The 105749-nt window shown below is 46.0% G+C and overlaps 6 protein-coding genes and 1 pseudogene across 14 annotated transcripts; 3 read left to right on the plus strand and 4 right to left on the minus strand.

Moving 5' to 3' along the window:
- Positions 1-19115: 19115 nt before the first annotated feature.
- Positions 19116-22004, minus strand: LOC100285693 (methyltransferase). Its single transcript, NM_001158584.1, is given in 7 exon segments — positions 19116-19599; positions 19722-19799; positions 19921-20292; positions 20379-20667; positions 20772-20982; positions 21073-21782; positions 21887-22004. Coding segments are annotated over 6 exon segments (1887 nt in total). The 5' UTR covers positions 21730-21782; positions 21887-22004; the 3' UTR covers positions 19116-19319.
- Positions 22005-23172: 1168 nt separating this feature from the next.
- Positions 23173-24210, plus strand: LOC103648151 (uncharacterized). Its single transcript, XM_008672639.4, has 2 exons — positions 23173-23695; positions 24000-24210. Exons 1-2 carry the CDS (start codon positions 23294-23296, stop codon positions 24051-24053), a joined length of 456 nt encoding a protein of 151 aa, XP_008670861.1. The 5' UTR covers positions 23173-23293; the 3' UTR covers positions 24054-24210.
- A 136-nt stretch (positions 24211-24346) lies between these two features.
- LOC100193083 (Peptidyl-prolyl cis-trans isomerase CYP23) lies at positions 24347-27823 on the minus strand. The gene is made up of 9 exons (NM_001367010.1): positions 27642-27823; positions 26612-26725; positions 26353-26501; positions 25944-26016; positions 25774-25863; positions 25383-25422; positions 25155-25237; positions 25015-25047; positions 24347-24590 (listed from the first exon to the last, which is right to left on the minus strand). The coding sequence occupies exons 1-8, from the start codon at positions 27759-27761 to the stop codon at positions 25027-25029; spliced, it is 690 nt and encodes a 229-aa protein (NP_001353939.1). The 5' UTR covers positions 27762-27823; the 3' UTR covers positions 24347-24590; positions 25015-25026.
- Positions 27824-29324: 1501 nt separating this feature from the next.
- On the minus strand, positions 29325-30632 carry LOC103649433 (HVA22-like protein i; annotated as a pseudogene).
- Positions 30633-31024: 392 nt separating this feature from the next.
- On the minus strand, positions 31025-37843 carry LOC103648152 (uncharacterized). 6 transcript variants are annotated; one of them, XM_008672642.4, is made up of 10 exons: positions 36958-37843; positions 35548-35587; positions 35029-35281; positions 34502-34774; positions 34102-34199; positions 33731-33794; positions 33587-33642; positions 32351-32433; positions 31511-31626; positions 31025-31424 (listed from the first exon to the last, which is right to left on the minus strand). In XM_008672642.4, the coding sequence occupies exons 1-7, from the start codon at positions 37319-37321 to the stop codon at positions 33625-33627; spliced, it is 1110 nt and encodes a 369-aa protein (XP_008670864.1). In that variant the 5' UTR covers positions 37322-37843; the 3' UTR covers positions 31025-31424; positions 31511-31626; positions 32351-32433; positions 33587-33624. The 6 variants fall into 6 exon arrangements, with proteins under 6 accessions (XP_008670864.1, XP_008670867.1, XP_008670866.1 ...); XM_008672645.4 differs by lacking the exon at positions 33731-33794 and having other exon boundaries at positions 34108-34199; XM_008672644.4 differs by lacking the exon at positions 33731-33794.
- A 9004-nt stretch (positions 37844-46847) lies between these two features.
- On the plus strand, positions 46848-75527 carry LOC118476268 (serine/threonine-protein phosphatase 7 long form homolog). Its single transcript, XM_035965103.1, has 5 exons — positions 46848-46924; positions 47017-47225; positions 47308-47439; positions 75178-75232; positions 75399-75527. The coding sequence occupies exons 1-5, from the start codon at positions 46922-46924 to the stop codon at positions 75525-75527; spliced, it is 528 nt and encodes a 175-aa protein (XP_035820996.1). The 5' UTR covers positions 46848-46921.
- LOC100383230 (uncharacterized) lies at positions 75051-83237 on the plus strand. 4 transcript variants are annotated; one of them, XM_035964920.1, is made up of 5 exons: positions 75051-75232; positions 75399-81148; positions 81248-81386; positions 81687-82164; positions 82944-83237. In XM_035964920.1, exon 2 carries the CDS (start codon positions 75549-75551, stop codon positions 76872-76874), a length of 1326 nt encoding a protein of 441 aa, XP_035820813.1. In that variant the 5' UTR covers positions 75051-75232; positions 75399-75548; the 3' UTR covers positions 76875-81148; positions 81248-81386; positions 81687-82164; positions 82944-83237. The 4 variants fall into 4 exon arrangements, with proteins under 4 accessions (XP_035820813.1, XP_035820814.1, XP_023157312.1 ...); XM_035964921.1 differs by having other exon boundaries at positions 81248-81331; XM_023301544.1 differs by having other exon boundaries at positions 81248-82164.
- The last annotated feature ends 22512 nt before the right edge of the window (positions 83238-105749 follow it).

A 105749-nucleotide genomic window follows, 5' to 3' on the forward strand; every position in this document is an offset into this window, starting at 1 on the left:
ATGCCCCCAAGGAAATCACCACCAGATTGGCCGAAAAGACCTCATCAGCAAGAATGACGGAACTCCCCTGACAAACTGAACAGCTACTAATGGAGCCATTAGCAGAACTAACCAAAATTGGGTGACCCAACCTCTGCACCGAAAGACCAGCCCGCGACAAAAAATCCTCCGAAACAAATGAATAGCTAGCGCAAGAGTCAAAAAGAGCATGGGCCGCAAACGAATCAACTGAAATCGTACCTGTCACCACGTCTCCTTGCTCTCTGCCATCCGCAGCGGGTAGCACATAAGCTCCAGAAATACCCGCAGAAGAGGAAGCTCCTGGAGTGAAATTAACAGAAGAACCCCACTGAGCCGTCGGGTGAGGCAGACACAGAGCTCCAAACTGAGACGGCATATGAGTAGACGGTGCAGAAGTAGGCGCGGCCAGATACTGAGGAAAACCCTGCATCGGCACGAACTGAGAAGTCCCAGGCACATAAAGCTGCTGCGGAGGAAGAGGAACTGAAAACTACTGCTCAGCACTTGACATCATGTTGATAGTGCCCTGAGAAGAGGAGGAAGTCACCGGCTCCCATCTGAGCTTCCCATTAGGATTCCTCCTACACACCTCATCCTTGTGGTCCTGACTGCAGATAGAACACCAGCCACTCCACTGGCAGTCTGCACGGCGATGCGCATCACCACAGCGGAAACACACCAGCCCCAGCCCGGGCTTAGGAACAGCCCGAAACCTCTGAGTACTTCCTCCCGAAGTACCCGAGTCAGAAGATTTGCCACGATAAGGATGGTGGCGCTGATGCTGAGACTTGCCCCTCTTGTGGGCGGGACCTCCCGTGTTGCCCCTCCTCGCGTCCTGGCCACGAGGCTGATCAACACCCGAAGACTTCTGCGACTCCATGGTATACTGGTGTTGCATCTCCACACCCAGTGCCTGCTCCACCGTAGTACGGAAGTCCACCAACGGAAAGGCTCCCAGTGCATGCCTGATAGAAGGCTTCAGACCCTGACGGAACTGGCTCGCCTTCTCCATCTCATTATAAGCCACATGAGGGACAAAGCGGACCATCTTGTTGAAGCCCACCTCATACTCTGTGACAGACTTCTTCTCCTACTTGTAGGACTGCAAGTCAATCTTCATTTTCTCTAGGAAGGTGACCGGGTAGAATCTCCTTTCAAACTGTCTGATGAAGACATCCCAAGACAGGACTCCTGGTGATGAGGAGTGCGCTGCCTGCACGCCTCTCCACCAAATTTGAGCCTCTCCCTTCAGCAGCTGTGTGCCAAAGCAAACCCGATCTCCATACACAATCTCGAAGACATTCATCTTATCCTCCACATAAGTCAGCCAATCTGCCGCCTCCACCGGAGTACCACTGCCATCAAAAGAATCCAACTTCATGCCCATCCACTGCATCAGAGAAAGACCACTGACTGGAAGAGGCACCTCGGCCCCGCCACCTGGAGCAGCACCCATAGGGATAGCGCCCCCGGGCACTCCTCCACCACCAGCACCCTGAGCAGCACCCGCAGGGGCAATAGGAATAGCTTGCCTCAGAATGGCCAACTCCTGCTGCATGGCCTGCATCGCGGCTAACATTGCCGCCGGACTCATCGAGTCCCCACTAGGAACTTGCGGACTACCCCGAGCCCTACGAGGCGGCATAGCTGCAGCCACAGGGGTGAGAATAATAAGTAAATAAGATTGGCATAGCATTTCTTCAGATAATGTCAAACTAGCACAGACAATAACATAACATATCAATAGTAAAGCAGAAATCCCATCCTACATGTGCAGTGTGTCAATTTATTATTACTCCACTTGCTAGGACCTACAGCCTATTCCTCTGATACCAACTATAACACCCCCACTGGACCTACACATTGGATGTTACCAAATACCCTTCCCACTAAACTTATGCAACACAAGAAATGAAATAAAGAGAGAGAAAGTATTGCAAAATCCGGCAGCACCTCCCTTGAAAGAAGCATAACAGGGGGGAAAACATGGAGTTCATACAGGATATAAAAGACAGATAATTCACGTAGTAGATTCTAATTACAAAAGTGGTGAAACACATTCATGACCAAATAAAAGGATAGGTAACTCAGCCCACCCAAAAAAACAGCTCAACCACCATGAAAAGCTAGAACATATTAATTCCCTAGACTTGACCCTCCCTGATTAACAACATTATTAAGCAGTGGTTCCTTTATTAAAGGTGTAGTGGCCGTGCTGCTACATCCCTCTTTTCCCAAAGCAGAAATCAGGTGCCTGCATTAAACAATGCAAGAGTGAGATGACACATCTCAGCAAGTAAACAGAGCAAACCACAATTGGACAATGTAAACCAACTGTGCTTAAACAACCACGTAGTTCAAAACTTCCTTCTTGAATAATAATTTGCAGCAAGTAAGCAAGTAACTAATTACTTAACGCCAAGAAGAATCACAATGTAAAAATCCACACTATTCACATCCACATAATAAATTCCACACCTCTCCCATGAATGCACATGGCTACAGATGCAGTAATGACTTCTGCCTTCATATCTCTGAGGATATGAAGCTGCATCATACCCCTTCTCGGGCAACATATGATGCTCAATGTACCGGTACGGTCGGACCATAAGATCACGACGAACTTCCATGCAATGAATAATGAATGCATTATGCATGACAACAACATGAGTTCTTCCCAAATAAAATGTGCTAGACATATACTTCCACCCATTCCACATAATAACCACTTGAGTAACATGATCAAACCACAAACTCAACATATATAATCAATAAAATACGAATATCTTCAAACGATGGTACTGAATTAAAAATATGAATACGAACACAATAGCACAACATAATCAAGTATAAGACTCTTCATTCGACAGACGGAATAACCATCACTGTTTTACTTGCCTTCACCGGAAGTTTGGGCAAATACCTAAGTACGATCCGGAAGTCCACCACCTGTTTTTGACACCCAACTTAGTGCACCAAATTCACATAATAAGCCTCAAAAACAATGCCGCACCTACGCGCAGTCTCAAACCCCGCCGCAGGTAACAATTCTCCCCACACCCACCAAACTGCAGCGGCGCTGCTTAACAATTCCATAACTTTAAAATTAAGACAGCAGTGATGACAAACAAAAACTCCAGAAACAACTACATAAAATTCCCTATAAGTTTTGTATACAATATATGATTAAATTCTAACATCTAACTACTCCAAAACGGTCCACAAGATAAACCCTGCAATCTGTTTTTCTCTTTTGGGCAGCGACATACTCGGATTCAAACAGCGATAACTTTTAAAATATAATTCCGAATCGAGCGCATAAATACTTGTTGGAAAGGTAAGAAAAAGCTCTACATGATTCTCATACTGATTAACACTAATTACTCACTGTTGAGCTCTAAAAAGAGCCGTGCGGACGGTCCGGCCTCGAGGCCGGACGGTCCGCGGTCCGGACTGTCCGCGGTGGTGGCGCGGACGGTCCGCGCGCGCGCAGAGTCAGTTAGGGTTCCTAGTTTCTCGCGGGATTTGTTACCTAAAACCGCGGGATTAACTCGGGAAACAGTTGGAAACGGATCCAGACCTCCCCCTTTATATAGATGAAGGGCTACGGCCGATTGAACCCCCAACAATCGAACCAATACAACTTCTATCTCGCATTTATTTTCAGCACAATTAGGAGTAGTTCTAGTCTAGTTCTAGTTTAGCCCTAGTTTAGTATTCCAATCCCCAAATTCTTCGCCTCTCTTCGACTCTACGCCGATTAGAGGAGTCTAGGTCGGCCGGCCCGAGCCTAGACAACCCCTAGGATCTCTCCTCCCCGACGGGGTCCCTCCCGGGAGCGAGATCCAGGCGCCGCCGGCGATCTTCCGCCGCCCCTGCGCACGCGCGGACCGTCCGGCCCCAGGGCATGGACCGTCCGGTCGTCAGGCAGAGGACCCGAGCCCTGCGCCAGGTCGCGGACCGTCCGGCCCCAGGCCGCGGACCGTCCGCGCCTGACCAGAGAGTACTGCCGCTGGTTCTTTTGAGTGATTGGCGCCTCCGAAAAGGTGTCAACATACTTTTTGGCGACTCCGCTGGGGATTAGGTGTCTAGACCTGTTAAAAATCGGCCCATAGATGGCCGGTTCTAAGGATCACACCAAGATCTCCACCACCAACATCATCAAGCCGGCCATGGAGGCGCTCCCGGCTGATGACCAAAGGCCCTTTGAAGACCTCGTAATGCGCGATGAGAAGGAGGTGATGCGGCAATGGAACGAACAACGCGACAAGGAAGAGGCGGAACTGCTGCATAAACTCTCCGAACGGCGCAAGGAGGCGGCGGACAAGTACTTGTCACACTTCACGGTAGATCGCCACCAGAAGATCGTCCGTCAAGGGGAGATCGATATGGAATCTCTCCTACCTCCACTTCAGGGTCCCGCTGTAAGTACTCCAGATCTATCTCTTACGACTTTCATGGATCAACGAGGAGATCAGTTAAAGCAATATGTATATGAATCTATTAAAATGCATTTACGTGCATACGAGAAATCAGCTGCTCCTAACTTTCCATCGCGAGAGTCTAATACAGTGCCACCCGCGTCAAACACATCGGCTATAAATGGGTCACCCTTGACCCAGCCATCATATGGTATGCCGATGCACGCTTTCGTGTCACCATCACAGCCGCAACCACTAGGCACGCAGCAGGTACTGGACGCGACCGGACCGTCCGAGCATCATCTTAGACAGTCCGGTTATACCGCGGACCGTCTGGCGTGTTTCGCCGGACCGTCCGAACCGATGCAGACCCGCACACAAAACACTCAGGTCACACCATACATGGCCGGACCATCAGGGTACAACCCCGAACAATTCGGCCCCATCACGGATTGTCCGGCGCATCACGCCGGACCGTCCGGATATGTTGCGGACCGTCCGCCATCTTACGCCGGACCATCCGGATATGGCATGAATCGGCCGACGTATTACGCTGGACCATCTGACTCTACACGAGTCCATGCGCAGACTGCCCAAGTCACGCCATATATGGCCGATCCATCCGGGTACAGCCCTGGACCATTCGGCCCGATCGCGGACCGTCCAGTTCTTTACGACAGACGGTCTGGGTACGAGACTACCCACGTAGCACCATATACGGCTGGACAATCCGGATATACCTTCAGACCATTTGGCCAGGTCGCGGACCATTCGGCCTCTTATGCCGGACCGTCCGGATATGCATACGCAGAGCCGAGAGCTGCGCAATACGCACAGTTCCCACATTCATCGCAGCAACATTATGGTGCCCCACCAGCAACACATTATAATCATGTCATACCACCTCATGGACATAGGGCTGAATACTATTCGGCCACAAGAGAGCCTGAGGGGTATAGGGCAGGAGCTGGTGACATTAATAGGACACCTAACACACACCTCAAACATACCTGGGAGGAAAGCCGACAGAGTAATGTCAGGCAACCTGAAATCTCCACCCACAAACTCAATGGATGGTCGCCAGACATGGCAAAGAGGGTCAGAGACGAGGTAGCCGGGATGTTCAGGGACAAACTCGGTGTTAGTGTGTCAGGTACAGGGCAATCGTATCGGAAGCCTTATAGCCACCGATTCGACACCGTGCCATACCCACAGGGAACTAGAATACCAGACTTCTCTAAGTTTTCTGGTGAAAGTGGGAAAAGCACACACGAACATATAAGCCAATTCATAGCACACTTGGGAGAATTGGCTGATGGGGAAGCCTACCGCGTTCGTTTATTCTCGTTGTCCCTTACTGATACTGCATTTGCATGGTACACAGCTTTGCCACCAAACTCTATTAACTCTTGGGAAGAATTAGAGCAGAAATTTCATGAACACTTCTTCTCAGGAGAACATGAGTTAGAATTGGCTGACTTAACTTCAGTCCGACAGGGGCCTGAAGAATCGGTTAATGACTATATCCGGAGATTTCGGGACACTAGAAACCGATGCTTTCAGATTCATGTCGCAGAAAAACAACTGACAGGGCTAGCTTTCAATGGGTTGCGACCCTACTTAAAAGAAAAATTAGATGGCACCCAATTCTTTTCACTAGTGCACTTACACCAGCGGGCTATGACCTGTGAAAGCCGAAGTAAGGAAACATCAAAATCGGCTAGCCATAAGATGCATCTAGTGGGATACGATAATTCGGACGATGAATCCACGGATGTATACACCGCCGAACTGGTTTGGCCAGGACAGGCTAAACCTTCAGCGTGTTCTGCTTTACAGTCGATTCGAAAGAATCGACAAGAGGAAGTTAAGTTTACTTTTAATGTTGCCAAATGCGATAAAATATTTGACCAGTTACTGAAAAACGGTAACATTAAATTAACTCATACTATTCCTCCTCCTGATGAATTAAAGAGGCGTGCTTATTGTAAGTGGCATAATTCCTTTTCTCATGCCACCAATGATTGTAATGATTTTCGTCGACAGATACAATCGGCCATAAATGAGGGTCGATTGGCTTTTCAGGAGATGCAAGTAGACACACAACCCTTTCCTGTTAATACAATAGAACTCACATGCAAAAAGGTCTTGGTTCGGCCCGAAATGGCCGATAAAGGCAAAGGCAAGGGCATCGTCATCAGCAATCCTCGCATGTCAGATATATCACAAAAGGAGATTACTCGAAAGGCTTTGGACGAGAAGGCTAAAAGGTCCGAAGACGCCGGGGGCAGGCACAGTTAATAAACCAAACACATCCGCCTAGCCCCAGCATCGTAGATGGTCCGGCACCTACGTGCGGACAATCCGATGCTCAGACAAACGGTCCGGCTAACTCAGCCGAACAGTCCACCTATGACCAAAGGCGTCAACCTCTGCTCAAAGCAAGGAAAAAGACGCAAGGTCAAAGCACATATAATCGGCTGATCAAAGCCGATCCTACTTTTGATCAGTTGCTCTCCAAAAATACTAGCAAAAAGACTGTTCCACGTGATCGGTCAACAAAGAAACCCCGGTCACCTGCTAAAACAAAACGGTCAAACAAAACGACCCGAAAGGCGACACAACGAGCATCGTCTATTCATTCTATGAGACCAGGGTACTTTCCACCTATTTACTCATCGTCGGTATATTATCCTGTTCAAACATGGAATGGCACGATGATGAATCCATGGTACATGTATAGTCCCTTCGTCTATCCAGACTGGGGGGCACCTCCATTATATTCCTTTTGATCCATTGATCAGATGGTCATGGCCGAGAAAGATACAATCCGAAACGGCCTTTATATTGGTGCTTTATTGAATAATCTCCATATCGAAAAGCCGGTGACCTACATCAGGTTTAGTTCATATGCTTTTGGTTCGTCAACCTTCACCAAAAGGCAGGGGGGCATATGTTGAGCTCTAAAAAGAGCCGTGCGGACGGTCCGGCCTCGAGGCCGGACGGTCCGCGGTCCGGACTGTCCGCGGTGGTGGCGCGGACGGTCCGCGCGCGCGCAGAGTCAGTTAGGGTTCCTAGTTTCTCGCGGGATTTGTTACCTAAAACCGCGGGATTAACTCAGGAAACAGTTGGAAACGGATCCAGACCTCCCCCTTTATATAGATGAAGGGCTACGGCCGATTGAACCCCCAACAATCGAACCAATACAACTTCTATCTCGCATTTATTTTCAGCACAATTAGGAGTAGTTCTAGTTTAGCCCTAGTTTAGTATTCCAATCCCCAAATTCTTCGCCTCTCTTCGACTCTACGCCGATTAGAGGAGTCTAGGTCGGCCGGCCCGAGCCTAGACAACCCCTAGGATCTCTCCTCCCCGACGGGGTCCCTCCCGGGAGCGAGATCCAGGCGCCGCCGGCGATCTTCCGCCGCCCCTGCGCACGCGCGGACCGTCCGGCCCCAGGGCACGGACCGTCCGGTCGTCAGGCAGAGGACCTGAGCCCTGCGCCAGGTCGCGGACCGTCCGGCCCCAGGCCATGGACCGTCCGCGCCTGACCAGAGAGTACTGCCGCTAGTTCTTTTGAGTGATTGGCGCCTCCGAAAAGGTGTCAACACTCACGAAAAATCCCCAGAAACTGCTAATACTGCTTCTGTTCGTCCACCTGAAAATCTGTTTTTTGGACAGCCACATACCCGGATTCAAACGGTGATATCTTTTAATTTATAACTCCAAATTGAGCGCATAAATACTCGTTGGAAAGGTATGCCAAAGTTCTACATGATTCCCAAACTGATTCCGATTAATTTCCCACGAAAAATGCCCAGAAACCACTAATACTGCTGCTGCTCGTCCACCCCCTAAAATTCTGGACAGCCCTTCTACCAAATCGCATACGCAACATCTAATCAATTGGATTGCAGCACAAATGAACAAGAGATAAACACAAAAATCACCTTGGATTCTCCCCCTTTCCTTCCTCCCTTCTTCCCTCCACCGAAAACAATTGGAGATTTGCACCACGCGACGTAGATCCGAGCGGCAAGGAATGGCACCTTGAGAGGAGGAGATGGGGGCGGCTAGGGTTAGGTGGTGTGGCTGCAAGGGTTTGAGGGAGGAGGAGATGGGAGGGGGGCAGCGGCCAAAGGTTAGGGGAATGGGGGGGAGGCTGCACAAAGGAAGGGGGTTAGGGGGGAGGTTGGCTAGGGTTAGGGGAGGTTAGTGGGCCGAATCAAGATTCGCGGCCCAACTCGCCCACGCGACAGCTCCCGACCCCGTTGCAAGCGCCTAACCAAAGAAATTCTACTGCCCTACTGGTGAATGTTTTCCACAAATTCAAAATCCCCAAAATGCATCAACCGAATGGGAAAAACAAAAAAAAAGAATAACCTCCAACTTCTCTTCTTTGCAAACCGGGTATCACAGATGGCTGTTGTGTGTTGTGGGCCGAGTGAATTTGGGCCCAAAATCAACTAGCCAAAAGTCCAACCCTGAACCCTAGATGATTGTTTTGCTTCTCTCGGTCTCTCCCCGTTCGTTGCTCGAGCAGCGGCGGCGGCCACATCTCCAGGCCTGGCGAGCTCAAGGCGACGGTGTCTTCACGCCGGTTAGTGAGCTCATGGTGGCATGCTCAACTCCACTGCGTGCTACGTTTCTGTGTCACGGCATGCTGCACTCAAGTCTCCACTGCGTGATGCGTCTTTGGCAGCAACCATCAGTTCTTCATTTTTTCTATTTTGCAGTTGCGGTACAGATGGAGTGTATCTTGTGGTTCCCTTTGTTGGATGATGCTTCTCTTTGCTGGACAAAATAACAGATCATAGGTCCAAGCCGATGGTTCTTCTAGATCCCATTGCAAGACAAAAAACTTGATGGTTCTTTCGGATCGAGTTGTAGCAAAAAAATCGACTATCTGCAAAATCGCTAAAACATTTACCTGCGGATATATCTGGATAAATCCTTTTATAGCTGCTGAAAATGTTAGGGGATAAATGGCTTAGCCCGCTATTTTAAACACTGGTCTTTGTTCACATTGTGTCTGGATGAAATACTCTTAGGGTGATAACTTACTTGGCTCGGCTCCTTCAAATTTTGTAGCGAGCTGAGCCAACATTCTAGCTCGGTTCTCTAATGAGCGGGTACAATTTCACACCCATACTCAGACCCGTCTAGAGTGGTGGAGTTGTGCTTGTCTGTCCAACTTAGTTTAGGTAGTGTTTTGTTCCAGAGCCTATTTGGACAAATGGCTATGTTCTAGATTCTAAGTATGGAATGGCTTCATTCTGTGTTTGTCAGTCAGAACAGAGCCGCTCTGTTTTTCTGTTTGGTTCTAGAGTGAAGCAGAACGAATCGACTCTATCCTATGTTTGGCATATTCATACAACCATATTATATATACATATAGATAGATCAAATATAACTATATTAAATATAACCATATATATTACGTTTAGCACCATGCGTCCTTATCAAATATTAAATATATTATCTCAAACACACACGTGCACGCACACGCGCACACGCACGGATATAACACGGGAGGCACAAGAAGCCCGACATATAACACAGGAGGCACAAGAAGCCGCGTCGGGCGATCGCGGAGCGCTCGGGTCCAACTGTTTTTTCCGAGCCCAGGGATCCAATATCTTGAGAGAATATTTCTATATTAGAGCGGCTCCGTTCCACTTTGATTCGAACCAAACAGTCTCAGTACTAGAACAGAGCAGTTCCATTCTACTATACTCTGGAACCAAACACTACCTTAGGGAGAATGGTTAGCGCCGAGGCGCCGAGCGGCTCTGTCTTCTAGGTGTGGGCATGCCATCTTTAGTCGGCTTTGTAATGATGGTCAAATTAACTTTCTAGAGGCCAACTGGGTCCTAGGGGCTATAGATAGCCATAGGAAGTTAGTCAGCTGACGGCGCTGACGGCGTGAAGCTACTAACTTCCGAGAACCTACTAACTTCCGAGAGGCTCCTCTGGCTGTAGGAAGTTAGCTAACTTCATAGAGGGCTCTATAAAGTTAAGCTAACTTCCGATAAAAAATTTCCGAGAGCCAAACTTCCGATAGGATGGCTTTACTTCCAGAGTTTAGCTAACTTTCTAGAGTTTATGATAACTTTCAAGAGTTTAGTCTTTAGAAAGTTCACTATTTTGGTGTAGTGGTTACATGGCTACTGAGTATGCATCGGAGGGTGTCTTCTCAGTGAAATCTGATGTTTTCAGCTTCGGAATGCTAATCCTTGAGATCGTCAGTGGCAAAAGAGCATCGAGATTACATGAGTATGGGGACTGCATCAACATTCTAGGACATGTGAGTCTTAATTTCCCGTTCAGGCTTTGTTTGAGCACTGTAGTATTGAACCCAATCTATATGTGTTGAGGTGGATTAGAGTGTAAATTAGTTTAAGTTACTTCATAATCCACCTCAATACAAGTTGATTGAGGTTAATACTTGAGTACTCAAGCTATAGACCTTAAATGCATGATGGAGCGTATTTAGATTCTCTTGTCTAGATTTTAGTTGATCAAAGAAAAAACATTAGACAGTATTTTAGACTGTGTTCAAGGTCTCAATAGTTAATAAGATTATATATAAAAAAAATTAGTGGCTCAATCTACGTACTACGTCACACTATATATATATAACTTGGACTCTGCCGGCCTGACGACAACTAACTCTTGCAGGCATGGCAGATGTGGAGATCAGAAGGATCGTGGCTTCAGCTCGTGGACACGTACGTCACTAGTTAGTGATGATGATCATGCACTAGAAATTATTAGATGCATTAATATTGCACTGTTATGTGTGCAAGAGAATGCGGCTGATCGACCCACCATGTCACACGTGGTTTCCATGCTAAGCAGTGGCATCATGCCACTACCTGAGCAAAGCACCCTGCATATTTTCACATAAGAGTCGTGACGACCCAAGAAGTGTTCATGGTTTTTTATCCGCCTACTCTTAAGGCTAGTTTGGAAACTCAAATCCTCTTGGGGATTTTTTTACGTAAAGTTACTGTAGGAAGGACCTACATTATTTTATTATTTCATTATTTATAAGTTAAAGAGTGCAGATTACAGGAAAAGAGAAAAGGATTATGGTACAATGTTCTACATCCAATTACTAATTTTCTCCTTCATAGCAGGCTTAACTCGATGGCACACCAAACTCATTTCTTTTTTAAAACATTTCCATGCACTCATTGGTTGTGGGTGGAGTCTCATTGAAAATCCAGTTGTTTCTGCTTTTCCAAATGCACCAAGACATAATGATGATGCTTTCCAATCTCTATGGAACGTGCCATCTCATTCTAATCCTTGGGAGGGTATGGAGTAGATCAGTTGTTCATGGCGGACGGATGTCTAAGAGTAGCCAACATCTCCTAGCAAAGTTGCATCTAAAAAAAGGTGGAGGGTCGTCTCTTCAAGTTGAAGAATACAGTTGTCGCAAGTGAAAGAGTCCAGTGGCATTGAACGTTGTCTGAGGAAAGAGCGGGTATTTAATCTATCTTTGAGCAGCAGCCAGAAAAAGACCTTGTGTTTGGGTTGGCATTTGGATTTCCACAACCAGGAAAAATGGGGTGAGTCACTTGGTTACCGGCCATGTGGGAATAAGCCTTATGAGAAGAAAACAAACTAGAGGAGGCATTGCAGAGCCATTTGTCTCTCTGATCATGTGACGGGAGATTTGTCAAAATGTCTTGTAAAGCATGAAGCTGATCAAACGCTTCAACGAACAAAGGAGTGTGAAACATCTCATTCGGTGTTACTAGCCTTGCTTGATGAATGGTGATGTCTTTGATGGAGGCAAAAGACCAAAGTTCCGGGAAGCTTGCAGATTTACACAAACCATCCCAATTGTCATGCCACAGAAGTGTAGTTTTTCCATCTCCAATCTCCACCCGGGCTAACTACTTATATGAGCCTTGAATTTTAAGAATATCTTTCCACCAGAAGGAGCCTACGGGTTTAACTGAAGGTAGCGAGTTGCTGTAGTGGTTGGCCCAAATAATGTTGACCCACGGAATTTCAGCTCTATTGTAGAATTTGTGAAGGCATTTCATAAGAAGGGCTTTGTTTTGTAATTCAAGATTTATGACACCTAGACCCCCTACGCTTTTGGCTTGCAAACTGTTTTCCAAGCAACTTGAGGTGGTTTTTTGCATTTATATCTAATCCTCTCCAAAGGCAGTGTCGTCTGAATTTATCAATCTGCTTAATCACCGTTTTTGGGAGCTTGAGGGTTCACATGTAGTAAGTTGGAAGAGAGGAAAATGCCGCATTAACCATTTGCAGTCTGCCAGCCTGAGATAAAAAAACAGAGGTTGACGCAAGTCTTCTTTCGACCTTCTAAATGAGAGGAAGGAACGCTCCCAGGTTGGGTTTTTTAAGTCCCAAGGGAAGCCCAAGATAGGTGAAAGGCATAGATCCAACCTTGCAGTGGAACGTATTTGCTAAAATCTCCATTTTCTGATCTGAGACATTGATGGGATATATATTAGACTTGTGATGGTTCACATAGAGGCCTGTAGATTATGCGAATGAGTTAAGCATCGCCTTAAGGAAGAATAGTTGTTTAGGGCAAGCCTCCAAGATCAAGATAGTGTCATCTGCATATTGAATAACCGGGAAGTCAGTCCCACATGCATTCAGAAGTGGAAGCCTGAGGATGCCACAATCACTAGCTTTGTTAACAATTGACTGAAGGAGATCTGCTGCCACGACAAAGAGAAGGGGGGACAGGGGGTCCCCTTGTCTGACGCCGCGCCTGCAGTGGAAACGTCTCCCAGGGACACCATCTAAAAGTACTTGTGATGTACCAGAACCTAAAATCAATGAGATCCAGTGAATCCATTTGTCCCCAAACCCCTTATGTCTCAATATGTCAATAATAGCTGCATGTTCTAATTTATCAAAAGCTTTTTCAAAGTCCAACTTTAGAATGACCATTTCTTTGCCTGACTTATGACAAAGATAGATGTATTCAAAAGTCCAGGCTAAACAATCCTGAATTGTCCTTGTCTTTAGAAAGCCGTATTGATTCTAGTGGACTAACTTGGTAATCACCAGCTGCAGTCAGTTAGCAAGAAGTTTTGTCAGCACTTTTACACTTGTGTTGAGGAGGGAGATAGGCCTATAGTCGCTCACAGAAGCAGGAGAGTTGTGCTTGGGGATGAGAGTCACATAGGAGCCATTGATGCTAGTGACTTATTTGTAGGCAAGTTTTTGATGGTCTCATCAATCTCAAGGTGTGAAAAGGGCATCTCCAGCTCTGACAAGTTGCTAATTGGCTGTATCAGTGAAGATAAGTTGAATACCATAGACGTTTGCTGAGAGGACCCCAGTCTACCCTTGAAGGCTTGGAAAAGCACAGCTTCTTTCTCCGCGTGAGAGATGGCTACAGTGCCATTAGCATCTTCGAGTGACGAAATAAGGTTATGACGATGCTTGATAGTGGCATTCGCATTGAAGAACTTTGTGTCAGCATCCCCCAAGGTGGCCCATTTGATTTGGCCTCTTTGTTTTAAGTAAATTCTCTGCTTGGACAGTAGGTCATGCAAATGATGAACAAGAACATCTTTAAGGTTCCATTCTTGAATCGTTAAATCTTTGCTCTCCTCAATGAAGTCCAGAAGCTGAATAGTCATTTTGACTTTGTCGATCAACTTAGCTAGATTAGGGAGTGATTTATGCCAACCTTGGTTCGCTTTTCTTGCCCTTTTGAACTTAGCCATGAGCCGTTTCGCTGGATCCGGCTGAAACAACGTCTGGGCCCAATAGTCTTGCAAAAATTGAATGAAAGTCTTCGAGTTGTAACCAGTAATTTTCAAACCTGAAAATGGGCGGTTTGGGTACGTTGATTTGGACGTTGATCACCCAAGGGACGTGGTCCGAAGCTACCCGAGCCAGAGAATGAGCAGCAGTAGCAGGAAAGTTGGTAGACCAAGTCTGTGAGACAAAACACCAGTCCAGCTTTTCAAGCAAAGGATGACGTTGCATATTTGACCAAGTGAAGGCTTGCCCCTTGAGAGGAATTTCTTGTAGGCCCAACTAGCTGATTGCCAAATTAAAATTGAGCATTCTAGTAGGGTCTCCTCCCGGTTTGTTGTGGTTTTCAGGGAATCTAATCATATTGAAATCACCAAGAAAGATCCAAAGCTTGTCATCATCAACCTAAAGATTAGAGAACCAGGAGAGGAAGGCCTCTCGCCCTTGAGGAGAGCATGGGGCATAAATGTTGGTGAGCCACCAGACCTGGCTTGTTAATTTAGACCGAAAAAGAATCGTGTGCCCAAACAAATCCTGCTCAATTACCTCAGCATCAAAATGAGCTCCTTTCCATATTGTAATAAAACCTCTAGATGCTCCAATAGAAGGACCAAAAGCGAACTTATATAAAGATCTGTTGCAAAAATAACGAATATACGAATCGTCGAAGGACTCCTTTTTGTCTCTTGGATACATAGAATGTCACAATTGGTTTCCATAATGTTATTCCGCAGCGAGTTCCACTTGGTGTCAGAGTTAATTCCTCTAATGTTGTGAGACAAAATTTTCAGGGACCGATTCATATTTTGAGGAGGATTAGCCATAGGGGAACAGTAATCATTTCGTTAAAGGCCACTAGTACGCGTAGCATACACCGGTAGAATTCCAGGAAGAAGTATGGTCGAAGACAGGTATATCTAGAAAACTAGATAAGATTCAAAGATTGCATGAAAGAGTTCCCCAAGGAAATCAAACGTAAAGTTTCCCAAAAGACCAAAAGGACAGGCCACATAAATCCCACACATTATAAAAATTCATGCCGACAACCCAAGAGCCATAATCTCTAACAGAGTTTGTTGTGGCAGGCAAAAAGGGGCCACAAGCGCATCACCAGAAAGTGTTGTCTTGTAGTTATACATAAGTTTGCACCAAAAATTTCCCACCATCTCGGGCAAAGTTAGAATTGCCAGGACCAAGGGAAAGGCAAAAGCCTTACTTCCCAGCCGGGGCGCGCGACCCTGCATCATCATCAGCGTCAGATTCATCCCTCTGAACTTCAGGCGTCTTGTGCACATCAGTCCTGCTGCTAGAGGAAGCACTTGGCCTCTGAATGGCATTGCTAGTAGTCCTGGAGCTATTCAGGGCAACAAGGCATAACTTCGAAGGATCAACCTTGCAGAATTTAGCTCCAAGCTTCTTGATAATCTTGTGAGAAATGGAGGGTATAGAGATACGAGCACAGCAGGAGCATTTTTTCCAATCCCAGAGCAGCTTTTAAAACCCCTGGCCTTCTCCCGAAGTCTCGCACTCCTTCTGGCCTCAGCGTCAACCATGATTGGTTGTTCCTTCCTGTTGATGGATTCAGTAGGCAAGGGGAACTGTGGCTCCACATGGGAATCCTGACTAGGAGGGGGCAGGCACTTGGAGGGAATCTTGATCGAGACAGTTTCCATGCTAGGCTCAACGAAGGCAGAGATAGCACCACACAATAAAAATTTCTTGGCCCATTCAAAGGAGTCTGGCCTCAACAGAAAGCCCATGAAGAAAGCAGCCCACACCTTTGGAACAGGAACTAAGTCTAAGTTGGTGGGGAACAAATCAGCCCAAGAAGAAAGGCGCTTTCTAGCCAGGTAGTCTTCATATGCAGGATCATGGTTGGGCTGCTCCAAGTGTTGCATGAAGCCCACATTGATGTTTTCCTCAACTTGCATGTTCTCCTCCCCCTGGTCGTTGTTTCCTTCTAAAAGCATATCCACTGGGGGAAAGGCTGGCAGAGCAAGATTTGCATCCGCAGGTTCTGGGGCTTCCACCTGAGGGAAATGGATCTCTTGTGGGATTATGAAATCATTGAAGAGACCCACAGACTCATCGGAGGGCAGATCTTCCAGGCCTGAGAGCTGATAACTGAATTGGTCCTCCGCATTATTATCATTTGGCACTGGCTCAGGAGGTTGAACTTATTGGGCTTGTTGAACTGGCCAGGCATCCCAGCCATCATTAGTGTTATTAGCATTGATTTCTTCCTCTTCAATCCCTCCCATGGGGGATATTTAGATCAAACTGGAAGTTGGCCACAGGCTGCCCCATCCTAAAGTACTCCACGGGGAGCTGATGACCATCATGTGGATAAGGAGGCACAGGGTCTTCATCTTGTGGCTGAGCACCAAGCATAAACTGTTGGACAATGTCACACTGAACTATCCAAGAGACTCCCTGAAATCCTTCAGCAACCGAAAAGACAATGAATTGGGGAACTTCTTGAAGAGACGTCACTCTGGCCCGAACAAGCAACCTAGTCACATTAGACGGGTCAGGGTCCCACATGAGCACCCTACCAAAAGACCCGACTGCGTTCTGGATATGTTCATGGGTCCAGAAATCCAAAGGGAAGCCGAGCAGGAGAAGCCAACACTCGTGGTTAAAATACAGAGCACGCTGATTCCAAGCCTCATTGTGCCTAATAACAGTGAAAGAAAAACACAGAGCTTGTTGCGGGCCCATAGCCACTAGATTATCTCTGTCAAAAGCAAATCTAAATTTCACAAGGGCCTGACCCAAATGGGAGCGCTGAATGCTCCTGACCTAAATGTGTCGGACCCCCACAAGGTACTCACAGATAATGTCATCAAATATGTGAAAATTAACCTCATGCTCTGGCAGCGGCTGCACAAGAACGATGCCCCAATCTTCATGAGTGGAGGGTTGAGGACGGGTCACAGTGTGTACCATGAATTCCCAGTGATCAACCTGTTGCACCACAAAATCGTGAGGGAGGAATGGAGCGGGATCAACTATGTGGAACGCCATTTCTTCAGAGACTTCATGGGGAGGGGGTCGCAGGTGCGATGAACACTCCCCGCGCAAGTGAGGGCTTGGAGGCGACGGGTTCTTCCACGACAGCAAAGTGGAAGAGGGTTTTGTAAATAGTGCAAGTTCCATGGAAGGCGAGGAGCCACTTCTCGTAAGAACCGCCTGTGTGAACTTGCCAAAATTATTAAAAAAGGGCGGGGGAGAAGGCCCACCAGCAGGCCAGAGCAGAGAAGCCCTGAACCACAGCCGCGGAGAGTACTCCCAGGAAACATTCTCAAACTTACTAGGGAAGGAATCAAAAGACTTCCTGCAATTCTGACCAGAAAATCCGAATAATTGATGATTATCGCCTGAAATAGAATTTCCTCAGGTAATACAAGAGTCATTCATCATAGGGCCGGGAGGGCCATTAATGCTGGAGACAAACTTATGCCCAGAAATCTTCGGGTGATGCTTCAATATCTTCTTGGGCCGCCAAATTAAATTCCGCGAAGCCTAAGGCCGAACGCGGGAGCCCCTTAATGATGGCCGAATGTTAAGCCTCTCAAAGCGACCGTTACTGGAATTTGTATAATTTTGAATTTATGAACGCCTAGCAAACTCAGCAGAAGAATTTGATCGAGAAGCCAACTAATCAACGGAGTGATGTATAGGGTAAGAAATCCAACTGAACACCGAAGATCTCTGACGCAAACTTGAGGAAGAAGGCCCGGCCCTGACCGGACAACCCAAAGGAACCAAATTTGCTCCAGACAAAGCTGGCTTTCGAACAATATCAGCAAATGAGGCCTGCAGATTACGGCGACGGGAAACCAATTTCCAAGAACTTGATTCTTCATCAGAGTAGAGCTGCCATTCTTTGATCCAATTAGGGCCACCAGAATTCCAAAGATGAAGGTACGCTTTGAACGAGGAGCAGACATAAGAGCGACGTCTATAAACTGCAAAACCAACATCCTTGCAGGAAAGCGAGAAGCGAAAGCCCTGGTTCGACAAAGGAATAACCCTAAATAAATCCGCTTTTCCACCAATGAAGGATTGAAGAAGAAAGCCCACTGATTTTGCGCACAGACGCAAGGAACACCTACCAAAATATATTAAAAAGAACTGATGTCGATCAAATTTACCCGGGAGAAGATTGATCGGGCAATTGAACTTGTGAAGAATCCAATCTTGAAAACGAAGGTCGTCGAAGAAATCTAGGGCAGATGGACCAGAACCAACCGAGGGGCCCCCCATGGCCAAGGGCTGGGGGCACTTCGCCGGACAACGAGGGCAGCCTAGCCGGAGCGCCGCACCGCCATCGCTGCCGCGAGAGATCACAAGTTGACGGACTAGCTCATGAGGTATTGCTTCGAACTTTTTTAATCCCCTTCGGGATTGGAGAGAAAATTAGTTTATTTGCACCTCAATCCCCTCCAATCCCGAAGGAGATATGAGGTTCCTAAAGTAGCCCTTAATGGCAAGATGGTAGATAATTTCCTTTCAGGATCCCAGGTTATGATGCATATAAAATACGATATTTGTGACAAGAGACATTGCATGTGTTAGATTGACATTGGCTTCGCAAACTGATTTACCTAATATTAGGTGTTACATAATATTAGATGTTGTGCATGTATGCATGCTTATATGATTTCTCACTTAAGTGATTTTCACTGCCTATCTATAGGGTAACTGCAGCTAGTATGAAAGGAATATGCAGTTCACATGTGACGCGGGACGGCCCTTTCGTAGTAAAGATATAAAATGATTGTGTGCCGTCGCAACTTATGCACATTATACTAGTAGGTGATAACAAAAAAGAACTATGTTCTATCTATATATTTAGAGACCAGTGGACAAAAAAATAAACCGAAAGAAACTTGGCCTTCTTTATGGTTAATAGATAATATTAATATAGAAGAAAAGGAAATAAACTACTGCAAAATTGCAAAAAATCCAAAGCATCTGAAATTCTAGATCTTCTACGCTCTAAACATAAATCCTCACTTCTTCTACCAAGCGTGCGACACAAACTGAAAGCAGCCAGCCGTCCACCTCCATCGCCAAACTGTCCGCCCCTCGTCTCACACCCACCATTTATTCCTCTGAATCCATGCCTGCTACTGAAGAGCTGCCCGGCGTCTTCTCCTCTGCTGCCGTGCCTTCGCCGGCGGCTGTCCAGTACCGCTTGACAGCGAAGAGCACCTTCTCAGGCACGTTGGGGCCGTCCTCATGGTTTGCCAGCAGCGTCTTCCAACGCATCCCCTTCACCGTCCTCTGCACCTTGAGCAGGACCTCGACGTCGTCGCGGAGGATCACGGTTCCCTCTGGGCGCAGGATCCGATCCATCTCCAGCAGGATGTCCTCCATTCTGCACCTGCACCGTGTTCAGGTACCATTTTGTCAGTCCCACTCCCACACACGCCACAACTTGCACCGTTCGGCATGGTATTACATCTAGGCAATACAAAGAAAGATGAGCAGCAGATTTTGAGTCACCTGTCCTTGTAGAGAGTGAAGATGCCATTGGCATGTATGAGGTCGTATGTTCTTGGATAAGTTGAGAATGCCTCACACCTGAAGAAGAGAAGCAGAGCAAGAAGCGCATGAACCAAGAAGTTAACTATTCAGGACAAGGATTTCCAGCATGATTCAGGGCACGGAGACGGCAGGAGAAGGAAATGTGCTCTGAACCTACCAGTCGTGGTATATGCCGATGAGCCCCCTCTCGTACACCACGCCGAGGGTGCAGATCTCGGCCGCCGTCGGCACGACGTTCATGACCCATGACTTGGGCGAGAAGATGGCGGCGGCGAACCCACCCACGCCGGCGTTCATGTCCATGATGTTCCGGTACCGCTCGCTGTTCAGCCTGTAGTTCACCTTCTTGTAGGCCGCCACGTGCCGCTCCCACCGCCGGTTCTCCTCCTCGTACGACTCTGCCGTGAAGCCTGGCACAGCACCGGCGGATATCCGCGGGGGTACGGCCGTTAGCCGCGCCGGGAACGGCTGCAGCTCGCCGGCCACGGCAGCAGCCGGCGGCGTTATGCAAGTCTCCATGTTCTTGTACCTGAAGAAATAGCGAATCGACAAGTCAAGTCAATCAAGTGGCCGTCTCGGACGGATGCCGTAGAGTTGTAAAGGTGGATTTTTTACCAGACGTCGTCGGAGTTGGCGTCGTCGCACGTCCGGACCGGCGGCCTGTCGGGGCACGCCGCCGAGGGGTCGAGCTGCTTCCGCCAGATGGCGATCTCGCGGATCTCGGTGACCTTCTCCCAGCAGAGCATGGCGGCGTACTTTTCGATCCGTTGCTGCTCGGCGGAGAGGTCCGCCTCCGTGCGCTCCCAGGCCTTGTGGTTCGTCTTCCAGTTGATCGGCGGGCCGGAGAGCACCCAGTAGCCACCCGGCCGTAGCACGCGGTCGATCTCCATCATGTACATCCCGCCTGCACGCAATGCACAGCGTGTCAGAGAGCAGCGGAGGCTACGGCCATGTCGTCGTGCGCACGCCTGGCCGCGCGCGCGACGAGGAGGCGACGACGTCACTCACCGTTACCGCCCCAGGGGATGAGGCACCGGGAGCAGTGCGCCATGTCGAAGGAGCGCGGCGGGAACGGGAGCTTGACGGAGCCGAGGACGCCGATGAAGGCCGGCACTCCGCGCTCCAGCGCGAACTGAACCTGCGCCTCGTGCGAGTCGCGCGGCGCGAACGACATGGCGATCACGCCGCGGGAGTCCAGGTACGCGCCCAAGCTCGCCACCTGCATGCACGCACGGAACGGACGGACGTTGAGGTGACCGATCAGGGGGGAACCAAAACCATGATTTGGGCGTCGATGAGGTGCGCATACGCCGCATCCGGTGTCGAGGACGGTGCGGACGCGGCCACCGGCGAAGGGGATGACGGAGCCGAGCTGGTCGATGTACTTGTCGGCGCCCTGCGGGAACTGCGTGCCGCCGCCGGGGAAGCGGAACACGGCGCCCTCGTACTGCACCCAGTTCTGGACGGCCTTCTCGACGGTGAGGCTCTTGTACGGCGCGTTGGCGAAGGGCACGTAGTCGCGGCTCCGGGGCCACGGGAACGGCGTCACGTACCCCGGCGGCGCGGGCACCAGGCACCGCAGCCGCTCGCCGTCGGAGGGGCAGTGCCGCTCCCGGTACACCATGTTCTTGCGGGGGAACTTCATGGCGCGGTCCTGGTGGTGGCACGGCGTGTGGTCCGCTAGCGCCGCCGCGCACGGCGCGAACGCCGGCGGCGCCGCGTCGGCCCCGAAGGGCAACGACGACGACGCGTTGATGGCCCCGGCGCCGCCGTGGTGCGTCTCGAAGCTGAGCCCCGCGGCGACGTCGCCGCAGGCCGTCTGCCGGCTCACCGCGGCGGCGATGCGATCGCCCTTGCCGTAGCCGCTGCGCTGCCACGCGCCGAGCACGTAGAAGAAGCAGCACAGCGCCATGGCCACCACCAGGTTCAGCGGGCTCCGCGCCCCCGAGACGGCCTTGTTCGCCATTGCCAACCTTGCCCCCGCCCCCGCCCTGTCGATCCGTGCGACCAGACGATCTGCTATTATGAAGACAGTAATCGGATCAGGAACTAAAACTCTGGCTTTTATCTACAAATTCTGATTAATGTGCGATAGATCAACCGGAGCTGAACGTAATGCGAACCTTTGATTGCGATGTTTGGAGCTCTGATTCGATCAAATAATCAACGAAGTGATAAATCTAAACGCTGTCCTTGCATATCTGAAATCTGATCGAAGAGATGTGGAGGCAGGCGGCACAGAAGAAGGGGAGAGGCAAAGTAACCAGAAAGAGAGATAACCGGATCTTTTCCTGAGAAACCGCAGTAGTTTGGAACAAACAAACAAAAAAATCTTAGGTTACACCTCTCAGGAAATACCGGAATAGTAATTCCACCATTCGTATAACTTGCGCACTTTTTTTTAACATCCACACAAGTTCTAGATCCATGAAGATTTATTTTTTCTAGGCTAAACACTTTTCGATCCAGCCACCCCCCATGGACTATCTCAATGAAAACTATGGATCTACCCCCTGTGTCCATAGATTTCATGCGCCACCCAAGGGTGCTTCACCAACTTAAATATGACGAAGTTAGATAAAATTAGTAAATTACCCAACAATACCACTAGCACATAAAAAAACAATTAATTTTTCCTTCTTTCTCTCGATAAAATGATTTAATCGTTTTCTTCTTTCTTGTGACTGAACTCCGACTGCGAGCTTGTTCGTTTTGCTCTCAATATATGTGGATTGAGTGGGATTGAATGAATTTAAATCTCAAACAAGTCAAAATTCATAACTTTTTCAATTTCATCCAATCCATATAGGTTAGAAATAGCCGAACAAGCAGGCCTAAATTTGTTTCCTAAATTTGTTTCAACCTCATCGCACCCGTGCGTGCCAAGGATGTATCAATATGCGCTAGTAAGAAATCTATGCATATAAACAAGCAATATTGCACTGATTAGTTCAAGGAGAGGCGGCATGGCAATCATATGATATGCATTGAACTCATGTTGGGGGAAGTCATTAATGTTCAATTCATTGCGTAGTTCAGAGCGATCGTTGATCCCTGGCTATTATTAATTTGTTCTTATATGTCTCCTCTTTCATTTTCAAACTCAGAGCCGTAGATATATATTGGAAAGAAGAAGAAAAAAGATTTTTGAACCATTTGTTTCACTACTGATGAGGCTGTTCCCTTGGTGTGTATTCTGCACTTCATTTACGCCAGCCGGATATCATCTCCAAATTTAATTATGCATGGCAGCATTATTATTCCCATGGCATTGTGGGGACACGAGAACAGAGGCATCCAGCCTCTGCTCGGTGGTCAGCGTCCAATGCCGCGACAGCTCGCCCTGCCCGACGCTCTCACGCTGTGTACTACCTCCTTGAGAACTAAGCCTCTGGACAACCCGCCGGCCGCATGTATATATATATTTGTGAACTCGCGGACACGCTCGTGATCTCCAACGAACAAAAGGCAGCCAGCTCTGCTCTGGACCTGCTGTCTGTCTCCGGCCGGTTCCGTTTCCGTCCTCGTCAATGGCGAAGCGAACGGAGGCGAGGCCGGCCGCCGCGCGGCCGCGGGCGTCGGTGTCGGTGCCGGCGTTCGGCGGGTGGGAGGCAGCAGGCGGCGCGGCGGCGGCGGACTACTCGCTGGACTTCACCAAGATCCGCGCCGCACGGATGCAGCGCAGGAAGGCGCTCTCCTGGTCCAGCTTCGTCGGCAACAGCCCCGCCGTCGTCGTCGCCACCGAGGCACCCGACAGCGGCGTCGGCGGCGGCGAGGAGGAGGAGGAGGAGGAGAAGCGGCAGTGGTCGTCGGTGGCTGCCAGCGACGACGACGACCGCGAACGCCGCCGATACAGGCACAGGCACAGTCACCGGCACCGCCGCCTGCGCAGCGACGACGACGACCGCCAGCCGATCCAGCCCGCTCCCAAGGTGAGTAGAATGCGGGGGAGAGGTCTTGTGCGCGCGTTTGCCGAAGCTGACACTCCCGAGACGCCGCCGTTTGTCTTCTTCTAACTCAAACGGACAAAGTAGCTACAGCTACTACAAGAGTCCTTTGTTTTTCCCCCATTCATTAGAAGTTTAGATGATCACCACGTACGACAACGTATCTCCCATCCGTGGTTACAAACTAGTTCGTCGCTGCCATATAGCCCCTGTTATTTCATTTCATCTCATTTTATTCGCTGGCTTTGGTTCCATTTCGCTTGCATATTGGATCGGATCGGATGGACAGGGAAGGAGCAAGTTCCGGGGCTACCTGTTTGGTTGCGTGGGTGGTGGGCTATGATGACTACAAATAATCAAGCCCAAATTCAAGGAACAAAAATACCATGCGTGTGGATGTAGAGTTTATTCTTGTACCACAAATAATCAGCCCAAATTCATCTGTCAGAGATACTCCTGTACGCGTGCTTATTTATTTATTTATTTTCATTTTTGGTTGCCGTGTAAATGTGTTGTGAACTCATATTAGCAACGCAGATATAATCCGTAGCATCATGTCATCTTCGTAGTCTTTGCCAAGGGCTTTTTTTTCCCAAGAGAACAAAGACATGATTCAAACTAAAAATGCCATCAGGTGCAGCGCAGCCTCAAACTACAATTGGGGAAGCCGAAGACAAAACTAAACGAATTGAAGGTTTATTGTAACAACTCATCTGCTCATGTGTTACAAACAAGATCCATGTGGAACCTTAGGACCCATCTAACATCTACTCAAGTATTACAGTGATAGCATAAGAACACGCGGCATACACATTTCCACACCGTCGTCCATATCCAGCCTCAGGAAACCATCCAGCATCATGAAACGGAATATGCAGTCCTGCATGATGGAGAAGATGCAGTTCACATGCGCAGAAATGACTGATGTTTCTCAAGGTTCAGTTAATAATTGTTTCAGCTTTGATTCAGAAGATACAATTTTTTTTGGGTCTCACAAAAAACAGATGGGGGCTTTCAGATTACCAGTTCACTTGTACCATGGGATTAGAACAGATGCACGTCTTTAACTTTGTGGACTCTACAAGTCAACTAAAACATATGGGGGCTTTCAGATTTGGTAATTCTATGGAAGAATGCTCGTTGTGTTATACTAGCAATAATATATAGGGTCAAATTCACTAAACGTTTTAAGCACTTTAGTATCACGTGCACAGAATTTTCAGCCTTACTTTTGTAATGCATATAGCAAGTTGCTGCCCTGAAAATTTTATACAAATATTGAAAGCAATAAGCAAGTAATTCACCTTATTCCACCATTAAGCAAAGCATTTTCTTCTCTGCAAAAAATAAAATAAAAATCAGTTGTCCACTTGGAATATTTTTTTTTCTCAGCAGGCATGCATATGGACGAATTGTCTTCAACATTCGTAAGCAAGATTCTCACCCATCGCTCAACTTCTGATGCTGATTCAGAAAGTCTCCTCCGGAGAATAGATTTTTCTGCTTCACAGCTCTCTAGATCAATATCTGCACAGATAAAAACCATTGAGAACTGTTGCTGCTTCAAAGCGTTCAAACCCTAAGGCGTATTGTGTGTTTACTGTTTAGTATATTTGCACTACAAAAGGTCTTTCAAAACACCATGAAAGAGGACCACAGGTTCAGTCTTTACCATAATAGTAAGTTGATAGGATGTTGATACGCTCGATCGGCTGACAAAAGGAAAAAGAAAACATAGTACACAACATTAGAGCTTGATTTGACCAGCACACCCTAAAATAAGATCAATAGATTGTGGATGAAGTCAAATATTTCAGTTATGCATTGTCAGTGACATCGACAAGCAATCTGTATCAAAGCAGAAAGGACAGCTCTATCCAAATGAACACTTAAATGCAATAAGAAAACAAAAGCCACCGTTTTAACAGGCTTTCCCCAGATATTTGCAGACATCTAAACAACCATACCAATAACCAAAGAACACAGAAGAAAATTCACTAAAAGAACTAAACGAATATACAGGTTTTGTGCATAAAATAGTTGTCTTGCAGGTGGATACGTACCATTACAAAAATGCCTTCTCTCCGGGTTGGAAGCCTCTCTAGTTTAGTCAATGTATCGTCACCTTTAGTGACCCTCCCAAATACAGCATACTGCAAATTGTTATGTGCCAATCTCAATCAGTGATGCAGATGATATTGATCATGAAAAGCTTTGACGTAGTGTTAAACACCTGGCCATCAAGATGCGGTGAATTGCCCAGAAGAATAGAAAAGGAAGAGCCAGCACTGTCTGGATCAGAGTGCCTTGTGGAAGGAATGAAAACATTTACATGTTATGAGAAACAGAAACTGTTAGCTTACATGCAAAGGAAACTAATAAAAATGTTTTCCAGAGCTTTGTTATTTCAACATACATTGCATTCCTCTGGATATGTACATAACTACAAATAAAAGTATGGAAAACCACAAGTAGTGACCTTAAACTTTTTCCAAATAAATAAACAACTTAATAATCATTGTTGAAGTTTTCAAGTACGTAGAAAAAATACTAAATGCTCGTTTATTTTAGGACAGAACCAGAAGGCTTTAAGATGATATGTTAGAAGACAGTGGCCTGCTCTAGTTATCAACAGAAAGCACCTTCCCATGGAGAGGATTCCCCTGACATGCTTGACACTACTAAATTCACCAACAATTGTTTTCTCCGCTTCTTTTTTCTGCTCCTCATTCATAGGGGCGGTTCGACCTGACATAACATCAGCAACTTGTGCAACGAAACCCTTGTCAACCTATAAAGGCAGCAATACATTGTATTGTAAATTGATTAAGTAGCTCATAGAGAACAAGAGGTTTATGTTTACAGGTAGTAAATAAGCAAGTGGATAAAACTGATGAATACCCGGAAGAAGTGATTTGTAATGTAGCATCCAAGCCGCACAAGTTTGAAAATGTGTTCGACAGTCTTAGGTGCAACATGAGGAAAGAAGCCAAACTCAATATCACCAAAATTCGTCTGCAGGCAAAATTAAAACAGAAGTAATCAGATGTACTGATCAGAACAGCAAGAAATACTGCAGAAAGGGAAAAAATGGTAATTAGTAGCGATGTAAATTCTGAGTCCCCCAACTGGCCAGATTTGCCACATTGGATGACTGGATCAGTTGCAAGCCGGTAATAAGCATTTATGAAGTCATACAAATCATATAAAAGCCATAGTTTTATTACTAATATTACTAAATATCCAACTGATGTAATTTTGGGGATGGAGTGATATAAATTGCAAGGCGATAACCAAAGTACCCGGACCGATAAGTAAATCAGGCTGACAGATTGAGTGAATTCACTGAATTGTGTGGAGAACAGAAGACACAATCTAATGGGAGATTAGGAGCAGCCAGAGATATCATGTCTGAAGAGAAAAATATGCAACATGGAATCAGTCTTCTTGGAAGAATCTTGATGCCACCATGCTACGAAATTACGGCCATATTAGCCAGTTGAGCACTCTTATACGCTACTTGTACATTCCTAGCAACCAAATCTTCCGACCAGTAAAGGAACAACCGGTTGAGCACTCCAAACCACAATCCTGTCCAGGCACTCTAATTCCTCTTCCAGCAGCTCTTAAATGCCACTCAGCAGCCACCTCCTCCCACATTTGTGTGATTTTGAACCTATTCTCGAACGAAATCTCGCAAGAGCAAGCCCAGCGTAACCGACTCACACAAATTCTCTCCCAGATCTTCCTACAGCTCTCAAATCCCTCGGCAAACCTAGCGAGTTTGATGTCCTTTGGGTCTCTTCCCACCTCCAAAGGCTGCTGAGCATCGCTCCTTTGGAGCGGATTTCAGAGCAACAGACATCTGGGTTGGATGAATCTTGCCGTCGCAGTTGGACCAGCAAGGGCGGTAGAGAAGAGGGCGGGTGACCTGGAAGACGACGCGGGCGGATCCGAGGTTGGGGTCGGAGGAGTAGAACGTGGAGGCGCCGTCCGCGCAGACAGCAGCCACGACGAGGAGCGCCGCGGCGCGGCGGAGTAGCACCGCCATTGTTTTTTCCTTATTCTCCTATCCTTTTGCCCCCGATGGTTTTGACATTTGTTCCATTATTGTGCAAGCGGTGCTAACACGGACAATTTGGCAAAAAAAAAACGAAGTTTAGGTCGATTTCATGACGTGGAAACCATATCATGATTTTGGGCAAAAAAAACAGCACAGACAATAAGCCTAGAAATAATAAATCCAAATTAGTAGGTGGCCCCAGGAAAATGTAAAAACGAGCTTTTGGCCGCCCCGGGAAACAGTGGCGGAGCTCCGTAAAAATAACGCTCCGGTCCGCTCCGAGCCACTCTATAAATATAACGATATATTACTCTTTTTAATTTTTCGCGCTCGCCGCTTAGGTGGTCGCTGCCCATTGGCCAGGAAGGCGCTCCGCCCTCGGCTATGAATAAGAAAAAAAGGGAATCAGGTTAAGAAAGTTGTATAGTTTGGGAGAAAATGTAATGGCGGGGCGGATTTGGGCAGTGGTGCGGCGCCAATAGAGGCAGCGCGCGGGGCACTACTACAGGGTCGCAGAGAGGCTGAAGGCAGACTGGCGGAGGCGGAGGGCGGACTGACGGTGGCGGATGCCTGGGTCAGAGCCCGCCCGGCTGCCTCGAATGTTGCTGCCTTGTGCCCTTGCTGGATCCGTAGAGCCTGAAGGTGTGGAGAACGATAGAGGACTGGATGGAGGCGGTCTCGCCGTTGGCAACATAGGAAGCATAGTCGGCAGGTTTGTGAAACAATTAGAAGAGCCTATGTTCTCGTGACTCGAGCGACTAAGGGATGCCGCCAGCGTCAGGCTCAATCGCTGCAAGCATAGGTCTTTTGGACCACATTTTTTGACTGAAATGTATTTTGGTCTAGATTTTTTATTAAAAAATAACATATATACAAGAGGATTTTTGGGCTGCGCCCCGGGTCATGGCCCATTGGCCCGGGGTCCAAATCCGCCCAAACCTGGAAAGGTAGATAGTAGAAGTGTACAAACTGTACATACTATAACTTGCCAAGAGCCATTCAAGAAAAAGTTCTCTCTTTCTTTCAATTTGAAGGTTTTTGTTAGCACATACTCCCCCCGTTGGGCATTTAATGGATTTACTAGGTGAGTGCCCGTGCGTTGCGACGGCGTAAAAATTATTTGATAAATATTAGTACACAACAATTACTTGGAAACGAATAAGAAAAGATTCTACCGTGCTCTAATTAACTTGACTAAGTTTTAGTATCGCATGTTTTAGTTCAGAGGGCCTTCCAATGATTATAGGAAAAGCTTCTGCCAGACTAACTGCAGTGTATACCAGGGACTCAAACAGATACATGTACACAGAGAATGATAGAAAAACAGTTGTTCTTGTTTCCCTGCCGGCTGAAAATTGCGGCTGGATGTGACATCCTGAAGATACTCAAGGAGTGACCAGATTGAAGTGTATGATGTTACAATTGCAGGCGTTCGTTGCCCGTGCCGCTAACCTGTATTCACATGCGTAGGGAAAGTGTTACTTACAACTTAAACCACAAGGGCACTAAGAAAGCACAAAAACAAGATAATCAACTGTGTCACAAAGAACCAATTCAACAGCACATCTCCATTCCACCAAACATGACAGTCTAAAACCCCAAAAAAATAAAAAGATCAACACAATGTGCAGGGAAAGGAAAAACAATGGCCTGCAACTAATTCCCAGCAGGAACTTCGGTGGTCGTGCGCCTCCTTAGCTTGGCGCGCGTCACACGGATCATCTCCTCCATCGACATCTCCTCTTCGAGCGCAGGGTCAAGCTCTTCTGCTACCTCTGGGGCGTCACCACTGGCCTCATCGATGGCCATCTTGTCCACCCCTTCGGCTCCAGGGAGTGATGGGGCGCTAGGCTCGGGTTTCGTTGAATCGGCACCTGTGGTTGGAGTTTGAACTGGGTCGACAGCAGGTTTGACCTCACCTTTCTTTGGACTACCACCAGGTTTTGGTGCGGATGCAGCTACCGGAGGCTGTGGATGCCACTGAACCAGATCTCGCTGGTGTTTGACGCTTGATCTTGGGCGAAGATTGAACAGGTTTAGTCTCCTGAGATTGATGTGCCATTGCTGCTTGCCGAGCAGCAATAGATGATTCTCTGCGCATAACAGGTGCTGCTTGTTTTTGTGGTTGCGCCTGCTACACCTGCACTTGTGGTTGCTGTTATTGTGGCGGCTGCTGTGATTCCTGGAAGACATCAAGCATGATTTTAACATGGGTAACAAGATAAACACTGCCAGATCAGTTAAACCAGAGCACACATTTCTGTACTACATTCCTTCCTATGGCATCATGACCAATATTGCATCAGAGAACAGTAAAAAAATTTGAGCATCTGAGTAAACATGATGAACACTGAACAACAAATGATTCAATGGATTTTTTGGCAAAAAAGAGAGTAATAGTGCATTCGATCAACACCTGATGAAGGCGTTGCCTTGATTTCTGAGAAGGTGACTGGGCAGCAACATATTTTAAAACATATTTCTGAGAAAGTACTTTGTCCTGCTGAAGCAGCCTTCTGAAAATAAAGGACAACCGTGTCGGTGGCTCGAGCTCTCGGCTCAAGGAGATTCCGGTCGATTTCATTCTCATGCTAAGAAATATATGGTTTAAAGAAAGTTCCATAAACATACGTAGTTCCCTATAATGAAAGCACACATCAGCCTGTTGCCAAAAACTAAACTGTGAGATAGAAAAGCAAAGGACAATCTAAAGCTGTTTATTTTGATGATGCAATCTTAGAAACTAAACTTGAACTGAACACCTCTTTTGGCATTTTCCCCCTTTTTTCCCCTTTTAGTTACCAAGTCTACTGCGACAACTTCAGCGCAGTCTACTTCTCCACCAATCCCGTGCAGCATCAGCGCACGAAGCACGTGGAGATCGATCTGCACTTCGTCCCCGAGCGTGTCGCCGCCGGTGACGTTCGGGTTCTCAGCGTCCCCACCACGCTGCAGTTCGCCAACATCTTCACCAAAGGGTTATCGTCGAGTGTATTTTTAAACTTTCACTCCAGTCTCAACATCTGTACAGGATAGAGTTGCGACTGCGGGGGTGTTAGAACTGTATTAGGGTTTATGGAGTCTCCCCTGTACATTTACCATTTCAACACTCTATTTGTAATGGGCCAGGCCCAACTCAGTCTATTAATATAGAAGCCCAGCCCACCATATGAGGGTTAGGGTTTCATTCCAATAGTCACGATAAAATCAGCTAAAACAATAATGATTTCGTAAGCTTTATGGTCAATAAATAGCATCCATCAATGATTACTTGAGAATTTGAAACAGATCCAATATTTCGGGATTGCATAGTAGCATAACAAATACAATTGATCTGTATTATCCACGTCCATGCAACCGGTCTAAATTTTGGTTGCAATTTACCTACCAAATCACAACACGACGGCTAACTAAATGCATGTCAGCATGAGCCTTTCTACAGAAAATCTACCTTGCTAATTGGAAGTCACTATCAAAGTCAGTCAAGAGACACAAGAAATGGATGTATTGCCTTTCAATACATGAGTTTTGACTGCTGAACGAGTGTGATGTTTCCATATACTCTCCCATCTACCGTGCTTCCTCTTCCTCTTCATTGTTCTCTATTTGGGATGCTAGCTTCACAATATCTTCAACAAGGATTTTTTCCTTCTGAGGGAGTGCATAAAGAGAACGTTCAGAAAAATACAAGAAAATTGGACAGAGGCAACACTGGGGCAGCATGTAGGTGAATGAACCTGTGTCTTTAGAAAGGTTGCTGATGAGCTCTTGCACGCCTTCTTTCCCTATGGTGTCCTTGAGATAAGCTGTCGCCGCCGCCACCTCTTCAGGGGTCACTTTGCCATCATGGTCCCTGAAAATTGTGCAAATTGGATCAGAATGCTTAGGACCTCCTATGTGCAAAATGGTTATGGTGGCATATTGCAAATGGCTTCTCTGTTGATAAAGTAGGTCATCCCATATATCTTAGGGCCTGTTTGGTTCCGTGTCAGTGGCGTGTTTCAACGGAAAACACAAAATAATCTTGCCAAACGGTCAATGACGATCGCGTGTCTAGCAGCAGAAAATGAACGCGACTGTGCGATTTCCAAAACGCGGCCTCGGAGCTGCGTTCGCTTAATCGCAGATTAGCAGTCACATGTTGGCCGGTCACGGAAACAAATAGGAAGCAGCAACCATGCTTTTGCAGTGACTCCACAAAGACGATGACTTATGAAATAGTGCATTTCATAAAACAATCCTCTGAATATGGTTAGGTAGATCACAGAAACACATGACACATAACTGTGTTTTTTATAAAGACACTCAAAATAGTGCCTCACAATTGATATATCTCAAGGAAAACAAAGTCCAGTACAAAAGATGGACATAAATCAACCACTATAAAATATAAGAGTACATTAAAAACTGAATTGGTCGTGACACAGAACTGTGTTTTGACAGGGCAATAGAGCTACTGCCAATTTTAAATTAACAAAAAATAGCATTAAGTTTCCCTATCAGGTAGAACTCGACAACAAAATGCACTAGCTGAGAAGCACACAACATAAAAAGATCCATACATAGAAGTGACTTACTTATCAAGCAGTTGCCAACGATTTCCAATTTGTGCATCCACATCATCAATCTCCTTTTCTAATTCTTGGAGCATAGCATCAACCTGAATGCAGCAAAGGTGATAGCTATATGCGATTCATGTGAACAGCAAACCCATGAATAATAGATATTTAACCAAAAAAGGACATAATAGCGTACATATGCCGACAACATACTAAAGATACAAAAGCAAGAGGATGCTTGTTTCCTTTGCAGCACTTTTAAAATGCCAAAAGAGGTGTTCAGTTCAGGTAGGGTTTCTAAGATTGCATCATCAAAATAAAAATCAGAGGATGCTTGTTCCCTTTTGCTTTTTCCCCTTTTATTCATCCATACTAAACCACAAAAAGAAAAGTTAACAATTTAAAGATGCATGGCTTCAGTATCCAAGTATCCTTCAATAGACTAACATTTCAGATGTGTTTATAGCTAAACTGTAGATAATTCATCAACACAGAGAAGAACATGATCAAATCTAGTTCTTGATGAAGCAGGCCAAAGATTTTTTTAAAAAAAAGACCATCCGAAGATTGTGGGAAGCACATATGCCGACATGGAAAAGCTTAAGTTGACATTATCTCAGCTAAGTTTTAACTTGATACATTATTTAGCGGGGAAAGGAACAGCAGGACAGTCAATAAAACATTTTTCCTGGACAAGTGCCTTTCTTTATGACAACTTTTATGTATGTCCAGATTGGATGGATGCAGGGTTTTCAACTCTGTCTCGTTCGCCCTCTCACATATAAGTTGTTAACTCATACGGAAGTAGCCATCAACTAATTAATAAGTAGGAAGAAGTAGGACACTGCTACAGACTAAACGTTGCAGCATTTAGCCATGAATTTGCTTCACGGTGGATTAAAAGAAAATCTCCAAATGCTTTCACTGGCAGGTCAAATAGAAGTAAAACTGGGGTCTGGGGCAGCACATTAGTAGCAGAGTTGTTTTCCAAAGGATGAAACTAAATAGAAGACTTTTAAGAAATAGTTCCTTTATTTAAATCATGAATTATGTTGGATAGAAAAATAGAGAGCAAATGTTTGTATGCATGCCAAATTGCAAGGGAAAAATAATCAACGTAAATTATAGCAGAACACCCCAAATGTGAAAGCAAGCAAGAAGGACTGCAAAAGAAAACTGTACAAGTTAGTCTACAATGTGATAGCTCAACGCGTAAAATGCAACTTCAAGCTATATCTAATTGTGATACTTTACCAATAATACTTGAGAACCCTTTTTGATACGTGTGATCGTCAAGCAAACGGCAAACCCTACAACCAAAGCAGAGAAGAATCGCTAAATTAGCATTTAGTTGCTAATGACATAATTTAGATTAGCTAACCACACATATCACAAGACCTGGAGTCCTGGAGAGTGGAGATCCAAGATCGCTAAGAAAGGATCTAATAAAAATGAGGAAAACCTGAAAGAGACAAGAAACATAGGTAACTCCCTAATGGCATGAATCCACCACACATTGGAAAACACAAATCACATAGATTGGGATTTATCTAGGACAAAGGATGGACATCCAGTACAATTCCTCAGCTTGTGGAATCTTAGGATTAAAGTACCAATGTCTTGATCCATGGACACAATTGTTGGAGACTGGCGAGTGAAACCCCTAACCCTAACCCGTCTTGCAGCGGATTAGCAGGATACCGAATCATGCAAGATCCAGAATGTGCCACGCCAAAATTGAACATGGGATAGAAAATCTCTGCTGTTACCTGCACCTGTTGGCCTCTTTGCCCTGCCTCATACACTTGATGTTGTGGTCCGTGATATTGGCTTGGATCCTTAGTCTCCACCCCATGACAAGTGACCACTAACCAATCAGATAAGAGGAGTGTAACTTATAAACAATCTGAGAAAAGGCCAGGCTTTCTATTTAACGAAAGTTGAAGTACAAAACAAATTCAGTTTTAGATGAGAGCAACTATTGTCAACTAATCGTGTAACAGTACACCAGATCAACATATGATACTCACTAAAATGCACTACATATCTAAATAAAGGCACACTAAGTTTCTATGTAATAAATAAACTCATAGCAATAGGCATACTCCGTTGATGCAAAAAAAAATAAGGCTTGACTATTGTTCTACCAAAAAAAGGCAAGATATCTACCGCCTCCAATCTGATGATGCACCGGGGGCTGGATTTGAACCCAACGGCGGGGAACGACTTCCTGATTGGCCCGATGTGGACAGTGACCTCTCCGTCGACCGCCTCGACGCCGGTGATGGGCACCCAGGCAAACAGCACACGGACGCGGACGCCCTCGAGCCCCGTGACCGACCTAGGGGACTCGGTGCTGGAGAGCTTGATGTCGTAGCCGACGTGGTAGCCTCCCACCTCTTCCACGCAACCGTCGAGCACTCTGAGGAAAGGCCAGGCTTTCTATTTAACGAAAGTTGAAGTACAAAACAGATTCAGTTTTAGATGAGAGCAACTATTGTCAACTAATCGTGTAACAGTATACCAGATCAACATATGATACTCACTAAAATGCACTACATATCTAAATAAAGGCACACTAAGTTTCTATGTAATAAATAAACTCATAGCAATAGGCATACTCCGTTGATGCAAAGAAAAAATAACAAAAAAATAAGGCCTGACTATTGTTCTACCAAAGGAGGCAAGATATCTACCGTCGCCAATCCGATGATGCACCAGGGGCTGGATTTGAACCCAACGGCGGGGAACGACTTCCTGATTGGCCCGATGTGGACAGTGACCTCTCCATCGGCCGCCTCGACGCCGGTGATGAGCACCCAGGCAAATAGCACACGGACGCAGACGCCCTCGAGCCCCGTGACCGACCTAGGGGACTCGGTGCCGGAGAGCTTGATGTCGTAGCCGACGCGGTAGCCCCCCACCTCTTCCACGCAACCATCAAGCACTCTGAGAAAAGGCCAGGCTTTCTATTTAACGAAAGTTGAAGTACAAAACATATTTAGTTTTAAATGAGAGCAACTATTGTCAACTAATCGTGTAACAGTACACCAGATCAACATATGATACTCACTAAAATGCACTACATATCTGTTCAACTTTTTCCTTGTGCCCAGGATCAACCTTACCAAAGCTTATAATTGCTTAAAACAAGAATGAAAGATTGTCAGTACATTATAGCTTATCCACATAGCCAGAAAATTTATCGAACTTACTTTTCAGATATTTTGTTGCATTGGGAAATGTCATGAGCATCTGAAAAGAACAATGAATTATAAATTATGTTACATTTATAACCATAGGTAATAGATTGGAATAAAAAATAATCTAGTGTTAGTTAGTACACATAAATCAGAGCAATGTTACATCGAGAAAACACAATTTATAAGAACAAGGGCAGTACGACAGGAGTTGATGGCATGGTCTTTAGGATTCATGCCTCTGATGGGGTTGTTGTCGCGAAATTTAAATCTTCTTCAAAGGCAATAACTTAAATGCTCAATCACATGATCTTTAAAATCTGTTAAATTCTATGTTGTTAGTTTGACAAATCAGAGTACGATCGAGAACGTAGTAGATCTACCAAAAGGTAACATGTGGCTAACAGAAAGCTTTCTATAGTCCAAACGTTTCTTTTTAGTATGAAATAATGTACTGAAATTGTCATATGTAGACTTTACTTACAGGTCAGAAGACATAGGAATGTATAAATAACTAATATAGAGGCATGGTAAAATTCAACAAGGAAAATTGGGAGAATGACATGAGCATCCACTCACAACTCATTGAAAGATGGCTGGCTATACAAAGACAGGTAGTTTGGCTTGCAAACAACAAAATAAAATTTGACAAATTAATTGGCTTGCCTGTATGGCTAGAACAGTTTGTACTTTATACAGTGGATAATTATTGCATCAATAAATACATGTTTATGAACCTTAAGAGCGGCATAGCATCCTGCAATTGGATTGGCAGCTGCAAGAAATGAAGTCCCTAAAATGAGTATTATTGTAATGGCAGCTTTGGCAATTGATATTGTTTGCTGCTCCATGGCCTCAGGAATCGCAGCTCTAGAATTCTATAAGAAAACAGGGACTGGGTTAATGAGGTTTCGACAGAGCATACCAAGAAAGAAGATTTACTATGTCTATTCTAGTTTCACCAAACATATAAACTGGTGCCAACCTGTCTTCAGGTCGCATCTTATCAAATTCATCGATACAAACCACTCCACCATCACCCAAAAACCATGACTCCTTATAAAAAAACTCAAGGGAACTTAACATCTAAGTAAAACAAAATCAAAAGCAATAATATGGTCTCTCTCTTTTTCCTGATCCGCATTAATTTGCTTGTTGCCCAGCCTTGTTGATAAGGAGACGCGTGAAAGTTAGTTATCATCAAGAAGCCAAGGCAAAGTCATTTCTTTTTACCTAAAATTTCTGATCATTCCTTTTTACCTAAATAGAGCTTAATCGCTCCTTACTGATTCACAAGCTCCACAGGTAAGATGGGGATATAAAACAATATGTGATAGTGATATATACTATACATATCACTAAAAGTATGCACGTCAAGCATGTACTTAGACCCTCCAAAATCATAGTGCCCCAAAAACAACGTACCGGAGAAGGCGTTGTAGCTCAGGTCTAGCGCATGCAGATGCGCAAGGCGAACGATGGTCGCTAGGACCTCCCCGCGGAATGAATTGGAGCTCAGGTTCAGCATACGCAGGAATGTGAGGTTCCCGAAGGCCGTGGAGAGCGTGCCAGTGAGCCCGTAAAAGGGCAGGCTCAGCGACACCACCTGGCCGCTGCCGCTGCACACCATGCCTTCCCATCTACAGACACCACTGCAGACTTGACACCTCCATCGACAGTGCAGACGCCTCCACCTCAGATTTGGGCTGCATGATTCTCGTCGATTTGGGGCGAGGATAGCAGGGAGGGCGGGAAGGACCATCATCTCGAACAACCCAGCCAGCACCATCTCGGCCGCCGCGCGCGAGGCAGGGGGGAGAAGGGGTGCTGCTCCGCCATGGCCTCGACGCCCGAGTCCTCCGGCGGACCTTCCATATCAGGCGCGGGCGCGGGAATTGGAGGAGGTGAGGTGGTCTGGTGGACGGTTGAGGTCAACGGACGGTTGAGGTCGACGACCGGTGGGGTGGTGGTCTGGTGGAGGCCGCCGGTGGGGGAGGAGGAGGTCGTTGTGCCGCGCGTTGAAGAGGATGGGGAAATGGAGGCCGCCGGAGTTGGAGGATGTCGTTCTGCCGCGATGGAGGAAGGGGGTTGGGTTGCACGATGTGCGCGTGACGCCTCACGAACGCGAGCATCGCGGCGGGGGTAATGGCAGTGGGGGCGCCGGGGCTATCGCTCGCACCTCCAACCTCTGGGGGCGGGGGCTGGGCGGCGGGATTGGACAGCTGGCGGCGGTGAAATCGGGGAAGGAAGAAAGGTAGGGTCGTGGGGAGTCCGGGCGGCAGGATCGGGAGGTGGGATCGGACGGCAGGATCAGGGGTGGGATCCGGCGGCTGGTGGGCGAGATCGAACAGTTGAAATTGCAGAACAACGGAATGGACGATTGAGATTGCAGGATGGTAGAACGGCAGAACCATGAGAGACAGACTACTCTTACACTCTTAATAAGTAGTATAGATAAAATAATTAATGTATGTGTTTTTTATATATGTCTATATTCATCATTACCTATTTCAATGTAAACATAAAAAACTAATAGCTAAGGTGAACAGTAATTTGGGACGAAGGGGACGTACTTTTCTCAGCAAAAAATGCTTTTTGTAACTCAGTAAAAATTAGCACACATATGTACCACTACAACACACAGCGACTTTTACAGGCTCCGAATATTTGCTTTATTGCCTTTATAGATATCAAGTGCCTAAGAATGTTTCATGCATGCCCTCTTGTCACCAAGTTTTTTTATAGAGAGAGAAAAAACAGGAAAAAATCAATTTGTGGGCCAGACTCACGCAAGGCCTGCCTTGGTTAATTTTGGGCCTGATTTCTTGCCCACTCCCCCAATTGAACTACTTTTTTGGGACCAACCTTTTCGAGTTTTTTTTGCTAGAACTAGACTATCAGGCCTAATGAAATGGGTTCTCAAGCGGCAAGTTGTTGAGGATCTCCTTCTCTGTCGAATGTCCTCAAGACGGAGAAATTGTCTATAAGCAACAAGATTGAATGCTGAAGCTACAACAAACATGAGCAAAGCCCCAAAGGAGTATAGCTTCGGCTAAAGTGGTTACGAAGGTCAAATACGATGTTAAGTCAAAGAGAAAAAGATATGTTAATTTATGATGTTTGTATTAAAATTATGTGTATATGTTAGGGTCATAAATGTAATTTTACTTGGGCTGCATCTCTTGCCTATAAATAGATGAACAGTATCCACGTACTGTTCATGTTGGATTGGAATTGCATTCTCGTTTTCGCCTTCGAACAAGCCGAAGGTACAAATGTAATATACATTATGTATTGCTTTGTCAACATATGATATGAATATGGGTTTTAATGTTATTTAACATTTGATATGAAATGAATAAACATCATAATGTTACATTTGCGATTATATTTTTATATTTGTGAATGATGAAGATTTGTTCTTCACGACTTTCGTCTGAGATTCATTATGACCGAAAGGAAATAATGCTTCGAAGGACGAAGGTACTTAACATTTAACAATTGTGTTGCATTGTTTTATGATTCAGTAGTAAAAAACAAGAGACCAACACAGGCTTCGTATAGATATAGTGCTATTTAGGGTGTGTTTGTACTAGATTATATAAGTTGGATTATGGTAGAATAATAAAAGTGTAAACTATCACATTGTGACCATATTGGGTAACTTATTTTAGCTTATTTATAATCATAATATGGTATTTATCCTTTTACCCTTCCACGATAATCCAACTTATATAATCTAGGAGGAAAACAAACATGACCTGATGGATAGCTTTCTATATCAGTGTAATTGTATTACTATTAAATATTAACCACTTGTAGGATGAGGTGCAGGTAGGATTATGGCCTACTAGAGCTGCACCAAATAGACCACTCTTTAAATAGGCATGGCATATAAAAAGCAAGGATATTGTGCTAGCTGATGTTATGTGGTGGATTAGTTTGGAAGTAAAGAAAGGCTACTACCATGCATGGGTGAGAACTAGGAGTAGTAAATAAATAAATAAATAAATAAATGCTAATAAAAAGGGAGGAGGAGAAGACTCAATAATTCTTCCTCGAAGTTATGCATAGGTTGCTATAGTGTAAATTAACCTATCTAATATCACTAAATATAGCGCATAAGTTCTCTTTCTTTCTCCTTGTCAAAGCATCCATCTACAAGACTACAACGACGTAAGTCTTTGCTATATTAAAGCACCAGTTTCGACGGTCATACTGCGTTATTTCTTTTACAAAGAACCCCTTACATACCTTTGAAATTAACCTGCGGCCTAGATCAGATGTCATCTCTATTCTATTTGTTTACACAACAGTGTTCTCGCCGTCGTCGCCGTAGGAACAAATTTTGTCCATTTCGCAATAACCTCCGCCCGCTTCTCCCCCACGACCAGATCAGATGTCATCTCTATCCTATTTGTTCGTACAACAGCGTTCTCACCTTCGTCGCCCCTAGCAACAAATCTTGTTCATTTTGCAACAATCTCCGCCCGCTTCTCTCGCCGCTGCACACCTATGCCTCGCCTGCTCCTTGGCGCCCGCCGTCGTGCCTATGTGTGATGTCCCACTGCCCCTCTAATTTACTTCCTTTCTTTTACTTCCCCTCGCTCACGCACTACATTGAAACATGGTATGTGCAGGCTACGACAGCATCAGCGTGTGAGGGCGCCGGAGGACGGCGGCGCGTGCCGACCATCGGTCCCGACTGGCGCTCGTTCCGCGCCTATCTGTACTTCAAGGAGCAGCTCTTTGATCGGAGGGATGATACCTTGTATTTTCGAGACATTTACTAGAATTATGTTCCTAAGCAATTCACTAGTGTTTTATGATGGTATGGGATTACCATCACTTACAATTGCAAATAAAAATGTCTAAACTTAATAGTAGGGGTGTGTTTGAAAAAAGTCCTACATTGGTAACTCTGACTCTTGACAGTATAAAAGGCGTGGAGGATCGCAACGTGATCTCGTCTAGGCTGTCTTCAATTCATGTGAATCTGTCGCTTTATAAGATATATAAGAGGAACAACTCGCTAACCCTTTTTATGATTGTATGAGTGAAATCTTCAATAGAATATCATAGAAAAAATGGTAGCACCTCTCCTAAAATATCGACATGAATCGAGCATGAACAAAAATTTCATCTCTGCCTATACTGTCAAGAAAAAAAGGTCTTAAATAATAAATAAATGGTACGATCTCCAGATTTCTATTTGCCTACTAGCTATGTAGCTTAGATTCCATTTCCATGCATATAGTATAGCGGCATGTGTGGAAAACACGATGCCCGACTCCTCTTGGCAACCTTACTTTCAGCACAGAAGCATTCAACGCAATCCACGTCAGACGTTCGCCTAGCTTGATAGCTGGGACTTTGTTCAAATGAGCAGCACACGTCATCATGTACCTTGATAGCTAGGACTTGGTTCAAATGAGATATGGCCGGCAGGTGGTGCCACCTCCAAATTCCACTTCCACACGCATGGAGCAACATCTGTGTATGCTCTTACAGCGACAGATCGGATCGGATGGCTGCTGCTCTTGACGTTCGAGCGACACCCGGGTCCGAATTTTTTGTTTTTTAGTCCCTTTCGAGACAAAAATTTACCAGAAAATTTATTTGCACGTTTGGACCCGAAGCTCGGCGTCATAGGTTGTGGCGCCGAGGTAACACAGCTCGGCGTCACAGGCTATGGCGCCGAGCTATGTGACGTGGCAGTCTGCGTGGCACCTAGCTCGGCGCCACAGATCTTGGCGCCGAGCTAGGAAATACCCGCAAACTACCTTTCTCTCTGCGCGTTTCTTCTCTGTTCGCGTCACTTCTACCGCCGCAAAACCCACCGCCGCCCGCCCAACTCCGGACCGGCTCGCCGCCGGCCGCCCGCCCCGCTCCCTGCCGCCCGGAGCTCCGCCGAGCGAGCCCGGAGTTCCCCGCCCCGCTCGCCCGCCTCGCTCCCTGCCGCCCGGAGCTCCGCCGAGCGAGCCCTGCCGCCCGGAGCTCCGCCGAGCGAGCCCTGCCGCCCGGAGCTCGCCGCCGCCGCCCGGAGCTCCGCCAACGCTCGGCCACCGCGCGCTAGGCACCGGCGCTCGCCACCGCGCTACGGTCGGCCACCGCCCGCTCCGGCCCCGGCAGGTCCCGCCCCCACTGCCGCCCGGTATTTTTTTTTTTAATTTCTTAGTTTGTAAACTGTTAGCTATTGTTAGTGTTTAGTAATTAGTTAGCTATCCACTTATTTATTGTTTAGTAAATAGTTAGATATTTTGTTGTTAGTGTTTATTAAAATAGTTAGCTAGTTTCTTGCTTAGTATATTGTTAGTGTTTAGTAAATTCTTAGTGATTATATAGTTAGCATTTTGTTTAGCGCATTGATATTACATGTTTTCTGTGTTGGCAACCATCGTGTTGTCGTTTATTCGCAGGTTCTATAAACATCACTTTACAGGGGAGGTGCTGCCAAATTTTTTATTGACAATAGGTTTTTTTGTACGTAGGTGTTCGTCCGACTTGACCTTCTCCACCGTTAGCTGGACTCGTACGCGTTCTCAGGTATACATTGTTTTCGTACATTATTTATAGATTATGTAATTTCGTTTGATGTGTTCATTTAATATTTACTATATAGTTATTAGTTAATATATATTTATTACTTAGTAAGTTAGTAGGCTTAAGTATATAGCCATTATTGAGTTAGTAATCCATTTTTGTAATAGATGGACAGCCTAGTAACACTATACCACGGAGGAAGGGTGGAGATAGATGCTTATGGGAGTGTTACTTTTGATGGTATGAAGATCGTGACCATGTTGTTCGATGAAAGACCATCTTTTGACAAGCTTTTGGCTCGAGCTTGTGAGGAGATTAGTTGCGACATAAACGACCCTAGAATATCAATTCAGGGTTTGTTGTCCCATATTACATATGTAACAGTTGTCTGACGGTTGATCTCCATTACCTCAGAAGATGATTGGGTGATATATTTAAGAATTGTGAAGACGATGGTTCCACCATGTTTGGATGTGGTTGTTCAAAAGTTACCTGTTAATCATTGCGATGGTCCAGTCGGGTTATCTCCACAAATGCCAAATGCATCTCGTATTGAAGCTCCTTTGGTAGAGCTTCATGAAGAAGTGGTTGTTGTGCCCGATGCTCAATCGGGTCCGCACGAGTATGGGATTTCTCGTCCTCTTCCTGGCGTTTGTGGGGCTTCTAATGCGGTGGTACCCCCCCAAGAGATCCCATTGACCCAGGATCCAGTTCACGATCATCCTAGTAAGTGTCTTCGACACATTGTTCGTATCCATCGTAATTTCGTTTGATTAGACTTTTTAATGTGGTTTTTCTTGCTCCGACCCGATGCAGGATCTCCACATATCGATAATGCTGCTTATCTTGATGTGCCTGTGTCATATAATATGGACAACATATGCAGGGCATCCAATAGTGTTGATGTTCAGATTGAGGATGAGGAGGAGCCATATGAGGCTGCACGGGCCTTAGATTCTGATGATGACCGTCCGGTTCAAGAAATGACCGAGCAAGAAATTGAACTCATAAGACGTTTGTGTCCGGAGCGAGACCCTGCAGTACATGAATTTAGCAGTTTAAGTCATTCCACCCGTGCTTATGCTGAAGGACGTGACGATGAACTGCTAGAGGCTCCGGATAACGCCGACAGCATTGAGATTAAGGTAGGCTTACTTTTCAAGGACCTGCCTACACTGAGACGATGGCTACAGGAATATTCTGTGAACCGGAAGAGGCCGTTCAAGGTGAGACATTCGTATGCACAGCGTCGTTACACTGTTGTGTGCGAGGTGTCGGAATATAATTGGAGGGTATGTGCCCGAAGGCAGAAGGACACCGGAAAGTTTAAGATCACCAAAATTGTAGGTCCACACACTTGTGCCCAGACAGAGCTGAGCTCTAAGCATCGTCAGTTGACATCTACCCTGATTGTGAAAAGGATATTGGGGATATTGAAGGGTCAGCCAAACTTGAAGGTGAAGTCAATTATGACCATGACTTCGGAGCTGTTTGGTTACAGGATCAAATATGGGAAAGCATGGAGGGCAAAGCAGCGAGCATGGAAGATGATATACGGGGATTGGGAGGAGGGTTATGAGAAATTACCAGCATTGTTCAATGCAATGAAAGCAAAAAACCCAGGCATGCATTACGAGTACATCCCCAAACCTAATGAATGGAGGAACGACAGAGAGATATTTTTTCGTGCTTTCTGGTGTTTCTCGCAGTGCGTAGAGGCCTTCAGGCATTGTCGTCCCGTGCTCTCTATTGATGGTACTTTTCTGCTTGGGAAGTATAAGGGCACATTGTTGGTTGCCATATCATGCGACGCAGACAACGCACTGGTTCCTTTGGCATTTGCTTTGGTGGAGAGGGAGAACAGAGATAGTTGGTCTTGGTTCTTGCGGCTTGTACGCATCCATGTCGTAGGCCCTGGACGCGAAGTTGGTGTCATATCTGACAGACACCAAGGTATTCTTAATGCAGTGCAAGAGCAGATTCCTGGCTACGCACCCATGCACCACAGATGGTGCACTCGACATCTAGCAGAAAATCTTCTTCGAAAGGATCATAGCAAGGCTAACTTCCCCCTTTTTGAGGAGGTATGTCGACAGTTGGAGGTTTCGTTTTTCGAGGATAAGTTGAAGGAACTAAAAGATGCAACAAATGCTGAAGGTAAGAACTGGATTGCTGGATTGCTGAGGGAACCGCAGAAATGGACAAGGGCCTACGACGAAGGTGGCTGGTGGTTCGAGTTTCAGACTAGCAACATGGTCGAGTCATTTAACAGTGTGCTCAAGGGTATACGGGCAGGGCTGGACGAAATGCTCGTGGCTCGCTGGCTCGCTCGTTTCATGGTCAGCTCGGATCGGCTCGGATCGGCTCGTTTGAATTTTGTCATGAGTTGAGCTGACATCCTAGCTCGATTCGTTAACGAGCCAGCTCGGTTCGTTAACGAGCCAGCTCGCGAGCTAAACGAGCTACCATATTCCAGTTAAACGAAACTATATACATATCATTTACAGAATAATTGATGAACATGTTATATATATGTGAGGTGTCTATGGCCTATGAATTAAACTAATGATTAATGAACTATATATATGTGTTAATTTGGTCTATGCAAATGTAATTATGGGTTAAACTGATGAACATGTATGTGAATTGTGAATTAATGAGTGATGAATTGTGCTAATTTGGTGTTATATTGACGTGATTTGTGAAACTATGAGTATAATTACTATTTTCTATTGTTAAATTAGTTTGAAATTAACTAAAAAATATTTATTATGTTCATTTTATTTTTTTCTGCTCTGGCTCGCGAGCTAAACGAGCCAGCTCGAGCTCGTAAACGAGCCGAGCCGAGCTGACTCTGTGGCTCGTTACCTTAACGAGCCGAGTCGAGCTGGCTCGTTAGCTTAACGAGCCAGCTCGAACTCGGACGAGCCGAGCCGAGCTGGCTCGTTATCCACCCCTATATACGGGGCATGCCAGTCAATGCTATAGTAACATTCACTTTTTATAGGCTTGTGGCTTGGTTTAATGATAGACACGCGCAGGCCAAGGCAATGCAGACCCGAGGGCAGAGATGTGCACCTAAACCAACATCACACCTTAATAATGCAAAGGAACGTGCCCATAGACATGAGGTACAATGCTTTGATGAGGAGTTGGGTAAATACGAGGTAACAACACTAGGCGGCATAACTTCCGACGGTGAGGTGCGACCTTCGAGGACACATGTCGTGTTACTTGATGCATTCTCGTGCGGATGTGGTAAACCTAGACAATACCATTTTCCATGTTCTCATTATGTTGCGGCCGCACATCATCGTAACTTTGCATTTGAGAGCAGAATACCTTCTGAGTTCAGTGTAGAGAGCTTAGTACGTACCTGGAGCCCTCGTTTTGAGCCATTTCTTGATGAGTCACAATGGCCAACGTACACCGGTCCGGTATACGTTGCTGATCCAGCGCATCAATGGGACAAACGTGGTAGTAGGAAAAGGAGCCGGTGCAACATGGTTATGGATCAGGTTTCCGGTCGCAGTAGGAGAGGTCGAGCGTCCCCCTTTCTCGTGGACCCAGAGCAGAATGAATGCGGAAAATGCGGTAGACTTGGCCACAACTCACGTACATGCATTTGGACACTTAGTGAGGTGTGATATATTTTTTTATACACAAATTTTATTCTAATATGTCGATGTTTTTGTTACACTTTGTACACAACTTATATTCTAATATGTTGATATCTTAATTTGCAGGATGGCGCAGTTCCACTTGCTGGACCCTCACTACGACGAGCACCACAGGGGCCGTCTCACCGCAGAGGGAGAGGTAATATTTTGCACATAAATTAAATTTTCGAATTAATATATGCGACCTATATTTGACTAATGAAAATTCTTTTGATTGCTAGGTGTTGCCCGTTCTGCGGGTCCAGACACACGACCGGTTTCTGGAGGAGATGAGGTACGATGAGAGGTACACTCCTCTCCTACAGAGGGCTGGCTTGGACGTCTTATCGTACCAGGTCCGCCGTGGGCTGCCCACTTTCAACCCAGCGGCGTTGACGGCTCTGGTCGACAGGTAAAGACTTCTCTAGTTGTTTAATATTTACAATTATCAAATCTACTTTGCATACTAATGATTTTGTATTCGTTTGTCTTCCAATAGGTGGCGGCCAGAGACTCACACTTTCCACCTTCCCTGCGGTGAGATGACCGTGACGCTTGAAGATTGCCAGAAGATTCTTGGTCTCAGCATTATTGGTCGTCCAGTGACCGGTCAGGCATCACCAGGCGGTTGGAGGTAGAGGGTGGAGGCCTTTCTTGGGAGACTGCTTCCGGATGAGCTACGAGGTAGCCACAACACCGGAGTCCCACTGACCTGGCTTAGGCAGACCTTTGGGCAGTGTCCACCTGGTGCAGACGAGCAGACGGTTGGATACCATTGTCGAGCTTGGATTCTCCATCTCTTTGGTTCAGTTCTTTTTCCAGACGCGACAGGCGACAGCGCGTCATGGATGTTTCTGCCCTGCCTGACTGACTGGGATACGACCGGAGGTTACAGCTGGGCTTCAGCAGTGTTGGCCTTCCTGTACAGGCAACTTTGCGAGGCTTGTCGTCGTTCGTCGAGGACCGTCGGCTTAGGTGGATGTGTCTACCTACTACAGCTGTGGATGTGGGCACACATACCCGTCGGGCGACCCAGAGAGTTTCCTCCTCGTGAGTGGTTCGTGGTAGCCGGACATCGGCTTAAGCCCACGGCTGCTTACCGCTGGGACCAGGTCGAGGAGCCATTTGCACGACACCAGCGTGCTTACGTGGAGTACTCAAACGAGCTCGACGCACTTACTCCTTCGATGGTGAGTTGTCTCCTTTTATCTTTTTACATGTGCTTTCTACTTTTATCGCACGACACCTGCGTGCTTACATGTGCTTTCTAAAACTTTTGCAGGTGACTTGGCAACCGTATCTTGATCCATATTTCGCCAGCATACAGTTGAGCAGCATGTGCTCAATAGACGAGGACCTCTACCTCATGAGGTGTCCCCTCATCTGTTTTTATGCTGTTGAGTACCACTTGCCCCACAGAGTTGCTCGACAGTTCGGATTGCGCCAGGAGTTTCCGGTGGAGCCATTCTCGACTTCAATAGAACTTCATAAGTGAGTTACTACATGCACTTGTTATTCTAACTAATAATTGAAATATCAGTTAGTCGCTAATATATGGTTCTAACTTTTGCAGGTTCGACAGACAGAGACAGAAGAAGGTCACGGACTTCGAGACCCACCATCGTGATTACATTGATGAATGGGAACAGCAGGGGGATCTTAACTATGAGAACGACCAGGCGCACACAAACTACAACTTCCGGAGGTATTTGATTTGGTATTCTGGTGTGACTAGGTGCAAGCTGAAAGGACAGTGGACAACTGCAGACTACGCCGAGCAAGAATCGTCAGACGACGAAGACACAGCTTTCGACATAGCTGCTCGGCACGGGTCCCAAATTGAGGCTGCTCCAATCCTTGATAGAGTGGTAACTATTTCTTTACTAAAATTAGAGATTTCAATTCAATGCTTTATGTCTAGTTTTGAGCATCCTAATGTTTTAACTTGTGATAGGGAAACTCTATGCTCGTATCTGTTGTTGAACTTGAGCGTATCTCACAGAGAACTTCAGATAGTACTACGCTATCGTTACTATCAGTGAGTATCAATGTCTAACAGAAAACTTGTTTATTTGTATGTTCTAACATATGTCTTTAACTAATATTTCGATTACAGAGGGTATCACGTCGTCTTCGTCGTGCAGCGGCTCGGTGTGGATGCCGGTCTCTAGCGGGCGTTGACGTGCAGCGGCTCTGTGGATGTTTTTATATTCGATGTTATTTTGTGATGTATTATATGTTGAAATGCTTATATGTCTTATAATATGTGATTATTTGAACTGTGGTTGTTAATAAAACAAGGGGAACTCTTGCAATTTTTTTTGTGAATTGTAAAAAACATAATAAGCAATAAGTAACGCATCTTTAGAGTTCTAAATTATTTTTGATACGTAAATACTACATAATAGGCTACAATTCTTCAGTCTGAATCACAATCTATGAGTAACTCATCTTCGGAGTCATCCGTCGCGCAATCCTCAACGACAACCTCATTCCACTTGCTGCATTGTCCTGCATCACACTTGTCACCAGTTCTCTTGTAATAATTGGCTTCTGCTTCATCTGCAGCTTGGGAGAATAGCTCATCCTCAGCCTCAGCCTCATCAGACTTCTTCTTGTAATAAGCTGCCTCTACCTCTTCGGCGGCCTGAGACATAAACTCATCCTCTTCCTCTTGAGCACGTAATCCTGCCTCAGCTAGTGCGATGAGCTCACTCAACCTTGATGTGTCGTCCTCCTCTTCTTCATGTAATCCTGCCTCTGCGAGAGCGATAAGCTCACTCAATCTAGATGTGTCGTCGTCCTCCTCCTCCATCAGCTCAACCGTTGCCATTTTATCCTGAACATATCTCGCATGCGCCTCATCGGCCAAATAGTTTACGCCGCTTCCAATCTCTGCAAATATAATGAGAAAAATAAGTTAGCAAAGTCAAGATAAATAAATTGTACTAACATAATTATAATATCATTTATCTCACTTACTTCCCTTGAGGCGATCAGCAAGATTATCCAACATCTGTTTCTGGGCTTGAGCCGCTTCCCATTCCCTTGCATCTTGTGCTCTCTTCTCATCTGCCGCCTTCAACCTCCTATACTCTGCACGCTTCGGGCTATCATAAAAGGCAGATTTTGCTTCCCTACGCATGTCGCGTATGCGATCGTTAATGTACGAATCGACGAGCCGAGATCCACAACGCATCTTCTGTCCCATTATTCTCTTGGACTCTATTGTGCGCATCACCTCTCCTTTGTCGTCGTAACTCTCCCAACTGCATTTCCTCGTCTCCTACAAAAAAATAGTAAGTATCGCTATAACATTACAGCTGGTGCAAAAAAATACCAACCTCATCGTAATCGACCATATGTCCACAAAAATATCCAACACCAAGCTTCGAAGGAACTAATCCATACTTAGCTTCAATACCACATTTGCAGAGTACTGGATCAAATTTGACCTCTTCTTCCGCCCACCCGTTGTATCTCTTTTCCTTTACCTCTGGCTCTGGCCAATGGGACAAAGGACCATACAACCACTCTCTGAAACGACACTTACGCCACCCGTATGGCTGCAGGAGAAAAAATTAGTAATTTATTGTAAATAAAAACTAGTTCATACATTTAGCGTATCAATGGGCTCACATAATCAATGTTCGGACAACAGAACTGCTTGTCATAGTCTTCGTCGATGACAGCACGGTCTCCATAATCGCATCGAGGCGGTGAGTCCATCCGTCTTTCTGTTGCTACCTCCTTCTCCGCATCCGTCATTGGTGGAGGATTCGGGGGAGGAGGTACCCAACGCTTAAAACGCTCATGACTGGTCTTTCCACTCAACCAATTAACGAAAAGAAGATATCGAGGGTCAAATTTATCAGGACCGTCGATCCACTGGAAAAAGAAACACCTCTGATGTCCCTAAAATAATGGAAAGAAGCACTATTACATATCTACAAAATAATGAATGCGAACAAAATTAAGTGACAAGTCATAAGCTACGTACGTCCAAACTGCCACAAAGGTAGTAGCAGCGAGCAGCCGTGTCTGGATGTTGTGATTGATGTACCCAAGCCAGTCTGCCACAGTCACAGTTAGGCACGGGGAGTTCAGGAGGAACAGGAGCATCCTTACTAGATACGTCCGGATATAACTCCCGAGGACGACCTCTCTTCTGCCACAACGCCTCTCGGTACATGTCTTTCATCTAATAAACGATTATAATTATCATTTGTACCTATTATGCTTTATAATAAGTTTACACAAACTAATAATCGAAATGATAATATAATAGGTGTATACAAATTATTAAACTAACAACCCAATATACAAAACGAATCCGTTGGACATCATACCTTAGTCTACGAAGTGAACCAACTCAAATCTTTGAATCCAGCAAATTTTGACGAAGTTTGGAAATGGGATGAAATGAGCTGCTCTCGGCCAGCCGCGCAGGCGTTTTTATAGGAATTCGTAGCTCGGCGCCAAGATCTGTGGCGCCGAGCTACGAGGCCGCGCCGCCACCACGTCGGAGCCAGGTCAGCCCTAGGCGCAAGTAGCCGTTGCTGCCACGTCATAGCTCGGCGCCATAGGTTGTGGCGCCGAGCTGTGTTAGCTCGGCGCCACAGGCTATGGCGCCGAGCTAAGGGTCCAAAATTGAGTTTAATTTTTTAGGTCTAAACGTGATTTTAAACCTGATAAAGGGCTAAAATACAAAAAATTCGGCACCCGGGTCTCCAAGAGCGCACGTGAGTGCTTCGCTTGGTCTTCCCAAAGAGTTGGGGTGAACCTTCTCTCCTTCCTTCCTTCCTTCCTTTCCAAGGATATGATAATTGATATGTGAGTAGAGAGTTTGGAGAGTTGGGGTGAACCTTATCTCCTTCCTTCCTTCCCTTACACATTTATCTCTACTCTCTTATTGGTTTAGTTGCACGGAGAGTCCGGAGAGTAGATCTCCGGAACAGATGCCTAAATCATAGACACATGCTTAATTGTGAGGGCGATCGAATGTTTAGGGAGCATCACTGTGACTGCTCGTTGATCCCTACTATGGTCGTCTTTCTTTCTTTCTAAGGTTGTTGTAGATCATCTTTTTCTATTTTCTCGTGCGGTTGTCTTCTTCCTTGTGGATGCCCAAGGAATGACATAACAAATCTCTCTCTCTCCAAGTAAATTTGATGGAACATTTTACGAGAGAAGGTATGGCAAGATGGTCTCGTGGTTGATAGCAATGAGCTGCTATTACGCTATGCAAGGGAAATTCAAACATTTTACTTCTGATGAAGAGAAAGTGTTCGAGGGTGTGGATAACTTTTTTTGAGACATTGTGATTAGCACTCATACTGACAAATGTGTGAACTCTTACACAACATGTATAGCTAGCAAAGAATTATGGAATGCACTAGTTTGGTGCTTCTGATCTGGTAGTGTTAGGATCTGATTACGGACTAGAGGATGGTACATAGTTTTTTTGACAAAACTTAAACAAATTGGCTAACCAAAACAAGTGTGGAATTAAAACTAACCAGTCTAGCAAATACCACACCCCCTTTATCTATCAAAAGCACCATATAAAGATCCTAGTTAAGTAACTATAGTTCTAGGCTAGGCGAAACTCATCCACAAAATTCTTGTTGGTAAGGTCACACTCGCATGAACCTATGCAACTAGTACTCAAGCAACCTAGGAGCTCCTACATGCTAGTGAGAAAGCACATAAAGCCTAAGCACACTAGCACAACCCAACTAGCAAAGCTACATAAGCCAAACTAGGGAGCTAAACAACTTAGCTACACAAGCTAAGGAAAGCTACTAAGCTACAAAAGTTTGTTAGCAAAAGAGAGCAACTAATTTACTATACAAGAAAAGAGGTTACAAGAACAACACTTAACACTAACATAGATATGAACATGTAATAACAAGTTAGTGTTCACGAGTTACAAACCAACGAAAAGACAAATGTTGGCATTGATGATTTTTCTCGCGTGGTTTGTTGGATTGTCGACCACTCACTCTCTATTGAGGCAAGTCCAAGGTTGTCATCGATTCTCTTGCTAGTGGTGACCTAGAAGTCTCACTCTCCCACATAGAATGCTTACAATTGAGCTCTAGCGCATGATCTGCTTGGACCATTTGGCACTCTTATAGTGTGCTCTTTGTGTCTCCTGCGATTTGACCAGGATATCCCTCGTAAAGCCTTATATAGAGCCATACACAACCTTTTCGCATGCTTCAATGGAGACACGTTTTCCACGCTATCTAGGAGGTGGCAACCACCATTAGCTTTGCAACTCGACCATCTAGTGCCACTTAATACAAAGCACTTGGAATCGCTCTCATACACAATTGGATGCGACCTCTATAAATCATATGTGAGTAGAGACCCAAAGCTAAGCATAACAGTTGGGTAACACACCGCTATGGTGTTATTTCTTAAACAATAAGCCAGACATCCCTTTATTTATAAAGTAGGGGACTCAACTAACTGTCATGAAAAAAGTGGCCAGATGCAGGGGCATCGAACATGTCTATACAACAGATGCTTTTTTTATGGCTACAAACTAGTCATTGTACTTGTTGGACGTCCGGTACACCAGACATATTTGATGTGTATTAGAGCTAAATCACCCGTTTTTTTGTCCTTGGACTTAGTAGGGCTCATTTGAAAGATTCGAAATGGTTTTAGATGAGTCACAATTTGTGGCTGCTCCAAAACAGCTCTAACTCGTTTTTTCCATTGGAAAATGGCTCCAAATGGTTTTTGATGTAGAGATCTTTTGCAGAAGAAAAAGATAGAGGCGAAAATGAGAAATACTAATCAGGGCCTAAGCTAATTCATATTTAGACACTTGTCTTTTTTATGCACTTGGGCCTCGTGATTCCTTATTTACGTGCGATTTCTTCCACTTTTTTTAATTAGTACCCTTAGTCCATCGTCACCCCTTAGTTTTAACTTTCTCTCTATTAGTACTTGATGAGACATTTCTACAATTAGAGATGGACAAAACTGAGCACTGACGGTGAACTAAAGGCCCACATTTAAAATCAAAACCCTTTTTTTACTCGCATAATTTTCTCTGCTCCCAAGTATATCTGAGATTTATCGTCCTTCTTCCTTTACCCGCGCTATTTTTCCACGCACTTGAACCTGCCTAGCTACCCCTGAGGCCCTGACCGTGATCAAAGAGGCAGAACGCCGATCGATGATGGCGTAAGAAGCGGGTAGGGGAGAACGCCGATTTGTTTCTTTTTAAAAAATTGTTAGAGAACGAAAATAACACACAAAATTAGTTCGCCATTGCTTAGAATAGAACAATCAATTATCTCCCAAAAAAGAAGAATCAATGATTTGGTAAGTATTTTTTTTCTAAAGTGCATTTAGGCTAAGATCACTAGATCAGTTATATAAATAGAAAAAATAATATGTTATATCTCTACTATCCAATAGTAGTCTATCATTCCGCATTCTGCCATTCCCTGTTCTGCCTTTCTGATTTCCTCCTCCCCGCGCACAGTCCATTCCCATGTTCTGCCACCATTCTATATCTATCATTCTCATTTCCCTCTCCGCAAATCACATTCTCATTCCCCCGTACAGTAGCTACCACTACACCACATGTATGTTTATGTCTACATCTATAACAGAAAACAGATCTATTGTTGGGGGCCTTCGTCCTCCGAATGTCCTCAAAAACGTGATTTAACAATATCTTTCAAGTGTGACATGTGAATAGGTACCTTTGGACTCGGGCTAAAAGCATGTACGATGTAAAAAGCATGATCGTGACAAAGGTTGGAGTTGCTCCGAAGCTACGTGCAGGGGAGCTTCGGTTAAATGGCGAAAAAAGGAACCGACTTAAAGAGGAAAATGTTATCTAATCCTCATAGAATTGTCTATAAGTTAATAATAAATGTAAAGGGCATGAATGTAATTTCTCACAGGCTGCGTCTTGTGCCTATAAATAGATGAACAGTACCCTCGTACTGTTCACGCTGGCTTGTACTTGCTTTTGCGTCACGCTTGTACTTTTTGCCTTCTATCAAGCCGAAGGTATATTTGTAATTCAATATTGTTTATGTCTTTCCAGGATAATACAATGAATTAATAATGTTATGTGATTTTTTATCTTGCCTCTTATATTTTATATGCTTCTTCTTCTTTTATTAACATAAATCGCGTTGATGAAGGTATGTTCTTCATAACCTTCGTCTGAAAATCATTATATCCTAAGGGAAATAATGCTTCGAAGGACGAGGGACGTTAACATTTAACATTTTGTGTTGCCTTGTTCTTAACTCATAGCATTTAAGAACAAGTTCCCAACATTGGTGCCCACCTCCAGTGAACTCTTTCGACCACCTTCGGCAAGCACTGACCTTCGTCATGCCGCCGAAGAAAGCTTCAGCACCAGGGACCGTTGCACTGCAGCCGCTGGACCCAAACCAGGAAACTCTTTCTCTTCGAGAGGCTCGAAGCCAGAAGAGGAAAGCCACCAGTCCAACACTCCAGGAGGAGGAGTTGGACCAAGAGATCAGGGACATGGAAATAATCCATCAGCAAGTACAAAGGAAGAAGGAGAAGATGGCGCAGTCGGCTGATCTTCAAAGGAAGATCGACGAAGCCACTGAGAAAGTGCGTCATCTTGCTCAAGATGAACAGGATCGAAGACCCCAACACAGGGAGCTTCGTCAAGAAGGCTTGTTCAATGAAGATGGATGGTATGATGATTTTAATCATGATGCTTTTACTTTTGATGATGCTTCTCCCTTGGCAGCAGAACTGTAGGCTACCCCATGACCCCCCGTCATACAAGCCACCTCAGCTCCCCATGTATGATGGGCATTCAGATCCAAAGTAGTTTCTGATGAGCTACGAAGCAACTATATCTTCGTATGGAGGCAATACTGCAGTTATGGCGAAGTCCTTCATCATGGCAGTCCGGAATGTAGCCCAAACATGGTATTCTTCTCTTCGGCCAGGGACTATCACGTCGTGGCAGAAGCTTAAGGACATGTTGGTTACCAGCTTCCAAGGCTTTCAAACGAAGCCGGTCACAGCTCAGGCTCTGTTCCGATGCACGCAAGACCACGAAGAATACCTTCAGGCATATGTAAGAAGGTTCTTGCGATTGAGGGCACAAGCACCTACGGTGCCCAATGAGATTGTCATTGAGGCCATGATCAAGGGTCTTCGCCCAGGACCTACTGCCCAATATTTCACGAGGAAGCCCACACAAACTCTGGAGAAGCTGCTTCAGAAGATGGATGAGTACATCCGGGCTGACAATGACTTCCGCCAAAGAAGGGAGGAAGCTTACAGATTCTCGGAAATGACCAGGGGCTTCGGAGGAAGAATCCACCCGAGGCACGTCAGGTCAATCCATAATTCCACTCAGAGTGACGACAAAGGAAGTCAGCCTCAGAGGACACAATACACCTCACAATCTTCGGGGCAACAGCAGAGCTCTTTCAGACCACCGGCTCCAAGGGGCAGAGGCGCCAGGGGCTTCGGGGGAAGATTTGGGGATCAGCCTAGGAAGATCTACTGCTTATTTTGTGGTGAGGACAAGGGCCATACTACAAGAATGTGCCAAATCACCATTCGGAAGCAAAAGGAGATAGCAGAAGCCGAAGCTCGGCAGAACCAGCCGAAGCAGGTCTTGCACACTGCTTCGTGCCACTCTTCCTACATACCAGAGTATGTGGGCAATCATCCCACAGCTTCTGTGGCTTCGGCTAGTCACTCATAGGCTTCTTGGCCACAACTCCCACCCCCTCCACCACTACAGACGACCTATTCTCGAGGCCAGCCAGAAGGGCGCCAGTACCCTCAGCAACAACGTGAAGTCAAGGAGGAATCTGAAGCTCGCACAGTCAATAATATTGTGCCAGAATCAAAGCACATTTATTGAGTGATATCCTACTCCTGAAGTACTTTTGTGTTCTATGTCATTTTGTTTTTCAATAAGGAACAAACAATGTAGAACTAGTTTAAATTTCTTGTAATAGTTTCACTTTTATCAGAATGAAATATATCTTCTTCAAATATTTACGAAGCTCAAAAATTGTTGAAGCTCAAAAGTCGTTCCTAAGGGAATGCAGAGCTAAAAATCGGTGTAAGTTTCGCCGAAGCTACAAAAAGTCGATCCTAAGGAGCGCAGCGTAAGTTTCACTGAAGCTACAAAAGGTCGTTCCTAAGAGAGCGCAGTGTAAGTTTTCTGCTCAAAAGTCGTTCCAAAGGGAATACAGAGCCAAATACCACCAAAATATAAGGCGAAGAAGTTCAAAAGACGTTCCTAAGGGAATGCAGAACTTACACCGAAAAGTCAACGGTGATACCGCCGAAATAGAAGGCGAAGAATTTCAAAAGACGTTCCTAAGGGGATGCAGAACTTACACCGAAAAATAAGCGGTGAAGCCGAAAAATAAACGACAAAGAGACTTCGATCGTTCCTAAGGGGACGCAGAGATGGTGTGTTCCAGTGTGGGCGTGTGGGTGTGTATCTTCGGCATTAGCATCATTCGCTTCATATTGTCACATCATCCTGCATAGCATCACATCATACATCATATTACACTGATGACACGAATTGAATACAAAGTCGACCTTCGGAGACTACTTTATAAAAAATGAAAATGTGCTAAGGTACAAAGTTAGCTGAGAAATACAGCTTCGTCAGCTATATTGCAAAAGAAGGGATCCTTTGTTTACGAAGCTGGGAGGTTTTTACGAGGCATGGATATTTTCACGAAGCACATATTTTCTTCTTTGTGAAGCATGAACAGAAGGGAAGGTGTTTTTTCGCCGAAGGCTCAAAAATGGTATGTATATAAAGTTTCATGCATCGCAAAGAACTGAATTACAAATAATTTACACATTAGATTCAAAAATATGCACATCGAATATTACAGTCTTGATATAGCGAAGCTACATTGATCGTTTAAAAATGTTTTTACAATATCAGTCCTCTTTCAGGACCTTTTCCGCAATTTCATTCAACAACTTGTTAACAACTTCGTCAACAATAGATTCGGCTATATTGATGATTTCTATTGCTTTCTTCGATTCTGGGTCGGCCAGGGGGTCGAACGGCTCCGGTGGAGGAGATAATTCACCTGCGACAGAAAAAAATCAATCAGTTCGAAGTCACGAAAATAAATGACGAAGCTAAAGGCCATTAAATGATACCTATCCGTCTCTCGCGTTCTATAGCTTCCTCACTTTTTTTCGCTGCTTCTCGAGTGTCATGAATATCTTTTTCACTTTTCCTCATTATTTCGTGAGCTATTTCTCGGCCACCATTTTCCCAGATGTCAGTGTAAAATTTTCCGCCCATCAAACTTGCTTCGGCCGAGGGATCCTTTGTGTCATCCACGGAGAGGGCAGCTTCGACCTGGACCCAGGTTTTGACATGATTGCAACCCGCCTTCTCCAAGATGGTTGAAATTCCTATCGCACCAGAGAACGCTCAGACATCCCCGCGATCACTTAAAATTTCTTCAAAAGCTTCGACTTCTCCGCTTATCCACTCGATAACACCCTCAGGGTCGCCTCGTATGAAGTTATCTTCGTTTGAATAGGCGCCCACGTTGGCGAAGCTAGCCTTTATCTTCTCCACGCAGCCCAAAGATTTTTCAAAACATCTTTCCTTGGATGCGCGAAGTTCTTCAACTGTTTTTTCTAAATAGTTTTTCCAATATTCGCTGGCCTCTCGGTTAGCTTCAGGGAGAGCACATTTTTCTTTGGTCTCTGCCAATTTGAAAGTCGCCTAGAAGGGGGTGAATAGGCAAATCTGAAATTTATAAAGTTTAAGCACAACTACAAGCCGAGGTTAGCGTTAGAAATATAATCGAGTCCGTAAGAGAGGGCGAAAAACAAATCACAAGCAAATAAGGCGGATGACACGATGATTTGTTTTACCGAGGTTCGGTTCTTGCAAACCTACTCCCCGTTGAGGTGGTCACAAAGACCGGGTCTCTTTCAACCCTTTCCCTCTCTCAAACGGTCACTTAGACCGAGTGAGCTTCTCTTCTCAATCAATTGGGACACTTAGTCCCCACAAGGACCACCACACAATTGGTGTCTCTTACTTTGATTACAAAGATATTGGGAACAAGAAATGGGGAAGAAGAAAAGCGATCCAAGCGCAAGAGCTCAAAAGAACACGACAAAACTCTCTCTTCTAGTCACTATTGCTTTGAGTGGAATTGGGACTTGGAGAGATTTTGATTCACTCTATTTGTGTCTTGTATTGAATGCACTAGCTCTTGTATTGAATGTGTTGGCTGAAAACTTGGATGCCTTGAAGTGTTGGTGGTTGGGGGTATTTATAGCCCCAACCACCAAAATGGCTGTTGGGGAAGCTCTAACAAGTGGGGCCACCGGACAGTCCGGTGGTGCACCGGACAGGCACTGTTCACTGTCCGGTGCGCCTTCTGGCGCCTGCTCTGACTCTACGCGCGCAGTCGTGCACAGTTCACTGTTCATTGTTGCTTTTGCAGACGGCCGTTGGCGCTGTAGCTGTTACTCCGATTGGCACACCGGACGGTCCGGTGAATTATAGCGGAGAGGCTCCCCGAAAACCCGAAGCTAGCAAGTTGGAGTTGATCCACCCGGTGCACCGGACACAGTCCGGTGCACCAGACTAGGACAGCCTTCGGTTTTCATTGCTCCTTTCATTGGAACCCTTTCTTATAACTTTGTATTGGTTTGTTGTGAACCTTTGGCACCTGTGGAACATATATTCTAGAACAAACTAGTTAGTCCAATTATTTGTGTTGGGCAACTCAACCACCAAAATCATTTAGGAAAAGGTTTGACCCTATTTCCCTTTCAATCTCCCCCTTTTTGGTGATTGATGCCAACACAAACCAAAGTAAATATATAAGTGTTGAATGAAACTAGTTTGCATAATGTAAGTGCAAAGGTTGCTTGGAATTAAAACCAATTTATGCATTCATAGGATGTGCATGGATTGCTTCATTTCTTTTAACATTTTGGACCACGCTTTCACCACTTGTTTTGTTTTTGCAAATATTTTGGAAATTCTTTTTCAAAGTCTTTTGCAAGTAGTCAAAGGTATATGAATAATATTTTGAGAAGCATTTTCAAGATTTGAAATTTTCTCCCCTTGTTTCAAATGCTTTTCCTTTGACTAAACAAAACTCCCCCTTAATGAAATTCTCCTCTTAGTGTTCAAGAGGGTTTTAGATATTAATTTTGAAAGAGGTTATACCAATTTGAAATTATATCAAAAAATAAGTTACCAACTGAAAAACTTCTTTAAATACAAATTGAAAGACTACATTTTTGAAATTGGTGGTGGTGCGGTCCTTTTGCTTTGGGCTAATACTTTCTCCCCCTTTGGCATGAATCGCCAAAAATGGATACTTGTGAGTGAAATATAAGCCCTTTTTCTTTCTCTCCCCCTTTGGCAAACAATATATGAGTGAAGATTATACCAAATTCGAGAGCGGTGCGGAGTGACGGTGAAGGATGAATAATTCGATGGAGTGGAGTGGAAGCCTTGTCTTCGCCGAAGACTCCATTTTCCTTTCAATCTAAGACTTAGCATAAAATGCACTTGAAAACCACATTAGTCATAGCAAATGAAAGAGAGATGATCAAAGGTACATAAATGAGCTATGTGTGCAAAATATCAATCAAAATTCCTAGAATCAAGAATGTTTAGCTCATGCCTAAGTTTGGTAAAGGTTTTCTCATCTAATGGCTTGATAAAGATATCGGCTAATTGTTCTTTGGTGCTCACATAGGCTATCTCGATATCCCCCCTTTGTTGGTGATCCCTCAAAAAGTGATACCGAATGGTTATGTGCTAAGTGCGACTGTGCTCAACGGGATTATCCGCCATGCGGATTGCACTCTCATTATCACATAGGAGAGGGACTTTGGTTAATTTGTAACCATAGTCCCTAAGGGTTTGCCTCATCCAAAGCAATTGCGCGCAACAATGGCCTGCGGCAATGTACTCGGCTTTGGCGGTTGAAAGAGCTACTGAGTTTTGTTTCTTTGAAGCCCAAGACACCAGGGATCTTCCCAAGAACTGACAAGTCCCTGATGTGGTCTTTCTATCAATTTTACACCCTGCCCAATCAGCATCTGAATATCCAATTAAATCAAAAGTGGATCCCTTGGGGTACCAAAGACCAAACTTGGGAGTATTAACTAAATATCTCAAGATTCGTTTTACGGCCCTAAGGTGAACTTCCTTAGGATCGGCTTGGAATCTTGCACACATGCATACGGAAAGCATAATATCCGGTCGAGATGCACATAAATAGAGTAAAGATCTTATCATCGACCGATATACCTTTTGATCTACGGATTTACCTCCTGTGTCGAGGTCGAGATGCTCATTGGTTCCCATGGGTGTCTTGATGGGCTTGGCATCCTTCATTCCAAACTTGGTGAGTATGTCTTGAGTGTACTTCGTTTGGCTAATGAAGGTGCCTTCTTGGAGTTGCTTTACTTGAAATCCTAAGAAATACTTCAACTCCCCCATCATAGACATCTCGAATTTTTGAATCATGATCCTACTAAACTCTTTACAAGTAGATTTGTTAGTAGACCCAAATGTAATATCATCAACATAAATTTGGCATAAAAACAAATCATTTGCAATTGTTTTAGTAAAGAGAGTAGGATCGGCTTTTCCGACTTTGAGGCCATTAGCGATAAGGAAATCTCTTAGGCATTCATACCATGCTCTTGGGGCTTGCTTGAGCCCATAAAGCGCCTTAGAGAGTTTATAAACATGGTTAGGGTACTCACTATCTTCAAAGCCGGGAGGTTGCTCAACATAGACCTCCTCCTTGATTGATGAAAGGGAAATGTGCCCTTGGGCCATTTCTAGTATATTTTGGTGATTAAGTGTCCAACACATATTAAGTGGGTTATTATATGCCATATGATGAATGAAGTGCAAATCAACAAGAAGGTATGTTTCTAGACTTAGTTCATTTGTTTTTGTGTACTAATATATTTGTCTAAGTGCAAGAATCAGAGAAAAGAAAAGAGAGAAGAACTTGGCTCGAAGCAGCCAAGACTCTGCTCAGTCTGGCACACCGAACAGTGTCTGGTGCGCCAGACTGGACTCCGGCGAACAGGCCACTCTCAGGAAACTGTGGCGGCGTACGACTATAATTCATCGGACTGTCCGGTGGTGCACCGGACTGTCCGGTGAGCCAATGGCCCCCAGCGCAACGGTCGGCCGCCAAATCCGCGGGCGACGCGTGGCCCTCTCCAACGGTCGGCAGGGGGCACCGGACTGTCCAGTGCGCCAACCAGCCCGAAGATCCAACGGTCGGCTGCGCCAGGAATGGAAGGAGATCCGCACCGGACATGCTACAGTGGATGTCCGGTGGTGCACCGGACTGTCCGGTGCGCCACCCGACAGAAGGCAAGATTTGCCTTCCTTGTTGGGTTCCAACGACTCCTAGCTACCTTGGGGCTATAAAAGGGACCCCTAGGCGCATGGAGGAGCAACCCAAGCATTCCTTGATCATTCCTTAGCACCAAGACTCCATTCTCGCGCATTCGATTCTTTGAGATAGTGACTTGAGCCCCATTTGAGTAGAGAACTTCTCGAGTTGTGTTGTGAGCTCAAGTTATGGCTTTGTGTGCGTGATTGTGCTCTTGTTTTAAGTCTTATGTGTGTGGCTCTTCCCTCCCTTACTTCTGTGTTTCTTTGTGATCATAAATTGTAAGGGCGAGAGGCTCCAAGTTGTGGAGATTCCTCGCAAATGGGAGAAAGTATAAGAAAGGAAAACACTGTGGTATTCAAGTTGATCATTGGATCACTTGAAAGGGGTTGAGTGCAACCCTCATCCATTGGGACGCCACAACGTGGAGTAGGCAAGTGTTATACTTGGCCGAACCACGGGATAAATCACCGTGTCTTTTGTGTTGTCTTTCATTGTGATCATTTGTGTTTTACAAAAGCTCGGGCCTTAGCCACTTGGTCTTACTGCACTAACTCTTAACCAAGTTTTGTGGCTACAAGTATTTGATTTTTACAGGATCACCTATTCACCCCCCCTCTAGGTACCCTCAATTGGTCCATTGAGGAAGACACTTTTCACGTCCATTTGGTAGAGCCTAAAGCCATGGTAAGTAGCATAGGCAAGTAAAATGCAAACTGACTCAAGACTAGCTACGAGTGCATAGGTTTCACCGAAATCCAAACCTTCGACTTGTGAATATCCCTTGGCCACAAGTCGGGCTTTGTTTCTTGTCACCACACCATGCTCATCTTGCTTGTTGCGGAAGACCCACTTGGTTCCTACAACATTTTGATTAGGACGTGGAACAAGATGTCATACCTCATTCCTCGTGAAGTTGTTCAGTTCCTCTTTCATTGCCAACACCCAATCCGAATCTCGTAGTGCATCCTCTACCCTATATGGCTCAATAGAGGAAACAAAAGAGTAATGCTCACAAAAATGTGCAACACGAGATCGAGTGGTTACCCCCTTATGAATATCACCGAGAATGGAGTTCACGGGGTGATCTCTTTGTATCGCTTGGTAGACTCTTGGGTGAGGCGGTCTTGGACCATCATCATCTTCCTTGTCTTGATCATTAGCATCTCCCCCTTGATCATTGTCCTCCTCTTGAGGTGGCTCCTCTTGATCTTCATTTTCATCATCTTGAGCTTGATCCTCATCTTGGGTTGGTGGAGATGCTTGCATGGAGGAAGATGGTTGATCTTGTGCATGTGGAGGCTCTTCGGATTCCTTAGGACACACATCCCCAATGGACATGTTCCTTAGCGCGACATAAGGAGCCTCTTCATCATCTAGCTCATCAAGATCAACTTGCTCTACTTGAGAGTCGTTAGTCTCATCAAACACAATGTCACAAGAAACTTCAACTAGTCCAGTGGACTTGTTAAAGACTCTATATGCCCTTGTGTTTGAGTCATAACCAAGTAAAAAACCTTCTACAGCCTTAGGAGCAAATTTAAATTTTCTACCTCTTTTAACGAGAATAAAACATTTGCTACCAAAGACTCTAAAATATGAAACATTGGGCTTTTTACTGGTTAGGAGTTCATATGATGTCTTCTTGAGGATTTGGTGAAGGTAGAGACGGTTGATGGCGTAGCAAGCGGTGTTGATTGCTTCCGCCCAAAACCGGTCTAAAGTCTTGTATTCATCAAGCATGGTCCTCGCCATGTCAAGTAGAGTTCTATTCTTCCTCTCCACTACACCATTTTGTTGTGGTGTGTAGGGAGAAGAGAACTCATGCTTGATGCCCTCGTCCTCAAGAAAGCCTTCTATTTGTGAGTTCTTGAACTCCGTTCCATTGTCGTTTCTAATCTTTTTGATCCTTAAGCCGAACTCAATTTGAGCCCGTCTCAAGAATCCCTTTAAGGTCTCTTGGTTTGGGATTTTTCCTGTAAAAAGAATACCCAAGTGAAGCGAGAATAATCATCCACAATAACTAGACAGTACTTACTCCCGCCGATGCTTATGTAAGCTATCAGGCCGAATAGATCCATGTGGAGTAGCTCAAGCGGCCTGTCAGTCGTCATGATGTTCTTGTGTTGATGATGAACACCAACTTGCTTCCCTGCTTGACATGCGCTACAAACCCTGTCTTTCTCAAAATGAATATTTGTTAGTCCCAAAATGTGTTCTCCTTTTAGAAGCTTATGAAGATTCTTCATCCCAACGTGGGCTAGTCGGCGATGCCAGAGCCAACCCATGTTAGTCTTAGCAATTAAGCAAGTGTCGAGTTCAGCTCTTTTAAAATCAACTAAGTATAGCTAACCCTCTAACACTTCCTTAAATGCTATGAATCGTCACTTCTTCTAAAGACAGTAACACATATATCCGTAAAAAGACAATTGTAGCGCATTTTACATAATTGAGAAACTGAAAGCAAGTTGTAATCTAAAGAATCTACAAGAAAAACATTGGAAATAGAATGGTCAGGTGATATAGCAATTTTACCAAGTCCTTTGACCAAACCTTGATTTCCATCCCCGAATGTGATAGCTCTTTGGGGATCATGATTTTTCTCATAAGAGGAAAACATCCTTTTCTCCCCAGTCATGTGGTTTGTGCACCCGCTATCAATGATCCAACTTGAGCCCCTGGATGCATAAACCTACAAAACAAATTTAGGCCTTGTTCTTAGGTACCCAAATGGTCTTGGGTCCTTTGACATTAGAAACAAGCACCTTGGGTACCCGAACACAAGTCTTTGAGCCCTTGTGTTTGGCCCCAACATATTTGGCAACTATTTTGCCTGATTTGTTAGTTAGCACATATGAAGCATCAAAAATCTTAAATGAAATATTAGGTTCATTTGATGCAATAGGAGATTTCTTTTTAGGCAATTTAACTTGGGTTGATTGCCTAGAGCTAGATGCCTCACTCTTATACATGAAAGCATGATGAGAGCCAGAGTGAGACTTCCTAGAGTGAATTCTCCTAATTTTGTGCTCGGGATAACCAGCAGGGTATAAAATGTAACTCTCGTTATCCTGAGCCATGGGAGCCTTACCCTTAACAAAATTAGACAATCTTTTAGGGGTTTTAAGCTTGACATTGTCTCCCTGTTGGAAGCCAATGCCATCCTTAATCACAGGGCGTCTCCCATTATAGAGCATGCTTCTAGTAAATTTAAATTTTTCATTTTCTAAGTCATGCTCGGCAATTTTAGCATCTAATTTTGCTATATGATCATTTTGTTGTTTAATCATAGCAATGTGATCATGGATAGCATTAATATTAACATCTCTACATCTAGTGCAAATAGTGACATGCTCAATGGTAGATGTAGAGGGTTTGCAAATATTTAGTTCATCAATCTTAGCATGCAAAATAGCATTCTCATTCTTAAGATTGGAAATAACATCATTGCAAACATTTAAATCTTTAGCCTTAGCAATTAATTTTTTATTCTAAATTTTAAGGCTAGAGAGTGATGCATTCAATTTGTCAATCTTAGCAATCAAATTAGCATTATCATTTCTAAGACTAACAATGGAATCATCACAAACATCTAACTTCTCAGCCTTAGCAATTAATTTATCATTCTCAAATCTAAGGTTGGAAATAGTGGCATGGCAAGTGCTTAGCTCACTAGTTAATTTTTCACATTTTTCTATCTCCTGAGCATAAGCATTTTTAACTTTAACATGCTTCTTATTTTCTTTAATAAGGAAGTCCTCTTGGCTATCCAAGAGTTCATCCTTCTCATGAATAGCACTAATCAGTTTATTCAATTTTTCTTTTTGTTGCATGTTTAAGTTGGCAAAGAGGGTGAGAAAATCATCCTCATCATCACTAGAGCTAGCCTCATCACTAGATGTTGCATATTTAGTGGAAGCTCTAGATTTTACCTTCTTCTTTTTGCTGTCTTTTGCCATGAGGCACTTGTGGCCGACGTTGGGGAAGAGGAGACCCTTGTTGACGACGATGTTTGCGGCGTCCTCGTCCGAGGAGGAGTCGGTGGAGCTCTCATCGGAGTCCCACTCCTGGCAAACATGGGCATCGCCACCCTTCTTCTTGTAATACTTCTTCTTCTCCTTCCTTCTTCCCTTCTTGTCGTCGCCCCTGTCACTATCACTTGATAATGGACATTTTGCAATAAAATGACCGAGCTTACCACATTTGTAGCAAACTTTCTTGGAGCGGGGCTTGTAGTCCTCCCCCTCCTTTGCTTGAGGATTTAGCGAAAGCTTTTGATGATTAAAGTCATCTCCTCATTGTCGAGCTTGGAGGCGTCGATGGGGAGCCTACTTGACGTAGACTCTTCTTTCTTCTCCTCCGTTGCTTTGAAGGCAACTGGTTGCACCTCGGGTGTGGAGGTGGCGCCTCGCTCATTGATTTGTTTGGAGCCTTTGATCATTAATTCAAAGCTCACAAACTTTCCTATCACTTCCTCGGGAGACATTAGTTTATATCTAGGATCGCCACGAATTAATTGAACTTGAGTAGGGTTAAGAAAAACGAGTGATCTAAGAATAACCTTGACCATTTCATGGTCATCCCATTTGGTGCTCCCGAGGTTGCGCACTTGGTTCACCAAGGTCTTGAGCCTGTTGTACATGGCTTGTGGCTCCTCCCCTTGATGAAGCATGAAGCGACCGAGCTCCCCTTTGATCGTTTCCCGCTTGGTGATCTTGGTCATCCCGTCTCCTTCGTGCGCGGTCTTTAGCACATCCCAAATCTCTTTGGCACTCTTCAACCCTTGCACCTTATTATACTCCTCTCGACTTAGAGAGGCGAGGAGTATAGTAGTGGCTTGGGAGTTGAAGTGCCGGATTTGGGCTACCTCGTCCGAGTCATAGGCTTCATCCCCCACGGATGGTTCCTACGCACCAAACTCAACAATGTCCCAAATGCTAGCGTGGAGTGAGGTTAGATGGTGCCTCATTTTATCACTCCACATATACAATAATCTTCATCGTCAAAAACCGGTGGTTTGCCTAGTGGGACAGAAAGTAAAGGAGTGCGTTTGGAAATGCGTGGATAGGGTAAGGGGACCTTACTAAACTTCTTGCGCTCATGGCGCTTAGAAGTGACGGACGGCGTGTCAGATCCGGAGGTGGAAGGCGACGAAGAATCGGTCTCGTAGTAGACCACTTTCTTCATTTTCTTCTTCTTGTCGCCACTCCGGTGCGACTTGACAAGGGAAGGTGATTCCTCCCTCTTCTTATTGTCGGACTCCCCCGATCGAGCCTTCCCGTGGCTTGTGGCGGGCTTCTCGCCAGTCACCATCTCCTTCTTGGCGTGAGCTCCCGACATAACTTCGAGCGGTTAGGTTCTAATAAAGTATCGGGCTTTGATACCAATTGAAAGTCGCCTAGAAGGGGGTTAATAGGAAAATCTGGAATTTATAAAGTTTAAGCACAACTACAAGCTGGGGTTAGCGTTAGAAATATAATCGAGTCCGTAAGAGAGGGCGAAAAACAAATCACAAGCAAATAAGGCGGATGACACGATGATTTGTTTTATCGAGGTTCGATTCTTGCAAACCTACTCCCCGTTGAGGTGGTCACAAAGATCGTGTCTCTTTCAACTCTTTCCCTCTCTCAAACGGTCACTTAGACCGAGTGAGCTTCTCTTCTCAATCAATTGGGACACTTAGTCCCCACAAGGACCACCACACAATTGGTGTCTCTTGCTTTGCTTACAAAGATCTTGGGAACAAGAAATGGGAAAGAAGAAAAGCGATCCAAGCGCAAGAGCTCAAAAGAACACGACAAAACTCTCTCTTCTAGTCACTATTGCTTTGAGTGGAATTGAGACTTGGAGAGATTTTGATTCACTCTATTTGTGTCTTGTATTGAATGCACTAGCTCTTGTATTGAATGTGTTGGCTGAAAACTTGGATGCCTTGAAGTGTTGGTGGTTGGGGGTATTTGTAGCCCCAACCACCAAAATGGCTGTTGGGGAAGGCTGTTGTCGAAGGGCGCACCGGACAGTCTGGTGCGCCAGCCACGTCACCCAACCGTTGGAGCTCCGACAAGTGGGGCCACCGGACAGTCCGGTGGTGCACCGGACAGGCACTGTTCACTATCTGGTGCTTCTTCTAGCGCCTGCTCTAACTCTGCGCGTGCAGTCGCGCACAATTCACTGTTGCTTTTGCAGACGACCATTGGTGCTGTAGCCGTTACTCCGCTTGGCACACCGGACAGTCCGGTGCTACACCGGACAGTCCGATGAATTATAGCGGAGAGGCTCCCCGAAAACCCGAAGCTAGCAAGTTGGAGTTGATCCACCCTGGTGCACCGGACACTCTCCGGTGGCACATCGGACAGTCCGGTGCGCCAGACCAGGGCAGCCTTCAGTTTTCATTGCTCCTTTCATTTGAACCCTTTCTTATAACTTTGTATTGGTTTGTTGTGAACCTTTGGGACATGTGGAACATATATTCTAGAACAAACTAGTTAGTCCAATTATTTGTGTTGGGCAATTCAACCACCAAAATCATTTAGGAAAAGGTTTGACCCTATTTCCCTTTCACAATTGTTTCCAAAGGTCTTTGATCTCATTCTTTTGAATCTCAGCTTGAGCTTTGGAACTAGCTTCATCTTCTTTTACTTTGTTTACCAAGGAAATTAATATTTTGTCTTTTTCAAGGCCTTCGCTCCTTAATTCGATCACCTCTGAATGAAGGTTGTTCAGAGCCATTGTATACCCTTCATCTTCAATGTTTTTCTATGCTCTAAGGGCATTACTAAGGATTAAGCCCTGCAAGAGGAGGACAAGATTAAGTATAAACAAATGAAATAATTCGTTTTCAAATACAAAATTGACTTTTATACCTTTATGCTATTATATGCTAAACTGTCAGCCAGTTCATCCTTTGATAATATTGAAAGGCCATCTTCCAGCTTCGGAAATCTGAAGCTTCTACCTATCTCCCGGCAGACGGATATCTCTTTATTATCCGGGAGACAATACAAAAAATCTTCTTCCCCACTGCCATTGAACACTAATGCCCCTTCGGGTATTTCAATTTTTGGGCATAATGTTGAGCTTCTCGTTCTTCTTCCTGAGAAAGTCCCTTTCCCGAAGCATGGCGAATGATGTAATCAATGCTCTCTTTTAAAGCTTCGAGAGCAGGAGTGGCAATCTTTTCAAACGAATTTTGCTCTGTGGCCTTTTCTTCTGTTGCCTTTTCTTCAAATTCCACAGGCTTCGTCTCAGCAGGTACTGAGGGCCCCGCCTTGGTTTCAGCCTGGGTTATTGTAGCTTCAACATCTATTTGCTTAGTATCAGCTTTGGGTTGCGTTTTGTCAGCTTCGGCGACCTTCCCTTTGGGAGGGAGACTTATGGAGTCGGTTGTTTCCAGTACATCTAATACATTTACCATCCTCCTTCTCCTAGGAGTTATGGCAGAACTCTTTTATGCCCTCAATGTTGTTGCTTCTGTTGAAGGACTTAAAGTCCCTGGCATCTTTGTTAGCTCTTCAGTTGTTGACCTTTCAGCCTTATCTTTGTCAACCTTCGTTTCAACTAGCTCAACCGAAGGTGCCTTCGACATTATAGCCGGTTCTTCAGCCCTCTGCATCGGAGGAGCGGTTTCTCTTGATTCAGCAGCTGAAGAGGCCTCCCCGCCAAACTCAGGCACCACAGCTGGTTCAATATAACGTGGCCGGTGGGTAAGTACCTTCATCTTTTTGCACGCAGCCTTCGGTACAGGTTCAGCCGAGGCGGCCAGAGCAGCAACTTTCCTCTTCTTCCCTTGCCCCCGCAACGGGTAGCGGTAGTCGGGGTAGACGAAGCCAATAGCGTCAAAAACTCTGTTCAATCTCTTCTTTTCTCGACTTCCGAAGGCTGTGGATAATGCATTATCTTCTGCCTTGGAATATGATCCAAGCAGTTCATCACTTGTAACTTCGATGCATTTTAGCCAGTCATCGTTTGGTTCATCAAATTTATCCCCATATCTGAATGTATACTTCAGCCGGACCAGTTCACCTTCGCTAGACTTGGTGATGGTCTCCTTCGGCATTTCCCAGCTCTCTACAAGCGGCCATACTCTGAATGCTATGTGCTCTTGAATTAAATCTCTCGTACCAATAAAGAAGCAGACAGTACCAAATGCCTTCTGACATGCTTCAGCGGCTTCATCAATTTCAACCTTCGGCTTTCGAAGGCTGAAGCGGGACCATATGGGCGCATAATAACCTCCTTAATGTCCTCCCTCGCTATCAAGTCGTTCTTCACATAAAACCATTCTTCCATCCAATTTCCCGACCATCTCTTCCAAAATGTTGACACTGGGTGGCTTGCGTTGGGACGGGCGATAAATCCATAACAACCGAAGTTGTTGTGATACTGTTCTTTCCTCGTGGCCTTCGTCTCATACAGAAGTTCGTGCATGCTGCAGAAGCATTTTGCGCTTGGCTCTATCCCTTGGCTTCTTACTGCCCAGACGAAGACTCCCATCCTCAATATGGCTTCGGGGGTCAATTGATGGAGGAAAATTTGGAAGGTTTTCAACACTTCAACTACAAACCTGCTCAGTGGGAACCGAAGCCCAGCTTTGAAGAAGCTTCGGAAAATCACAACTTCGTTCTCCTCAGGCGCAGGAACATTGTTGTCTCCGCCAGCCCTCACAATAGACATATCCCGAAAGTACCTTCCCCTCATGTTTTCGAGGTGACTTTGCTTGATGGTCGATTTCCCGAAAATTACATGACTTGGTCTCCAGGTTTGATCCTCGGAATCTTCGCCTCCACTTTCTGCATCATAGCTGCCACTGTCACCAGTATCTTCAGACAGACCCTCCAGTATCTCCTTAGTAATCTTCTCTGTATTTGATTTTGCCATTGACTCAATAAACCCAGCTATGTAAGGATTCGCAGCCTTCTTCTCCTCAAAGAGCTTCTCCTCTTCAGTTAGCTTCGTCTCAGTAGCAACCTTCTTGTCTTGAGACATTTTTCCTTCAAAAATGACGAAAATATGTTTTTCTAACCGAAGCTCAGTAAGCTTGAGAAACTAGCAAGCATTAGTGAGCAAGAGCTATAAAATTGAGAAAATAAAGCAAATGGCACAACCAGCGTACCAAATGTGGTTGGTACGAGTTCTTATTTATACGCTCGACACGCTCCAAATCGGGGGGGGGGGGGGCGTCCGTCATTGACTGTTGCTATTCTAGCAAAGGGAAGGTGTTTTTTCGGACATTCGGCTTAAGGCCTTCGTCCATGTTGCAGTCTGAATTCGTTATCTTAAACAAATTAATACTGCGAGGGGCTACTGTTGGGGGCCTTCGTCCTCCGAAGGTCCTCAAAAACGTGATTTAACAATATCTTCCAAGTGTGACATGTGAATAGGTACCTTAGGACTCGGGCTAAAAGCATGCACGATGTAAAAAGCATGATCGTGACGAAGGTTGGAGTTGCTCCGAAGCTACGTGCAGGGGAGCTTCGGCTAAATGGTGGAAAAAGGAACCGACTTAAAGAGGAAAAGGCTATCTAGTCCTCATAGAATTGTCTATAAGTTAATAATAAATGTAAAGGGCATGCATGTAATTTCTCACAGGCTGCGTCCTGTGCCTATAAATAGATGAACAGTACCCCGTACTGTTCACGCTGACTTGTACTTGCTTTTGCGTCACACTTGTACTTTTTGCCTTCTATCAAGCCGAATGTATATTTGTAATTCAATATTGTTTTTGTCTTTCCAGGATAATACAATGAATTAATAATGTTATGTGATTGTTTATCTTGCCTCTTATATTTTATATGCTTCTTCTTCTTTTATTAACATAAATCGCGTTGATGAAGGTATGTCCTTCATAACCTTCGTCTGAAGATCATTATATCCTAAGTGAAATAATGCTTTGAAGGACGAGGGACATTAACATTTAACATTTTGTGTTGCCTTGTTCTTAACTCATAGCATTTGAGAACAAGTCCCCAACATCTACTACATCTCTCCCCAAGCCCACCTGCTACCGTTGCACAATGCGTAGTAGTAGATAAGTATCGCCGAGATTCTTGAATTATTTTTTTGGATGGAGGGAGTAGTATTTAAAGAAGAGCCTTGCATGCAATTTCTTTTGTTTGAATAATGTTTTCAACTTAAATTCTTTTTTTGCATGCGTGACATTTATTCTTCTTAATATTTTTCCATGGATCTGACTTGTGAGTCATTTTTATAAGCCAACGCCAAACATGAATCCATGTTTCTTACTTGAAAACCCTGAACAAATACCATTAGCAGGAGGCACTCGCGTTGGAGTCACTCATCGACGACAAGAAGAAACTTGACGACTGCCAGTTCGACCTCTAAAAATAGTCCTACGTGGCCGCATGTGCCGCTATGTACGACAAGCTCCGGCGCAGCCGCCGCTTGGACGCGGTGCAGAGCGGCTGCTCTGCGCTGTCCATCGTCAACCAGGGGAACCTCATGGTCGTCGCCAACGTTGGCGACTCTCGGGTTGTTCTGGGCACCACATTCGACGATGACGCCACCACGTCGTCCACCTGAAGCCCAACCTACCACGTAAGTCGCTACTGACTGGCCATGAATTCTTGTGCGCTGAGACGATGGTCGTTGCTGACGTTGTATGAGTGTCCTCGAACACGATGTATGTAGAGGAGTAGCGCATCGGGTGATGCAACGACCAGGGGTACTACCTTGCTGATGAGACCGGGGTGCACTTCGTTTTACAGACCAGCCAAGAGTCATCAGTACTCGGTATGTCGCGCGCGTTCGACGACAACTATATCGAGGATTGTGGCGTCATCTTGGCGCCAAAGGTGACACAGAGTAGGACCGACAACAATGACCAGCTCGTCATCCTCGCCACTGTTGGGGTAGCTTTTATGTCGGCTTGCCTTTAATTCTCTTCGCAAACACACACTTGCCTTTTTGTTTAAGCAAAAGCGTATGGTGGTACGTGTCTGATGACTAACGATGTACGAGGGAATTTCTTCCGGTATGTGTGGAACGTGCTCTCCAATGATGAGACCATGCAAATCGTGACATATATCGAAGTCTGCATGATACTGATGGTTGCAATGTAGTGGTGAAACAGATAGATTATAAATAACAAAATTTATGTAGGGCCAGAATCATAAATTGATTATGAAACATTTTTTTCTCATAACAGTATAACACATATTTTGTATATAAGTTATCGTAGTATACTGATATTATATATTCCCGTTGCAACGCACGGGCATTCAACTAGTTATGGATTATGTATGTATTATTTTAAAAAAGCTTGGGGTGTTTGGTTTAAAGAACTAAAGTTTAACCAGACAATATCTATTATGAGTATAAAACTAATTATAAAGTTGAAGACGATAAAATTTTATACCTAATTAATCAACTATTAGCAAATATTTACTCTAGCATCACAAAATCGAATCATGTACTAATTAGACTAAAAATACTTGTCTTATCGTTTAGTATCTGTAATTAGTTTTATAATTATATTATATTTAATATCTCTATCTGGTACGGGGTGTTTGAATGCACTAGAGCTAATAGTTAGTTACTAAAATTAGTTGAAACATCTAAATACTCTAGCTAATTGTTCAGCTATTAGCTATTTTTGGTAAATCTCTACTACTTATTAAGGCTGCAATAGTAGTCGGTCATTCCGCGTTCTGCCCATTCCGTGTTCTGCCTTTCCGATTTCCCCTCCCCGCGCACAGTCCATTCCCATGTTCTGCCACCATTCTATATCTATCATTCCCATTCCCCCTCCTCGCAAAGTCCATTCCCATTCCCCTACAGCCGACGCCTAGCTAAAATTAAAAAAACACGCATGGCCCCAAAGGTATTCGAACCCACAACCTCTCAAGCAAATGATAGCGGTAGCTACCACTACAACACATATGTGTTTATGTCTACATCTATAACAGAAAACACATCTACTACATCTCTCCCCAAGCCCACCTGCTACCATTGCACAATGCATAGTAGTAGATAAGTATCACCGAAATTCTTGAATTATATTTTTAGATGAAGGGAGTAGTATTTAAAGAAGAGCATTTCTTTTGTTTGAATAATGTTTTCAACTTAAATTCTTTTTTTGCATGCGTGACATTTATTCTTCGTAATATTTTTCCATGGATCCGACTTGTGAGTCATTTTTATAAACCAACGCCAAACATGGATTCATGTTTCTTACTTGAAAACCCCGAACTAACACCATTAGCAGGAGACACTCGCGTTAGGGTCGCTCATCGGCGACAAGAAGAAACTTGGCAACTGCCAGTTCGACCTCTAGAAACAACCCTACGTGGCCGCATGTGCCGCTATGTACGACAAGCTTCGGCGTAGCCACCGCTTGGACGCGGTGCAGAGCGGCTGCTCCGCGTTGTCCATCGTCAAGTAGGGGGACCTCATGGTCGTCGGCGACTCTCGAGTTGTTCTGGACACCGCATTCGACGACGACGCCATCACGTCGTCCAGCTCATCGTCCACCTGAAGCCCAACCTGCCACGTAAGTCGCTACTAACTAGCCATGAATTCTTGTGTGCTGAGATGATGGCCGTTGCTGACGTTTTATGAGTATCCTCGAACACGATGTATGTAGAGGAGTAGCGCATTCGGTGGTGCAACGGCCAGGGGTACTACCTTGCTGATGAGCCCGGGGTGCACTTCGTTTTATAGCCCAGCCAAGAGTCATCAGTACTCGGTATGTCGCGCGCATTCGACGACTACTATATCGAGGACTGTGGCGTCATCTTGGCGCTAGAGGTGACGCAGGGGAGGACCGACAACAATGACCAGTTCGTAATCCTCGCCACCGTTGGGGTAGCTTTTATGCCGACTTGCCTTTAATTCTCTTCGCAAACACGCACTTGACTTTTTGTTTAAGCAAAAGTGTATGGTGGTACGTGTCTGATAACTAACGATGTACGGGGAAATTTCTTCCGGTATGTGTGGAACGTGCTCTCCAATGATGAGACTAGGGCTGGAAACGAGCCGAGCCGAGCTCGGCTCGGCTCAGCTCGGTGCGGCTCGGTGCCTGAACGAGCTCGGCTCGGCTCGGCTCGTCCATTCCACGAGCTGGTGAAAGAGGCTCGGCTCGGCTCGATCTTGGCTCGCGAGCCGGCTCGGCTCGGCTCGCGAGCCATATTTTGGTACTTTTCGTTGCATTATTTGGTGAATTAACATTATATAAATTTGAAATATAGAATCATCATTCTACATTATGAGTAAATTAAATTATAACTTGTAATATATTAATCATCAAAGACTAAAAAATGAGCTATTATCCATAAAATTATCTAATATTAATTATTATTGCATAAATTGACCATTTTTGCAAGGCTCGCGAGCTGGAACGAGCCAGCTCGGCTCGGCTCGCTGCAAAAACGAGCTCGAAGAAGAGGCTCGGCTCGGCTCGGCTCGTTCGAGGCTCGCGAGCCGCTCCGAGCCGAGCCGAGCCACTCCGAGCTCGAGCCGGCTCGCGAGCCTCGAGCTAATTTTCCAGCCCTAGATGAGACCATGCAAATCGTAGCATATATCGAAGTCTGCATGATACTGATGGTTGCAATGTAGTGGTGAAACAGATAAATTATAAATAACAAAATTTATGTATGGCCATAATCACAAATTGGTTATGAAACATTTTATCATAACGATATAACACACATTTTGTATATAAGTTATCATAGTATACTGTTATTATATATTCCCGTTGCAATGCACGGGCATTCAGCTAGTTAGTTAATAGTTAGGTAGTTATTTGTTAGGTAGCAAATTTTAGGCAACTAAGCATTTAAACACCACTAAAAATTAGTGACGTCCAGTGAACACTGAACAAGCTGTAGGCGCATCTATAAATTTGGATGGGGATATGAGACCAAACACATACGGACCCCGATGGAACGGCCTGCGTTTGTCCCTGCGGGCTGCGGCCCTGCCTTTTCTCCCATTCCCCTCGCCGCGTGACACGCGCTCTCCCTCTCTCCCGAGTCCCGACGACCGGGCAACAGCCGCCGCCGCCGCTCAGCCTCCGTCGGGCCCTTCGCCGGCGGCGAACACCATCAGGTACGCCCGCCCCACCCCTTCCCTTTCCCTGTTGTGCGAAACCGCGCACCCAACTCAAACCGTAAATAATCAAGCTACCTGTATTCGGATTTGATCTAATTGCGAGTGTATACTACATGCGCGCTGTGTTATGCCAACTAACTTCGATTTTTCTAAACATTATCAGGTGTACATGCGTACGCCCATGCCCTTGGCTGCGTCCGCCCCTGCAAGTGGTTTCCTGCTGGTCTGTGTGGATTTGGCTGCCGGAAGATTGATTGATGCGGCCTTCAGGATCACTGTAGACTCGCTGTGAGATTCCAAGGCTGATCAGGTCATGTTGGGGGACCAGTGCATCATACAGGCGTTAGACTCGGTTAGCTCATCAAGCTCTGCGGCCTCTGCCCCTGATTCGACCCTCTCCGGAGAGCTTCCTTCTGTGAGCAGGAACTGTGTGATTGGGAGCCTGCAGGTGGCGCGGGCGCAGAAGGGGGGACATGTGGAGGGTCTGGTGAATTGTTGTCATAGCAAGAAGAAGAAGAAGAATAGGACTGGCAGTGGTTTGTGGGATTCTGCAACCAAATCCTGGGCTTCTGGCATGGGGGGTGATGATGAGAACAGTGAGGCCAACATGAGTGAGCTCATCGGCAGGATCGGCCGGGAGTTGGCCATCTCGTGCCTGCTCCGTCTTCCCCGGTCATACTATTACGATGTGGCATGTGTTGACCGGTCTTTCTACTCCCTTGTGAGGTCTGGGAACCTATACAGGCTGAGGCGGGCGGTGGGGATTGCCGAGCAGATGATCTATTGCTCGTGCAACGTTCTCGAGTGGGAAGGTTTCGACCCGTGCCGCCAGCGGTGGTTCGGCATCCCTTCCATGCCTCCCATAGAGTGCTTCATGCTCGCTGACAAGGAATCCCTGGCCGTGGGCACCAGTATCCTCGTCTTCGGGAAGAGGGTGGAATCCCATGTTGTGCTGAGGTATAGCCTTCTAACTAACTCCTGGACCACAGGAGAGATGATGAACACGCCGAGGTGCTTGTTTGGCTCGGCAAGCTTCGGTGAGAAGGCTATTGTGGCTGGTGGTATCGGCCAGAGTGGTCCGTTGAGCTCTGCCGAGCTTTATGATTCTGAGATGCAGACATGGACTACCCTACCGAGCATGAGCAGGGCGCGGCAGATGTGCTCTGGTTTCTTCATGGACGGCAAGTTCTACGTCATTGGTGGGAAAGCTGAGAGGCACAACGAGGTCCTTAGCTGTGCTGAGGAGTTTGATTTGGAGAATGGCTCCTGGCACTTGATCCCGGACATGGCGCAGGGCCTTAATGGGGGAAGCGGTGCTCCGCCTCTTGTTGCTGTTGTGAATAATGAGCTTTATGCTGCTGACTATGCAACCAAGGAGGTTAGGAAGTATGACAAGGAAAATAATGCATGGATCACTCTTGGACTGTTACCTGGGAGGTATACATCAGTTCATGGCTGGGGCATTGCTTTTCGTAGTTGTGGAGATATGCTCATTGTAATTGGCGCGATGAGTGCTGGTGGTAGCGGGGTGATTGAAATTTGTTCCTGGGTACCCAATAATGAACAGCCAGATTGGAAGATCATTGGCACCCGCCGTTCTGGAAGCTTTGTGTACAATTGTGCCGTGATGAGTTGTTGACATACCAGGGCTACTACATTATCAACTGTACATCTTGACCAAAAGGAAGGATAAAGAAGGCAAATTCTGCTGAGTCTGTTTTGCTTCTTAATGGGTAACTTCTGCCCACTGGCATTTTAGGCTAAGCTGAAGGTCCGATAGAACTTCTCGTGTAGCTTCTTACTTGTTTATGTCTAGTCTCTTCATTTTAATTCCATTTGGAAGGCCTGCAATTGAATTCCAGAACGTGGGACATGCAGTGCAGTATTTTAGATTAGTAATTTGGTGCAACCTCAAACATTTTGATCTTCCCTGCCTCCCTGGGTAACTTGATCAAATTTTCTTTTTAAGCTCCAGAGAATAGCCTTACATTGGCAAATCATTTGCCCATAGATTGTAAGAAATAAAAGAGGAAAGAAATGTCTTTGTGGACAATTGTTGCATTTTCCCTTTGTCTTTTCTTGGTTAATTGTGACTGGAGGCAATGTGTTTTTTTGCAAGACCTGTAGAGTATGAACACTCATCAGTTGTGCCTTGTTATCCTACCTATGGTATCTGATAATGTTAATGTTGTCTCAATTTGGCTTCTTGAGTGCGGAAATGTGCTTTTGGTCATATGTGAATGAACATTTTAGTTTTGGAACAAGTGAATGTCTTGGGACATTAGTTTCCATTTAGACTTGCAATAATTCTGATTAATTGATCATTTCCTTTGAGTTATGACTTTGTAGCTTTGTGGTTTTCTAAATAATTCACAGCAACGTCAGTATATACTACTGTGATGTTATGTCTCGAACGTGGTGTATTGTAGTCAGTCTATATTGTATGGCTACGATGTTGAAATTATTTTATGTTGGCTTGAACTAGATGCTTTAAGTGGTGCACAGAAATCACATTTATTTACTGTAATTTGTGTGGAAGTTTGTGCCTGACTGCCTGTTTGTTCTGTTGACAATGGTCTAATATCCTTCTGTCCATTAAAAAAGGGTGTTGATTGCTTTGCATCACCGATGAATGAAGCATATCAGTACCTAAACTGTAGGAGTGTCTTAAAAAAAGCATATCGGTATTAAATAAACGGTATAAATGAGTTCCCATTCTCTGTTTCGTATAACAGAGAGCTTAAAATCAGTGATCTGTAACTTCTACACCTGATCTGCCTTTGTAGAGCATTGCTTCTTCTATGATAATGATCTTAGCGAAGTGTTTTGTGACAAAAAGAGAGGGGGGACATGATCATTCTGTTGAGGATCTGTATTGATAGTGTGCCATGGTTTGAGGTCCTAGGAGTTCAGGTGTGTCCCCAACACCACAAGATCCTGGTTATGTCTAGGCGCTAAGTCATGTTCCTAATGTCACAGCACACCACAACAACTCAAAACCGTGACTTTTGTTTCCCTTTTTTTTGACCTGTTCATGTGTACCGTGGAAATTTTGTGGTAATATGAGGAGGGATTCTTTTTTTCTGAATAAAATTTCTAGGGAGTAATTAGTCTTCCTTATCTACATGACTATTTTGGCAGTTATCCTTGTATTTCTAGTCCTCACTAAGAGAATTGATGATATCAATGATTTTTTTTGGCATTTTACACTTGTGCATCGCTCTGGTTATACAAGGTTGCTCTGCTCTTTTTTTATAGTGCATTTCATGCTTATTGAAGAGTCTCTTTAAGACTTAAAAGCATATGTTCTTCCTGCTCCAACAGGTAAGCTATCTAGTAGGACACAAGTTGGATGATAACCCATTGTCTTCATGAGCTTATAGGTGTAGTGATTAGTCATGTATATGTTTAGCATATAATAGGTGATTGTGTAATTTAGTTTGTGTAATGGTCCATTCAAACATAACAAAATTGGTAGGAGGATGAGCAGAAGATTGACACCTGTGTGTTCTAGGCCTGCTCCCTGATGAAGGACACATATTAAACATGCATATGTGAGCCCTTCAGCGGATATCATATGTTTGTATGGCTTTCTGTCAGCTGAATTGAAGTTAATAGCCATTGCATTTAAGTCTGACTATTTGGATCCAAAGTTTTGCTAGGCGCTAGGCGGAATCTAGGCGATGACCCTTAGCCTAGGGACTAGTCCAGCCTAGGCTTGCCTAGGCGATGCTAGGCGTTTTTCTAGGCGTTTTGCCAACTTATATAATAATATATACATTTATAGATAAAAAAATAGGGAAGGACCAGTAGACATACAACCGTGCAGGAGAGAAGCAAGCAGTGGGAGAGAAGCAAACATGAGAGGAGAGAAGCAGGGGAGAGAAGCAGGGGTCCGACGTCCGGTAGGGGTCCGGCGTCAGCCGTGTTGGAGAGAAGCTGCAGCCGCGTCTCTGGCGTCAGCCGTGCAGGAGAGAAGGGAGAAGCAAGCGTCGAAAGGGGAAGAACTGAAGAAGCAAGCAGGCACTTTTCAACCGCAAACCCTAAACCCTATCCCCCGCGCGCCACCCTTTTCCCTCCCACGCGCGCGCCGCATTTTTCCCTCCCGCGCGCGCGCCCTTTTCCCGCGTGCTATTTCCCGCTAGCGTGCGCGGCGCGCGCCTAGCTCGCCTAAGCGCCGCCTGAGCTCCTGGGCGCCGCTGAGTCGCCACGGAATCGCCGCCCGGTGCCGCCTAGGCGCTCCAATCGCCTAGGGGCCCGCCTACCCCCCTAGTCCAGGCGGGAGGCCGTGGCCTAGAGACTAGGCGCGCCTAGGCGCGTCGTAGGCGACGATTTTCAAAACCCTGTTTGGATCATTCTTATTAGTGGTTCAGAAATATGTCGTGAGTTTAGGCCATTAAATCTTTCTTGAATTGTGAAGGTTATACATTTAAAATTATGGAACCTTATAGTTTAAACAGTTATGACATTTATAACTTTTTTCTTAAGATGTAAAATATTTCCTATCAATAAGTACCACTAGCTCAATGGCATAGCTTATCTGAACCTCAGGTTGATTTTCCCATAAACGCAACATGTAAGTAAATGACTCAATCTGAATTTATTGTGGGCCAGTTTGTGTTGCTGTTCTACACTGTGGAATACTGGGATATAATCAGTTCTGTGCAAAGTATGGTTAAAATGGACTGCAGTCCACCATTTTAGCTCCTAGGATAGAAAGTATTAGAACATTTTTCCGTACTATTTCTTTCTTTATAAATGCTATGAAGCATTTTGACATAAAATTATGATTTTTTTTGTTAAGCACATTCATTTATAATATAATTCAGAGTGACAAGGATATAGTTTTGTTTGTTTCCATTAGTTCTGAGGTCTGACTGTACCAAAACAGGAGAGGTTTGTGGCACTAGCATTTGCGTTGGCAATGAGGATTCACATGCTCTACTATAGCATTCTGGTCCCATATCTTTGATAGTGATAATGTGCGCAGAAATATGCGGATTAGAAGTAGATGTATGTGTTTCAAAGCAGAATCAATATGGTACAGTTTTACCTTTATTATTGTTTATCTGAAGTTCTGAACTAAGTTACTTATTAGTACTCCCTGGTCCGAAAAGGAATGCAATTCTAGGTTTGGACCAAGTTTACATAAAATAACATTAACATATGTCTTCAAATAGGTTTACTGTGAAAAATATTCCATAATTAATTGAATAATATTTATTTGGCATCATAAATCAATACTTCTTTGTGTAGATTTTGTAAAATTTGAAATCATTTGACTCCCCACCAAGCAAGAATTGTATTCTTTTTGGGATGGAAGGAGTAGCTGTTTTCAGTTCATGCTATCTTATTGAGTTTAAGTACGCTGTTAGATCTATTAATTAACAATTTCATTAGCCAAATTGTCAAGATCCCATTAACAAAGGTATGCCATTTGAGTTTGATGGTATGTTTGATCCTTTACCTTCTATTGCCTTCGCAACATAAATTGCAACTTTTTTGGTACATATGATGTTGCATACTTCCAGTTTCCATTGGTTTGACCTTGACACGAAATAGCAACTTCCCAATTTTCTGCCCCCCTTTCTCTGAACACAATATTAACGCAGTGGTTGGCTTTCATTTAGTCAGTTCTACTCCCAAGACGACTTCTAGAGCGCCAAGTTGATGCTTATGTTCTCCGAATGGGACTAAATATCTATGGGTTTCATCTTCCTGATAATGAAAGAGGAAGTGCCTTCTTTTCTAGGGATGATTTCAGTGGAGAACAAACTAAAGAAGAGAACAAGTATATGGCATTGTGCTCCACCTGGAGAACCAAGGAAAGGCAGAAGCAGAAAGGACAAGCAACCAAACGAATAGTGTTACTGACTAGTGTGACAAGCCACTGAAAAAGAATCAGATCCATCAGTACGTTTGATGGAGATGTTCCTTAGATTATACACACCGTTGAAATTTTTTCACTAATTGTTTAACCACAGATCCCTCATTCATTCATATGCGCGGCAGGATTCAAGCTGGTAGAATCTCCGACGCAGCTGCTCCATTAGCTGTGCCCGTCTCAGTGGCTACATGGTGTCGAAGGTTTCTATGGTTAGTATCAAAGAAACTTCAGCACTACGAATAATCTCTGCAGCGGAAATCATTGGTGGGTATAATAAAAGCTTCCTGTTTACACACACATGAAAGCCAGTTTAGTCACACAGCTGGTATGACGTAAATCTGCTGTTTCCGCATTTTAGAAATTCCCTCCCCAAAGCAAGATGGGGGGCATATAAAGTTATCGCTGCCAAGGAATTTGTCCTGCCCTATGTTGTTCTTGATGCACCTACTTCATTGGGTGATGCATAAAGTTGCTAATGTCACTGCTTTATGGTCACGATGTGTCTATATTTTGTTGGCTTGTTGTAGTCCAGTGATTCTCTTACTCTTTTACTAATTTTCTCAGGTCACAATCTACAATGTTAGATTAGATGCACCTCTCGCCAGGCTGAAGGACGTACCAGTTACTGAATTATTTTGTGTGGATGTCGCGCTTGTACTCGAGAAGACGATGCATCACCGGGCACCGGACGCACCAATTCCACCGCCCGAGGCAGATGCAAGTGAAGGCGGCTCAGGACTCATCCTGTCCGCCTTGCTGTATCCTTCGCTTGCCATTTGCTGTACAAAGAAAAAAAAAGGCGTTTCTGACAGTGACTTTGAAATCTTGTCGCGAGCTTACTAGTTGGCTGGTGCTGTCATGTCAGGAAACGGATGATTGCAGATTACCGAACATTACCTGTTGGGAAGGGAAAAAACAAACGGTGCTCTTGCATCCGACGCGATTACAAGTTGGCAGCATCTTATGCCTTTTGGCGATCAAGTCCACAGGAGAGTGCTCATTGCATCTAAAACGGTGAAGTGATGGGTGCTGTGGCATTCAGGTGACTTTATTCTCTTGTTTGCATTCGTCTCTTTAATGAAGAAAACTTGTCCTCAGAGAGTGCAACCCTCTGAAGTGTACTTGGACAGTTTTGAGTTTTTACCATCAGTTCCAGTATTCGGATTACTTGTTGTTCCGTCTCCTGGAAGCCTGCGTATGTGCACATGGATCCATGCTTAGTTTCTACACTTGACACTTCCTTGCCTGTTTAGCATGCTGCAGTTTCTCCATCTTTCACCTATTTGAGAATTATGCCCTTCCAAACCTTGTTATTCCTTCCTTGTACCTGATTTTCCACCTATTTTACGTGCATACATCATCGTTCTTAGGAACTTATTACTAGAACTAGCAAAGTGTCCATACATTACTACAGTTTCCATCGCTTAAATATATATAGTATAAAACATAAATACATGCGTGTTATGTTGGCTAAGTGTTTGTGAATGTGGGTTTGAAACCAACGGTCATAGTTGAAATCCTCATTTTGTGCATTGTTTTAGCTTTTTTACCATTTAAATGTGAGGAGGCACGCTAACTATGGAAAAAAGTGCTTTATACAGTAGACATTATTTTTATATTTCTTTTTCTCTTTTTTCTTCTCTTCTCTTGTTCATTCACGTAAAAGTTAGGTTTTCTATTTATTTACTTTCCCGCATCTCGTAGTGTTTCTATTTTATTATCCCCCCTCCCTCCTATCTTTTGTTCGTCTTTTTTATTTTTAGTTATTTATTTTGTTCATCCTTTTAATTTATTTGTTTTGTATTGCTCTCTGCACATCAGGCTGAGGCGAAACCTGCGAACCTACTGTATATTCAGGTATGTTTTAGCCAACCTTCAGGGCTCAGTGCCTATCCTATGGTACCATTCAGAATCATAGTGCCTTTAGTTAGTTGATGGTGCTGGTGGTTGGAACACAATAATTACCTGATCGCCAAGGCCTGCAACTGAGCCCTCTCAAGATTGTTAATTCCATGTAAAGTTCTCCTGTGGATGTTGCATTGGGTGGGGGGCTAGTTGGAGACAAAATCTTCTCCTACCTTTTTCTCAAGAACCCTAGAAAGAAACATTTCTCAATTGTGATTTGTTGGCGCGCGCAAAGGGGAAAGAAAAGAATAGGCAAGACGACGGCAACTTGGCAGAACAGTGGCGGCAAGTGCGCTGCAGCGGTGGCTCAGCTGTGGTGCTCCTTGAGTTAATATTATGGGTCAATTTTCTGTATGTCATCGAAAAATATATTCGTCCCATATGTTATACAAACAAAAAAAAAATCTATGTCACTTAGTGGCACATAAGAAATGAGTATAAAATCTGATGACAATCCCTTTAAAAGGGAAATCCCTTTAGCTAATGAGCCACAGAGTTAGTCTAGCTCGGCTCGTTTAGCTCGCGAGACAAAGCAGAAAAAACAATATATATATATATATATATATATATATATATATATATATATATATATATATATAATAATTAATATCTAGTTAATTTGAAACTGATTTAATAATAGAAAATAATAATTATACTTATATTTTCAAAGACCACATCAATGCATCACCAAATTAACACAACTTATCACTCATCAATTCACAATTCACACATGTTAATCAGTTTAACCTATAGTTATATTTGAATAGATCAATTTAATACATAGACACAATTTATCAATCATTAGTTTAATTTATTGGTCATAGACACCACACATAAATATAACATGTTCATCATTTGTTACGTAAATGATATGCATATAGTTTCGTTTTGCTGAAATATGGTAGCTCGTTTAGCTCGCAAGCTAGCTTATTAGCGAACAAAGCTAGGATGTCAGCTTAGCTCGGTAAAAAATTCAAACGACCCGATCCGTCCTGAGTCGAGCTGACCATAAACCGAATGAGCCACGAGTATTTCGTTCAGCCTTACTACAAACCTCGAGATTTAGCTGTTATGTACGTACTCGTGTTATTGGTACATATAGGAGTGATGACCTCATCACTTTACATAGTGGTTCTGTTAGCTATAGAGTCGACAGTCCACGACCAAATTGTTTCTCAAAAAAACGTTGGATTTATAGATATGTTGATTTAACATCACTATTATAGGCCATGTAAAATGAAATTTAGTTTTTTTGAGCCTAGTAAAATGAAACTGATGAAGAAAGAAAAGTATACAGCTCGGCCTACTGAACTTGGTGTGTGTATGGGCATCATATTTGGAACTCGTAACAAAGCGACCCACTCATCTTGCCGAAATCTAGCCCACGTACGCTATTGGGCTGGTCCGCTGGTGGGCTGATTCGTCCAGCAGCATGGGTTGGCAACCCGATTCGTATGGCAATAAAAACAAAACTCATCCATGGTTATACTGCTGCGGCTACGTCCGCTCAAATCTCGCCCCTGTTTGTTTCGGCTTTCAGTTACGGACTACCAAACGCTCAGCTTTTCAGTCAGCTTCTATAAAATTCGTTTAGGTAAAAACCATTCGAAATCAACATAAACACATAATCGGTTGAGTCGTTGCAATAGTAGAAATATGTCGCTTTCTAGATCCTAAGCCCATATGGACAACTTTATCTTACTCCGCACGTAATTCTAATAATACACAGATTCTCTACACAGCCAGATTCTCCCCACAGCCAGATTCTCAGAAAAGCTGGCCAGAAAAAAGCTGAACCAAACAGGCCCGCGATGTGGGTATACAATTTTACCGGATGGCTATCTGCAATTTTAAAATGTGCATCTATTGAAAAGCATACTAACTAGTCCATCTAACTTAGCCTAGACTTTTTTTTTGTTAGTATCGAAATGTGAGAACGGTGTTTTTTATGAAATAATTGGTTGTGTAAGTCGTTAGTTCTTAATTTAGTTCTAGTATTGCATGAGTATGCAACGAACTGTGAACCTACATTATTTCTAAGGTAATGTGTACTGTTCTAGTAAACTCTATAGGAGTGAGATCGATAGATTTATATGTTGTTTGACTATCGGCCATTAATTGTGGCAACATATTAGGTGTAATCGGATCAATGACGCAACATTCAACGAAGACACAAACAATGAGATGAGAGAACCTTTTTTTTTAAAAAAAAAATATCCAGAGTCATTTCACCTTCTTGCTTGTGTCTTGGTTGCATCATAGTTTTTTGACAGGAGGAGGAACCCCTACTGAAAATTTTATTAAAACTAAAAAAATTACAGTTTTTAGAGCATACAGATAGACATATTACACAAGTAAAGGGTTAGTTATTACTGCCATTGCTGAAGCCAGTCAGGAATGGAGGAATCGAATCTTCCCCGAGCTCTATAGATGACCAGGCGTAATTCTTTTGTGAATTCATGTTTACATTGTTGCACCGTTGGATCTTTGTTCTGAAATAACCATGCATTTCGGCACTTCCAAATGCTCCAAGTCATGAGGATAACTATCTCGATAGAGAAGGGAACATTGAGTTGTTGTTGATTGCATCATAATTACACTAATAGACCCGTTTGCAGCTGATATATTGCCATTATGTGTTATCTTTATAACGTTATTATATAGTTTTATTATTTCTCTTAGGGCCCGTTTGTTTCGTTGGAATTGAATTCCATTTTAATAATTATAATTTAGACAAAACTAATTAAGTTTATATATTTATATATGTAATATATTTGTATATTATACAAAATCATATGAGAGAGATAGTTATATACTACATTTATGTTATAGAGGCGCAAGTAGAAGAATGTGCTATAAGTTGTACATCGGAAAAATAACATGTAAATCTATAGAATCAATTTCCATCTCTCACCCCATGAATTTGAGGTAGGCTTATATGATAACTTTGGAAAGTGGTGGAATGTCATATTCTAAAAAAATAGCCTACTCCATTAGTAAGATTCCAATTCCTCAAAATGAAAGGAAACAAACGGGACCTTATAGAAATAACCGATGGGCATCTAACGCATATAAATACTCGATAAGTATATACCCTCTTAGGCCTCGTTAGTTATTCCCATTATACATGGATTGGATGAGATTGGAAAAAATTTAGAAAAACTTTGACTTGTTTGGTATTTAAACCCACTCAATCCCACTCAATCCACGTGGATTGAGAGCTAACCGAACAAACCCTTACAGGATATATTGATCTCTACTATATAAAGCATCTACCCTCTTCTCTACTAATCCTTAAGGCAATAGTATAGACTAGGCACAACCATGCTGTCGGGGACCATAATTAGGGGTACCCCTAAGACTCCTAATCTCAGCTGGTAACCCCCATCTGCACAAAGCTGAAAAGGTCTGATGGGTGCGATTAAGTGACCGCAGTCACTTCGCCGCTCCACTGACCGGCCTGACAAGAAGACAGCGCCGCCTGCGTCGCTCCGACTGCTGTGCCACTCGACAGAGTGAGGCTGACAGCAACCAAGTCCGGCCTCGGGCGCCATAGGAAGATCCGCCTCGCCTGACCCTAGGGCTCGGCCCCCGTCTCGGCTCCGGAAGACGACGAACTCCGCCTCGCCCGACCCCAGGGCTCGGACTCGGCCTCGACTCCGGAAGACGACGAACTCCGCCCCGCCCGACCCTAGGGTTCGGACTCGGCCTCGGCTCCGGAAGACGACGAACTCCGCCTCGCCCGACCCTAGGGCTCGGACTCAGCCTTGGTCTCAGACGATGGTCTCCGCCTCGCCCGACCCGGGGCTCGGACTCGACCTCGACCTCGGAAGACAGACTCGACCTCGACCTCGGAGGAGCCTCCGCCTCGCCCGACCCAGGGCTCGAACCGACCACGTCACAGGGGGGCCATCATTACCCTACCCCTAGCTAGCTCAGGCTACGGGGAACAAGACCGGCGTCACATCTGGCTCGCCCCGGTAAACAAATAATGATGGCGCCCCGCGTGCTCCATGACGACAACGACTCTCAACCCCTTATGGAAGCAAGGAGACGTCAGCAAGGACTCGACAGCCCCGACAGCTGTCCTTCCGCAAGGCTCCAGCGCTCCTCCGACGGGCACGACATCACATGAACAGGGTGCCAAAACCTCTCCGACTGCCACGACGGCATGTACTTAGGGCACTAGCTCCTCTCTGCTAGACACGTTAGCACACTGCTACATCTGCTATTGTACACCTGGGGCCCTCTCCTTACGCCTATAAAAGGAAGGTCCAGGGCTCTCTTACGGGAAGGTTGGCCGCGCGGGAGGACGGGACGACGCATAAAGTCCCTCGCTCTCTCCCACGCGGACGCTTGTAACCCCCTACTGCAAGCGCACCCGATCTGGGCGCAGGACAACACGAAGGCCGCGGATTTCCCCTTTCATCGGTCTCCTCCTTTCTTTCCCCCCTTTGTGCTCCGTCTCGCGCCGACCCATTTGGGCTGGGACACGCGGCGACAATTTACTCGTTGGTCCAGGGATCCCCCGGGGTCAAAACGCCGACAGTTGGCGCGCCAGGTCGGGGCCTGCTGCGTGTTGACGAACAGCTTCCCGTCAAGCTCCAGATGGGTAGTCTCCAGCAACCTTTCCAACCCGGTACGGTGCTCCGTTTCGGGAGTCTTGAGTTCATGTCCCTCGACGGCAGCTACGACATGATACTCCTTCCTCCGCCGCGCGACAGCGACAATGGCGGCCGTCAGCCCGCCCGCCGGCGGCGAAATCAACGACGTCTTCCCCACGTGGCGGAATAACAACATCCGAGTTTGTCCCGTCACCTCCCCCGCCGACGGAGGAGGAGGCGGGGCAACCGTGGCCAAGCAGGAGGCGGCACCTCGTCGGCTGTCGAGCGAGTCGACGGCGCCGGCGCCCCGACGGGGGACACGTCGGGCGTCGACCTCACGTCTGAGACGAAGACGAGCGCCGTTTCCCCGCAACACGCCAACTCCAAGCGGACAAACGACGCCAGCACGCTCGCGAGGGACTTGCTGGGCGTCACCCTCGTACCTGAGACGACGGTGCAGTCCGCCCCTGACGCGACTTCGTCACCGCCCGTCGACCAAGAGGTACCGACCGATTCCCATCTCGTGCCTTTTGGATTCAGCCTCGACCCACCAAGCGACTTCGCTTCGGTGGGAGCCTTCATAGAGGCATGTCCAAACCCTCCGGGGTACGGTATGCGGTCACCCTGGGACCGGCTGACGGTCGTCTCGACCTACGGACCCTCGGGTTCCGAGGAAGACGACGAGCCCGACTTTTGTGGGGATTTCTCCGGACTCGGTAACCCCAGTGCCATGCGGGACTTCATGACCGCATGCGACTACTGCCTTTCCGATTGTTCCGACGGTAGCCGCAGCTTCGGCGACGAGGACTGCGGCCCAAGTCGTGAATGCTTCCACGTCGTTCTAGGGGGTCCCGGCGAAGGCAACCATCTTGGTATACCGGAAAACGGTGATCCCCCTAGGCCTGCGCCTCGCGTTGACATCCTTCGGGAGCTAGCTGTGGTCCTAGTCCCTGCGGGGGGTCAGGACGCACAGCTCGAGCAAATCCACGAGATGCAGGCCAGGCTCGACGAGGGAGCAGGAACACTTGAGCCGCTCCGGCGGAACATCGGGCAGGAATGGGCAGACCAAGCTCCGGCCGGAGAAGCGCGTCATCTGCCCCAGGGCATCCAGCTCCGCATTGCCGATGACATTAGGGCAAGGCCGCCGCCAGCTTCTAGTGGGGTCGGCCAGAACCTGGCTGCAGCAGCAATACTTCTTCGCGCAATATCGGAACCATCAACCACCGAAGGGCGTCTTATCCGGGGAGAGCTCAGGAATCTCCTGGAGGATGCCGCGGTCCGACGGGCCGAAAGCTCTGCCTCCCGAAGGCAGGGGTACCCCTCGGAGCATCGTGCCACGACTTCCCGATTCACGCGGGAAGCCTCGGTCCACACCGGGCGCACGCGCAACACAGCGCCTGCGGCCCCGGGTCGCCTCGGCAACGAGCACCACCACCGCAACCGTCGAACCCACATCGACGAGAGGGTGCGCCGAGGCTACCACCCCAGGCGTGGGGGACGCTACGACAGCGGGGAGGATCGGAGTCCCTCGCCCGAACCACCCGGTCCGCAGGCTTTTAGCCGAGCCATACGACGGGCGCCGTTCCCGACCCGGTTCCGAACCCCGACTACTATCACAAAGTACTCGGGGGAGACGAGGCCAGAACTGTGGCTCGCGGACTACCGGCTGGCCTGCCAACTGGGTGGAACGGACAATGACAACCTCATCATCCGCAACCTCCCCCTGTTCCTTTCCGACACCGCTCGAGCCTGGCTGGAGCATCTGCCTTCGGGGCAGATCTCCAACTGGGACGACCTGGTTCGAGCTTTCGCCGGTAACTTCTAGGGCACGTACGTGCGCCCTGGGAACTCCTGGGATCTCCGAAGCTGCCGCCAGCAGCCGGGAGAGTCTCTCCGGGACTACATCCGGCGATTCTCGAAGCAGCGCAATGAGCTGCCCAACGTCACCGATTCGGATGTCATCGGCGCGTTCCTCGCCGACACCACCTGCCGCGACCTGGTGAGCAAGCTGGGTCGCCAGACCCCCACCAGGGCGAGTGAGCTAATGGACATCGCCACCAAGTTCGCCTCTGGCCAGGAGGCGGTTGTGGCCATCTTCCAGAAGGACAAGCAGCCCCAGGGCCGCCAGCCGGAAGATGTCCCCGAGGCGTCCACTCAGCGCGGCACCAAGAAGAAAGGCAAGAAGAAGTTGCAAGCGAAACGCGACGCCGCCGACGCGGACCTTGTCGCCGCCGCTGAGTACAAGAACCCTCGGAAACCTCCCGGAGGTGCCAATCTCTTCGACAAAATGCTCAAGGAGCCGTGCCCCTATCATCAGGGGCCCGTCAAGCACACCCTTGAGGAGTGCGCCATGCTTCGGCGCCACTTTCACAAGGCTGGGCCACCTGCGGAGGGTGGCAGGGCCCACAACGACGACAAGAAGAAGGATCACGAGGCAGAGGGGTTCCCCGAGGTCCACGACTGCTTCATGATCTACGGTGGGCAAGTGGCGAACGCCTCGGCTCGGCACCGCAAGCAAGAGCGTCGGGAGGTCTGCTCGGTAAAGGTGGCGGCTCCAGTCTACCTAGACTGGTCCGACAAGCCCATCACCTTCGACCAGGGCGACCACCCCGATCGCGTGCCGAGCCCGGGGTAGTATCCGCTCGTTGTCGACCCCGTCATCAGCAACATCAGGCTCACCAAGGTCCTCATGGACGGAGGCAGCAGCCTCAACATCATCTACGCCGAGACCCTCGGGCTCCTGCGGATCGATCTGTCCTCGGTCCGGGCAGGCGCGACGCCTTTTCACGGGATCATCCCCGGGAAGCGCGTCCAGCCCCTCGGACAACTCGATCTGCCCGTCTGCTTCGGGACTCCCTCTAACTTCCGAAGGGAAACCCTCACGTTCGAGGTGGTCGAATTCCGAGGGACCTACCACGCAGTGCTGGGGAGGCCATGCTACGCCAAGTTCATGGCCGTCCCCAACTACACCTACCTCAAGCTCAAGATGTCGGGCCCCAACGGGGTCATCACCGTCAGCCCCACGTACCGACACGTGTACGAATGCGACGTGGAGTGCGTGGAGTACGTCGAGGCCCTCGCCGACTCCGAGGCCCTCATCGCCGACCTGGAGAGCCTCTCCAAGGAGGCGCCAGACGTGAAGCGCCATGCCGGCAACTTCGAGCCAGCGGAGACGGTTAAGTCCGTCCCTCTCGACCCCAACAACGACGCCTCCAAGCAGGTCCGGATCGGCTCCGAGCTCGACCCCAAATAGGAAGCAGTGCTTGTCGACTTTCTCTGCGCAAACGCCGAAGTTTTCGCGTGGAGTCCCTCGGACATGCCTGGCATACCGAGGGATGTCGCCGAGCACTCGTTGGATATCCGAGCTGGAGCCCGACCCGTGAAGTAGCCTTTGTGCCGATTCGATGAAGAAAAGCGCAGAGCCATAGGCGAGGAGATCCACAAGCTGATGGCTGCGGGGTTCATCAAAGAGGTATTCCATCCCGAATGGCTTGCCAACCCTGTGCTTGTGAGAAAGAAAGGAGGGAAATGGCGGATGTTTGTAGACTACACTGGTCTAAACAAAGCATGTCCGAAAGTTCTCTATCCTCTGCCTCGCATCGATCAAATCGTGGATTCCACTGCTGGGTGCGAAACCCTGTCTTTCCTCGATGCCTACCCAGGGTATCACCAAATCAGGATGAAAAAGTTTGACCAGCTCGCGACTTCTTTCATCACACCTTTTGGCATGTACTGCTATGTTACTGTGCCATTTGGTTTGAGGAATGCGGGTGCGACGTACCAAAGGTGCATAAACCACGTGTTCGGCGAACACATTGGTCGAACGGTCGAGGCTTACGTCGATGACATCGTAGTCAAGACAAGGAAAGCCTCCGACCTCCTTTCCGACCTTGAAACGACATTCCGGTGTCTCAAGGCGAAAGGCGTGAAACTCAATCCCGAGAAGTGCGTCTTCGGAGTCCCCCGAGGCATGCCCTTGGGGTTCATCGTCTCCTAGCGGGGCATCGAGGCCAACCCGGAGAAAATCGCGGCCATCACCAACATGGGGCCCATCAAAGACTTGAAAGGCGTACAGAGGGTCATGGGATGCCTCGCGGCTCTGAGTCGCTTCATCTCATGCCTCGGCGAAAGAGGCCTACCTCTGTACCGTCTCTTAAGAAAGGTCGAGTGCTTCACTTGGACCCCTGAGGCCGAGGAAGCCCTCGGGAACTTGAAGGCGCTCCTCACCAACGCGCCCATCTTGGTGCCCCCCGCTGCCGGAGAAGCCCTCTTGATCTACGTCGCCGCTACCACTCAGGTGGTCAGCGCCGCGATCGTGGTTGAGAGACGAGAAGAAGGGCATGCATTGCCCGTCCAGAGGCCGGTCTACTTCATCAGTGAGGTACTGTCCGAGATCAAGATCCGCTACCCACAAATTCAGAAGCTGTTGTACGCGGTGATTCTGACGCGGCGGAAGTTGCGACACTACTTCGAGTCTCATCCGGTGACTGTGGTGTCATCCTTCCCCCTCGGGGAGACCATCCAGTGCCGAGAGGCCTCGGGTAGGATTGCAAAGTGGGCGGTGGAAATCATGGGCGAGACAATCTCGTTCGCCCCTCGGAAGGCCATCAAGTCCCAAGTATTGGCGGACTTTGTGGCTGAATGGGTCGACTCCCAACTCCCAACAGCTCCGATCCAACCGGAACTCTGGACCATGTTTTTCGATGGGTCGCTGATAAAAACAGAGGCAGGCGCGGGCCTGCTCTTCATCTCGCCCCTCGGGAAGCACCTCCGCTACGTGTTGCGCCTCCATTTCCCGGCGTCCAACAACGTGGCTGAGTACGAAGCTCTGGTCAACGGGTTGCACACCGCCATCGAGCTAGGGGTCCGACGCCTCGACGCTCGCGGTGACTCGCAGCTCGTCATCGACCAAGTCATGAAGAACTCCCACTGCCGCGACCCGAAGATGGAAGCCTACTGCGATGAGGTTCGGCGCCTGGAGGACAAGTTCTATGGGCTCGAGCTCAACCACATCGCCCGACGATATAACGAGACTGCGGACGAGCTGGCTAAGATAGCCTCGGGGCGGACAACGGTTCCCCCGGATGTCTTCTCCCGAGACCTACATCAGCCCTCAGTCAAGACCGACGACACGCCCGAGCCCGAGAAGGCCTCGACCCTGCTCGAGGCACCCTCTATCCCCGAGGGTGAGGCACTACGCGTCGAGGAAGAGCGAAATGGGGTCCCGCCTAATCGAGACTGGCAGACCCCATACCTGCAATATCTCCACCGAGGAGAGCTGCCCCTCGACCGAGCCGAAGCTCGGCGACTGGCGCGGCGCGCCAAGTCGTTCGTCTTGCTGGGGGACGGGAAGGAGCTCTACCACCGCAGCCCCTCCGGCATCCTCCAGCACTGCATATCCATCGCCGAAGGTCAGGAGTTATTACAAGAAATACACTCGGGGGCTTGCGGTCATCACACAGCGCCTCGAGCCCTCGTTGGAAACGCTTTCCGACAAGGTTTCTACTGGCCGACCGCGGTGGCCGACGCCACTAGAATTGTCCGCACCTGTCAAGGGTGTCAATTCTACGCAAGGCAGACCCACCTGCCCGCTCAGGCTCTACAGACGATACCCATCACCTGGCCGTTTGCTGTATGGGGTCTGGACCTCGTCGGTCCCTTGCAGAAGGCACCCGGGGGCTACACGCACCTGCTGGTCGCCATTGACAAATTCTCCAAGTGGATCGAAGTCCGACCCCTAAACAACATCAGGTCCGAACAGGCGGTGGCATTCTTCACCAACATCATCCATCGCTTCGGGGTTCCGAACTCCATCATCACCGACAACGGCACCCAGTTCACCGGCAGAAAGTTCCTGGACTTCTGCGAGGATCACCACATCCGGGTGGACTGGGCCGCCGTGGCTCACCCCATGACGAATGGGCAGGTAGAACGTGCCAACGACATGATTCTGCAAGGACTCAAGCCGAGGATCTACGACAACCTCAACAAGTTCGGCAGGCGATGGATGAAGGAACTCCCCTCGGTGGTCTGGAGTCTAAGGACAACGCCGAGCCAAGCCACGGGCTTCCAACCATTCTTTCTAGTCTATGGGGTCGAGGCCATCTTGCCCACGGACTTAGAATACGGTTCCCCGAGGACGAGGGCGCACGACGATCGAAGCAACCAGACCGACCGAGAAGATTCACTGGACCAGCTGGAAGAGGCTCGGGACTTGGCCTTACTACACTCGGCGTGGTATCAGCAGTCCCTGCGACGCTACCACGCCCGAGGGGTTCGGTCCCGAGACCTCCAGGTGGGCGACTTGGTGCTTCGGCTGCGACAAGACGCCCGAGGGCGGCACAAGCTCACGCCTCCCTGGGAAGGGTCGTTCGTCATCGCCAAGGTTCTGAAGCCCGGGACATACAAGCTGGCCAACAGTCAAGGCGAAGTCTACAACACTTGGAACATCCGACAGCTACGTCGCTTCTACCCTTAAGATGCTTTCAAGTCGTTCGTACACCTCATCCACGTACAAAGTCTAACCATCAAGGAAGGGTCAGCCTTGCCTCGGCAAAGCCCGACCCTCCCTCGGGGGCTAGAAGGGGGGAACCCCCTCTGCGTCAAAATTTTCCTCGAAAAAAGTGTTTCTGCCAGAACGTCTTTCGTGCTTTTTGACTACTTCAAAAGTGGGATCCTGAAAACGACGGAGTACACGTAAGCAGCCAAGGCTGACCGAGCCGAGGGACTCCTACGCCTCTGGGATACGGATACCTCACTCATCACCTTCTGCGATAAGTAACTCACGCTCGGATAAGCGATTCCGCTGACCGAACAAGTCTTAATGCTCGGAAACCTTTCTGCCGAAACGATTTTTCGGGCCTTCTCGACTACATCGTTAGCAGAATCCTACGGACGAGTAAGAGTACACGTAAGCGGCAAGGTTGACCGAGCCGAGGGACTCCTACGCCTCCGGGATACGGATACCTCACTCATCACCTTCCGTGAAAAGTAACTCTCGCTCGGACAAACAATTCTGTCACCGACAGATAAGTCTTGATATCCGAAACAAGAGGAAAAGAAACGCAGCTTTACAACACAACGACAGTATGTTTGGGCCTCGGCGGCCGCAGAAAACATACGCACGCTACAAGATGAACTGATCCTGCAGGCTCGGACCTCGACGGAGGGGGAGCAGTAGCACCCTCGGCGTGAACTACACCTTCGGCGAAGTCCGACCGAGCCTCGGATGGCAGCACGGTCGGAGGATCTCCGCTCCGAAGGACGACATCAGCACCGCGCTCGGGCCATCGCCGCCAGGGTCTCCTCCAGGAATCCGGCCCGAGCAGACGGCTCGGCCGGCCACCCCGAAGCCTCAGCCAGCTGTCCCCCGAGGACATCAGCCCGGCTCATGGTCTCGGCAACTCGACTCCGGCGCTGGTCCCGCCAGTGGACGGCCTGGCCAGGCTCCGGCCGACGAAGTCTTCTTTTTGAGCCAACTCTGCCTCTGTCCACACTGACACCGCTGCCTCCGGCTCCGGCTCATCGAAGAGCGGCCGAGGGTTCCTTTAACTAAGCAAGAGAAGCCTCGGGCGGCAAGGCCGACCGAGCCGAGGGACTCCTACGCCTCCGGGATACGGATACTAAAAGTCGCATAGAGGGGGGGTGAATAGGGCGAAACTGAATTTACAAAATTAATCACAACTACAAGCCGGGTTAGCGTTAGAAATATAATCGAGTCCGAGAGAGAGGGTGCAAAACAAATCGCAAGCGAATAAAGAGTGTGACACGCGGATTTGTTTTACCGAGGTTCGGTTCTTGCAAACCTACTCCCCGTTGAGGTGGTCACAAAGACCGGGTCTCTTTCAACCCTTTCCCTCTCTCAAACGGTCCCTCGGACCGAGTGAGCTTTTCTTCTAAATCACTTGGAACACAAAGTTCCCACAAGGACCACCACATGATTGGTGTCTCTTGCCTCAATTACAAGTGAGTTTGATCTCAAGAAAGAATGAGAAAGAAAGCAATCCAAGCGCAAGAGCTCAAAAGAGCACAACAAATCACTCTCACTTAACACTAAAGCTTTTGTGGAATTTGGAGAGGATTTGATCACTTGGGTGTGTCTTGTATTGAATGCCTAGCTCTTGTAAGTGGTTGGAAGGTGGAAAACTTGGATGACTTGAATGTGGGGTGGTTGGGGGTATTTATAACCCCAACCACCAAACTAGCCGTTTGGTGGAGGCTGCTGTCGCATGGCGCACCGGACAGTCCGATGCGCCAGCCACGTCACCAGGTCGTTGGGTTCCGACCGTTGGAGCTCTGACTTGTGGGCCCGCCTGGCTGTCCGGTGGTGCACCGGACAAGTCCTGTAGACTGTCCGGTGTGCCACCCGCGCGTGCTCTGCTCCTCTGCGCGCGCTGGCGCGCATTTAATGCGTTACAGTCGACCGTTGGCACTAAGTAGCTGTTGCTCCGCTGGCTCACCGGACAGTCTGGTGTGCACCGGACATGTCCGGTGAATTATAGCAGAGCTGAAGTCCGAAGCTGGCGAGTTCCGAGTCGCTTTCCTCTGGAGCACCGGACACTGTCCGGTGTGCACCGGACATGTCCGGTGAATTATAGCGAAGCGCCTCTGAAAATTTCCGAAGGTGCGAAGTTTGGCTTGGAGTCCCCTAGTGCACCAGACACTGTCCGGTGGTGCACCAGACACTGTCCGGTGTCGCACCGGACAGTCCGGTGCGCCAAACCAGGGCACACTTCAGTTATCCCTTGCTCTTTTTGTTGAACCCTAATCTTGGTCTTTTTATTGGCTTAGTGTGAACCTTTGGCACCTGTAGAACTCATAGACTAGAGCAAACTAGTTAGTCCAATTTTTTGTGTTGGGCAATTCAACCACCAAAATCAATTAGGAAAATAGGTGTAAGCCTAATTCCCTTTCAATCTCCCCCTTTTTGGTGATTGATGCCAACACAAACCAAAGCAAGTATAGAAGTGCATAATTGAACTAGTTTGCATAATGTAAGTGCAAAGTTTACTTAGAATTTGAGCCAATATAAATACTTATAAGATACGCATGGATTGTTTCTTTAATTTTAACATTTTGGACCATACTTGCACCACATGTTTTGTTTTTGCAAATTCTTTTCAAAGTCCTTTTGCAAATAGTCAAGGGTAAATAAATAAGATTTTGCGAAGCATTTTCAATATTTGAAATTTTCTCCCCTTGTTTCAAATGCTTTTCCTTTGACTAAACAAAACTCCCCCTCAATAAAATTTCTCCTCTTAGTGTTCAAGAGGGTTTTAAGATACTGATTTTGAAAATACTATTCTCTCCCACTTTTGAACATAATGAGATACCAATTTGAAAAATCATACCAATTGAAAAACTCTTTTTAAAATTAGGTGGTGGTGCGGTCCTTTTGCTTTGGGCTCATGCTCTCTCCCCCTTTAGCATAAATCGCCAAAAACAGAATCAGTAGAGCCCTTGTTACTACTTTCTCCCCTTTGGCAAATAAAATACGAGTGAAGATTATACCAATGTTGGAGAAATGGCTCGGAGTGACGGCGAAGGATGAGTTATGGAGCGGAGTGGAAGCCTTTGTCTTCGCCGAAGACTCCAATTCCCTTTCAATACACCTATGACTTGTTTTGAAATTCACTTGAAAACACATTAGTCATAGCACATGAAAGAGACATGATCAAAGGTATATGAATGAGCTATGTGTGCAAATCAACAAAAGAAGTTCATAGAATCAAGAATATTTAGCTCATGCCTAAGTTTGTTAAAAGTTTGTTCATCTAGTGGCTTGGTAAAGATATCGGCTAATTGATCTTTAGTGTTAATGTAAGCAATCTCGATATCTCCCTTTTGTTGGTGATCCCTTAGAAAATGATACCGAATGGCTATGTGTTTAGTGCGGCTATGCTCAACAGGATTATCCGCCATGCGGATTGCACTCTCATTATCACATAGAAGAGGAACTTTAGTTAATTTGTAACCATAGTCCCTAAGGGTTTGCCTCATCCAAAGTAGTTGCGCACAACAATGGCCTGCGGCAATGTACTCAGCTTCAGCGGTAGAAAGAGCTACGGAATTTTGCTTCTTTGAAGCCCAAGACACCAAGGATCTTCCCAAGAACTGGCAAGTCCCTGATGTGCTCTTTCTATTAATTTTACACCCCGCCCAATCGGCATCCGAATAACCAATTAAATCAAAAGTGGATCCCCTAGGATACCAAAGCCCAAACTTAGGAGTATAAACTAAATATCTCAAGATTCATTTTACGGCCGTAAGGTGAGCTTCCTTAGGGTCGGCTTGGAATCTTGCACACATGCATACGGAAAGCATAATATCCGGTCGAGATGCACATAAATAGAGTACAGATCCAATCATCAACCGATATACCTTTTGATCTACGGATTTACCTTCCATGTCGAGGTCGAGATGCCCATTGGTTCCCATGGGTGTCTTGATGGGTTTGGCATCCTTCATCCCAAACTTGCTTAGAATATCTTGAGTATATTTCGTTTGGCTTAGGAAGGTGCCCTCTTGGAGTTGCTTCACTTGAAATCCTAAGAAATACTTCAACTCCCCCATCATAGACATCTCGAATTTTTGTGACATGATCCTACTAAACTCTTCACATGTAGATTCGTTAGTAGACCCAAATATAATATCATCAACATAAATTTGGCATACAAACAAATCATTTTTAAGTGTTTTAGTAAAGAGTGTAGGATCGACTTTTCCGACTTTGAAGCCATTATTTATAAGGAAATCTCTAAGGCATTCATACCATGCTCTTGGGGCTTGCTTGAGCCCATAAAGCGCCTTAGAGAGTTTATAAACATGGTTAGGGTACTTACTATCTTCAAAGTCGGGAGGTTGCTCAACATAGACCTCTTCCTTGATTGGTCCATTGAGGAAGGCACTCTTCACGTCCATTTGGTAAAGCTTGAAGCCATGGTAAGTAGCATAGGTGTAAAGCCCAAAATTTGTATAAGGAAAAAAATATAAAATAAATAAATAAATATGCTTATAAGTGGGTGTTTTAGAATTATAGAACCTTTGGAGATTATTTGGTTTTCCTTTCTTTGTGCATATTCAATTAATAGTATCAAATTAGTCAAGTTACCAATAAATAAATAAAGAAGTATGCATCTCATGCTGATAGTTTTGTGTCTGGTGCATTTCATTTGACTAAATAAATATTTAATAAATAAAATATAATAAACCATGTATTTCATGTTGAGTTTTTTTAAGATTGTGCATTTAATATTGGTAATCAGACTGTATTTGAATTTTAAACCAAAGACGAAATAAATTAATAACAAAATAGAAATAAGCAAAAAAAATGAAAGGGAAAACTCACGGTCGGCCCACTATCCTGGAAGCCAGCCCACATCCCTCTCTCGTGCTCTTCTTTTGTTTATTCTTCAATCCAGTTGCTGAAGAGAAAGTAATAAAAAAATCACCCTGTGTCATCCTGAGGTCAGCAATGACATCAGCTACCCTCAATGACGTGTGGGCCATGGGCTCAAGAAATATCTCCTTGACTACGAACTCTTAGCCATGGCGATCTGAAACAGAAGCTCCATAACCACCAACGGATCGCAGGCTAGCGTTAGTTGCGATTCTTGCGGGTTGATAGGATGGTCGCCCAGCTCCGCCCGCGTATATATGTGTGCGTCCACCGCGCCCTGCTCCATTATCATCTGCTGCCTAGAATCTAGCGGCCAAGAACTCGAGAGAGAGAAGCCGGGGCCCCTTCGCCGACGACACAGAGTACCGCGGGCGGATTTAGACGGAGGAGAACCCCACGGCGTTGTGCACAAGTCGGCGGGCTGCTGGAGATCTCTCCGGCCCTTGGGGAGCGCCGACACCACGGCCAGACGTCTCCTATAATCTTGGTGAGTCCTTTACCAGGCGGACGCCTTTACCTTTAGCATGCGTTTTCATTCAATCGAGCGCTGTATCTCCGTCGAGCTCGGGTCGCGGTGAGGAGAGAGAGTGTCGAGGGTAGAAGAGGATGCCTCCGACACTGATGGCCTTGGGGCTGCATCAAATTCCCATGTGTGTGTTCGCATGGGCGCTTGGAATCGAGTGCGACAGTGGGTCGAGGAATCCTCTCACCGTTGGCGGAACTCCGCCGCGGGCACTGTACGTATCGACCCTCCGCGCGCATGGTCTCCACGAGGTGGTGGCCGATGACTGCCGCAGCCTCACTGGTGCCACGCTCGCTGTCCTCGCTGCGTGGAATGGGGAACCTCGGGTCGATGCCGACTGCTCACCAAAGATCAACGTCGCTGCGGATCCACTGCGCGCTGTGGCCATCTCGCATCATCGTCCCTAACCATTGTAAGATCCCCGCTGTCATACACCTTCTTTTCTCTGCGTGTTGGGGTTACTGGTGCTCGGAATAGCGGTAGGGATTCCGGGGCGTCGGCGTCGGTTGTAGCTGCACCGGCAAGCTCGCCAAAGGAAGAAACGCCACCTGGGCGCTTCGGTTGGGAAGAAAGGTCGTGGGGCGTTGATTCGTGAGTGTGTGGTTCAGATTAGAGGGGAGATAACGTTTCAGCTCGAGGAATCCTATGCGTGGGATCTAAATCGTGCGGTTGTGGTGAGATCTAGGACTTAATAAAATCGGGACCGCAGATCTGGCGCTGTGCGGTCCTCGTCGCATACTGGTTCAGTGTTATTGGTCGATCTAATCTCCGCCACGGAATTCTGATCGGACGGCTCACAATCGTCGATACCCTTTCGGCCGATAGATTTAACAAAAGAGCCCCTTAGTTTACTTAAAAATAAACCCGCCGTCCGTGCAACAGCGCCCTGTGTCTTGGGAATAATTGCGTGTTAGCCCCTGCGCTTTTCAGATTTTGGGGGCGCAGTCCAGTAAATAAGAAAAACAGAGAAATTGAATTAGAAATTGAATTTTAATGTAAACACAATTCCTAAAACTTGTTTAATTTATAGGAAATTCACATGATGTCCAAATTATTTCATTCCAATTTCTATAATCCTATAATATTATTTTGTATCATTTAGTACCACTATTTTAACGTGAAAGTCATATTAAAATTTATATTTTATTTAATCTTGTACAAAACACATAGAATCTTCAGAAAATTATAACTCCTCCGTTTTAACTCCGATTTTAGCCATTCTCGAACCCACGATCTCGTAGCAGCGCGTAGATTATTATTACGCAATTTATTCTTATGATTGGTATGATGTTAATCTTGCCTATACCATGTTTGTTTGTATTGCTACGACTAGCGTGAGGACACGTGTCATCTGAAGAGCAAGTTGGTACCTGGAATCTCAAGTTCCAGGCAAGTTGTGCCCTTGATCACTTCTTTTTACCCAGTCATGTTCTGATTAATCATAATGATCTGCATAGGTTAATTTTGATGGGACCCAATAGGTTACCCCAGTTTGATTATCTTTATACCTTGATTACCACCACACTTTTTGGGTAGCACCTGCTATTGCTTTATGTGGTTATGGGTATGGAGATACATTTTATTCATGATTATACTTTTATTATCAGTTGTTATTTACTGTTCATGATAAGATCATTATGTTAATTGGAACATGGAGAACCACCCGGGAAAATAGTGCTACCACAAGGGTTTATGGACGCCCTTGGCTGATTAATTAGGAAAGCTAGTGGAGGACTACCTTACCCGAAAGGGGCAAGGGCAGTAGGGGAGTGGTCAGTGTAGGGAGGTCCTTGGTTGATTTTGCTGCGATGGCGGTCAGGCAAGAACCCTGCATTGGAGCTTCCTATAAACTGTAGCGGGTTTTCTGAAGCTAGTGGAACTTTGTAAAGGCCTCGTAGTGTTACCCTGCCTCGCCTCCTCGGTAGAGGTGTATGGGAAGTCGCGATCCCTTGGCAGATGGGTAACATGACTTGTGGGTAAAGATGCGCAACCTCTGCAGAGTGTAAAACTGGTATACTAGCCGTGCTCACGGTCATGAGCAGCTCGGACCCTCACATGATTAATTTATGGAACTTAAATTCAATTTGTCATATGCATTGCATCGCAGGTGATGTTGTTACTTCTGTTCTACTATTTAATTGGGTTGGTATTTACTTATACTTAGTAATTGCTAATAAAATTTTGACCAACTTTAAAAGCAATGCTCAGCTCTAACCATCCTCTTTGGTAAGCCTTACACTTCACATGAACTCCCACCTTTGGCGAGTTCATTCACATTATTCCCCACAACTTGTTGAGCGATGAACGTATGTGAGCTCACTCTTGCTGTCTCACACCCCCCCACAGGTCAAGAGCAGGTACCACAGGATGAGGCACGTGGAGGACGCTGCGATGAGTTCGTGAGAGAGATCTAGGCCGTCGTCTCCCAGTCAACTTTGGGTTGCTGGACCGTTGTCTCCTTATAATGTAATTATTTATTTATTTTGTACAGAACTCCTGTTATATAGTAAAGATGTGACATTCGATCCTGTGCCATGATTCATCATATGTGTGAGACTTGGTCCCAGCACACCTGGTGATTATGTTCGCGCCCGGGTCTTGGTGCCCCGAAATTCGGGTGTGACAGAAGTGGTATCAGAGGAATGTTGACTGTAGGACGAAACCTAGATAGAACTGGACAACCATTACCTACTTACCTTACTCTGATTCTTTTTATACTTATCTTGATCATGTCTCACCTTCTACTGTTCTACTCTGATTAACCTTATCTTTGCTACTCTGATTCTTTTCTAAACTCTTCTTGATCTTTTCTCATCTATTTCCGCTTTACTCTGATTATCCTTACCTTTTCCTTATAAAGACAAACTTGGATTTCACACTTTGAAATCTTGTGCCTAAAGTGACTTTTAGGAATAGGAAACCTAATCTTAGGAGCAAAAACAAAACTATTTTATGAGTATCTATGCACTTGAATGTTTGTTCTTATGATACTTGTCTGATTTGGATCTTTGATTGAGTGTGATGAGTTGTGGAGTAATGTCCACAATTACATCTGCATAAACATCTAGGCATAAATAATAGTATTTATAAGATAACTAGACAATCTAGATTATCCCCCTAAAAAAATATATCTAGTTTTTTGTATCTATCTCATCTTAACAGATTCTATCTTACCTTTGGACATTCACCTCATACAACTAGTTACCCTAGTCTTGACATAAAATAACTGGTCAAGCCCTACCAAAGAATCTTCAGTACATAACCAACTATTAGCTCATTCATACCGCCTACCAAATGATTCCCTTGCAAAACTATCTTACCATATGTATCTAACTCAGATGGTCAATACTAGGCGGGGTGGTGGAATTGATTTACCTCCTAATCGACACACTCGGTGGATATATAGACAACCCCAGCCACAGCCAGCAGAGATGAATCCTCCTAATCCTCCACCAGGCGGAGTTGACCCACTGATTACAGCTCAGATGAGGATGATGCAGCAAATGGCGGACACTATGGCAGATATGCGCACTCAGATGCAGCAAGAACGCCAGGAAATGCGTCAGGAAAGAGAGGATGTACGTCGGGAGATGCGCCAAGAGCGGGAGGAGATACGTCAAGAGAGAAGGGTGCAACAGCAACAACAACAAGTACCATTGCCTCCCCCACCACCACCAGTTCCACCCCGGGACAAGCACCGAGAATTCATGAGCCACAAACCACCAACCTTCTCCAACTCCGCAGATCCGCTGCATGCAGATGACTGGCTAAAGTCTGTAGAAAAGATGCTCAACATAGCTCAGTGCTCGGACAGAGAGAAAGTGCTCTACGCATCAGGTCGTCTTACTGGTCCCGCTGCGGATTGGTGGGATGCATACTGCGCCGCTCATGCTGCCGTCGACACAATTACCTGGGCAGAATTCTCCACTCAATTCAGGAATTACCACATTCCTGCCGGGCTCATGAAGATTAAGAGAAAGGAGTTTCTATCCCTCAAGCAAGGAAGTATGTCCGTGAGTGAATATAGGGACAAATTCATCCAGTTATCTCGATATGCTCCTAGAGATGTTGAGAACGATGAGCAAAAGCAGGAGCTTTTTCTGGACGGTTTGATTGGACCCTTGCAATATCAACTGGTATCGCACACATTCCCATCCTTCCAAAGGCTACTTGACAAAGCTATTGCTGTAGAAAACAAGAGGAGTATATTTGGAGAGAAAAGAAGGGCTGATAACCATGGGCAAGCTGGAAGTAGTTCCCATCCTCGCTATACTACCACTCCAAGTACACCAGCTAGTGGAAGTACCGGACAACAAACTCAACAGGCACCAACTGCTCCTCCGAAAGCAAGCACCCCAGCAGGACCCGTTGCTCCTAACACAACCACCAACAGGGCATGCTTCAAGTGTGGACAACCGGGACACTACGCCAACTACTGTCCCAACAGAGCTGCCTACACTACACCGGCTCCGATGAAGCAAGGACAAGCCTCGACAGGAAAGAGTCAGCCCCTATCTATCAACCGGGGACATGCCCATCATGCAGAAGTAGAGGTTGAACCAGGTGAACTGGAAATTCAAGAAGAAGAGCTAGTTGAAGATGAAGTAGTCGGTGAAGAAGTCAACGAACAACAAGAATAGAGATAAACATAAATATAGATACATATATATATATTACTATATGTAAGACCTAAATATTAGTTTGGCCAGTAGTTCGTATTTTACTATTTTAGGAATAATAAGGTCGATTTGACCCTTTGTTTTGCTAATAAGTTACGCATCATGCCGAGATTTCTTTGTTTGTGTATATGTTCCCACAACAATATGAGTATATATATCCTTTCTCTTACAAATCTCGAGGGCGAGATTTTTGTTAAGGGGGGTAGGATTTGTAAAGCCCAAAATTTGTATAAGGAAAAAAATATAAAATAAATAAATAAATATGCTTATAAGTGGGTGTTTTAGAATTATAGAACCTTTGGAGATTATTTGGTTTTCCTTTCTTTGTGCATATTCAATTAATAGTATCAAATTAGTCAAGTTACCAATAAATAAATAAAGAAGTATGCATCTCATGCTGATAGTTTTGTGTCTGGTGCATTTCATTTGACTAAATAAATATTTAATAAATAAAATATAATAAACCATGTATTTCATGTTGAGTTTTTTTAAGATTGTGCATTTAATATTGGTAATCAGACTGTATTTGAATTTTAAACCAAAGACGAAAGAAATTAATAACAAAATAGAAATAAGCAAAAAAATGAAAGGGACAACTCACGGTCGGCCCACTATCCTGGAAGCCAGCCCACATCCCTCTCTCGTGCTCTTCTTTTGTTTATTCTTCAATCCAGTTGCTGAAGAGAAAGTAATAAAAAATCACCTTGTGTCATCCTGAGGTCAGCAATGACATCAGCTACCCTCAATGACGTGTGGGCCATGGGCTCAAGAAATATCTCCTTGACTGCGGACTCTTAGCCATGGCGATCTGAAACAGAAGCTCCATAACCACCAACGGATCACAGGCTGACGTTAGTTGCGATTCTTGCGGGTTGATAGGATGGTCGCCCATCTCCGCCCGCGTATATATGTGTGCGTCCACCGCGCCCTGCTCCATTATCATCCGCTGCCTAGAATCTAGCGGCCAAGAACTCAAGAGAGAGAAGCCGGGGCTCCTTCGCCGACGACACAGAGTACCGCGGGCGGATTTAGACGGAGGAGAACCCCGCGGCGTTGTGCACAAGTCGGCGGGCTGCTGGGGATCTCTCCGGCCCTTGGGGAGCGCCGACACCACGGCCAGGCGTCTCCTATAATCTCGGTGAGTCCTTTACCAGGCGGACGCCTTTACCTTTAGCATGCGTTTTCATTCAATCGAGCGCTGTAGCTCTGTCGAGCTCGGGTCGCGGTGGGGTCAGAGAGTGTCGAGGGTAGAAGAGGATGCCTCCGGCACTGATGGCCTTGGGGCTGCATCAAATTCCCATGTGTGTGTTCGCATGGGCGCTTGGAATCGAGTGCGACAGTGGGTCGAGGAATCCTCTCACCGTTGGCGGAACTCCGCCGCGGGCACTATACGTCTCGACCCTCCGCGCGCATGGTCTCCACGAGGTGGTGGCCGATGACTGCCGCAGCCTCACTGGTGCCACGCTCGCTGTCCTCGCTGCGTGGAATGGGGAACCTCGGGTCGATGCCGACTGCTCA

Source organism: Zea mays, chromosome 2 (assembly GCF_902167145.1).
Source record: "Zea mays cultivar B73 chromosome 2, Zm-B73-REFERENCE-NAM-5.0, whole genome shotgun sequence".
Classification (NCBI taxonomy): domain Eukaryota; kingdom Viridiplantae; phylum Streptophyta; class Magnoliopsida; order Poales; family Poaceae; genus Zea; species Zea mays.

Coding starts and splice junctions, on each gene's coding strand:
- LOC103648151 (XM_008672639.4), top strand. CDS start 23,294: ATGGCGAAGCGAACGGAGGCGAGGCCGGCCGCCGCGCGGCCGCGGGCG. Junction 23,696..23,999: donor CGATCCAGCCCGCTCCCAAG/GTGAGTAGAATG, acceptor TCGGATGGACAG/GGAAGGAGCAAGTTCCGGGG.
- LOC100193083 (NM_001367010.1), bottom strand. CDS start 27,761: ATGGCGGTGCTACTCCGCCGCGCCGCGGCGCTCCTCGTCGTGGCTGCT. Junction 25,864..25,943: donor CACCGCATCTTGATGGCCAG/GTGTTTAACACT, acceptor AACAATTTGCAG/TATGCTGTATTTGGGAGGGT. Junction 25,423..25,773: donor GAGAAGGCATTTTTGTAATG/GTACGTATCCAC, acceptor TCCTTTTGTCAG/CCGATCGAGCGTATCAACAT.
- LOC103648152 (XM_008672640.4), bottom strand. CDS start 37,321: ATGGTGCTGGCTGGGTTGTTCGAGATGATGGTCCTTCCCGCCCTCCCT. Junction 35,282..35,547: donor TGCAACAAAATATCTGAAAA/GTAAGTTCGATA, acceptor GCCTTTTCTCAG/AGTGCTTGATGGTTGCGTGG. Junction 34,200..34,501: donor GCATCATCAGATTGGAGGCG/GTAGATATCTTG, acceptor CTGATTGGTTAG/TGGTCACTTGTCATGGGGTG.
- LOC118476268 (XM_035965103.1), top strand. Junction 47,440..75,177: donor ACAAACTACAACTTCCGGAG/GTATTTGATTTG, acceptor ACCGGGCAACAG/CCGCCGCCGCCGCTCAGCCT. Junction 75,233..75,398: donor CCGGCGGCGAACACCATCAG/GTACGCCCGCCC, acceptor AAACATTATCAG/GTGTACATGCGTACGCCCAT.
- LOC100383230 (XM_023301544.1), top strand. CDS start 75,549: ATGTTGGGGGACCAGTGCATCATACAGGCGTTAGACTCGGTTAGCTCA.